At 39.8% G+C, this 127,656-nt stretch overlaps 2 protein-coding genes across 13 annotated transcripts in view; both read right to left on the bottom strand.

Annotated features, from left to right (window-relative positions):
- Positions 1-20,337: 20,337 nt before the first annotated feature.
- TOM1 (target of myb1 membrane trafficking protein) lies at positions 20,338-101,279 on the bottom strand. The gene is made up of 15 exons (XM_075182987.1): positions 101,124-101,279; positions 76,076-76,160; positions 75,909-75,987; positions 74,462-74,611; positions 73,052-73,186; positions 71,912-72,064; positions 67,134-67,250; positions 64,969-65,102; positions 59,117-59,165; positions 56,898-57,003; positions 27,548-27,668; positions 24,217-24,292; positions 22,925-22,984; positions 21,972-22,011; positions 20,338-20,978 (listed from the first exon to the last, which is right to left on the bottom strand). Exons 1-15 carry the CDS (start codon positions 101,173-101,175, stop codon positions 20,833-20,835), a joined length of 1,503 nt encoding a protein of 500 aa, XP_075039088.1. The 5' UTR covers positions 101,176-101,279; the 3' UTR covers positions 20,338-20,832.
- A 17,433-nt stretch (positions 101,280-118,712) lies between these two features.
- The window catches only part of HMGXB4 (HMG-box containing 4), a 20,653-nt gene continuing 11,709 nt past the window's right edge, over positions 118,713-127,656 (bottom strand). For 11 of the 12 annotated variants that reach the window (XM_075182977.1, XM_075182981.1, XM_075182975.1 and 8 more), the window contains 2 exons: positions 127,605-127,656; positions 118,713-121,352 (listed from right to left, as the gene is read on the bottom strand). The exon at positions 127,605-127,656 is cut by the window's right edge and continues 71 nt beyond it. In XM_075182977.1, coding sequence (XP_075039078.1) covers positions 121,308-121,352; positions 127,605-127,656 — 97 coding nt within the window. In that variant the 3' untranslated portion in view covers positions 118,713-121,307. The remainder of the gene's footprint in view (positions 121,353-127,604) is intronic. The other variant, XR_012678554.1, reaches the window with a different exon arrangement.

Below are 127,656 nucleotides of genomic sequence, written 5' to 3'. Positions count from 1 at the left end.
TAAGTGGATAGACCCGACCCCTGGGAGGAGTCTTGCCAGGTAGAAGGTCGATCGGACAATCCCAAGAACGATGAGGAGGAAGACGTTCAGACTGAGCTTTATCAAACACATCGGCAAATGAAGCATACTGAGGAGGGAGTCCCGGTGAGGAAGATGAGATGGAAGATTGCTGTACTCTAAGAGGAATAACTGGGGAAAGGCAACGATGATGACATTCAGCTCCACAAGACGTAACTTGAGGAGGTGCGCCAGTCAATCTGGGGAGAGTGACACTGAAGCCATGGAAGGCCTAAGACAATCGGACTTGTCGTAACTGGAAGAATTAAAAACGAAATTTCTTCATGGTGCAGCACACCAATCTGAAGTGTTACTGGAGACGTACTCTGGGTGATGAGACCATTGATGAGACGTGATCCATCTATAGCAGTCACAGTAATCGGTGTTTTTAAAGTAATCACTGTAGAGACCATTGATTCACTAGGGAATTAGAAATGAAATTTCCTGCTGCTCCAGAATCAATCAATGCCTGGTGACTCAAAGGATTTGGTAGCAAAGGAAATCGTAACATCAAAAGCGCAGACTTTTAATTTCTTAGAAGATGGAGAGGACTCCAGGGACCCTAACTTCACCTCTCCAGAACTAGTTAGGGCCTGGCATTTCCCGATTTCTTAGGGCAAGAGCTGAGCATATGTGTGGAATCAGCACAATAGATACAGAGTCTATTCTTGACTCTTCGTTTCCTCTCTTCTAAAGATAATTTGGAACGTCCTATCTCCATGGGAATCACAGAAGGTGAAGCTGGACGAAATTGAGGGGTTGAACGAAGAGGTGCTTTAACAGAAGTTGTTTTCTCAGATTCTCTTTCATGAAATCTCATGTCTACACGATGGCAAAGAGAGATCAAATCTTCTAGTGACGAAGGAAGCTCTTGGGTAGTCAGTGCATCTTTAATTTTATCGGAGAGCCCCTGCCAGAAGGCGGCAATTAATGCTTCAGTGTTCCACTGAAGTTCAGATGCTAAGATCCTAAATTGAATGACGTACTGGCCTACTGTATGAGGACCTTGTCGTAAACGAAGAATGCTGGAAGCAGCGGAGGTCACACGACCTGGTTCATCGAACACACTTCGGAACGTAGAAATGAATTTCGCACTATCTTGTAGTATTGGATCATTTCTCTCCACAGAGGGGAGGCCCAAGCCAGAGCTTGTCCAGAAAACAATGAGATAACATAGGCCACTCTGGAACGATGGGTAGAAAAATTTTGAGGTTGGAGCTCAAAATGAACTGAGCATTGGTTAAGGAAACCCCTACAAGTTTTGGGGTCTCCATCGTACTTTGACGGAGTAGGCAGGTGAAGCGTGGAAGCTGTAAACACCTGGGATGGCACTGGGGGAAACGGGAGGAAAGCACAGGAGCTTCAATATTAGCTGTAACAGTCTGTCCAGATGTTCCTTGGGAGGTTAACGATTGGTAACATTGAAGTAACAGCTGTTGGCGAGCATCCTGTTGCTCCACACGGCTGACCAGATGCTGCAGCATCTCCTTGGCTGTAGGTTCCGTATCTGGGTCTGTCATGGCCTGATCTTACTGTCACGGGCACTAGGAGTCTTTACCCAGGGATCACCAGGTGATAGGCTTACCAGAGCAATATAGGTGGTATTATGGTACTCTGGTAGCAGAGTGATCACGGAACAGGAAATAGCAGATGATGAGATGCTCAGGAAAGTCTATGACTAGCAGCACTGGTAATATGGAGGTAATAATACACGAGGAACTGTATGGACAAAGGACACGTGAAGGAAGTCAGTGGTCTGCGGGTAGCAAGTTGTACCACTGCTATAGTGAGGAGGAATGTCCAACAGAAACGAGGAGGTGATGACAGTCAGCGGTCTGCGGGTAGCAAGTTGTACCGCTGTCTTGAGTGAAGGAATGGAATCCAAGTGGAGGTATTCCGGGGAGTCAGTGGTCTGCGTTAGCAAGTTGTACCACTGCTATGTGAAAGGATACTGGAACAAGTGACACAGGGAACAGGGATCAGTGGTCTGCCTCTAGCAAGTTGTACCACTGAATATATATGTGAGGAGGAGCACGGGGAGAGACTGCAACACAGGAGATACACGGGCACCTTAAACTTGATCCACAATAATATGCACAATATATAAATGACTGAACAGCACTGTAATAATAGAAAGTCTCTTGAGGTAATCCGGCACAAGATAACACAGTCAATGATGGCAGTAGACTCAGCGGATAGCAAACTCCAGAGAAGAACCAACACAGTCCAGTAAGATATGCAATACACCAGCACAGTCAATGAGAAGTATGCATACCGTGGTTCAGAAGCAGGCTGTCAGACAGGAGTGCAGAGATACCTGAACGGCAGGAGGCCGGCAGGATGTGAAGTCCCTGGATGGGTGAAGCGGTAGTCAATTAGGTGCAGCGCACAGGTAGGTAGACCAGCAGGGAAACGAATACACAGGAATCAGTAGAGTGTGGAACTGGACTCCTGGAGGACCCTGAAGAATAGCGATGGTCTAGCTGGGAGGTAAGTAGTGAGACACGAATCCAATGCTGACAGGCGGGTAGAGACCAGCGGGAACACAGGAAAGCATGGAGAGTGTATCAGCAGTTGAAGGACGAGTAGAGGTGAGGAGAAGCGGCAGCAGGACTCTGCGGACACACGGAGGTAGCCAATAGCAACCAGCAGGTGCAGTAACGATGGCACACGGGAGAGCAGAGTTGAGCTGGAACTGATGATCACGGAGAGTAGCGGATAGCAATAGTAGTAGCAGTCTCGAGGAAACACGGGAGAGTTGAGATGAGCTGAAGACTGAAGCGCACAGAGGCAGCGGATAGGAATCAGCCAAACAGTCACGATGAAACACAGACGAGTTGCAGGTTGCAGACTGTAGTGCACGGAGGCAGCGGATAGGAATCAGCTAACAGTCATGATGGAACACAGACGAGTTGCAGGTTGAAGACTGTAGTGCACGGAGGCAGCGGATAGGAATCAGCTAACAGTCATGATGATGCACAGGTGAGTAGATGTAGATTGAAGACTGTAGTGCACGGAGGCAGCGGATAGGAATCAGCTAACAGTCACAATGATATATGATAGAGTTGAAGTGGCTTGAAGACTGTAGTGCACGGAGGCAGCGGATAGGAATCAGCTAACAGTCACGATGATACACAGGAAGGTAGAAGTGGTATGGGAACCACAGTAGTAGAAGTGGTTTGGAAACCACAGAAATCAGCAGCGCTGAATACACGAGGAAACACAGGAACACCTTCAGAGGCTCATGGGGAATGAGACTCCAAGATCAGGCAACGTGGTATTGACCACAGGTGCTTAATATAGGGAGTGTTGCCTGATCTGCCAATTAAGTTAAAGGAACATACACTGAAGGGTTAGAAAGGGCTGCGCATGCGCAGACCCTCAGGATGGAGAACGGCCACGGTTCCTAAATGTCCGGGAAGAAGCACTCACAGTCCGGTGAGTGACACACTGCTGCTGTCCCACATGCTATATCTGAGTGTGTTCTGAAAACTAAAATGCAACACTTTTCAGCTACAAAGCTTACTAAGTATGAGCTTTTACTCCTTTCTTAACCTCATGTTTTTATATTCAAATGCTCAGTGCTTAATCCTGACTCACTGTTACCTTCTCCAGATGAACAGATCAAGCATGAAATCACCCCTCACCTCACTTCCCCAAGGATAGATGTTAAAGATACTGTACCTCTATGAAATTCTGACATTACTTCTTATGTTCATTATCCTTGTTTTTTCAGGTAATGCCTGTTATCAGCTGGAAGTAATTAAGAGTGGTTAACTACCCTTAGCTTATAGCTCTGACATGCGCCTGCGCACTTACAAAAGGTAAGTCAGTAAATATCTTAACTGACTTCAGATATGTCTTTGGTGTTGCTCATGACTATGGATCGCTCTGGAAACAATGGGGCTACCTTACATTCGAAGGCATACAAATCCTTATGTAGACCAATAATCATTTGCTACTGTGTTTGTCTTCTGAGATAATTCTCATCAAATGTACAGCGCTCTCTCTTACTGATGATTTCTCACAAGGAAGTGTTTCAGTTGATGATTTTGCTAAGACAGCTACACTTTCTGCAGTTTCTCAAAATAACACACAGAGTCCAATTAAATTCTCTATTTCCTAAATGATAATGATTCATGTGGGAAAAAGTGATACATCGTTAGCTTTATGCCATTCTATTCTTCAACTTTTCATAGTATTATGCTTATGTTACTTCTCCATAGAAAGAATGGGTTGAGAGCAAAAAAATCTATTCAATCCTATCCAAGCAACATTTTTAACTGCGTAAATTGACTTATCACCTAAATCTGCTTACCACACTTTAGGTGGAGAATAGATTCAGGGACAGTGGGGTGTCATGATCCAGCACTCACCTAAGCCTAGATGATGTGTATGCAACACATGGTTAATCAAAAACAAACGTGCTCTATTTAAAAATGATTAAAACTTTCCTTGTCTATGCCAAATACTAACTGTACCTTACCAATTATGCCACCACAAAGATTTTACGTGAAGAGCTGACACTCTTACTCAGGAAGCCTTCGGTTCTCTCTTAAAAGTTAAAACTAATCTGTCACCACTTACGTTCCTCAGAGTTACCAAAAACCAAAATGATCTCCCTTGTTTCAAGTAACTAGCATTTTTAAAACGAAGCTATCTGACACGTAATTTTGTAAGAACACAAAGACCTGAAATAAATCCACAATGCTTATGTCAGGAACCCCTCCAGCCAGTACAACAACACCCGGAGTCTGCTCCGAAAGTCTGGTGTTCACTGTTGCCCCTAGTGGTGGGTACAGACTTGGCCGCAGACAAACGGAGGGTCATATGATGTGTACTGACTGTGGAGAACCCAGGAACAGAGAGTTATGGCAGACAGCGTATCCAAAGGACAAGCCGAGGTCAGGGGTCACTTGCTTGGTAGAATAGTCAGAAAAAACACGCCAAGGATCGGGGTCACGAGCAAATCAGCAGTATCCAAGCTTCAAGCCAGAAGGTCAAGGGCATAGGCAAAAGGCAAATCCAAGGTACAGGCAGGGGTCATACACAGCAAACGAAAGTCCAAAGGTATTCACACCAACAGCACAACAGCAGGCAGCAAACAGAAGTCTGGAAGCTATAACCGGCAGGGAAGCGAAGCCCTCCCTTCCTTATATACTGAGACTCTCCAGCCGGGCTGAGAACAGGAAGTGACGTCCCAGTCGTCATAGCGACGGCTGGGACGCAGGTGAGAGAGTCGCGGCTCGTAACAGCTTAAGATAAAAAAGTTAACAAATGGCATACAATAATATAATGCAATAGTTTGTTTTAAAAATAAAAAGAGAAAAAGACAGAAATTATAAACTTACAAATTATCATCATCAACATTTATTTATATAGAGCCAGCAGATACAATTGTCGCACCTGGTTGCCTGGCAACCAGACGTGTGAAGCACGGCCAGTCGGCAACTCCTTCTGCGCATGCTGAAACCCAGCGGCAGCATCTGACATCACCGCCACCAGTAAACTCCTTCTTCATCCAACATTATATAAGGAATACTCTGGCACCATTAGGGTGCCAGAGTATTAGGTCTATACTACCTCCAGCTGTGTATGATACTGTATTACTATTGGTCTAATTCCACGGTCATGATTTGGCTTATTTGACTCTCCTTTTGGATTCTCCCTTTTGGCTTTGTAAGTCCACTCTTTTATTTGACCCCGGCATGTTTAACTATTCTTCTGGATCCTCCTTGAGTACTGCGCAGACTGCACGGCTTGACCTTGGCTTCCCTGACTATCCATTTGCTAACAACTATATCTCTGGCAGCCCTCCTGGAGAACCACGACCTGCATGTCTCTCGCAGCTAAACCCAAACTCCTTTGCAGGGCATCCCTGGTGAAGACCAGAGGCACGTTAGACTCCACGCCTCCAGATAGGGCTGTGTCAATATCAGCAGATAGCTCTGCCATTTGATAGCAGGATATTTTAATATGCTGCAGGTACCTACAGACCTCCCTCCTGTGTTTTCAGAACTAGAAAGTCTGTGTAAATGCAAATGAGGTGTTTATGGCCTCTGTACAAACACCATTCACCATTCCCTGCCATAAATTGGTATTTGGGCACTTCTGAGATGGCTTTTCTGAGCCATATCAAGCTATTACTATAAATTTATGTGCAATCCTATTTTGCCGTTTTATATGACTACTAACTAGCTTGCATATGACATGGGGTGTAAGCATAAATGTACTTAAATCTCATGTTAATCCATATAATGTAGATTTTCTCTAAAAAAATAAAAACACTTTTAATTGTTATAAAATCACATTGAAAGCCAATACAGCTGCTCGCTATGAAAGCCTGACACTGTTAGGCCCATGGGGGTTGACTGAAATACCTGTTCTGCTAACTTTATCTCAGGGTGGCATTAATAGAAAAAACTCCTGAAAAAAAATATTTATTAATTAAATAACTAATTTTTTTCAGTGTAGGTCTCTTGACTAGCTATCACCTGGCACTTCATTTGTGTAAAAAAACAAAAGTAAAAGCCACATGTCAAAACACATTTGATATACAATTTACAGGCCTCCCAGACCATGTGCTCCCATAGTACCAGTTCAAGAGGTGCCAGCAGGGGACAGTAGAATATCTGGTGGCTGGCCACTCCTCTGTGCCAGGCACCTTACTCCATGTGGCTATGGATAATCCATTCCTCCCTCCCTTTCTCTGTGTGTCCACCTCCTCCTGAGTGTTGCGATCTCCTCCTATCTCCTTCACTGACACGTCGCATGGATCGTGCACCACATGACAGGCATGCCATCCCATGTCAGCAGGCTGCAAGAGAGGCAGATAAGAGAGTCTGCCTTCCCAACACAGCACGGCTGGAAGAAGGTTAGTGTGAGGGGGAAAGGGGGGTTCTTAATGTAGAGTAGAAGGGCGGTGAGCTAATGATTAAATGCTGAAGTGTGGGTGCTATTATTTTATTTGCAGGGTGATGGTGGGACTATTAAATTTAATATGTTGGGGCCGCTTGGGGGGAATAGGTCTATTTTTTAAATGTGTTTGCTATTAATTTAATGTTGGGGCTGATTGGGAGAAATGATTCTATTATTAAATGTGAATAATATTTATTTAATGTTAGGGCTGGTTGCAGGGAGGAAGTCCTAATTATTAAACTTGGGTGCTATTGATTTATTGCCTGGAATAATTGGAGCTTTTTAAATTTCATGTGCCTGTCATTTTTCCAAATAAGGCCTCAACATTCCAGGATCTAGACAAGCAGCAACTTAGCTAAAGCCATATCAACACATATTTTACAGTTACCATTAGGTTCTTTTGTTCAAAAGCAGTTTGTGGATGATGCCAAATGTGAAATCTGTGAATGCAGTGAAATAACTCCAAATTTGAATTGTCTCTCCAGACATTTTTATTTTAGTACAATATTCCTTCAAGCATTTATGGGGAGTTTTTACCGCAAAAGATCCAACGTTGAAGGGGTTAAACTTATTTTGGGTGTTGCACATGGAGTAACTACCACAACTGGTGGAAGCAGTTTCTTTGGAGCTATGGAGGTCCCAAACATGGTAACTCCAAAATTGCCATGTGGTGGTAGGGGTGTTCAAGAACACCAGAGGTCCATCCAATGTTTTTATAAAATACTAATTTGAGCATCTCATCATAATAGCTCTTGATAAATTATCATTATCAGCAATTTATTAATTTATATTATATTTACTGTATAGTGGTTGATTTGAAAATCCATTGAAATTCCTTTGTAATCTTTCCTAGACTCCAGGACATCAACAATCCTGAATTCCTCAGAACGACATTATTCCTGACTTGATGCCTTTCGACTCACCAGTATGGTTAAACTCAAACTAGACCAATTGGCTACACGGTGGCTGTAGTGTGTCCAGCACTGCGGCCACAGTGAAGCCAGCTTAGCTCATACCACCACTCCTGTCCCATTCATTTATAATGTTAGTGCCAGGACAATTTTGGCCTCTACCCATGAATGAAAGGGCCAGTGGTTGCAGTGAAATAGGGGTGTTAAGATCTATTTTTATTATTAAAAATTATTTAGCATTCTTCACAGCACTTTAATAGTAATAGTAAAAACGAGCTATGGAAAGTGTAATAAAGGAGGGGAGGAAAGGGGTCCCCCAGTTGAGTAAGGGCTCAGGCAATTGCCCTACCTGCCTTCCTTAGTGAGTAGAGCTTGTCAATACTCAGCAGCCGACTGTGGCCCCAAACAATATGTTACACGGTAACCCTATAACATGGTGGGTCTGCTATGTATTGCCTATGCTGAAGTATATAGCATATTGGCCATGTAGCAGTGTCATATGCTGTGTGGTATTATGGGTAGAATGCACGCAGGTATTCAGAGGCATCTCTGGCTCAGATATTGCATCAGGAACCAGTGAAAAAGTGCTTTTCTTTTTTATTCCTATTTTTATAAACATGTTTGTAATCAATATGCATGCATTTCAGTTCTCTGCTGAATATTTGGAATAAACTTTTGAAATATTGCACTTATCAACTATTTATAGAAAAAATGTCCATGTGTATGTGCGTGTGTGTGCATCTGTCATTTGAAGGTGTGAATCATCTTTACGCTTCAACAACAGTGTGCTGTTTATCATAAAGGGGAATACAGAATGATTGAAGCTGTGGTGGTACATAGCCTGGCAACGTAATAACTGGATTAGAAATGTGTGTCAAGGACTTGAAAAGAGACCATATAATTATCCAACATCCATGTAATAGAATGAAGGATGTATATTAAATATTAAACCTGACAGACTAGACAGATAGGGCCATTAAGTCATTAAGGAGAGCAAAGCATAAAAATAAAAAGGAGGAAGTTTGCTCCTGGACAAACCATGTTGCAATACAAGGGGTGTAAATGAGTTTATTATTTTGCACACAAGTTAAATACTGGCTGTTTTTTCATGTAGGACACATATATTTGATAGCTTTATTTTTACACTGAAATGTAAAATTGAACTAGGACATGCCATATTCCAACTATAAATCTGTACCCACGTTTTAAATTTACCTTCCCCTTCAATGCAACATGGTTTTGCCAAGGTGCAAACTTACTCCTGATTTCTGCTTTACTTACTTAATACTTTATGCTTACTCCTGATTTATGCTTAATGACTCGGGCCCATAAATGACACACAGGTGCACCATCCAGTCCTGCAGTTGCTTAATAATAAAATGAGGGTGAAGCAACCAATTTAAAAACATTCCTTGGATAAAAATGCTTTAATGCATATGAATAGACACCCAGTGCTTTGATATCACTCTTGATAATTAATCCCTTTATATACAAACAAAAATCGGTAGGGTGAAACAATCACTACGCTGCAAGATGACCGATCCCATGGGTTTTTCACCATCAGTCATCCATCTCACATCGAAGCTGTGTGAAGCTGTAGAAGAATGTGTGATTGCTCAGACCAATAAATAGCTGCAATCAAGGAGACTGCAGTTTCTTAGTATTCCTCCCACTCACATCCCCTTCCACAGCCAATTTGTGGACAATTTTAATAGGTAACTCACAACCATGTGCATTCCTCCATTTCTTTTTCTTGGATTATCCACATAGTCCAACAATGCTCATACCAGTAGATAAAAGCCAGCTGCATTTTATAGATTGGCTCTTTCCTTGAATCCGTTGTAAAGGCAGATATACAGATATCTATACATGTTTATAAAGAATATTCCAATGTACAAAATTTAATATACTCTCAAGTGAATATATATAGTTTTCTGACAGGTGCACTATAATTGGCACTGACTTGTCAGTTTAGTGAGTTGCTGCAGACAGGTTGTAGATTGGGGAGAAGTCATCATTGTGCATATATGCTGCTGTTTTCTGTATTATAGATCTCCATGGACCACTCACATTCATCTCACTCGCCCTCATTATTCCTCTGATCTATCTGTGATTTCTAATTATACATTTCCTGTGTTCGCCTCTCTTTCTGCTAAATGAACCAACTTCATTGTCCCATTAACACAGGCATATTTCCTAACCTTATTCCTTATAAAGGTTTAATGGTTATATGAATCTTCTTTATATCTTATGGCTTAAATATCAAAACTTTAATATGAGCAACTTTGAGTACAAGAAAATGTATTATACAATCTTTCAAAGTCTATTTACGCGGTTAGTAAAAATCAAGATGGGAAAATGTTTCAGAGAGAAATGATGTGCAGTTTTTAGTAAACTATTTACGCTTCTACAAGTGTACTGTATGATAATTGCTGCTTTTTGAGTAATGAAATAATCATTTATGGCTGAGGCAGTCAGAGAAAAGTGGTGCTGATGTTTTGGGGGAGGGGGCATTGTGCAAGATGTGCAAGTTTGAGGCTTTGCAGTTGCATGTAATATTTGTTTACCCAATGCTTCAACAGGATTCTATTTTTATAAAAAACTTTGGACATATGGATAGCGAAAAGTCAGTTAGATATAATCAACTGATTAAGATGACAATCTAACAACACAGATAATTATACTTTATGATTATTTACCCAATATCAATAGAAATGCAGTTTCCTTTCAAGTAAATTCAGATGAACAGCACATCCAAATTTTACAGAATGATGTAATAAATATATAACATTTTCATCCTAAACAATGACAGAAAACCACAGAGAATCTGTGTTTTGTAAGTAACCGCTGGTTGATACATTTACCCATTGGTGTCAGTGACCTCTTCAACTTCATGTTCTGACTCAGCAAAAAACTGTGTCAGTAGCGTAAGGGAAGGGAGATCACTGCCACCTAAAGAGGCAGATACGGGCAACTGGAGAAAATGAGTGGAAATAAAATATTGAGAACAGCTGATTTTGTTTAAGCTGTAAACATGGCTGCATATGGAAAACATGAGACTGTGGTCAATATGGTGGACAAGCAGGTGTGCTTGCTGTGCATAAGGTTGTTTTGCTAGACACAGCGCTATATAATGTGGGAAGGAGACTGAGAAGCCTTTAAAAACTGGATAACAATACATGTAATAAGCTAATTCTGCACTTAATAGATGTTAATATCATGCAGAGCCATGACAAAAGTGGAACAAACAAGATATTTGCACTGGATGCAGAGTGATGGAGGTGCAGTCAGTCAGACTGTCTTACTTTATTTTATTATCTACAGCTAAGGTGCCTATGTGTAACACACAATCTTCAATGGGACCTCCTTGTTACAGGCAGTCTTTATTTAGACAACCAGCAGAAAGAGAGAATAGCTGGTTGGAGAAAAAAAATAGATAAAAGAGAAAAGTGTGAGGGGACAGGGATAGAAAAAACAGCTGGGGAAAGATATAGGGAGATAGTTTAGAGCTGGGAGGTTAAATGAACTATTGAAGGGCGTGCTAGTGGGTGTGGAAAAAAACCTGAGAGGAAGAAAGCAAGGTGTAGAAATTTAAGGCATTTGTGGGAGAAAAGCGAGCAGAGGGGAGTAAAGAGATATGTTCTACATGGAAACAAGTGACAAATCAAATGTGCTGGTGGAGGGGAGATTGAATACTTGTGTGAAGATATGTGGCTATATTTCAATCACCCAACTGAACAGGGAAACCGATACAACTTGATTTTATTGACAACAGTTGATATACCTGTCAACACAGCAATGGCAAGATATAAAACGGTTTCTCTTCTTCCCCTTAACTGCCTAATATAACCCTAGACCGGACACAACACTGGACCTGCTGGCTGCCTAGCTAGACATGTCCATGTGGCTTTCATGGTATTTTTCTAACAACCCAATAATAATACTCACGTAACTATGTACATTAAAATACACTTAGTGCAATTTAAACTCTTTTGCCAACTGGGCACAATAGTAACAATTAAACACTGAACATTGTTACAATTACGTATAACCTTTGGTGAACATAATTAAAAGTTTAACTTTAACCTAATATGATGTGCACTGTTTTTGCACCCTAATAATATACAATGTGGACAGGAGTAACAATTACCCATCGAAGTAGCCTGTTTAAATCTGGGGAGTGGGATCTTGTCCAGTGGATGGGCAGGTCATATAAACCAAACCAGGTGAAGTATAAGCATGTTCTTCTTCCTGACATAGGTAAATCAGCATTTCCATGTTCTTAGCCCTTTTTATGAGAAACAACAAAATTATAAGTTTGTAATGCCAAGCTCCATATCAGCAGTATCCCATTCACGACTGCGGACCACTGCAACCCGCTCAGGGGATTATGGTCGGTCACCACTAGTAATTCACTGCCATATAAATAGGGCTGCAAGTTCTTTAGTACCTAGACAATGGGCAGGCAATCTTTCTCAACTGTGGTATAAGAAATCTCTTGGGCTACTATCACACGCCGGGCCCACATTCAGGTCCCAGCACACTTACCTGTTCCATGCACGGGTCCCTCTAGGCGCTGAGCGTCATGCCCTTCCGATGGTCATCTTGGATTTGGGTCTGCACATGCCTTGTGTTCAGCTTGCTGTTCAGTGCCACGCAGCGGCATCTCTCTGCAGAGTTTTGCCTATTTCTGTGTTCTTCATACTGGCCTCATCTAATTCTCTCTCTGGAGGGCCAAGACCTGTGAGGCAGTGGCTGCAAATCCCATACTTCCTTGCAGGGGTTCCTGGTGAAGACAACCTGTCACGTTAGACTACGTGCCTCGGGGTAGAGTAGTGCCAAGTTAGGCAGATCCAGGGATCCTATATTTCTGCATCTGACCATGACAGCTACCAACTTGCGACAGAGATATGCCATGGAATGCACTTGTCCATCCTCCCAGAACCAGCTTAGCAAGGCGCTTAGCCCACAACCCGATGCATCACCTATAAAACTAACAGTCACTGGAAGTCCTGCTAGCACTGGTTGGCTGGACGGTATCTCTGTGATCTGTTTAAAAGTTCTTTGACATGCCTCTGTCCGTCAATCTGTCTTCTGTACTTTTTATATGTCAAATCTGTAAGAGGTTTGGCGATGGTACTGTATTGGGGAACAAACTGAGCTGTCCAGAGGAATGCTCACACTTGTCTTTAATTGGTGGGTCGAGAACATTTAACAATAACTTCGATATTTTGATGATTCTGGTCTGATATTTCCACCATCTCAATGATCTCTGCCACATGCTGTGGTGAATGCAGAGCACTGTTCTGCCACCTTGGTAAGAGGTATCTGCCTCTACCCCGTAATAAGTTCCAAGTTGGTCACTAAGCGAGCCACCGGCACCCTGTCCAATAACTCCTCTACATGTGGTATTGGATATGTATCGGTCACCTCTACCTCATTCAGTTATCTGGAGTCCATGCAAGAAGGTGTTATGTATTTGCTGCTCTGTTATCTCAAAAATCCATTCCAGATTTTGCTGAATATCAAGTTTTTCTGTTTGTGTTGTTGAGCAACTTTACGCACCATGCTTCCTAATCTGCTAACTAGGATTCCACATTGCAACTGATCACCAGCTCTTGCTAGACTCATCACTGCTCATTACCTAGCAGCTGAGTAGTCAACACTCTCTGCTTACATGATTCTACCCAGAAACCAATTGGCTAGGACCTACATAAATACACTCATTGCCATTATTGTCTTGCTAGTTTCTGTAGCTTTATCCTATATAGATTGGTATATCTTCTGCTGCTGGATTTACTGTGTTTAACCTTGGCTTTGTTTACTGGACATTACTGCTGGATCTCTATCTGCCCTTGAACTCTCTGCCTTTTTATTGACTTTGTGTACCACTCCTGTCCTCTGAGCCAGTTTGCCATTTGATCATTCTCTTTTGTGTCCGGTTTGTCTATGTGTTGCTTCATAGCTGTGAGTCTCCCTGACTCTACCTCACTCACAACTGTACACTACTGGAATCAAGTTCAGGGGGCATCAGAGTACCAGTGAGCAATGTTGTTTCCGGGAAAGGCGGCTGCTATCTGCCTACAGGTTTTTGAATGGTACAGTGATGCCCAGTTCCAGTGACATCTCCATCTCTCAGTGCAGATGAGACTGGGGCTACTGGAGATGGAAGATACACTGCCAGTCCCCAACCCAGACTACTCTCTCAAGCATTTGTGCTCCCTCTCCCAATTTCACCTAGTTACCAGCGGTGGTTGTAGTGACTGATCTCCTTTCCTCAGTCATTACCTGGCTTCATCTTCCATCCGCAGGTTCTCCAGGCTCATTGGACCAATTTCCCAATTAATATTACCCAGGTCTCTGCTGTTATGCTCTCAATCCCCCACTATGGACACCATCTCCTTAGGGCAAGTCTTTTTTACTGCCTTACACGCCATTTCTGCCTGGCTTGTTGACTCCATCTCTGGATTTTATCAGCGAGTGATCCCACTGTCACGGACATCAAATGTGAAGATATGTGAGCATATTTCATTAACTTAGCTTACAATGGAAGCAGATACAACTTGATTTTATGGACAGGTGATATATTTCTCAAATGAGCAGTGCAAAAGCTTCACCAAAAAAAAAAAATCAACATTTTCTACTCCCCTTAACTTAAACCTAATATGATGCACACTGCTTAATTATTGCACCCTAATTATAGGCAATACACAATGTGGACGGGAGTAGCAATTACCCAACAAAGTAGTCTTTATTATGGGTGATAAGCCTATTGCTTTCCTCACATGTTACAGTAATTTTACATAAAATAGGATTTATGAAATGTCTGAATGCAATTAGCAAATAAAATCAAACATTATGGCCAGAGGCACAGAGAAAATGTGTCACAGGCCCCCTTCTCTCAGCCCCCCTGATGCCTAAAAATACATGAGGCTAACCTCACTTCACAGGCTCCCCGGAGCCCTAAGTGCATAAAAGGCGTCAGGTAGCACCGTAATCCAATGCTTTGATAAGAGGTGTATTCATTTCCTGCCTAAGCAGCAAGGAAAATGAAGCGATTCTGCTGAAGAACGCTGGCAGTCTCAACAAGTAAAAGTAAATAAAATGCAATGAGATAAAAGTTATAAGGAGTACCATGCAATGAAAAGGGGGCTGTAATGAGAGCTATATGGAGTGGGCTCTAATGAAAACTAAAGAGAGAGGGCTGTAATGATAGCTGTACAGATGGGGACTAATAATAAGAGCTATAGGGACAGGCTGTAGAGATACCTATAGGAAAGGGGTTACAATTGGAGTGATATGAAGTACCAGGAATGGGGAAGATATGTAGGCTGCAATGGGAGAGTTATGGAGTGGACAATAAGTGAGATATGGAGGGGCAATGACTAAGATATTGAGTAGGTGATGGGAGAGACATGGAGGAACCAATGAGTTAGATAGATATGGAGGGAGCAGTGAGAGAGATATGAGGGTAACAATAGTTTTTTCTCTCTTTTCATGAATAATGAACCTATAGCCTTAATTTTAGACCACAGGGCCTCCCAATAGCTCAATCCAACTCAGATTATGTTCTAGCCAGGATAATTAGGAAAATATTTTATTAATGTGGTTACCAAAATATGAAGTTATTTTAGATAATATGGTTTCCAGCAAATCATTCTGTGTGTGCAAACAAGGGGTTACTGTAGTTTGATGGAGACTGACATGCCTCAGATGCCTGCTTTATGTGACTTGGCCTTGATTGTTTATTCAGAGATGCTTGATGTCAGAGGAGGACAGTCAACCTATTTGTTTACTGCCCAGTTAAGAACCTATAGGGGTCATGTAATCATGTTTCATATGTGTGCGAAAAGTATACCATTTTAGAGGAATTAAAGCCTTATTTCCGCAGTCAAGGTCACCCTTAGTCCCCCTGACATCAAGTTGCTTGAGAGAGAACAAAGGAAACACGAAAGGTGAACTGACCCAGGCGCAACATTTGTAAAAAAATTTCCACAAGGTCACCATAATACAAGCTGTGAGTGTATTGTGGAGCAGATTAGGAAAGCAGGGTTTCATGAAGGCAGCGTATATTGCCACAATTTAATTACATATTTGTATGCTTCCACCTTCTTATGAAGCAACAGCTATTAACACAATTATAAGCAAAATCCACACTTTATCCATATATTCCCACCTTTTCTTACCTGAACTATGAGGACCTACTGCACTGATGGGGTCCCTAATGTTATCAGAGGACAACCAGTGTAGTGAGTTGGAGGGACAATATCTTATAGGGACAATGTAAATTTATGTAATCAACAGGAAGACAGTGGCTGGTATAATCACGTGTAAAATTGGCTTGTATAGTTGTCTGAATGCACGAACACTGATATACTCGTGTGTGGGGGGTGGGGGGGATATGATGGCAAAGTAATTGGTATAATTATATGGGAAGCACTCTAGAGATCTCCAATGAGCACCATGGTTGTACTCCCCTATACAATAGAACTGTCAACAGTTCCAATAGACTTAGTCTTGGAAAATACAAACAAACCATTATTTAATGGTTTCCAGTAAAATTGTGACAAATGGCAGACACGGGAGAACTACAAACAGGGAACCAAGAAGGGAAGAATAGGACAAACACCAATAAACAATTTTATTTTTTTAGTTAAATGCAATGCAACATTCAATAAAATGTTAGCTTACCTACCATATTACATTAAAAAGAAAGTATTTTTGGTTTATCAAGCTAGATAAATATTTGTCCGTTTTTTCAACTTTCCAAATGGTCTGCTAAACCAAATGTGTACATTTTAAATTAGTCATTTCACTTTGATTATTTACTTAACAGGAGTAAGTGGCTAAAAGTGGAATATTTCTGTCTTGTTGATCACTATTGTATACAATTCTGTGTCCAGTTTGTGGTCTACGGTCTTAGCAAATAAAATACCACATCAGACTATACTGTAAACTAACCCAGATAGAGACCGCAAATAGTGCTGCTGACAAGCACAAGGGAAAAGAATGTCTACAAGATTGCCCTGCATAGGTCTTGTGTCCCTCTAATCTATCAAGTCTCTTATTTCTAACTGTTCCCGTCACAGGTATAATGTTACATGGAGTGAAAGCATACACAAGTAAATACTGCTTCCGAACTTAAGAACAACAAACATTAGCTATAGCGTTGATCTATTAAGTATTTTCATTTTATACATATATCTGCAATTCTACTTATTGCAGTAAGGGTCTTTGTATAAACCTAACATTTCATTTACATGTTTACATCTCCATAATTAAGTAGGACCAGCTCTGTGTACAATGGATGTAAATGGCAAATTATAATCACTGAAGCAGATGTTAACATATTTAGTCCTCACAGAGGACTACAAGGGTCCTATATAAAGAATACACCTTACACAGTGCACATCTGTCAACAAACCAGTGACTTGTGATGCATATTGAAGAACTGCTTATCCCGGGTAAAATACCCTACTGACAAGTTTACTATTTGTTAAATGGTAGGTAAAACATACATGCAGGATTTTTGGGTTGTCAACATTAAGAACATATTTACTAATATATGAGAATCTAACTATGTATCATGCTCCTTTTTCTGTTCTGGAAATTAAGGAACAGCCAGCCATTGCTGTACTGCAAAACACAAGCTCTCCATGAGCTGCTGCTGGGAACGAGAACTTTATATCTCTGAAATATGCATTTGCATATAAGATTTTTAAGTATTACTACACAAGCCAGTGGAAACTGTGATGACTGACCAATGAGCTATAAGAATGGGAAAATAAGCAAGTATTTTAGTGTGCTCTATAAAGGGTGAAGAAATGCTAATTGCACACTCAATGAAACACAAGTAAATCATTAAATAATAAAAAGCCAGTATTGGGGTGTAGTAATAGTCTGCAAGTAATTTCTAAGAAAAGCAGAAATCACATAGCACACTGCACTAAACTATCCTGTGTATGAGACGTGTTAAATTCCATCTACTCCTTTTCACCCATGTATAAGGCGGTATACTCCCAGTAAGATAATGGGTGGTGGTCATTGTAATTTGAAGACAGTTCTCACTTCTGGAGCACGAATCCCTCACACCTTTGATAAATAAGAAATCATAGCACAATTAAGAGAAACTGTCTTCTGCATCCTTGAAGGTTCCAGATCCCCCGTGGAGCTGTAACCTAGACACTTATTTGATTTACATACCCAGGTGTTTTTTTTAAGGTAAGGACAGCACTAATGCATTATCCACATATGGCTGAATCCTCAAAAGCTGTTTTTTTTTTATTATAAAGAAAAATTGGCTTTAAAAGATTATGTCCTTATAGAAGACTGCAGTTATAAGAATGAGAATGTAGGCCTATCTCTCTTTTAAACAATGACAAATACCATTTTGTTCTTTATGTATTTGCAGAACTTAACATTTAATTCTATGTGGAGTTCACCAAGACATGTTAAATTATACAGCGTTTTACTTTCCGTGTTGTGATCCACTGTTCCAGTGAGTTCACCCAATGCTCCAATCCTCCAGCATTGCTCTCCCTTCTCTCCTACCTAAGTGGGCCTTTTCCAAACAGGCCAATTTGTGGTTGATGCCCTTCGTGGAGAAGTGCATGGAGGACTGGAATCTATACCACTGATGTCTGTTTTAGGACATGGTAGAAGGAAAGAGAAATGCAGATCGTTTAAATCTGCAGGGGGACCCTTTGAAAGAGAGGATCACCGCACAGATTGTAAGTAATACAGTTTTGTTTTATACCTGTAAACTCCAAACTAAAACTAAATGTTAAATTTTAATGTTGGTGAATTAATGACAAAAATGTGGTAATATCAATCTATTTTAAAAACATCCATTAAAACACCAATTTTAAAAGGTTAGTTTCATATGTTAAAAACAAACATTTAATTAAATTTAAGAGAGACAAATTTATATATATATATATATATATATATATATATATATATATATATATATACATATATATACATATACACATATACACATACATATATATATATACACACACACGGACACACCACAATTATTTTGGGCTACATAAAATATTATGCCACAGCCACTTTCTAAGAACTTACTATCAAAGCAGTAAAATATTTATTAAACATTCAAGAACTTTTAAGTTAAGCAAACAAATTTTAATTACTTTTACAACTTCAAATTTTGTGCAACTATGGTATGATAAACACTGCCCTGTCTGGAACATATGATTCTGTCCCATTCATACAGCCAACAGTAGTGATCAATGTCAAAGTCAGGTGTGACATACAGTCAGCAATAGTGATCAATGTAGACAGACACGCACACTCATTTTAGAGTTCAAAATCGAAGATCTGTATGTTTGAAAAAGTACTAACTGTTTGTAGTTTTTCAATATTATTTATTTATTTTTGAGAAAAACTCCCATGTAGTTTAAGGGATAGATTTTGCTAGAAATTCTAGGGAATAACTCTGGATCACGTGACGTAGATTGGTCTTGTTCTCCTTTGTTGGGTGAATGTTTATACAACAGCAGAGTAAATTAAAGAAAAATATTTAAACACACCAAAATTAACAAAATGCAAAGACCATATAGTAGCAAAGATGATATATGTGCAGAAAACGAACAAAGTATCTAAACTGTGCTTAGATATTCAGTCAAAATTATTTTGCGTTTACAATTTTTCATTTTTGATGTGTTACCCCTGCAGGACTATCATTCTTTTAAACCGCCATCTTGTTAAGTAGATATTGATTTCCACTTAGTTATTTTTCTGCAATCTTACAATGGCTGCAGGACACAAAAGGACCAAGCGAAATAATAATATTCAAGCACATCCATAAAGATAAGGGCTGACTTCAAATATATATATTCCAACACTAAGCCACCAAGTTTTAGAAAAATATAATTAAAAAGCAGCATAATCCTGTACCTAAAAATATAGTGTTGGGAAAACCATTGTGTTGCCCCAGGGCTGCAGTGTAACCTCTTAGAAAACAACAGTTTGCTATTCTCTTACCAAGTAGAAGACAAACCAACAAGGCACTTCAGGTAGTAAGCAAGACATTTGTCATAATGCAATAATTAGCACACTAGGAAGTCCACTCCCGTTGCATGCTTACTTTTAATACTTAAAAGAAGACAGACGTTCCAGTAGTGCAGTCTATACACAATGGGCCCGAGTCATTAGGGAGAGCAAGGCAAAACAAGGAGCACATTTTATCTTGCACAAACCATGTTACAATGCAAGGGGTGCAAACTAGTTTACTGTTTTGCATGTAAGGAACAAACTGGATGCTTTATTAAGTATTTGTGTGCTACATGAAAGCTTTATTCTTGCACTGAAATTTAAAGTTGAACTAGGACATGCCCTATCTAAACTATAAATCTGTCCCTACATTTTAAATCCCCCCCCCCTCCAATGCAACACGGTTTTACCAAAATGCAAAGTTACTCCCTTTTTTTTGCTTTGCTCTCTTTAATGTCTCAGGTCCAATATGACTAAAATGCATTGTTTCCTTAATAATAGAAGAAGAATCTGAACACAACTGTTGTCAGAGGCACATGTAGACTGCTTCAGTTTTGTAGTGCTAAGTAATCTCTCCTCGATACTGGCAGTTATCCAAACATGGTATGCAGGAGAAAAAAAAAAGCAAAGATGGTGTGAGAAATGGGATCCCAACAGAAGGCTGGCAGGATTTAGGAGGCACCAGGAAAATTCACTTATATTCTAACACCAAAAACAGATTTCAAATCAATAGAGAGGCAATTTCAACAGCTCCATTATCTGGTGTTACTAGTGCCATCCATATTACAGAAGATTTTCGTACCGCAGGAAAAAGCTCATCATTGTTTTACAAGAAATCTCCTACTGGTAAATTTCGTTCAACAACAGTTAGTGAAGTGTTTACAAAACACGATGTCCTTGAGCCCCTCAATGAGTGGATGAAGACTCACAGAGCAAAAAGGGCATCTTCAACTTTATCTTTCTTATCCCGCCCTGTGCTGGGAGCTGCTCTGGGAGCATCAGTTGGAGGAGAAGGTAATGATGGAATTTGATCTGCAGCCTTTGCTCGCTCAGCTAGAAATTTATCAAACTCTGTGCAGGACACAAGAAAAGACAACAAAGTCAAATAATGTAACCACTTTATTTAAGAAAAAGACAAGAAATAGTTATCCATTACTAAAAACAATTGTAGATTTATATACTGCAGAGTAGAGTAAATGTAAAAATACTGTTCTTAACATATTTTTGCTATTTTCATATCATAATCTATGGTTTTGTTTCTTTTTTTATTTAGTGCAATTCATTTTGGCTACATGTCTGGTAACTATCAGTGGTTTTAAAGCTCATTTCATAGGCATGAATTTGGGCGGCCATTTAGGTCACCTCTGTTAGGCCCCACTATGACATATCAAACTAACTGTTAAGACAATAAACCAGATTAGCCAATGACATACACTGGGTCATGTGTGAAATCATTAGCTGACCCAGAAGTGTGAACCAGGATCTCTGCAAAGTGCCTGAATGTCCTAATCAGTGTAACTTGACCACCCACATGTAAGTTTACAAATCTGGTCATCCAGCTATCAAGTCCAGCAAGCAGACTGAGTGCTCTAAAGGCAGGCCACTCAGAATACAAACTCAAAACAGGTGTGCAGAGTATAAATAATACATCATGTAATCATACAGCAGTAATAAGTAAAACATCTTATATCTAAATAAGATCAATTTGTAGGAATATATTTGAACATATTCAATTAGAAATGCACAGGAAAATTTGTCTTTCAGGAAGGATAGAAAATGGGGAGAGTGCACCACCTACCATTTACCTTGTGAGCTCTTTCTACTGGTCTACTACCCATTTTAGGAAAACGTTTTAGGAACCAACCCCAAATATGTTTACATTGTAATACTTCCAGTGCACCTACTAACATTTATTGAATGTTCCAATATAGCTATATACATTAAAAACATAATTCTAACTGCGGATTTGGATCTTTCATACAACCCTAACACCATGAATGCCAGTAGCAATCTGTTTTCGAGGATGTACAATTCACCATAGTAAATTAAGTGCCGACAACTTACCTTCACTGGTAACACCATCATCCCCCTCAATCTCATCTGCCTGTGTGTGGGAAGAAAACACATATTATAGACTTGCGGTATGCTACTGTAGAGGTGGGTGACTTTGCAGAGTTATAACAACAAGTATACACTTTCGGGTATCACAGCGGATGAGTTCAGTACAAGGCCGTGTATAAAATATTCCAGAACTGAAAGAATTGGGGCATATGCTTAATACTGAAATGAAGGAAGTTAACACATGGGGAAGGAAAGGAAGTGGGGTTATTTAAGAACATGTGTGATAACTCATAGCAAACAAACACTTTCATGTTAGCTTTCATTGTCTACACTGTGCATAAAAAAATATATATATAATCTGAATAGTAACTAAGAGTAGCGCATCTGCACACTGAACAGAGTTATTAAATAATAATAATAATAATCATCCCCACATGATGTCATAAAGATTGCTAAAACAATTAATCTGATGGTTCACTATGGTTCATTGTCACAGATAATCTGTATACTGCATAGAACACTTTACCAATTGCAGATATGCATATTATCTGTTCTCTAGGTGTACAATACAGTAATGAAACTGTACATCTATAATTTATAAAAGGATAAATTTGATGGACTGGTCTCTTTTTTCCAACCACCTCATTAACTATGTAGTGTAAGTGGTCAAATTGCAGCTGGACTAAACCACTGGTTTGTACCGTATTTGGCCACCATTATATACACCACTGGCTGATTTCTACCTGCGTTCCACTCTACCACATCATGTATTAGTGATTTAATAAGGACAAGCCGGACAACACACTGGTGATTTAAATCAATATGTAAGTTTAACAAATATTTTTCCAAAAACGAAGAGATATGGCCAGACCAGTATATTGATTTTCAGACGTGCTTATCTATATGGCATATAGTAAAGATGTTCCCAAAGCCAAACAAGCCCCAGAGTCACTCACTGCATCAGTAGACAACCATTTTTCAATGTCTTCCATGAAATTGTTCTGAGAGGCTGGAATCTGATGGAAAAATAAAAGATTTGTATTTTAGTATTTGGCTTACGATTCCTGTTCAAGATTAAATGACTGCATTAGAACAATATTACATATCTAGGAGGTGGGATTGCAGATCTGGGATAAATCAGATATTATACGTGCTGCACAGCCTGGAATTAAATTTAAAACACCAGGAAAGAAAAACAATTTGGCACAAACTTTTCCCCCCACCCTCCTCACTTGCACAACCAAACCTAGAGACATTGTTGCAAAATGCTACATTTCCACAATACATTCTATTTATTCAAATAAAACTTGCCGATTCTGCAAATGAACACTGTGATTATAACAGTTTACATATAATAATAATAATAATAATATTATTATTATTATTATTATTAATAATAATGTATATAAAAAAAGACAGGTACAACTTTATTGCTTCAAGCTGTTCACTATTTGTTATGTTAAAAAGCACCGGAGCTAGGTATATTTCAATGCGGCAGGTATGAGTGTTCAGTTCTGCAAGAAGCAGCTCAGAGATTATAAAACTGCACTAACCTAAAAAAGTGGTTATCGCCATACTTTAGCACCATAGGAAATAAATGACTTTTGTATCACTACTACTATTGCTACTACAATCACTAAGATATGTGCACATACATTAATTTCAGTGCTGGTTTTGTTTAGCTATTAACCGACTTGCATTGAAAAATATAAAGTCAAAAAGGGCCGGGTCGACAACTTGCATGTATTTATTCAGCCTTGATGAAACACACAGCAACCAGGAGTGAATATTTTACATAAAATATTAATTCTCTACTAATTTACTTTTATACCAGATGACTGTGAATATTTATGTAAAAGTAGGACTAAATGTCATTTCTACCCAATTCATTGGGGACCCCCCTCTTTCAGACCCCTGGTCACAAATGGTGGATTTGGTGGACAAAGAACATTAGGAGTGCTATTAGGAGTGCTGTAATTATAAACTGCCAAGTGTTAAAATGAATATAGCAAGTGTGTGTACTAGATCAGCTCTGGTGTGAAGCAAAACAAATAAAGATCTTCCTTTCCAGCTAGAGGCAATCTTTAGATAAGAGCAGCTCTATGCATTTTATAGCATGGGTTTGGGGGAATAGTTGTGCCTTTAAACCTAAAGAATATGTGATTTTGAGTTCTTTACATAGGTTTTAATGGTCAATTTCCTTTACAGGGCAGTGTGATATGTATAGCCAGGGAGAAAATTCACTTACGGCTCCAGTGTTCTGCTGTCGAGTATCCAAGGCTACTGCTAGGCCATCTGCAGCTTGAGGATCCTCATATTTAACACTGAGTGAGATAAGTATGTCAAGAAAGATGGGGGTAATGATTAAACATTCTCAGTTAGGCACTGCTAATATGTGGGTGCTATATAAAGGGTAAGAAGAAGAAGAACAAAAAGAAGATGTATGAAAGAGAAAAGAAAAGAGAAAAGAGAAGAGTTTCGGGAACTCTTAGCTAAATAGAACTCTAGTTAAATAGAGGAATACGGGTATACAGTAACATATTTTTTATTAATGCATGCATGTAAATTAAAGAAAATAAGTCATAACACAGTTCAATATAAAGTCCAAAACAACTGTGGTTGTATACATACATTCTCTTCTCAGCAGTGCATAATAACACTTAATGGCTTACTATGAGATGGGTTTACCAGACCGTCTGGCAGAATGGGGTTAACCTATGTTATGCTCTACTTGAACAGATCTTTCATGGCAATACATTGGTTAATTTCCAAGCAAATAAACCCACCCACCCCCATTCAGTCATTTGCCCTAAGCAAAGTGGAAACTGCTGTACAGTGTCAGTGGGCAACCTGAGACTGCTGTGAGTGGTTGGTTTCAGTCCAGAGTTTGAAGAAATTAGTTTAGGCTGTTGGAGGTCAATCCGATCATAGAAGTGTTCATCAGAAAGAGGTCCGCTGTTCACAATGGCCTCCAGGATAAAGTAGATGCCCACCACCATACCACTAATCATTAAGAATGGCACAAAAGCTTTTAAGTGCTTGCACCAGCCACATAGTTCACGAAGGTGCATGGTTACCAAGAAAGTATAGAATCCAAATAGAGAGCCAGGCACAAAACAAAGTTAGGAAAGAGTGAATTGTTCAGCAATAAAAGTAACAAATGTGAGTGAAGCAAGGAAATAGGCAGTAGGAGAGGGATATGGACTCTGAAAAGAGTATGATCTTGCCATCTGAGAAAACTAAAGATCCTGGAAGCTACAGAAGATCAATGCAGACACGAGGCCAGAGACCTGAAGGAGATGTGTGCCTGTCAGAGGAGAGGCAGAAATAGATTGTATATCCAGAGAAGAGTAATCTGATGTCACCACCCACACCCAGGCACCCAAACTGAGTTCTCACTCCCCTCCAATGACTGACGATCAGATTATATCAGAGGTCAGTTTACACCATGCCGCTGTCACATGACTAGCCTGGATATTCCCTAAGTTTACAGAACTTTGATTTACAACCCTTGTCTTTGCTCCTCATTACTCACAATGTTCAAAACACTTTAATGTCATGAAACATTTAACCCTTATTTAATACTCTCTGCCTGTATGCTCCTGAACTCAAAACACACAAACCCAGCCTCTCTCAAGCTCAGCAAGAATGCTAACTATCTCTACACCTTCCAGTCCTCTTGATCTATAGGATTAATGCAATTATTCGGCTATTGACCTACCTAAAAGAAGATTTCATGGAAATGTATGATTGAAACTCATCTCTGCTTACCTTCGTATCCAATTCTAAAGCATCATATACTCTTATAAAAGTATGTGCTCTTTTTTGATAATTACGGATGGAACCTCATTATCCCATTTATTTTTCTCAACAATATATTAATGTTGGAGCCATGTTTTATGCCTCCTGTTACTTCATTTTCTTAACAATATTTTTTAAAAATAGAATTAAAAAGTATTAAAAAATAAATGTCGGCATGTATATATGGGATCACACATTTTTGCCCTTTCCCACACTGATTTGGGCGTTGATATCTGCCTCTTATCACTTGGCAGCTGCTTTCTAAGCTGTACTAGAAACATGACAATTAGAATCTGAATGGTTACTATGGGCAACAACCCTTTTCTGTATAAACAACTGTAGAGCAGTTTTCAGAAACGATGGTTAAAGAGCAACACTGCTTGGAGAAAACGGTCTTCATGAAGACTTGGCACCTTTGCGGTTATTGGTTATATAAGCTTTTATTCTTAACATACATTTTCTTTGATTTGGTTTAGTTCTCCTGTAAATGTGCAAGACCACATTAATTTGACCGTCGGAGACCAGGAAAACTGTGAAATCGGTATTAGTTACTCTCTTGCTGCTCCTCATCTGCTCACACTTGCCTGGCTCCAGTACTAGACAGATACATGCTGAATGCCAAGCATGAGCTGCCACTACAGGCTGTACCTGCCTATCCAATGGTGGCCACCAAACTCCCGCCAACTCATGAGAGGACGAATAGCTGCTATTCTCAAACACTGAGGAGCATTTATTAAAATGAACGCACAGGCCAAATGGGAAAAAGAATGTGCTCTAAACCATAGCAGTCAGACATTTACTTTAATTTTCTAACATGTACTATAAAAATTACAGAATACAATTTGATACTCTGTTGTCTATGGGAAAATCTACAATGAAAAATAAGAAAATTAGCTGCTGAGGAGTTTAGTCATCTAATACATATGGGGTCCGATCCATGTTCAGATGTAACTTACACACAAGTTGTGTATTAAAAAAAAAAAAAAAAAAACTTGAGCTCCCGACCATATTCAAATCAAAGCGGATCTCAAGACGCATTGCGCATTGAATCTGGGAGTAAGTACGCTTTGCCCCGTTCATATTTGAGATCTGGTCCGCTGCCCCTTCTCGCACAGTCCTAGCTATGGCTCTACCTACTTGCATACACATGTTCTGTGCTAGCTAGTTGCACACATTCATGTCCTTTTCCAAACATAGACTATGCCGCAGTAGTCATCACCAGCACTCGTCACTTACACCTGCCCTGTAACTGGTGCCAGGGATACGTTGCATCTTACAGTACATTGCCTATACCCAGCCACACTCCCTCTCTCATTCCGCCCTTCTAGCTGTGTGGTGTCATTTGGTTTTGGACATGAATTGCATGGCATGCACTTATTTTCATTTGCATAAGGTACATTATCAAGCATGCGCAGATCGATCTGGGTTAATAAACACTCTCAATAGTGTTGCGTAATATGTTGGTGCTCTATAAATAAAGATCGATAATAATAACTGTTAGTTCAGCATTTATGCCTATTGTATAGTTTGCTTTCTTCAGTATAGTTTTTGTATACTTGTAGGTGGTCAGGTCACTTATTCAGTCAGCCTGGTCTCTGAATGTCATCGCTGTGCATAGCTACCTTAAATTATATATTGGGAAAGAACCATTAAATGGATAGTTGGTCTTGGGCTGTGTTTATTAAGTACTCTGCGAATGTAGTAGAATGAAATATGTATCCTAGTATTGGGTAAAAAGAAAACATCAAAGTTGCTCGTATACATACACCTCCACTCACCTCTTGCGTTGGTCAGCCAGAGAGCTCCCTCGGGTAAGTGCAAACATGTCAAAATCATCTCCTTGTTTGTTTGTGTGCTCCAGAGACTGCAGCGTTCCACTTACAGAGCCAGAGCTCATATCTTGAGAAACACAAAAAAGAAGACAAAAGTCCATAAAAATAGACTCATCATACAGCAGGATGCTGAGAAGGGATTCCATTCATCATAATTAATGATAAAGACATAACAGCTCCATCACAAACCTGGAGTAATGATCAAGAAGATGCATCACATTATCTTTATTTCATTATTTATATATAGACGTATTGCACAGGAAACAAAAGAGTGCTCTATGAAAATGACACTTTAAAAAAAATTAAATATGGGGTGAAATGCATTGCTGGATGGTTTGGACAAAGTCATCATTCATCTCTAAAGGGAGTGATTTATAGACTCCTTTGTGCAGCATGCACAAAACAATGGTAGTTGCTGATCTACACCCGACACTCCGCATTTACAGAAAAGCACATTTATGATTTTATTTGGTACAAATTAAAAATTGTATTTTAAGTTTGAATACAATGAAATTGTTACACTATGAAGCACCCTCTTTGTTCTTTAATTTATATTTATTTCATCTGTGAAGATCCGGTGTCTCAGAAGATGAAGACTAAGGGCTAGATTTACTAAGCTGCGGGATTGAAAAAGTGGGGATGTTGCCTATAGCAACCAATCAGATTCTAGCTTTCATTTATTTAGTACCATTTACAAAATGACAGCTAGAATCTGATTGGTTGCTATAAGCAACATCCCCACTTTTTCAAACCCGCAGCTTAGTAAATCTAGCCCTAAGGATCTGGAGCCTGATTCATTAAGGATCTTAAATGAAGAGGATCCTTGTTTCAGTCTCCTGGACAAAACCATGTTACAATGCAAGGGGTGCAAATGAGTGTTCTGTTTTAATACTGACTGTTTTTTCATGTAACACACAAATATCAATTTTACATTTCAGTGTACAAATAAACTATCAAGTATTTGTGTGCTACATGAAAAAACAGTCAGAATTTAACTTATGTGCAAAACAGAACACTCATTTGCATCCCTTGCATTGTAACATGGTTTTGTCCAGGAGACCGAAATAAGGATCCTCTTCATTTAAGATCCTTAATGAATCAGGCCCCTGGTCTTCACGATCGATATTGGAGCTTCAGCATTGTGTTTAACTTTTTGTTATAATTTAAGTGCACCAGCACTAGATTTGGATGAACAGATTAATATATGTTTATTTCACTATACATCATATAAAAGTTTTATGAAGCACAAAACATAATTATTTACCTATATAACATTATATCCATATATTAAATATTTGTAAAAAAATAAATTCTTCCTTCATTTAAATAATACTGCGAAAGCTATAATTTCTGTATACTAGAAGTATACTCTCGTCCAAGCATAAGATTGGCTGGCTAAAACAGACTCCTACTTGAATACGGAGGATATCTCAATGGTAGCAGTAGAAGTGGTAGAATGCTACTTCGGAAATTATAGCAGCCTGACTACGGTAGCTAAAATTTAAAGTATCAACCATATATAAAACCTTTGCAGATAGCATTTCCATTTAAAATATATAGCTTATCGTATGGCTCATTCACTTACACATTCACTTACAGAGCTCAAATTGGGAGGTACAAGAACCTCACAAGATCAGAAGGACAAGACAGAACATATGAACCTGGCAGGATAGCATGCAATGCAGTTTTACATAGACAATCTATCATATTCCATTAATCCTTGTATGGCCTTTATTCGAACACTGAAAACCTTGATTTGTCTACCTCATCCCTCCCTTCATTTTCTGAATCCTAACCTCCCCCCTACCTTAACTATGGATGTACTACACCTACCTCATCATCATCAATTATTTACATAGAACCAGCAAATTCCATAATGCTTTACAATTGGGGACAAACAGTAATAAACAATACTGGGTAAAACAGACCAAGAGATAAGAGGGCCCTGCTCACATGTTTACAATATATAAGTCAATGAGAGTCAGATACATGAGGTTAAATCTACATACTACATATTGGTCCAGCCAGATTTCAAAGGATACAAAGTGATTTGCATGCTATGTGATCCAGTCACAAAGCTTGTGATGTTGGTCTGGGGTCAGAGGGCTGCTGTCTTGTGTGAATTGTATAAAGAGTGGTAGTAGGGTAATCTAGTGAGGTTAAGAACGTGGTTGAGGAATATTATAAGCTTGTCTGAAGAGGTGGGTTTCCAGAGAACGCTTGAAAGTTTGTAGACCAGAGAAAAGTCTTATTGTCAGGCGCCGTCTCCGCACCTCCCATGGGTGCTGGAGACGGACGCCTTCTGATCGCAGCTCACGTCACGTTGTCTAGCAACGGGACGCCATTCTGCCCACGTGACCTTCGCTGCGTGCACACATGTGCATTCGCCGCCTTGTCCCCATAGCAACGGGACACCTGCCTGGCGATCAGCTGAGTCTGATGGGCGGAAACCCCTCTCCATTTCCTCTTCCACGCTATATAAACTAGAGATGAGCGGGCTCGGATTCCGCTAATCCGAGCCCACCCGAACAGTGCGGATCCGAACGGGATCCGAGCACTGTTCGGATATTTCCGGCGGGCAAAAAAATGAAAACGAGGCTCTGTCGTTCAAGTCTCGCGTCGAATCTTGCCAGGGCCCAGAACAATTCCATCTTGTACCTCTTTTTTTGCCATTATGTGCTCAAGCTACCTCGGTGCAACCTTTTGGCCTAAAAACAATATTGTGAGGTGTTCAGAATAGACTGGAAATTAGTGGAAATGATTGTTATTGAATGTTATTGAGGTTAATAATAGCGTAGGAGTGAAAAAAAAAACAAAAAAACACAAAACTGGTTTTGAGCACTTTTTATGTTTTTTTCAAAATAAATCCGAATCCAAAACCTTTCGTCAGGTGTTTTGCGAAACAAATCCGAACCCAAAACCTCAAGCAAATCCGAATCCAAAACACAAAACACGAGACACCAAAAGTGGCCGGTGCACATCCCCAATATAAACCTCCCTCTGGCACCATTAGGGTGCCAAAGTATTGGTTCATGCCTATCTCCAACTTCCCTGCATTACTAGTTGTCTCCTGTGTTATACTTTGCTTCCTTGACTACCTTTCCGGATCTCCATTTGTGCTTCGCTGCCCGTTCTGGTTTTGACCCTTGGACCGTTCTAGACTACTCTTTTGCCTATTCTCCGTGGTACTGCGCTTCCCTGGTTCCGACTCGGCCTGTCTGACTACGCTTCATTCATTGCACTGGTGACTATATGGGAGAACCACGACCTGCGCACTTCACGCAGTGAAGTCCATACTTCCTTGCGGGGGTCCCTGGTGAACACCGGAGGTGCGTTAGACTCCGCGCCTCCCAGCTTAGTAGCGCCAACACCAGTCAGTGGTAATTCCTGTGAAATAAGTGACATTTTTTGTGCGAGGGAGGGAATTCCACAGAGTGGGTGCAGCTCGGAAAAAAGTTCTGTAACCGGGAATTGGAGGAGGATGTAATGAGAGTGAATGAGAGACGCAGTTTTGTGCAGAACAGAGTTGTCGAGTACGGAGATATTTTGAGACAAGTGAGGACAAGTATGTTGGTGCAGTTTTGTTGATGGCTTTGTACATTAGTAGTAGAATTTAAATATTGGATTCGTTAAAAAACCAGGTAACCAATGTAGAGACTGACAGAGTGGCTCAGCAGAGGAATAACGATTTTCAAGGAAAACCAGTCTGGCTGCTGCATGCAAAATAGATTGTAGGGTTTGAGTCTGTTTGGGGAAAGCCCAGTAAGAAGGGAATTGCAATAGTCAATGCGGAAGATGAGTGCATGAATTAACGTTTTTGCAGTGTCTTGTGTAAGATACGTGCGTATTCAGAAAATGTTTTTTAGATGTATGTAACATGATTTAGATATAGAATCGATGTAGGGAAAAAGGATAGTTGCGAGTTAAGGATCAAATCTAGGCATCGAGGGGTGGGATTTATGGTCATGTTGTCAACAGAAATAGAAAGGTCAGATAGGTAACTTCTGTTGGTTGGTGGGTATATTATTAACCCTGTTTTTGAAAGATTGTCTTTCTGACATTTCATCTTGGATGAATTTGAGTTGGCGAGAGGACAAATCAGTAATGCGGGATATCACAGATGGCGAGAGATCCGAGAGGACAGATAAATTTGGGTATCATCTGCATAGAGAGGATATTGAAATCCAAAGGAGCTTATTAGTTTTCCAAGGGAAGTGGAATAGATAGAGAACAGCAAAGGACCCAATACTGAACCTTGTGGGATTCCTACTGATAAAGGAAGCGGAGCAGAGGTGGATCCAGAGAAATTGACACTGAAAGAGCAATTAGATAGGTAGGATGAGAACCAGGATAGGACAGTGCCTTCAAGACCTATGGATTGTAGCGTTTGTATGAGAAGAGAGTGGTCAACAGTGTCGAATGCAGCAGAGATCCAGGAGAATTAGAAGAGTGTAATGGCTTTTAGTTTTAGCAGTGATCAAATTATTAACAACCTTAGTCAATGCAGTATCTGTGGAGTCTTGAGAGCAAAAGCCTGACTGAAAAGGATCAAACAGGTTTTTTGCAGAAAGAAAGCATGTGAGGTGAATGTAGGCAATTCTCTCTAGAAGCTTGGAGGGGCATGGAAGCTGAGAGATGGGATGGTAATTTGAGAGAGAGTTTGGGTCAGAATTTTGTGTTTTCAGAATAGGAGTAATCACTGCGTAATTGTAGAATTATGGGAAGATACCAGTAGAGAGAGGGAGATTACAGATTTTAGCTAGAGGTGGATTGAGCAAAGGAGACAGGGATCTACCTATTTGTGAGGCTATAGGATCAGGAGGTAGAGTAGGAAGATAAGAAGAGAGCAGATACTTCATCTTCATTTGTGAGATCAAATGAAGAGGGGGCATCAGAGGGTGCTGCGAAGGAATTGAGCTGATTGTTGTCAAGAAGGATGATACCATTTTTAGCCAGATCTTATCAATCTTGTGCTTGAAGTAGGAAGAAAGATCCTGGGCACTGATAGTAGTCGGAGGGTTTGGGGTGGGAGGGTTGAGAAGAGATTTAAATGTGTTAAACAGGCATTTGGGGTTTGAAGACTGAGCATTGATGAGAGATTGGTAGTATATTTGTTTTGTAGTGTCCAGAGCATTTCGATAGGAGTGGCAGATAGAAGTATATATGAGAAAATCATTAGAGGTTCAAAATTTACGCCAGTGATGTCCTGCTTTACAGAAAAGTTTTTGAATGTTTCGTGTTACTTTAGTGTGTCACGGCTAACATCAAAAGCGATGTGAAGTATGAATATTAGCTAGAGCCACTTGATCAAGGGCTGTTGATAGGGTTCAGTGAAAATTAGGCACTGCCCTATCAGTGGAGAATGTAGAGATTCGGAAAAAAAGATGTTTGAGAGAGGTGGAAAACTGTTGAAGATCAATAGAGTTAAGATTTCTGCAGGTGTGAGGAGGCTTGGTAGAGTTTGACAGCAGAGAAGTTAAAATACTGGGAATGAGTGTGTAACTGATAAGGTGATGATCCAAGAGGGGGAAAGGTGTGTTGAATAAATCAGAAACTGAGCACAGTCTAGAGAAAACAAGATCAAGACAATGGCCATCCTGATGAGTAGAGAATTCAACCCACTGGGAGAGGTCAAGTGAAGAGGATGGAGGGAGTAGTTTGGAAGCACCATTGGATGGTGGATTAGTAATAGTGATGTTGAAATTGACCATGATTATGGTGTGGATGTCAGAAGATAAGCCGTGAGGGAGCCATGCAGAGAAATGTTCAAGAAATTGTTGGTGCGGTCCATGGGGGCGATAGACGACAGCAACAGGCATAGAGAATGGATTTAAAATCCAGATTGCATGTACTTCAAAAGATGTGAATATAAGTGATGGGATATTTGGTAGAACTGTGAATGTGCACTACGGAGAGAGAAGCAGTCCAACCCCACCTCCTTGTCTGCCTCCTGGTCTCGAGGTGTGGGAGGCCACCATGTGAAAGGGCTACAGGTGAGGCAGTGTCTGATTGTGTATCCCATGTTTCAGTTAATGCCAGAAGTTACGTTTGTTACAAACAGAGCGTGCATTCCACGCACATTTAAAGGACTTTGGAAGAAAAGGCAGGCAAAGAGACAGGTGATGTATTTGAGGGTTGCTGGCTTTCAGTAGTGTTCTACTATATGTGTAGTGGAGAAGTGTGGGGGACCTGGATCAGGAGATATACCATCATCATCACCATTTATTTATATAGCGCCACTAATTCCGCAGCGCTGTACAGAGAACTCACTCACATCAGTCCCTACTCCATTGGGACTTACAGTCTAAATTCCCTAACACAGACAGACACAAAGACTAGGGTCAATTTGATAGCAACGAATTAACCTACCAGTATGTTTTTGGAGTGTGGGAGGAAATACCACCAGCTAACAGAAGCAGAGAGAAAGAAAGATAGGTAAGAAGATTGTAGAGTGTGTGTGACCTTGCATTTTCTGGTGAAAGGAGAAGGCTATTCCAGTTAAGAGAAAATAAATAGGACAAAAGTTCATGAGTGTTAACTTGTGGTGAGTTGAGTAATGAAGGGGCAATGTGGACAAATGTTTGTGTTACAACCTAAACCTCTGATGAAACCGCCCCTTTTAGAGGCAGATGAAATGCGTCAGTAGACGCTAGTGGCAAACAGACTCACTTTTTCCAGCTTCTCAAATATCAACATTAAAAGTAGACTCTCTGGCATTCGGATCCCTTTTAAAATCACACAAATTTGGAGGCTCCATCGGAACTAAGGTACGCTATTGAATACATCTATTGACAGTGGAATTTTTTCAGGCTTCTGATTGCCTAATGGACTGATCCTGTCGGAATTTTTCATTGGTGGGACCTTTTCATCTTTTCAAGACATGAGCAGTGGATCGCTATCTAAATACCAACTGAATAAATCTGTGGGTACTCAAACTACTGAATAAAATGTTTATGTGTATTTTTTCTGGACAATGTAATCTGACCATATAATAAATTAGAGTACCTGATTGGCTCAGTTACACAAAAGAAATATTTACTGAACATTTGCATCAAATACTAAAAATCTGTGATTCCAAAAGTGTGTGCTTATAGGAGTGACTAGTTAATTGGGGCTTAACTTTCTTTATAGATATATAGATTCTCATGGTATATGATTATAATTCTTCTCACACATTGTTTGCCTAAAATAGTTCAAGGGCAGGACAGGAAAGACTGCAAATCCACCCCTGGGGGTAAATTTATCAAGCTGTGGGTTTGAAAAAGTGAGAATGTTACCTATAGCAACAGATTCTAACTGTCATTTTGTAGAATGTACAAAACAAATAATAATTAGAACCGGATTGATTGCTATGGGCAATATCTCCACTTTTTCAAGTTTAGTAAATATACCCCCTGGTGTTGAAGGGTGAATGAAGGTGCTCCAAGCCACTAAGCCAACATGTTTCATCACACGTATACATCATCAGTTCAGTTTGTTTGCTTACGGCCAAGATGAAGGCTTGTATCCAAGTGCTGTTATTATACATGTATTACATTTGGGCTATGAACGGTCAGTTCATACTAAGATAGCAGGGCTGTGGAATCTATTGATTTTCCAGTCTGGTGACCAGCTATGTTTGCATCCAAGTGCAGAGCAGCTTCAATTCCAGGTGTGCCGTAAAACATCAACACCAACAAAAGGAAAACAAAGACCGCCTTGAGGGTGTTTCCCTATATATCCAAAGTGGGCCCATCATTCAACCATAAGACACTACAAGAATAACAAAACAGCTTTGGGAATATCGTACAGCTGCATATTATGAGAATATTCCAAAAAACGTTACCAGTAATAGACAAGTGATACTTATAACTCTGAGCTGCTGTCTTTGTAAGTGTTGAAGTTAGAAATTTAGAAAGGTTGTGTAATACTGAGATGAGTAATGTACATGAAATACAGCGTTTATGTTTAAACTAAAGTAGTCCATCATGCTCTCTTCAGCAGGAGTGGAAGAGAAGTTTCCCCAACCAGGCAGAGTAGGAGTGAAAGCCTGGCAGATGTGCCCGTGCAGAAATACACTATGTACATTGGTGGACGCACACAAGTGGCAGGGCCGGCAACACTATGGCAGCTGAAGATTACTGCATCATCAGATTTTTTTTACTATATTAGATACCAGCGGGTTCCCATCCCTAAACATGTGTAAGCCACAAATAACTACTAGTCAGTTAATGTTGATGTGTGTAACTTGTGTGGCAGATAACCTAGTTTGTAAGATCCACTGTGGCAGGGATTAATGTGAATCATTAAACATTCTCTAGAAAAAACTGCGTAATTTGTTGGTGTTATAAAATAAAAGTTAATAAATCAATAATAATCTGCCTGAATGGGGATGGGGGTAATACTTTGGTTTTTAAACAGAGTTCCAGTGGTTTGTCAGGTTAGCAATGGGCAATGTATCTACATTCATAGTTTATAGTTTATATCTGAAAATGTCAATTTGGGGGCTTTAGTGGACTATTAGCCGGTAATAACGTGTACCTGTCACTACTTCGTGTGGGCAGCCATTAAATTTATAGGCTAAACAGCCCATCAATTCACTAGGAAATAGTTTCTGCCTCAGAGGTCAATAGCTAGTAAACTTTTACTATCATCCTTTATTTTTACGGCACCACCATATTACACAGTTCTGTACACTCAAAGAGTATTAATCATTCACATCAGCCCCATTGGACCTTATAATCTAGTTTCCACGTGCGCACACACAAACACACACAACAAATTCAATTAGAAGCAAAACAACCTACCAGTATTATTTTATCCTGACAAAGGCTAGACTAGCCAGTTTACATCCAAGTTAAAACTTGCTACGTAAGCAAAACAATACACAGTGGTTTAATTCACTAATTTATTCACTGATCACTGTCATTGATCAGTAACCAAAGGCATCATAATGCCTTTGGTTACTTCAGCAATAAGGCATAGTTATGTGATGAAATGTCTTTATACAGATATGGTATAAAATTATCTAGGAGACAAGCTGTCATCGAAACATTCCGAATGGAATAATAACAAGATAGACAGCTGAGCGACAGAGATAAATGATACTCTGCTTCACAGTTTCTAGTAGAGTAGGATACACATTGTGACATGAAAACAAAAGGAGGAGGATGCATTTCAATACACACTTAGAATATATGAATCGTAAAAAAAATTCACATCACTTGCAGTTTGAACTATTAAATCAAACAAGAAGAAAAGCAGTGAGGTAAATATCATGCAGCAATGACCTGCAATAAGCTGGTATTGTTAATCACCTCTATTGCAGCAGCAAAATAGAACATTTAAAGAAGAATTACAACTAGCATACAATAATAGCTGAACATGCACAATTAATAATTGTTCCATACTGAACTATTATGCCTGTATAAATGCACCCACAAAATAGGTGCTTAAAGTGGACTATCACCTACAAGAAATGGAGAAAGGCCAAATAGAACTGTCATGAATGCTGATAAGCTCTACAAAAGCTGCCCGCTATGTAACAGCATACTGTGCAAAGCATGGAGTTCCTGTGGATAAAACATAAGGGTGCATACAGTACCCATGTTTCACGAGCCTACTGTCAATTGCCCATTCCCTTCATTTAGCATCTCAGCCCATTACATAAGTGTTATACTGGATATTTTTGCAGATCGTGACGTGGGTTAACCTATGGCAACCAGTCACATATTAGCTTTCATTGTGTCAGATGTCATAAGGATATGCCCATCCCTGCATGACATCCCGTCCTCTGCAGTTTGGAATATCTGGAGTATGTGCAATGTAGATAAGGGATCATCACAGCTTCGCATGTGACCTTTCTTTAATTGAAGGTCAAAAGGAATGGTCTTCTGTAAAGGAGTGGTTCGGTTGCGTTGACATGGTGCTCAAAACTGAACAGTTGAGCAGTTGCAGAAGATAATATGCTTTCGACTATCTCCTAAAACCAAAAAGATTGCATGGATGTACAAATCATTGACATACCCCTTGAACCTGAGTAGCTATGTTGTTGTAGTGCTATTTGTTTACTGTATTGTATTGTAAACTGACAGTTCCTAGCTGGATGAAGGGTCACAAAAAAATGAAAGAAAAAAAAAAATGTGAATATTGAATCCCAAGTTACAATGAATGACCTTTTGACTCCTTTTAACCCTTCAAAGTCTAAATTCCCTGATCTTGCACTGGGTCTAGGAAGCTGAAATGGCTGTATCCAAGCTAATAAACTGGTGGTATGGGAACCATAGTGATCTGAAGAGATGTGCATATCCATGGACAATTTGTAAAGTGAAATATATGAAAGTACATGTGATCACATTCTGCTGTTAGGGTGTTTGAATTACAGCCATAAACTGAAACTCAGTGGGAGTTGTTTACTATTAGTGTGAAATGCTTCAGCTTCCAGTGCAAGATAGACAATGGAAGCCAAATGTATAATGGAGTTTACTGCATATTTGCACTTTATTTGCGTAATCTGCATTGGGGATTATTTACTACTACCTATCAAGCCGCTAGAGTAGAATTGATAGGAAAGCCCTGAACTTAATTAAATGAATTAGTTAGTTAATTGTATCAATTAAATTGAAGTAATAGTAAACAAAACTAAATTGGAGTATTTATGAACTTTGAAAACACCAACTGAGAACTGTAGACATTGCAACAAACTACAAAAAAAGTACTAAAATATCTAGTAGTATTTTATTTTACTTTTGTATTAGTCAGCTTCAAAAAGATTTCAAGTGAATCAAAAGTTAATTTGTAAACAAATCTAAGCAACTATTCAGTCTGTGATTTAGTTAGCTATGTTAATTAACAGACTCCTAGATTTACATAGAGATTCAAAAGGGCATATCAATTAAATTCAAGTTACCACTTTTTGTTACTGAAAAGGTTTACCTGGGGAGATTTAAAGGGACACTGATCTCAAGAATTGTTTTGCTCAGTTGCTCATAGCTAAGATAAATGTATATGCTAGACATGGATTTTATTATCCCTTCCCTCAGCCTATGACCATTATTAGGGTTAACATTCCTTTTGGGTGTGTCCAATGACATATCTCTTCCTCCAAATGAGTTCACACATCTTTTCCACTAAGCCATAGCCCTACTTTAATCCAATTACACTATTGTGAGAGGATGGTCATGCCTCAGTTAAACTAACATCTGACATGAAATGGCTCGGCTTTGGATGTGGATATAATATATTATTTTTATTATTATCTTTGACTTATAAAGCGCCACAAAGGGTCCGCAGCGTTGTACATTACATATACAAAAAACAGAGAACCAAGACACACCATGATACAAAAATATATACAAACACAGGTGACAGGGTAAAGCAAATCAGATTACTTCTGGGACAGATAGTGAAAGGGATGGTAGAAATCAGCGAGAAGAAGGCTGAAGCTTAAGAAAACAGGGGAAACAGGGCTAGCAAAGCAAGCCAAGAGGTACAGGGGGTGATGGAATAGTAGAAGGAGCACACAAGGAAAGGTGGCCCTGCTCATGAGAGCTTACATCCTAAAGGGAAGGGGAAGACACAAATAGGGTGGTACTAACTGGGGGAGAGAGCCAGGACAAGGAAGTTAGGAGGACTGATGGACTACAATACAGAAATGAGTCTTAAGGGCACGCTCGAAGCCTTTGAGAGTAGATGCTAACCTGATGGAACGTGGAAGATCGTTCCACAGCAGGGGAGCAGCCCAGGTAAAGTCCTGAAGACGAGAGTGAGAGGAGGTGGTCAGTGAAGTAGTGAGGCGGCGGTCACAGGCGGAGCAGAGGGGGCGGGTAGGAGTGTAGGTCGGTAGAGATGAGATTGGAGATGTAGGGAGGGGAAGATTGACTAAGAGCTTTAAAAGGTGAGGGTGAGGAGCTTAAATTTAATTCTGCAGGGTATGGGGAGCCAATGTAGTGACTGTTGGAGGGAGATTGCAGAGACAGAACGGCAGGAGAGAAAAATGAGGCAGGCAGCAGCATTGAGGATAGACTTAAGAGGGTCAAGGCGAGAATCAGGTAGGCCAGAGAGAAGGAGGTTACAGTAGTCAAGGCGAGAGATAACAAGCAAGTGAACAAGGGTTTTCATAGCTTCCTGTACACTCCTGTGGGTGGATCAGTTTAAATAATTAAGAATACAAAATTTCACAGAGACTTTTCTCAATTTGTCCAATTCAATATGATGCCAGTGTCATAGTCTCCTAAACATCACTTGATCTCATCGTCTAAAGATCTCTTGTCAGTCTTGGGAAAGTCAATCTTGTAAAATTGAAAATCTTACCGAAAATTTTATAATTATTTTGGAATTCTGGATGTCCAAATAGCTGTTGAAACCAAATTCACGTATTCCTTCATTGGGACAGATGCATGCCCCAATTTAACCTACAAACTATACACTGCCTGTCAGATAAGGGGGTGTTGGCTCTGCTCAAAAGAAATATTTTTACAGATTGGGTACAGTTGGCTACCCAAAGAGAAAAAACTTGCTGACAAAAAAACCCCAAAACTTTCTATCATGGCCAGCATTAAGTTTTTCAGCAATTTGTGCTACAGTTGCTCTTCTGTGGGAGTGGACCAGACGGCCTAGCCTTCACTTCTCAATGCATCAATGAGCTTTGGGCACCCATGATCCTGTTGCCGGTTCACTGGTTGTCCTTCCATGGACCACTTTTGGTAGGTACTAACCACTGCATACCGGGAACATCCCACAAGACCTGCCATTTTGGAGATGCTCTGACCTAGTCAAGCCAGCACAATTTGGCCTTTGTCAAAGTTGCTCAGATCCTTACGGTTGCAAATTTTTCCTGCTTCCGACACATCAACTTCAAAAACTGACTGTTCACTTGCTGCCTAATATATCCCATCCCTTGACAGATGCCATTGTAACGAAATAATAAATTATGTGCCATGCGACTAAGGTTGCCATGGTAGACCAGAAACATAAATCATTAATAGCAGCCTGAAGTAAAAACTACGGAAAATGCTTAAACACCAACATTCTCCTTATAGACTGCCAAAGTGATTTAAAAAACAAAAAAACGTTTTATCATGTATGCTGTAAAGTCTAGGTGCTTTATTTACATTTTGACTAATGGCTTTTGTAATATATTATTTATCATCCCTATCTATGTTGTAGTAATATATTGGTATAAGAATACTTTATATATTAGAAAAATAAGCATTAAGTTACATGTTTCCAATGGCAAAAGTCAGGTCACTCTTGGGAAAACCTCATAACACAGCCCCTCTAAAAGTCAGTCATCTTAAAGCATGCAATCATATTGTATGCATTATTATTTAGCTGTTCATAGAATGCTATAGGTTCCTTTGTGTGAGCAAGTCTGCCATTGTATAGGAGCATCTCTACAGATATAGCTGGAATATTACTAAAGATGTGTTGTTTGTAACATAGCTTTTGTCCTGCATTGTTACGTTAATCATTGTCATATCAGCCCACACACCTCAAAAGACCACAATGGTTTCAACAGATGTCATACTTGCTGAAAAGAAAACAATCCTTCGTAACCCACCATTCACATCTAGAGGCTGCATTTATTATATTAGTAAAGGGTAGTCCAAGTGTCAGGGTGGAGCTATCAAATTTTCTACCTGAAGACAACACAAATAATGCCCTTCTCAGCCCTTGACAAAACAATACAATACTTTCTTATACTGTATTATACCTTTTAGGAGTATTGTCAAACTATTCAGCATTAAATTTATTACCAACAGTAAAACCACTCATTCAACAGGACATTCTGTAATTTTAAAACGCATGCCCTAGAATTTCTGACCCTGAAATCTTATTTCCATATCAGTGTTACATCACTATAACATCTGCCGTGCATACGAGAATTAATAAAACCATAACTGGACTCTATTTGACAGGTTCACACAATGTTTGTCGGGGGCAACATTGAAATGCAGCATTTTCTTACAAGTTTCTTTCAGGCTTGAATGTTTCCAAATTTAGAATCTTTGTGGCTCATAGGTTAGCATGGTTAGTGACTATTGCTCCCTCTAATAAGCAACAGGTTGCTGTTAGGGACAAAGTGAATTTTGTGTATAAGCCTCATACTCACTAGCGTTAAATTTGTGTGTATATTTGTAACGCTAGTACAAGCATGTAACAGTGTCTGAAAATCATGCACATTGTTTCCAATGAACTTATACCCATTTGCATTGTTACTTGCATTCAGGAGTGTCGTCAATAGGTGTTCTCCAATTACTTCCTGAATGTCATTAATAACACTAACAGTTACATGTCAACTTTAGAAGTTCTATTCTTCTATAGATTGCATTTTATACCAAAAATATCAGCACAAAAATGCAGACAGAAAAAATTATCCTTGCTACACATAAATAGGAGTTGAAATTGCAAACATCAATCAAGTGCCCGTTTACAAGATACACAGCCCCCTATGATATATAAGTAGGCCAAAATATATCTCAGCAACAGCAGGAGACTCATGCAATTTTTTCCAGGCATATACATATTTTAGCTGTACCATAAACAGTTATGAGCTCAGAAATCCCTATGGTTGCACATGTTCAACTTACTCTGATTCAGATGGGGAAGTCTGGACATAAAAATATCACATACTGTATACAGTCATGTGAAAAAGAAAGTATGCCCTCTTTTCAAATCTGTGTTTTTACATATCGTCAATTTGGTGATTATTTATTCAACAAAGAAATAGGCCAACATGAAGAAGCCAAAGAAAAAATAAGTAAACTCCATGATACAAAAGCTTGTAGAGCCAACTTTCCCAGCAATAACTCGGAGTAATCATTTTCTGCACAAATTTATCAAAGGCTTACCCATGTTCATAAAAAGGTGTATTTTGCAAATACCCACATTGTAAAACATGCACATTTGTTATATAAACTTTCTCATAGGGAGGAATTTTGGCACACACTTCCTACAACATTACTTAGTTCATTGTACAAGACTTTATGCACAGCTCTCTAAGTGGCATATTCAATTAGAATTCGCGCCCACGATTATGCACAGTTGTGCAAGTAAAGTGTCAATATGGTACCGCAACATTGCGGATTTCCGTGCGCACGGATCCTAATTGGATAAAACTCCTACCACAGCATCTAAATGGGTTTCAGGTGTGGACTCGGCCATTCCAAAACCTTTATTCTTCTCTTTTTCAGCCATTCAGTTGTGGATTTTCTGGTGTGCTTAGAATCATTGTCATGTTACATGATCGAATTTTGGCCAAGCTTCAGTTGAAGGACAGATGGCGTCACAGTTTCTACTACAATCCTCTTACATAAAAAGAGAAGTTTCTGGTGGACTCCTTGTCTGAGAGGCATCTTGGTCCTATGGCTGCAAAACAACCCAAAATTATAACCCATTCATCACTATGACACGCTGTGTCTGGTTTTCACCAAACATGGTATTGTGCTTCAAGACCACATAATTACACTTTAGTTTAGTTTGTTCAGACGTCTTGTGGTTCATTCATATGCAACTTTTCAAGCCTAAGCCATACTGCAGTGTTTTTGGGGGAGAGGGAAGGGGTTTTCTTATGGGTCCCCTTTCATGAAAATCACACTTCAGTTTCTGCTGGTAGTCATGAACTATAACATTTATCATGTTGACAGAGACCTGTATATTCACAGATCTAGCTAGCCTTCACGATTTCTTGGCCCATCATAATCTTTGGGCGATTATACTGTGATGGCCACACCTACAAAAATAGGCAACTGTCTTTGGTGCGCTCTATTTGTAAATATTCTATCTTTATAGAAAAATGGCCTTCAGATTTACTGAAAATGGCCTTAGAACCCTTGCCAGACCCATGAGCAGCAACAATTGCTTTCCAGACATCATTGCAGATGTTATTTCTTCTTGAGATTATGTTTATACCAACGTGAAAACTCCAGACCGAACTGCCAAAAGTTCTGCTTTTATTGAGAGGCAGCAACGCAAATAATGTCACTATGAATAGCAGAAACAGGCTCAACTTACCTTCTTTACTGTCATTGAAGTAAGGATGTACTCATATTTTTACATATGGCTTCTGCATGTAGGCTTATTTATTGATAAATAAATGATAAAGTAAAACTATTTATGGCCTTTTTGTCATGAGACTAGGTTTAAAAATGTTACAACTTGGTACCTTGCAACTACGGAAAAAATTTCAGCTTACCTGAAGAAATAAAACTCACAAAATGTACCAAAAAATGGAATTTATGGTACTATTATACCATCTCGTCTCATCAAAATTCCCCCGCAGACAGACTATCAGACCTTACAGTCATGGTCAAAAGTTTTGAGAATGACACATTATTTTTCACAAAGTGTGCTGCCTCAGTTTTCATGATGACAATTTGCAAATACTCCAGAATGTCATGAATAGTGATCAGATGAATTGCAATTAACTTCAAAGTCCCTCTTTGCCATAACAAAGAACTTCATCCCAAAAGGAGGTTCAATAGTTGCAAAAAAAGGCTTCAGGGAGCCCAAGAACGTCCAGCAAGCACCAGGACTGTCTCCTAAAGTTGATTCAGCTGCGGGATCGGTGCATTACCAGTGCAGAGCTTGCTCCGGTATGGCAGCAGGCAGGTGCGAGTGTATCTGCACGCACAGTGAGGCAAAGACTTTTGGAGGATGGCCGGGCGTCAAGAAGGCCAGCAAAAAAGCCACAGGGATTGGACTGCCGAGGACTGAGGTGAAGTAATTTTCTCCGATGAATCCACTTTCAGATCGTTTGGGGCATCTGGAAAAACGCTTATCCAGAGAAGGAAAGGTGAGCGCTACCATCAGTCCTGTTTCATGCCAACATTAAAGCATGTTTGGGGTTGCTTCTCAGTCAAGGGAGTGGGCATACTCACAATTTTGCCTAAGAACACAGCCAAAGAATGGTACCAAAACATCCTCCAAGAGCAACTTCAGGATCAAAACAACTAAATTTTGGGTCCATGGCCAGGAAACTCCCCAGACCTTAATCCCAATGAGAACTTGTGGTCAATCCTCAAAAATCGGGTGGACAAACAAAAACCCACAAAAACTTGCAAACTATAAGCACTGATTAGGCTAGAATGGACGGCCATCATTCAGTATGTGGCCCAGAAGTTGATTGACAACATGCCAGGGCGAATTGCAGAGGTTTTCAAAAAGAAGGATCAACACTGCATATATTGACTCATTGCATAAACTTAATGTAATTGTCAATAAAAGTCTTTGACACTTATGAAATGCTTGTAAATTTACTTCAGTATACCATAGCAACATCTGACAAAAAAGTCTAAAAACACTTTGTGAAAACCAATACTTGTGTCATCCTCAAAACTTTTGGTCATGACTGTACTCTGTAGTTGCAGTTGTTTAATCTGCATCTGCTGCTCTTGACGGTACCATCCAGGATATTTTTCTCCTGTTGGGCTTGCTGGGCCCCAGGAATCAACCTCACCCTCAACCCCCTCTCCCCAACCCCCCGCTACTCCCCCCTCCTTCTTTCCCCCATCCCCTTATTACGTTTTGGCTTGCACCTTCACAGCACTAAGCTTTTCCTTTAAATGGATATTTACGTTTCATATGGGAAACTTTGGTCTGATGTCAAAGATTTTGTTGTTTTGTGTAATTGTTGCATACACACAACAATGGGAACCCAACGTATGCGATGATTGCGTTTTGCTATATCGGAAAACTTAAAGTAATTAAAAAACAAAATAAATTAAAAAAAAATTATGTTATGACTTGATGAGGACGATTGTATGTAAATATCAATAGTTTCAGGCTCTTGGAAATAATAGCTTAAAAGCACGGCTCATCTCTAAACTACGGGTTTGTAAATAAATCAGATTGTTGGACATAATGAATAAGTCACAAATGTTGCACTTGTCAGTTGCAGAGTACATGTGAGATCAGTGTGGAATAAAAATTATTCATAGTCATAGTCTTTGAAAGTCTGTACAGAAATACAGTAAGCGCTTGTGTTGGTGTGAATTTCACTTTCAGCACCCATTAATAAAACATAGTCCCCTGCTGATCCAGAGAGCACATTCATAGCCATTCTAGGATTATTGCTGAAAAGAAGTTTCAGGCTTCACTGCAGTCTGAAGTAAAGCATAAACCATAAAGTATGTGCTCAGAATACATATGAATACCGAAATATAAACTAAGCCCTCATCTTGTTTTACCAGTGTGGCTGCAGAGGTAGTTATGTTCTTTCCTCTATTGCAATTGTATAACCCACAAGGTTGAAATAAAAATAAAATAGGAAAGTGAATTTAAGAACAAGACTAGGGATAGGCATATGGAAATATATAATCTACTCTTACATTTAAAAAAGAAAATGGAAAAATATTGAAAGAAAAAAAAGGGAGACGGAGAGAGAGAAAGAGGAAGTATAGGTGGAAGAAATTATAGTACACTGTATAAATTTACTACAAGGCCACAAGAATAGGTAACTTATGGGTGCAGAGGTGTTGCACTACAATTCTCCGCATGGCCTGTCAGTAATGTGGAGTTCCAACTCTTGGACCACAAACACATTGCTGATGGCTGGCAGCACATACAAAGGATTTCAGAGAAAGGAGACACATACCAAAGAACAACCCCTCCCTTGAAAGTGAACTACCAACCAATATGTAAGTAAAGTGTGGATCAAATGGGAGGGAACATTATATTTTTGCTAAATAAGGGGGGGAGCTGGGGGCAATAGAGGAAACTCCTTTAAAAGTAAAAGTGTGATCTTGATCTAAATAGTATGAAAATAAAAGTGGTATTGAGCTAGTTTGAGCTGGCAGTGGAAAATAGGGGTTCTACATTTAATTAGGTCAGGAAAAAATTACGATCCAAATAAGGTTCAAAGGGCACATGAATATTATACGTAGTTGTCATTATATAACCTAGCATTTGTCTCAGACAAACGTTGCCGAGCTTACCTAAATTGCAAGGTGCATTTCATTAAGGAATATTATGCAAAGATCTGTTCCCTTAAGACTGATTGCAGGACAGATTCCATCAATCACCTAGTGGGCATTCCCTGTATGTGAATTCCTGCTGGAGGTTGCTCAAGTTTGTTAGCAATTTGCAGAATAAGTTACACTCAGAGGGCCCGAGTCATTAAGGCACACATACTGGCCCGGAGTCATTAAGGAAAGCAAAGCATAAAAAAGGAGTAACTTTTCACTTGGGCAAAACCATGTTGCATTGAAAGGGGGGGGGGGTAAATTTAAAATGTGGAGACAGATTTGTAGTTGAGATAAGCTATGTCCTAGATCAATTTTAAATTTCAGTGTAAAAAAAGCTATCACGTATCTGTGTGCTAGATGAAAAACAGCCAGTATTTAACTTATGTGCAAAATAATAAACTAATTTGCACCCCCTTACATTGTAACATGGTTTGTTCCGGAGAACATTTACTCACTTTTTTGCCTTACTTTCCTTCATGACGACGGCCCACTGAGCACATCATGCGTTATAAATCGGTTCTGCATACTCCTACAGTCAACAGGAAATGTATCTAAAGATACGTGTGGTGATGATTACAGGTGTAGGTTTACTCTGCTCTACTAGACCAGACACTGCAGGATACATACAATACCTATGTGAAATATAAAATTTCACGCGCAGAAAAAAATATATATATATTTAATTAATGTTACCTGTCAATAATATAGTCCTTTAAGTTCTTTTGCAAAAACATTTATTAGACTGTATTTAATGTCTACTGTACATAAAATACATATACAGAGTTGCTCCTGATAGCAAACACATATTTTTGCATACATACTCAGCCGTCAGCACTAGTATTCGGAACGTAAACTAGCCCCCCAGTTAGAACGAGAGCTACAGCAGAAAACCAGCGTACTTCTGTGTGTGCCTGAGTTTGACTTAGACGTGGATGCACGGGAATGCCCTTATGGTATATATTGCCTACGTGAATCCGCCCATTCCCTACCCTGTTCACTTCACTAAATTGTAGGCTGTAGTAAGTGACATTTGCACTGGAAGCGGACTGGGACGTGGCTGCGGTCGGTTGCGCATCATCTGGCTCTGAGCAGCGTGATTTTTGCTAACAATACACACAAAACCAGCAGCTACGTTCCTTAATGACTCAAGCCCAGAGTCTTAATTACTGTAAACTAGAATCAAAGAAATCAAAGTTTAATTTACAAAATGTATTACATCAAGCAGAAGATTTAATGTAGCTGTGCTGCAAACTTTCCCTAAATAGGGAAAAGGGAAAGCCATTATATAGCACTAAAAGAGGCTGTATCTGGAAAAGTAAAAAGTCAAGTACAATTAGATAAAATCACCTTTAGGCTCTACGTCTGTACCTTAATTATCTTGGGATGGTTAAAGATGGATATGTATCAATACTTTCATCTGTCTTAATTTAGAGTTCCCTGACCTTTAAATTGCAGCTATTGCATAATTAACCAAATACTTCCAATGCACATTCCTCCTCCATTTTCAACACTTTCCGACAGATATATCCAAACATATATCAAACCGATACTGAACCGTACTATGGTCACCACTATATATTAGATTATTTCATTACATTTATGCATTGCAACATATTGTAACTAATAATGTCCTTTGTTTAAATACTGTAAGTCTGCCTGGTGACAAGCATTGGCACACTACTCTTTATTACCAACCATATCCTGTGAGCGCTGTGATTCACTTCATCCACCATGAATTACTCTCTGTTTCACACTTTTAGGCAACTTCACTGCTCAACTACCACCACCCTTTCCACGATACACTATCACCGACTGAATTCACTCTCTAGCTCAGGCCAGGCCAACCTGTGGCTCTCCAGGTGTTGTGAAACTACACGTTCCAGCATGCCCTGCCGCCTATCGGCTGGCTATCTACTGGCAAAGCATGTTGGGGCTTGTAGTTTCACAACACCTGGAAAGCCACAATTTGGCCAGGCTTGCTATAGCTAATGGGAATGGACACATTATCTCTCTGAACACCAGCACCTTTCCCATTTTAAATTACACTCATCCCAGCTTTAGAAAATCACACCGCATTTTCTAATCAAGTACTATCCTAAAGGTTCATCCACTAGACCACAATTCAGATTCCTTTTATAACTCATCACTTAATCTTGTCCTTTAAAGAATATATAAAAGTTGATCTGAAAAAGCCTTTGCATTTATCTGCTGGTGATTCACCCTACACTTGCACTTTTAGGTAGGTTATTTCTGCTGTTATAGATTAGCATATCAAATGTTGTTTCTGTCTATTCTCTTCATTTTTCATAGAAGTCAAAATATGCAGAAAACAAACAAACAAAAAATTCTGTAAAAGGTAGTAAAATGTTACATCTTTACCAAAATTAGATTCACTGCTAGGTTTAATAGTATTACTATTCTACAGCTTTCACCTTAGCCATAGATTCTAAAATCTCAATCAAAGAGTAAATTCAATGGACTAATTTTTCTCCTAAGCTACTTTATTTCTTAATATGATTAATGCTCAAGAAATCGTAAACCATTTCATCCACAAACTCAATCATATTTGCAGTAATTACATCACAGAATCACTGCACCCACCACAACAATACACTCTCTAAGTTCGCTCTAACCAATCCAAGTGATATGTACAACCTCGTCTGTATCGCCCGCCCATATGCCCTTGATCCTGTAGAATATAAAAATATACATTTTTGTTGAGCTTCGGACATTACAATTTTTGTTTTTCACAAAATAACGACCACGTCACCTTCAGTCTGACTTGGCTTGCCGAGGGAGGATAGTGAGGCTTGCACAATGGGCTAGTAGTAATTAGATAATATAGATGTAATGTGCTTAAAAGGGAAATTATAATTGCATTTAAAATTAATGAAACAAATGGATATATACGCAAGACTCTACATATACATTCAGCACACACAGCATAGCAGTGTTTAGTGTTCTAATCACACAGCCCTGTTCTTTGATTTCTGCTCGCAGGTTTACGGAGCAAGATGACAGGATTGCGGGAAAAACAGATGTTGGCATAGGCAAAGCAGAGGAGTTGGGTGCAGTGAGGGTGTTCCCTACAAAGTAAGTAGCATGCACACTGCTGAGTTTTGCTTCATGAAACAGTGGAAAAATTAGATCTTCTTTTGCAGTACAAGATTATTAAAATTAGAGGAGGAGTAACGGGGCAGATTTTTATGGATGTTACATGTGCTGATGAGGTGTTTTCGCCATCTCCTCTCTGATAAAAGGTCTCTGCAAGCCTCACAAACGGTGCTGATGCACTTATACCTGGGTACTGCGTTACCCATAATATTTCTGATTTTCCTACATACCTATGGGGTGCGAGGCCATTACGGACTGTTCCGAGGGATTCTTGGCACATGGCCAAGCATTGAATCTTCCCCTACACTACACTATTAATGGGAACCACTTTGCACTTACTTGTGCACACGTCAGAAACGCAAAGTTTTTCAGTTTAATTTAGTAATTGTTCTGTGCAGTACCATACCTCCCAACATATAGAATCCTGAAACTGAGAGAAAACAAGCCCCACCTAGTGTACGTTCCGACCGCAAATTGCCATATTTAGGTAAAACTCTGCACATCCTGTTCAGCCCTGTCCAATTTGTGGTCCACAAATCGGCATGTCCCGTCAAAATCGAGACAGTTGGGACAAATCATACATTGTTCTTTTCAGAAGACTTTGTATTTTTCAAAAACACCATAGATTTTCGTTATCAAACATTAGCATGCAAACTAGGGATGTGCACCGGCGACTTTTGAGGTCTCGTGTTTTGTGTTTTGGATCCGGATTTTCGTTATTTTTGAGGTTCGGATTTGTCTCGCAAAACACTTGACGAAAGGTCTCGGTTCGGATTTAAGGTATTGGATTCGGATTTTTTTTGAAAAAAACATAAAAAGTTTAAAAATCAAGTTTTTGGGCTTATTTTCACTCCTAGGCTATTATTAACCTCAATAACATTCAATAACAAGCATTTCCACTAATTTACAGTGTATTCTGAACACCTCACAATATAGTTATTAGTCCAAAACGTTGCAACAAGGTATCTTTCTGGACTGCGTAGAGGAGTGGGTCACCACAATATATATTAAAAACCCTGAACTTTTATGATTCGCACCAATAATTGTACCTGGACTGCGTAGAGGAGTGGGTCACCACAATATATTAAAAACCCTGAACTTTTATGAATCGCACCAATAAATGTACCTGGACTGCGTAGAGGAGTGGGTCACCACAATATATTAAAAACCCTGAACTTTTATGAATCGCACCAATAAATGTACCTGGACTGCGTAGAGGAGTGGGTCACCACAATATATTAAAAACCCTGAACTTTTATGAATCGCACCAATAAATGTACCTGGACTGCGTAGAGGAGTGGGTCACCACAATATCTTAAAAACCCTGAACTTTTATGAATCGCACCAATAAATGTACCTGGACTGCGTAGAGGAGTGGGTCACCACAATATATATAATAAGAAAACCATCAACTTGTTTGATTCGCACCAATAAATGTACCTGGACTGCGTAGAGGAGTGGGTCACCACAATATATTAAAAACCCTGAACTTTTATGAATCGCACCAATAAATGTACCTGGACTGCGTAGAGGAGTGGGCACTGGGCACCACAATAAAATATATAAAAAACCTTCAACAGGTCTGCATTACACTACACATACGGCTGCTCCTCCATCCTCTCCATCATATACATGTTGGAGTTTTAGCGTGTGACAACCTCTTGTTTTTGATAATGTCAGTGCATTTTGAATATTTTTCAATTTGCCCCACACCACTGAATGTACTTTATCTATGATACGCATCTATCTATCTTGACTGCGTAGTGTGGTGGCCCCGGTACACAATTTGGTACCGGGGCCACAATAAAATAAATACACCCTCCACGTGTCAGAATTCCACCAAACAAGTATCTGGACTGCGTAGTGGGGTGGCCCCGGTACCCAACTTGATACCGGGGCCACAATAAAATAAATACACCCTCCACGTGTCAGAATTCCACCAAACAAGTATCTGGACTGCGTAGTGGGGTGGCCCCGGTACCCAACTTGATACCGGGGCCACAATAAAATAAATACACCCTCCACGTGTCAGAATTCCACCAAACAAGTATCTGGACTGCGTAGTGGGGTGGCCCCGGTACCCAACTTGATACCGGGGCCACAATAAAATAAATACACCCTCCACGTGTCAGAATTCCACCAAACAAGTATCTGGACTGCGTAGTGGGGTGGCCCCGGTACCCAACTTGATACCGGGGCCACAATAAAATAAATACACCCTCCACGTGTCAGAATTCCACCAAACAAGTATCTGGACTGCGTAGTGTGGTGGCCCCGGTACACAATTTGGTACCGGGGCCACAATAAAATAAATACACCCTCCACGTGTCAGAATTCCACCAAACAAGTATCTGGACTGCGTAGTGGGGTGGCCCCGGTACCCAACTTGATACCGGGGCCACAATAAAATAAATACACCCTCCACGTGTCAGAATTCCACCAAACAAGTATCTGGACTGCGTAGTGGGGTGGCCCCGGTACCCAACTTGATACCGGGGCCACAATAAAATAAATACACCCTCCACGTGTCAGAATTCCACCAAACAAGTATCTGGACTGCGTAGTGGGGTGGCCCCGGTACCCAACTTGATACCGGGGCCACAATACCTCCTCCAAACATGCTACAGACAATTCGTCATTGAGATCCCATTAAGTATGTTAAAGACAGACAGGGTCCAAGTGTTATTAGTTGACTTTGTAAAGAAAAAAACTGTCCCTGTTGCACATAGTCGTGCAATGAAGACTTACTTTTTCATTTAAAGGCACGATCTTTCAAGTGTAGTGTTTGTAAGTCTAAGTCATATTATACTTTTGGTAAAATTGGTTTTTTTTTGTTCCTCTTTATGTTAATTAATTAGTAATAGAATTAAAGTAGGAAATAGAATTAAATAGAATTAAAGTAGGAAATAGAGTGGTATAGAGTTGTAGTGTGGTATAGATAGAGTGGTCCACACAATATAATAATAAAACCCTCAACTGGTCTGAATTCCACCAAACAAGTATCTTGACTGCGTAGTGTGGTGGCCCCGGTACACAATTTGGTACCGAGGCCACAATATAATTTAAAAACCCTCCACGTGTCGGAATTCCACCAAACAAGTATCTGGACTGCATAGTGGGGTGGCCCCGGTACCCAATTTGATACCGGGGCCACATTACCTCCTCCAATTTCCAAGTGTAGTGTTTATAACATCTTAACACTACACTAATTCTAGCACGTCAATACCTCTTGTTTTAAATAATGACAGGGCATTTAACTTTTGATTTAATTTATTGAATTTGTTGGCATTTTCTTTTACTTTTTGAACATGGCAAACGACTGTTGAATGGTCACATAATGCCAAAAAAAAAGGTGCAAGATGGAATTGTCCTTGGGCCCTCCCACCCACCCTTATGTTGTTGAAATAGGACATGCACACTTTAACAAACCAATCATTTCAGCGACAGGGCCTACCAAACAACTGTGGCTGAAATGATTGGTTTGTTTGGGCCCCCACACCAATAAAACAATTCATCTCTCCCTGTACAAACTAAACAGGCTCTACTGAGGAAAGATGTCGTCCTTATCCTCAACCTCTGATTCCTCTCCCCCTACAGTGTGTACTTCCTCCTCCTCACACATTATCAATTCGTCCCCGCTGGACTCCACAACCACAGTCCCTCTGTACTGTCTGGAGGGCAGTGCTGTACTTCATTGAGGAATTGATTATTCATTTTTATAAACATCATTTTTTCAACGTTGTGAGGAAGCAACCTCCTTCGCCGCTCACTGACCAGGTTCCCCGCTGCACTAAAAACTCTTTCCGAGTACACACTGGAGGGGGGACAACTCAGTTAAAAAATAGAGCCAGTTTGTACAGGGGCTTCCAAACTGCCTTTTGGAGTTCTACCACGTCACTACCTCTAGTTAATTTAGATTGCAAGGCTTGTAAATATAAATACTTTGAAGATAAAAAAAAGCAGGCTGCACAGACTGTGGAGCTAGAAAGTGAAATTAAATGGACCACGTTACTTTGGTGGCTATCTATGCCCCCCCCCCCGCCCTACACTTGTAGTTGAATATAAATAAAGCAGCCTGCATAGACTGTAGAACTAGCAATTCAAATATACAAAGAAATGGACAAAGGCAGTTTGGTATCTGTCTGCATCAGATCCCCTCTCCACTAGGAGTAAAACAGAAAACTTTTCAGCCGTTATATAATCTAGAATATAAATAGAAATTGAGAAATGCAATTTGGTATCTGTCTGCATCATAATCATCAACATCCTCCTCAGCGCCAGCTACATCAATATCCTCCTCCCAGTGCACAACATTCACACCTTCATTAGCCAAATCTGTAACTGGACTGTGGGTGATCCTTCCAGCATATGCAGAGGGCGTGCTGCAAATGCTGGATGGAGTCACCTCTTCCCGTACAGTGATGGGAAGGTCAGGGTTCACAACCAACAACACCCTTGGACTCGCCTTGGGGATTTGTGATGTCATCTGTTTAGAAGGCAGAGTTCTTTGCTGTTTTGTTGTTGTTGCTGACAGCATAACTCTCTTAAATTTTTTGTAGGGGGGGGGAGGAGGGCTTTGATCCTTGGGTGAAGTTGGACCACTAGTCATGAACACGGGACAGGGCCTAAGCCGTTCCTTGCCACTACTTGTCGTAATTGGCATATTGCCAACTTTACGTTTCTCCTCAGATGATTTTAAGTTTCTTTTTTTGCTGTTTTTTGAGAACTTGGGCTTTTTGGATTTTACATGCCCTGTACTAGGAGATTGGGCATCGTGCTTGCCAGACGACGTTGATGGCATTTCATCGTCTATGTCATGACTAGTGGCAGCAGCTTCAGCATTAGGAGGAAGTGGGTCTTGATCTTTCCCTACTTTATCCTCCAAATTTTTGCTCTCCATTATATGTAGCACAAGATACTGCAGAATGTGTGAACTTGGTAATATTGCAGTACCAATGGACTTATAATGCTGGATTGGTTTTGCAAATTTGGTTATAATTATTATATATTATTTTTTTTTTTTAATTTTTTATTTTTTTTTACTTTTTTTTTATTTTTTACAAACTTGGGAATAATGGGGAAATAACTATGCCCTTAGAAGCACAGAGCACAGGACACAGCACCACTGGACTGAACAGGACACGGCACAGGACCCAGCAGCACTACGGAACTCAGCAGGACAGAGCACAGGACACAGCACCACTGGACTGATACTGCAGAATGTGTAAACTTTGTAATATTGCAGTACCACTGGACTTTTACTGCTGAATGTGTGAACTTGGTAATATTGCAGTACCAATGGACTTATAATGCTGGATTGGTTTTGCAAATTTGGTTATAATTATTATATATTTTTTTTTTTTACTTATACTGCAGGATTGGTTGTGAAAATTTTGTGGTAATTAAAAAATATTAAAGTAGTTTTTGGTATTTTATAAAAAAAAAATTTTTTTATTTTTTTAAACACAGGGGAATATTGGGGAAATAACTATGCCCTTAGAAGCACAGAGCACAGGACACAGCACCACTGGACTGAACAGGACACAGCACAGGACCCAGCAGCACCACTGACCTCAGAAGGACAGAGCACAGCACACAGCACCACTGGACTGATACTGCAGAACACAGCACAGCACAGCACAGCACTAAACAGCACAGAACTAAACAGCACAGAACTAAACAGCACAGAACTAAACAGCACAGAACTAAACAGCACAGAGGACCACCTAACACACCCTCCCTCTACCCTGATCAATGCCCGAGTGAAGATGGCGGCGACTAGCGGGGAATTTATAGGATCCGAGTATCGCGAGATCCGACAACGGGATTATGAGTCAGAGCCTCAGTTTCACTTTTGAATTTGGCGCCAATACCCGGATCTGTCTCGGATCCGACTCGGATCCGCAACGTTCGGGTGGGCTCGGATTTCAGAAATCCGAGCGCGCTCATCCCTAATGCAAACAGAAGTTTGGAAAATAACAACAGAACAATACCATAACTTGATGAACAGCTCAAGGTCTTTTGAAACAACTTGTACCACATTTTTCTTTTGTATAGACATTTTCATGTAAACTGGCTCTTTTTTATTCACTGTAGTGTATAAATAGTGGATATTGTCTGGCGAGTGATCACCAAACAATATCTACTACTGTACACAACTGTTTGAAAGAGGACACCCCACACCACCTCTTTCAAATGAGGGTACTGCATGTCTAAGTGTCAGAGGGAGACAGAAGCTTTTTTTTTTAAGCCTCCCCATTCCTGGCTCTTTTTACACCAGTGCCAGGGGCATGTCGGACATATGTCTGACATTTTGAGCAATCATGTCCTTGGTCCTGTTCCCTAGCACCTACTATTGCTTTAGCCCTGGAACCCTGTATGCACTTTTTAGGACATAATGGACTCGCCCTTCACAGTAATCGCCCTTAGCGAAGGGGTTAACTGATAGAAGGCTGGACTTTAATAGGGGATTTACATTTTTGTACGGTGCGCCTCTTCAGATTTGTCCACCTATCCACATGATATGGGCGGATAAACCAGGAACGTCAGTGCAAAATCAAGGTGTTTTGCAGAGAGCACTGTGTGGGTTTTGTAAATGACCGCCCCATGTATGCTGAGAATACTACTATCTTACAGCATAGTTTAACAGATTTGTTCTATTTGTTGTATTAAATATGACCATAGTCAAAATTAATAATAAGTTTGTGGTTATAAATCTGTTTTCTTAATTCCATCAAAATTCTTATTTTTTTGCATTTACATTTCTTTGTTCACCAGGCTAATGGACTCCGCTAGCTACTGAAATCATGTTTCCCTCTTGCCAACCACTGCTCCAGATGGGACATATTTCCTCTATGCCCGCCAGAGCTCAGGAGCAGCTGTGGAGAGAATATATGTTTAATGTGATCTGATGATGTGTGAGTGCAGACTAGATTGTCTACCATCTGCATTAGGTTCAGTTTCTTCGTCATTGGAACAGCAGGTTACTGAAAATCTAGATTTTGAACGTGCAACCTCATATTTGAGGGTGTATGCTGTATACTTAAAGGAGTACATAGCTTCATATAATGGACAGCCCTGATAAAAAGTTTACACCGTCACTTATATTACCCTACATTTCTGAGTAGATCCGCTTGCTACGTTCAATGAGGCAGAGAGTATCCAACGCTAGAACCTAGCTGTAATACAGGTTAGTATATAAAGAGTAAAACATGCAGTATGCCATTAAGGCAACTTACTGAGAGTGGCCAGCTGTGCAGAGAGGGTTGCAGCAGGAGGCTGGATGGCCGAGGATGTTGTTTCAAGGTTAATGAAAGATGGTAAGGATTCTCTGTTACTTTGGACCTTAAAAAAGAAAAAGGGATAGATATACGTTCCTTCATAGCATAAACCAGTCTGCACATCTATCATTGCTTCAGAAATATAGTGTGATGTATTAGATGGTCCTGTAAAAACGCTTGATGGTAACTTGGCAGATGGATGAACTTGGAGAAGACTGGTATTAAAAATCTTGTTGTTGGTAGTAAAGACAATCAAGTGCACAAAGACAACAGGAGACCCGGAAAAATGTATGTAACACACAGACAGATATAAAAGCAGAAAAAAAAAAGAAAAACCAATATGCAGTTATACATAACACAAAGAAATTGCATTTGTTCGGTACCAATCTGAGGGGACTGTATAAAGACAAGAGAATAACTTTTTCTTAGCGACACATTAAGAATCCCTGTTTGTGACTTGCCTTGTTATCTTATATGTTTAGGTAAAAACACTATAATAACATGCAGCAGCACGGCAAGATCAGTCAGGAGTAAATCTTTCCAGCAGGGATAATGCTCGGCACGCTAACATTTTAGTGGGAAATCAAGAGTGGGCTGTGCTCTTTATAAGGTACCGTTAAACAATAATCAGCAGTTTCAACAGGCCAAGCACGTTAATTCATTTCACGTTGCTGCTCCTAACTGCAAAACAAATTACCATTTGCAATACAAAATCTTCCGGACATGTATTACATATCTCCCCTACTGTATTAAACATTTTTTCTATTATCTAATATTATCATCCTTTCAATGGAAGCTGATGCGGGAGGCGATTATGCATGTAAATATTAAATCACAAAGTATGGAACAGTGCGCTGATGGATTATACTGACCTATAAGCCATGATATTTAAGTGGCTGGCTTGATGTCAGGTAAACAAGATCATTTGGACAACAAGTAGCAAGTTTCAGATAAACCCATGTCCTTAATTTAGAACATTTGTTTTCTTTATTTTTCAAACAAATTAGCATTTACAATTGAGTAACACGCTTTTAAAAAGGGAATTTTTACCTTTTGAAAAATACATAGGTTGCTCTATTTTCCATGATTTACCTTTATTGGTACCATAGTCAAGTAACTATATTATGAATTTATGTGTATTATACACAAAAAGGCAAAATTAAAATTCCCAAGATATTCTTATCTACTTTTACAAAATTGATTTAAACTGTGAAATGCATACAAGACTTTATTTTATGCTTTCTAACATACAAAAATATTGAATATGTCCAATTTGTTAGAGAATCGATCTATAAGTGCGGGTCAATAGTAATATTTACACAAAATAAAATGTATTTATTCATGATAGGGGGAAAATGATTTGTTATATTGATGTAATTCACCAAAGCATAATCTAACAATAGGGCACTGCAGGAAAGCTACTCTGGTTTATTTGGATCAAACCTGTAAATCTGGTTATCAAATGACCACTGTAGGTCCTTATGTGCCAACTGCTCTAATAGGGACCTGTGTCATTGGTCAATGTGGCCTGATCACTCTGTTGGTCACTCTGAACGGCCACATAGGTGATTGGAACAGCAATGGTTAAGTAGGTAATCATTGTCGCCATGAGTGACGCATGTTAGAACAGAAAAGGAAAGCCATAGTGCTTTGATATATAAAAATAGCTATAGCTTTTCATTCCAATGTTAAGTTTAGATTTGGCCAAATGAGGACTATATCATCCATGAAGAAACTGAGAGGCTTAGATTTTAGGATCTTTTATGGGATTTACTGGAAATGAAAACTAGCCTGAAATCTTCTATGCAAATTTTACTAAGCTATATATAAAGTATTATAATGCAAATACAGTAAGTTACGGTTTTCCAACCCCATCAATTATGCCTATAATACTTTAGAGAATATTACGCCAACATGTGAAGTGTGTGGCAGAATTATCCTGGGCGAGATAAGAAACATGAAACAGGTGATACATAGTTACTCAGCATTCCAAATGCTGTAAGCCAATGGCAATAAAGGACATTAACATCAGTTATCAATCCAAAAAGTAGTTCTTTTAAATGTGTATTTGAATAGGAAGTACTATCAATGTGTATTATTTAACTAGTTCTTTGTAGGGATTTAGTTAAATAATATATTTTAACAAAATTCTATATGTAAAAGTAAAGTTTAATTACCTGAGTTTCTGCAACTCTAGTAGTCTGACCAGCAAACATCCTCTCAAACCTGAAAGTAAAAATGGTAAATTCAGATAGTTTTCATAACGAACAAAAATTGTGCATCGTATATTGAAAACAGAGAAAACTTTTGAAGAAATTAGAACGCTAACACTTAGCGGCTGGTACGTCAGCTTGTGTAGCGGTTCTTGCATAAATTCATACTGCGGATGTGCAGAAAGTGGATGCAGACTTGGATGATTGTAGCACTTATGCCGACCTGAGCCTGGAGAGCCAAGACAGGGGAAGGAATGGCATTCTAACACAGGCTCATGCAGACCTGCAGAAATGTACACCTGCTACAGGGCAGGTGCAAATACATACTGGTGATGTCCGAATATGGGTGGAAATACGGTGTTATTCTGTGCAAGGCTGAAAAAGACAGACACTTCAACCTAAAGTTCAACCTTTGAGAAATTCTAGTTGGTTGATCCAGATGAAGCAAAACAAAATCTCTGGTGGAAATTAACAAATTATCCTCACAAGAGGGGAGGGGAGGAATCTTCCTGCTCCCAAAAATGGTGAACCCATTTTTCAAGCTCTGTGAATTTGTCACCACATAGCTTAACTTACTGAAAAAAACCCTTTCCTGTGATCAAGGGGAACAGTCTTTTTTATACAACTGATGAAACCTTGTCCACTTTTCACAATGTTCATCAATTGCATTCCATTTAATGTGCAAGTAGAACAGTTACCACCATGGCCTAGGAACATAACCCTCAATTTATCTACATTACATGTAATCAGCCATTTCACTAACAACTTTAGCTTAGTCTGAATAGGCTCCAATCACAGCTACAATTTGTATTCTACAACCATTTCTCTATCCATGTACATACCTTTTCCCATAGACCCAGCACTCTTATCTTATTCTGAATATTATACTGTGAAACACATTTGCAAATCCAATTATATACTGGATCAATTGCATAACCAAGATTCAGTGTGAGACTTAAGGATACATATAGAAATAATTCATATATGTCAGTCATGTCCAGTACTGCATAAAATTGTGGTATTTTCTACAATATATTTCGAACCACATCCCTGAGAGTCCCTTTAAATAATTTTCCTAAAGCAGAAGTCATGCTTACAAGATGCAACATATATCCTGGAATATTATTACTCCTTTGTAAATACAGACAAAAACAAAATATATTTAAAACTACAGATTTTTCTTTATCTTTTATAATTATTTTTTTATTTATCATTTATATATAAATCACTGACAAACACGATGCAGTCTGTTAAGCCATATTTTACAGCCCACAGGAAGCAGATTAGATGGAGGGAGACCAGCACAGAAATCTCTCCCTGTACTTGTTCCACACTGTACTAGGGTCTCACTGTGGGGGCCCACCCCTGCAACTGTAGTGAGACATGGCCATTCCTCAGTGAGCTCAGTCTGGTAGCAAACCAGAATGAATGAACTTCACGCTTATTCAGTGACAAATTGTTCCTGTACTACTGCATAGTTTAGAATCGCAATTGAGACCAAGACTAGATTTACTAAACTGTGGGTTTGAAAAAGTGAAGATGTAGCCTATAGCAACTAAGCATATTCTAGCTGTCATTTTGTAGAAATTACTAAATACATGACAACTAGAATTTGATTGGTTGCTATAGGCAACATCTCCACTTATTCCAAATCTGCAGTTTAGTAAATATACTCTCAAGTCTTGCTGCCTTGGAGGACAGGTAAGGAATATGCAGCAGTATATTCTGCTAGAGAGAGGAAATGCGTTATAGAAATAAATGGATGGGGCGAGCATTAGTGCAAAGGTGAAGGGGGGGGGAGTTGGCCTGTGTTACTAGAATTTTAATTTACCTTTTAAACATACTTGCCAATATTTTATTTGTTTATCTCCCCTTCTGGATATTCCAGAGGGCTGATTCTGATGCTGGGTCCAGGGGAATGTGGCTACACATATTAAGTCATTAAGCGCAGCCCCCAGCTGCTCAATGACTTGAGGCCCAATACGGCTGGGTGGGGTCAGAATGAAGCGATTCTCTGTGAATTGCCTCATTAAATCCTGCTCCCAAACACTTCACTAGGGAAGAGGGCAGGAAGCGGGAGTTTGCAGTGCTCTCCCGGGAGTAATTCTATAAATTCAGGGAGAGTAGGCAATTATTGGTTTATATACATAAACAAAGGTTTGGGCATTTATCTCGCTATCTTTTGCAATCTGTTTTTCAGTTTCAATCTTTGCTGACCTTAACACATGTTACATTAAAACTGCTACATTTCTCGTATTTCCATAATTTTCAGACCCTTCTAGTTTTCACAATTTACATGCTATTTTTTTAATATTACAATACTTTTTCTTATTTAACTACATTGGTTGCCTTCCTAGAAAGATTTATGTACTTGAAAGAGTACATAAAATGTGGTCACCTTACTTTTATTTAAGAGTACACGATCCCTGTATGCAAGCTTTAATACTTCTCAGGCCTGATTAAACTTTTTGCCCTACTAAAAATCATAGTTTGTGTAGCTCTCTTAAGGAACATTTTATTGAAGCTCAACTCAAATGTTACCATGGTGTGATCATTATTTCCTAAATGCCCCTTCTCCTGTTCATTAGATAATATCTGTTCTATTATTATCATCATCATCATCAAGCAGCCCTACTCCTCCAGTTGGGTCTTCTACCACTTGAGAAAAGCCTTTGTCTTTTAAAAGATAAAAATGATCTTCCTTTGCTGACCTACTAGTTTTATTGTCCCAATTTAAATATGGCTAATTAAAATCACCCATGAGGACCACAATTTTATTTCATGTCTTTTATATACAATAACTTATATGCCAGGTGGTTTATTAGACATCTTAACTAGTTTTTCTATGGTAAGGACTGTACCAGACATAACCACTGTGAATTACACATTATCTTAACTTCATTGCCAGGGCGGTGTGTTCACACACTTCGCTTTTCTGCTAGTTTTGTTTTTTTTTTTTTTTTAAACATACATAAGCAACCTTTTGCCCACTGCCAAAAATCTGTTAACAGTGGTATAATCATTGTGGATGCCCATAAGTTCTCTGCACTACTTTGTGAGCTGCCATTATAGTGAATGGCTTCTCTGTTTACTATTGGATCCAGTGTGCATTGATTGCATTAGTGCTGACAATAGGGAAAAGCGACAAGAGAGTCTATTGAGGTAATCGATTAAAAAACAAAACAACATAAATGTGCACCTGGGGCCGTAGTACAGACGTGGGTGGGGACCCAGGAGCAACACTGAATTATGAGCTCCTGGCGTCTTGTTACACCACTTGGTAAAATAAAAGTGGATATTCCAGTATACTTTGTAACAAAAAGCCAACGGGGGACAACATACGTCATGTATAAAATATGTAATTTCTGGTCTATTTGTCAATAAATTGAGATTCTTAGACACGAGAATCAAGTAACCGGTCATTCATACCAGGTTCTTTAAAGAAAATCTAAGCCCAAATTGAAAAATTGCCATAAATGAAAGAGCAACTGCTAACATTTACAGATGCATAACTCCCAACTTCTGAAAAAAGGAGAATGAGGATGCACTGTGTGAGCACAGGGTGTGTCCACGGCACAAATGGGTGCATGGCCACTAAACTACTAGGCCATCCCTTATCCCGCCCCATCCCCTTAAAACCCCCATTCATTGCTGAGAACAGCTGTAAAGGGGACACACTTTGTCAACTCTCAATACAAAGGTGCCCTCAAATTGGGAATGTTCTGCCTAAATTTGAACAGTTGGGAGGGATGCAAATGCATATGCTAGTTTTTCAGTAATGTAAACTAAACATATTTCAGAAATGGTGAGGTTTGGGATAAATACCATTTCATATGCCTGTCACACTTTCTGCTACAGATGAAAACACTTTTCAGCCATATAAATACACTATAATACAGGAAATCTTTCCCTCTAGAAACACGTTGGTAGTTAACCTCGCCCCCCTCTCCATCAACCTAGGGGGACTCAGTTTTGTTAAACTTAAAATGGCAGTGGAGTGGAAGTGGTGGGTGTCAGGCGCCGTCCCCGCACTGTGCATATGACGCCTGTCTCTTGGAGCAGATCCTGTCCGGTTGCCTAGCAACAGGACGTAGTTCTGGGTTCGCCGGGCGCGCATGCGCAGAAGGCGTGTCCCGTTGCTAGGCAACGGAACGCTTTTTTTTACTCGGTCTGTCGCCTGGCCGCCACAATCATCCTCCACCTATCAAGTGCTTTATCCTGCTCCCTTCTTCCTATTATTGTCTATTGGTTTCTGACTCCCGGCTTGTTCCTGACCACTCTCCCTGTCCTGCAATTTGGTAGTTGTTATCTGGATTCCGACCCCTGGCTCGCCTTTGACCTTCCCTCTGGTTCTCCCACGTGTACTGCGCTATCGTTTGGCACCAAACCGGACTGTATGACCATTCCTGCTCTCTCCCGCTGCACTGTTAACTAGCCTGGAGAACCGCAACTTGCGCACCCCACGCAGCCAAGCCCATACCTCCTTGCGGGGGTCCCTGGTGAATACCGGGGGTGCGTTAGACTCCACGCCTCCCTGTCTAGTGGTGTCCATAACAGTCAGCGGCATCCTCAAAGTCATTATTGTGACAGTGGGAGGGTGAATAGGAGGACCAATCACATTGAAGCTTGTGATTGATTTTCCCCCGCTCACACCTCTCCCCCATTTTCAGCAAGAGAGTGCAGAAAAGCCCCGGGAAAAAACGGCTGCACAGTGCACCCTCTGGGGCTCAGGCTAAAGGGAGGTGTAGGGGTATAAGGAGAACACAGCTGCACTACATTCTTTTACTAGGCAATATTGCAGTCATAAATAGATCTATCAATCACACCTAAGGCTGGTACAGAAACTTTATTCTGAGTCCTTGTTAATATAAATGTTATGTACATCCATACACAGCGGCATGTTCAAGGCTTTGAGTCATATTAATGACCCTTTGTCCACTGACCTTTGGACAGTGAAGGAACTATCATTTTTGAAGAATTGCTGCCACAATTGGATATGCTCAGATGACCATGTGATAAATAGAAAACGGACGTACAGTGACATTCAGAGCTACTGAATCTGTCTCCTCCATCTCATTTGCACACTGGAGCATCTGGCATTAGACACTTTCCAACATGACATGAACACAGGATTTGACCAGAAAACGATATGACATTTTAAAATACGTCCTAGTCAACAGGCCTTATCATATACAAACCAAAAAAAAAAAAAAAGAATAGCCTGTACTTAGAAATGCATGAAGAGCAAAAGAACATAAAAAAAATAAATAGCAGTTATGCTACGTCCCTAAAACACTTGCTTTATTACCAACATATGTATTTATATTATATCTATCGTCTTTCTAAAATACCTGTAAGCTCATCAAATATATAGTGTCATCCACCAGCACAGCGCATACACAAACCACTTCCTGCATCTATCAATTCTGACACACAGGAAAACAAGTTGATGGTTTGATTTCATAAAATAAAAAAAATAAAAAACAATTAAAAAATATCCTTCTTGTTTGTGCTGTTCTAGCAACCCCATGCAAAGTGTAGCCCTTATTAAACACGCTTGATTTATAGAGATTAAAATTTACAAGTACATGTCCGATTCAATTTTGCCAAGATATTAAATTGAAATATGAAATTAGATGCATCCCGTTTAGGCAACAATAGATGGTTTGTATGTTTCATACCATAAAGTGGTATGTGAAACCTTTTGGTCTTATTACAAGACCTGGCCTGTTGAATACAACCGTTTGGTTATTAGTCACAGGGAAGGACCCCAGGAATGAACTATAGCTAAGTGAATCAGGATACGCGGCGTTTACCTCTCATGACGAAGGAAAACATTGTTAAGGTTGTCATTCACAATGAGAAGCTCTTCTGTGAGTTGTTCATGGGTCACTCGAGGTATAAGCTCCAGCACTCTCTGCTGCATGGATCGGCATGTACTGTTCAATTCCTAGGAACAAAACAAGCAATGCTCACCAACGTTACTATGACCTGGTAAAACAGCATAGCACAGGGAATATGCATCTTATGGATAGATAGAAAAATGGTTTATCCAGACAATTTATCTACTATGAAACTGAACACAATGTAAAACAAAACAAAACAAACAAAAACAAAAAACAGATCAAATAATGTTCACTGCTTCTCAGATGTTCATGTATCCTGAACAAAATTGTTTTTTTTTTTTTTTATATGTTACCCATGGGCACATATGAAGATTTACCTTGACTACCCTTTTGAAATCAGTACATATTAAATATCCCCCTGTCGGATTACATTACCTATTGCATTGTACATTTCTTTAGTCTGTGGTTTGTTGCTTGTAATTTAAAATATATACAGTGACAGCGACAGCTAATAAGCTCTGCATCTTATATTACTGAATTAACAACTCAAACTTTGCAATAATGTCTAATTATAGCATTGCAATTTCTGCTAGATATCATAAACCACGTTAAAGATATATATTGCTACTTATGCATACAAAAGTAGATGGATATGTATACGTATATATACATGTATTATGTAAAAGATTATTTATGACAACACAAGAGGTACACGTAGCCAAGACAAACAATAATTGCAACACTACAATCGAAATGTGGTCACTTCCCCCAAAGAGCTTACAACCCAATTACTTATTTAAAAGGAAACAAAATAAAATAGTAAAATATAAATAAAATATATACAAGCGTAAAAGTTTTAGGATCTCATCAGAACTAAAGATTAGCAATGCTGGACATTTTTCTATGATAACAGACTGACTAGAAGCATTGAAAAACACTGCATAGAGCAATAGGATGTTTAAAATGCCTTGCAAGTCAAATATCGCAACGGCATAATATAGTGAGTTGAATTTGTGGGATCATATTTGCTTTATTTATGTCTAGTAGAACATACGGGCATACAGTAATCAGCAAACAGAACACCAGTTCATCACTCCACATATGTTCATCTGTTCAAAGGCTTGCCCACCTTGGGATAACACAACCTTTACCTTTCAGCCATCAGGTCATATGACGATTTTTACTACACGTATACTTATTACAAAACCGGATTGAAACGTGTATGCATAAAGAAACAGGCACCACTAACTCGGGGGCTTACCTAGTGTTGGTGTATTTCAGCTGTTTTATTCAGGCTCCAGTTTACTGCCAGCTCTGGATGCTGCACATCAACTATTGTGGAGAAAACCATCGCCCAAAAGTGGTGAAAGCTATGGAGCAGACCCGAGCACTCCTTAGCCTGGTCTCCTCCTTGGCGCCCTGTGACCTACAACACGTGTGTGACCGCCGAGGTTCAAAAACAGCGCTAGATTTGAATTTCCTGCACCAGATCTGCTCCCAGAGGTAGCAGACTGGTGTTCCCTGGGTAGCCAGTCCAGTCCTCTGCTTGCAGCACTGGACAGTGTACGACCAGGACCTACAATAAGGCAAGTCCGTGTACTACATTAAACATTAACTGCCCTACCTATCAAAAGAAAAGACACAGGGGAACACAAGGAGCTACCTTACATTCCATGCTGGAGGTGTTTTTTTAACTTAACTACCTAAACTGAAAAGGAATTCAACCCATTGTAATGACTGCCATGGAGGATTAAAGAGGAAAGAGAAGTATCTGCAAATGGACAAATTGTGTCCAATTTGGTCAAGCAGCTAGAGCTCTCTTGGCTGCAGCCAGAAGATGACCGCTCACCCTGGCAGATACCAGTCATCTTCTGACAGCATTTACCAACATACCCAATAATGTTATTTTGCATTGCTTATTATCAGGCAGTTGTTTTGAAGCCACACAAACTGGGACATTGTCCTATATTGCAGCAGATACCGCATCATGTGTAGCCAGCTTAAAAGATTCCAAATGTTCAGTGTGAAAGTCCCAGCTACAGTTGGAGATCACAGTCACAGTTGGGATACAAAGTGTCAATCCTAATCATAAAAATATGTATATAAAATATAATTAATGTTTTTGGGTCTTTCACCTGCAGCAACTCCAAATCAGACTGTTTCGCTTTCTGTGGCACCAATTCAGTCAGCATCTCTGACATGACTTTTACATTCCCGTTCACCACCTCCAGCTCACTGCGAAGCTTCGCTACCTGCCAGACAAATAACATACATAAAACAGATTATAGATGAGCAAGTCTTATAAACTACATGCCATTGCAGTCAAAGTGCTCATTAAAAGGATAATCATAATACAATGCCCACTAACCTAATATTTTGAACCTCATATTTGTCTGATGGACATATGAAGAGATACATGTTTAACATTCATGTTGCATGACTTTTGAGGCTATAAGAGTACATCTACCACCTGAACACCCCTGTTGGAGAACGGGCCCTGTTGTAGGTGTTCACTGAAACAGAAGGGGATTGGCCCTATTGTATGTAAGCTGGGCCACGAGGGAATGGGCCCTACTGCATGTAGCTGGGCCACAAGGGAATGGGCATTATTGTATGTAAGCTGAGCCGCCAGGGAATGTGCTCAGTTTTATGTCCATTGGAACCCAAAGGAATGGGCTCTTTACTATATACTAGTCCCCAGTTGAAGGGAGTTTTTATTGTATACCTATTATAGGAATGGACTCCAATGTCACTGTACTGTATAGTATGTGACATAATATATTATTTTGTATTTCAGTACTTTGTTAGATATTGTAGCGATGTAATGTAAGCCATGTTTAATGACAACGTATCAATAGAACATTTTATAATAATTCTTAGGCATACCTCTGGTTATTTAAAATATTCGGCATTACGTAAAACTCATCAGCAGCGATACAGTAACGGTAGTTGTTATGGTTCTAGATTAAAGAGTGGTGTAGGGAATTTGGAATGGGTGAAGAAGCAGATTAGTATTTCAACATTATATATTCTAATGATGTCAAATCAATTACAAAATAAAGAAATGCTTGTGCATTGTAGATCTAGGTGTAACAACCAATCATGAGTTGCACAGCTGAGTATAGGTCAAACAATGGAGGTGAACATCTCTGTTTTTTGAAGGGGTGCCCTATAAAAGATTGCTATGGGGCCAGTATCATCTAGTCACACACTGGTATAACACTGAACTACTCATCTATAGATATGTGTCCACCAAACTTACACCTGAACTAATAAATATATATATATATATATATATCCATATCCCTTAACTCCCACGATCATACACCCTACATCTGCTAAAACTTCATCAGAGACTCCAATCAAGTGCTGAATATTTTTTCATTTACCAAAATATTATCCATTTTTTTTCCCCATCATAGGATAGTGGTAATTCAAGGTACAGTTTTTGTAGTGGTCTACTTTGCATCTAACAATGCATGGATTGTGAATTTGCAGGTGGTGGAGGAAATACCAGACACTGGACAAGGGAGGAGTGCTGACAGTATGTCAAGGTGGGCAGTTAACCCCTAAGGGGGAATTCAGTTAGTCGCAATGTTCTCAGTAACATCACGTCTGTGCAGTTTTCCCGTTACTACAATAAAAATATATGCTCAGTTTTCCTTGCACCTCTATTGGGTGTAAGGAAAAATAAGCGGATATTTAAACCCTTATAAAACATGGGGGAGAAGCGCAGAATTATGCAGCCTGTCAGATTTCATATACCAGCACATAAAGACCTTACATGAAGTCTCCCTGACCTCAGTGCAAATCTAACATTTCTTAACAGGTACAAATATTTTATTCTATGTCTGCAAGTCTATTTCTCCACCTAACACAGCTTAAACCAAATTTGTTATTAATTGTATCTTATCGAACTCCACCCAAAACAAATGTCTAGTTTTAGGTGAAATTACCCCTTAAGACTATTTGGATCCTATTGCACATTAGCAGATGTATTAATAACAGCATTGGTAAGTGCATATTATGACCACGAAGCAGCAGAAGAGATAATGGTTCTGTAGTTTATCAAAGCAGCTTATAGGAGATCAACATATCTGGTTGTGTTTTGCCTTTACTGATTATGATACATTGCACAATTACAAAAAGAATGAGGCAATAAAACGGGACAGGGCTTTTTTAGCGAGTTATCAAAAGTGACCCAGTTGCTGCCTGTACCATAACAGCTTGGTGGTTATAGATATGGTGGGTGCAAGGCAACTTAACTGATGTGCTGAAATGCACAGTATGGATTGGGTGCAGGGGCAGATACGCGACAGCAACTTAGTCTCGGCTAGTAACCTTTATCAGGTCCCATCATGACACTATTCTAAAGGGGTTGGAGGACTTGAACTGGTCTGTAATTGGATGGGAAAGCGATACTTTTCTTTTTAACAGAGCTGTTACGGAATGTCAGGTTAACACTTTACACTGTATCCTCTCCTTATAGTTTGTATATGGAAATTTTACATTTTGATGTATAGCCATTTTTTGTCTGTAAGGGGAAGCCTGAACTTGCACTGGTCCAATTGCCAGCCCCCTAGTGCACAGAAATCATCTCCAGCTACTCACAGTCTGTAATGTTGCTTACTGGGTGCTGGACCCACTGTATGGTTAGTGGCCGATGGTACATCACCTGGGGCACTGAGTCTACTGCATGACTTGTAAAGGAGGTATCATGGGTTCATTGCCCACACAAAGGTCATAGTCTCCAGGCTAACTATACTAGCCAGCAGAACAGGTAAGATAGTATTACACACATAGTCAGGTATAGGTGAGGGGTCAGAATGGGCAGCACAGACATCAGAGCAGAGTGTGAGTAGTTATAGATAGTCAAGGACAGACCAGATCGGAAATTAGTGACCAAAACAGCAAACAGTCATCAGGCACAAGGAAAGTAAGAAACAAGGTGGGTCAGTAACTGGTTATCAGATATGTACATAGGCAGTTGTACAGAACAGGAACATAAACGGTTGCTCAGATATAGTAATGTGCATAAAATCTACTCTTAAAACCCGCTCCTGCTACTATCACAAGGTGCAAGGCCACCTGCAATCACACAATGAGGCTAGAAATCAGGAAGAGATCCAGCCCTGGGATCAAGGATCCTGGAATAGGTAATACTGCTGCATATTTTAGGGAAAAGGAACTTTGATTGGCACCAATGTAGGGAGGGCGCCTGATGTAGCACCAGGAAAGCAATGTGGCTCGTTGTACATCAGCAATGGGATCAGGCTTAATAGTAGCACCTGTGAGAATGCAGAGCTTGGTGTGGCTCTCATGTGGGCAGAGCTTGATGCAACACCTGTGAAAGTCTGGGCTTAGTAGGTAAGGTTATTACTAGAAGTGCTGAAAGGGTGGGGACAGCAAGGATTACAGGCAAAGCAATTTATGCTGGGGAGGAGTATAAAGAGAGCCTATAGGTGAATAACTACACACACACACATTTTATTTTATTTGCTCTGGTTTACTGCATTCTGTGTTAATGCAGTATTTGTGTACGTCTGTGTATTGGTTAATGCGGCGGTTCCCAAAGTGTGCGCCGCGGCTCCCAGGGGTGCCGCGGCGCTGTCACTGGGGTGCCGCGAGCCAGACATAAAAAAAAGAGAAGACAGAAACTTACCAATCAGCGCGGCGCCGGGACCCAGCAGCCTCCTCTCTCCCGCAGCAGCTTGTCACGGACGTCTATATTCAGTGAGAGCTGCGGGAGAGAGGAGGCTGCTGGGTCCCGGCGCCGCGCTGATTGGTAAGTTTCTGTCTTACCTTTTTTTTATGTCTGCCGTGGGGCAGAGTGAAAAGGATGGTGGCACCGGAGGGGGACAGTGTGGCAGCGGAGGGGGACAGTGTGGCAGCGGAGGGGGACAGTGTGGCAGCGGAGGGGGGCAGCGGGCAGCAGAGGGGGGCAGATGGGGCAGCGTGCCTGGGGGTAGAGGAGGGGGACAGCGTGGCAGAGGGCATAAGAGGGGGGACAGCGTGACAGAGGGGGCAGAGTGCCTGGATGCAGAGGGGGCAGAGTGCCTGGATGCAGAGGGGGCAGAGTGCCTGGATGCAGAGGGGGCAGTGTCTCTGGATGCAGAGGGGGCAGTGTCTCTGGATGCAGAGGGGGCAGTGTCTCTGGATGCAGAGGGGGCAGTGTCTCTGGATGCAGAGGGGGCAGTGTCTCTGGATGCAGAGGGGGCAGTGTCTCTGGATGCAGAGGGGGCAGTGTCTCTGGATGCAGAGGGGGCAGTGTCTCTGGATGCAGAGGGGGCAGTGTCTCTGGATGCAGAGGGGGCAGTGTCTCTGGATGCAGAGGGGGCAGTGTCTCTGGATGCAGAGGGGGCAGTGTCTCTGGATGCAGAGGGGGCAGTGTCTCTGGATGCAGAGGGGGCAGTGTCTCTGGATGCAGAGGGGCATTTTTGCATACAACTAAATAAGTATTTTTGTCATGACCTAAATACTTATTACAATTTTTTGACCCAACTACTTCTAAAACAGGATTGCTCAGTAATTATTTTGGAGGGGTGCCTTGAAAAAATTTGGAGACTCTAAGGGTGCCGTTAACTGCAAAAGTTTGGGAACCACTGGGTTAATGTGTATGTCAATAAAGGGATCAGATATTTACAAGACAGGAACAGCTGCTATGTGGCAACACACCCTGTGTGCAAATAGTATACAGTGAATATAGTCTTGTAATTATACACAATATAATGCTAGCAAAGAACAGCATTGCACTACTTGGTACAATAGTAAACTTAATGTAAAAATACAAGAATAACTAGATATCTAATACTTGGTTTCTATACATGTACTTTAGCTAGTGATTCTCTGGACCGGGGGTGTGCTACAAACCATTCTCACCACCACACCTTAAGACTTTCAGAGCTCGGTTTACCTGTTCAGATGTGGGGACGATAGCAGAGTCTACAGGTGCTGTCACCGGACTGATGTAAGGGGGCGGTGCGGGGCGACTCAGTGAGCCTCCTCTTTGGGGTGTATCAGAGGGTGGACAATCTGGTCGGGGAACAGGTTCAGGTTTGACGAAACTCTGCGGATGAAACAAACGTATAGCAATTACTGATACATGCATGATACATGTACAACCTATGAAAAAAAAAATTGGAAAACTTCTATTCAAAAGCAATAAAACATCTGAAATCTCTCTCCCAAATATAGAATACTTGGGAAAATTTCTATATTGCAATTAGTTTTTCTTTACAGTGGAACGGTCATCCACACACTAAAATCACTTAAGTTACAAAGAATGGAAACCTAACCTGCCCTCACCGTCTTCACTTTTGGCAAGGCATATTTCTTTTTAAAGAAACAGTACGCAGAAAGGTATTTGCCATACAGACAAACTATTCACATGCTTGGGATTGCACTGTTCATGCTGCAGACAAATATAATAAACTGAGTACAATAAATCAATGTATTGAAGTTTACTACATGCTCCGGGCCTTTGTCCAGTATATGTGTGTATTATATTTGTCTGGATCCATTACGCCTCGCATGGATGTGGAAGCGTGCGGAGTGTATAGGTGCTGACCTTTGCAGTCTACAGGTCTGTATACACATTTTCAGTCCAGTAATCTAGAAGGCTACAAGACACAAGGTCATATCAATACCACAATCTGATTTACCACTTAAATCAAGGGGATTTCTAGGTTAGATAAGATGAACAAACCAGTTCTCTTCTGCCAAATGCTATGCTTCTATATATTTCTACTTGTACAGCACAGCTGCCTCTGGCTCTTGGCCGTTGTAATTCAATTACCTACTCAGAAGAGCTCTATTACTCAGAAGTGGTTTAAGCCTAATGCTGCTTGAATTTAGCTTTTTGTTAAAAAGCCACCTGAAACATGTGCTTGCCATACATTATGGTCAACATGGCAGATGAATTTCACAGGCCATCTTTACAGTCTGATCCTTCTTATAAATGCACATGAAAGGTGTTGTGTGTTATGGTTATTTATGGCTACATGCAACTGGTATTAAAATGTAAGTGCAAGAACTAATCAATGCCACAACTTACCGGTTGTGGGGTGTGAATAGGAGAGAGTGTGTCTAGATTAGTCATTGGAAACTCCAGTCCCTTCCGTCTCAGGTCCTCGTACACTGCGACCACTCCAGTTAGGTCTGGAGAGCTGCGGAAAGCATCTGCCCAGGCCTATGGCAAGAAACCATATACTGAAACTAAATTTTATATATATATATATATATATATACACACACACACACATAGATTTAGACACAAACACACACACAAATCCATGTTATTGTAGATCTAACACATCACTGTCTTGCAGTATAAATGCATTCATTGCCTCAGACTATTATTATATTTACATATACAAGGTCATATTTACAATGCTGTTCGGAATATCACTGGTTGTTATGGATTTGTGCAGAAGGCTGACGCATATGCTCAATCTGTTCAGTGCAAATACACTCTGAGCTAATAATTCAGAATTAAGAAAAAAAGAACAAAAACATACAGTCCACAGAAGTGGACAAACAAAATGACAAGCTCAGGTAACGGCTTCACTGACGATATTTAATTTAACTCTTTGCTGCCCTCAAGTGGTAACCACAAAAAACATATCAAGTTGTATATAAAGAACACTTTGAAGGCTGTGAAAGCAACTCTAATGTATACTGATCTTATAAGCAAGGATATTTTCTACTACATTGTCACAAAGGTACTCTCCCTTATACAGATGAAGGCTAGCACAAAAAGTACTTGATTTCCTTTGTACTGCAATGGGTGTAATCAGCACTACAGCCTATTACGTTATAATGACCCCTGGAAATCAGGCAGTGTTTTTTCTTTTTTTTAAACGTAGATATGGCTGCTAGCTCATCATCAGTGGCTTCCACTGGTCATTACACGTTCCATGTCCTCCCCTGATGCAGGATGTAATTATTTTTAAACATGAAGGACTAAGTGCAGTAGGAATCTTGTTAATGAAAGACCTGATTTCTGCACTAGCACATCAGAAACATTGCTAGTGTATTGGTGTTCCTAATGTGCTGCTTTTTTTTTTTTATGGGTCACGGATGCAGCAAGAAATAAATTAGATTCTGTAGAGGTAATTCAGCAGTTAAATGACCCAAATTTTAGATTTAGAATCTGTGCCAAGATTACAGGTTTTTACTAAAACCACAGATCAGTTATGTAGAACTTTATGCTATGGTCACTCATACTAATGTTTAATTCAGACATTCAAAATTTGTCATGTTGATTCTATGAAGTTTCCTCAACACAGCAAGCATTATATAAACTTTCATTTGTTATACATGTGATGATCTTTCTTTCTTTTCCAATTCTGAAAATCAAACTCAGTATATAGATTATTCAGATAATCTGCAGGCTTCTTATAATACTCACAGAGGTCTGTATGTCAAACACTTAAGACAAACCACAGCTACTTGTCATTCTTACCTGTATCAAATTGAGCACTTTATCATGAACTATGGAAGGGGGGTTGTTTTTGGGGAGGATTGTCTTTACTAGCACCCCTTCAACAAATTCATGGCTTGCTACCAAAACGTGAAATCGGTGTCCACAATTCTTTACACAAGTCTCAAGTGCCTGGAGGACAGATTTATGAAGTCGGTTAGTATTACAGACAGAGCTAGAGAAAATCAATAAAATATAATAAATGTGACTATGTGTTAATCGTTTAACTCAGTAATGCAATGTTATAGAGAACGTACTATAGTGAAAATTCATGTATCAGTTTTAATTTTTTTTCCCAGTAGTGTTACTTCCATGGCATTTTTATCTACATAAAAGTAATATGCCAAATAGTGGACTGCGCAATTCATTGGGAATTGAGATATGCCTTTGAGCATGATCCAGTTATGACGTCGGCTCAGTACATCCACATAACAGGGAAACTGCCTTGCATGGGATTAGTTCGGACTAGTCAAGCACCACACTCACACACACTCTTTAGTGTTATTTATCCAATCTTTTAATCAATCTGAACAGATTAAGATTTAAAACACAAGACCAAAGCAGTTGCACTGTGCAGTTGTTCATTGCAGACCTTCAGAAGGGCCTTGTCCTTTTACAGAGCGACTATGGCTATGCCCATTTGCACAGCAAGCAACACCCCTAAAAAAATGCACTCTCTCCAGATCTCATCTTGTTACAATAATCATGCTCTGCAAAATAAAATCTATTTTTTTGCAGTGCTCTGCAAAACTAGGTGCACTCTGTGCTTTGCAAGAAATGCCCTTATGTCAGCCCACTTTCCCTGCAAACTTGTGTATTTCAAGGAGCATGGTGTAACCAGGGGAGATTGTGCACAGCGCATCGGACTTGCTGCGCTTCCTAAAGGACCTCCATAATGTAACAGAATATGAGAAATGCATCCAGAGTGAGAGAGGTTGTACTGTTAGAAATACTGAAAAACAGAGTTACTGTTCATGTCGTGCTGGCTTTATTTATCCTGCACCATACGAGTGGGACCGAAAAAACGTACCTAAATATCCATTTCACCGTTTACAGCAATGTGAGCAACCTAGTACCAGGACCCCCACAGACATATTAGCCATTTGAGACTTTAGCTCCCCTCCCCCCCATTGACACAGTGCTCCACTGTTTCACTATTACCTGCTATACATGATAGCACGTTCTAGTGCTGACTGCAGAGAAGCTTTGGGTATTCCTTGGCAATATGGATAAAAGTACTTGGTTATTAGCATACTTAAGATGGACCTATTACAAGATGACCGATGACTAAACCAGAATACAAACAACAATTATGGGGCATTTATTACTTCACATTAACAAAGCATATTTATCCTACTATAGCAAAATCATTCCTAGGATAATAGAAGTCAGATGTGTGCACTTTCTAGAGTCTGTTTCACTTACTCACCGTTAAGGCTAGCATCACCTCCTGAAAGTTTTTATTTCCCACAATCCTCTTTTTCAGTGCTCTTATGGCATCTTTAGGGCTGTAGAAGGAAATTTGAGACCTTTAGCAGCCAGGAATGTGAGGAAGAAGCATGCAGTATATTAGGTGTTTTGGAATAGTATCATTACCCATCTTCTGTCTCGTTGATAATATCACAGATCTCCATGTTCAGGGCCCAATCCTCAGAACGCAGGGACCCATCTGTAGCTTTCTCTGCAAGATGGAAAATAAGGAAAAACTTTTTTAAAATAAGTTTACTTTGTCTGGGTTTCAAGTAATCATTTCCCCAGAAACATGTGTTAAAAGTTTATTTTCAGGTTTTAGTTAAACTATATACTGCATATATTTCATTTAATCCTGTAGCAGATGGTGTGCAGAACCTTTAAAAATGTTTAAAAGGGTCTGCACACAGACCTATCATCCATACTTTAAACAATATATCTCTCTCTCTAGTTTCATCAAATGTAAATTAGAATTACTTTTCTAATTACTGATGGATACTTTTATCAAAATATACACTGACTATATTTTTTTTGAGCTATACAAAATTCCAGCTAATCTTGCCTCCTTTACTTTTCCTAGCATTACTGAGGAAAAATAAAACAAAAATAAAATGGTACAAGGGATATTAACACACACACACACACACACACAGCAAGGTTTCCTGCTAGCACAGTGTATAAGTAAATTTTATATTAACTAGGTTTTGGTTTTTCAACTAAAACTGTATAACTCACCCCTCAAACACATTAGATAGGCTAAAACATACGTGTTAGAAGAAACTGCTCCATTCTACCAAAGAGTTGAACTTTGCTCCAATGAGCATTGAGCATTAAGAAATCCTAATACCATGTTAGGCATTCAGCATGCAAAGAGACAGTACGGGTATAGTATAATCTGTGCCTATGGGACACAGGTTTCCAGATAAGAGGAATGAATTAAAGAGAACACGGGTCTCTTTATACCGATGTTACCTGCCTTCTGAAACAGCATTTGAACTACGTGAGCAATAATTTAGCAGGTGCGGGATGCCCAGACACAAGTTGATGCAGCACATTTCACAGTATCCTAGGACACTTAGTTTTCTAGTCATGAACCAGTAAAGGATACATGCTTTATATCTTGGCTCAGTTAGAAAAATTTAAAAAAAATGTCTGGGAAGTAAAAGCACTTTGAAAGCCACAATCTAACCTATGGGATTTCCTCCTTTAATGTGCAGAATTGCAGCTGATCATTAAAGGATTTACTTCACTAAACTGAAGTTTGTTCTAATGTAATAATTGTACTTATTTCCCACCGAGTACTTCAGCTCTATGAACCACATTTCCAGTGTTTTACAGTTACCTTCCTTTGTTAGAGCCGTGGGGTTTTTGCTATCAACCAGTTTAAATAGCAACCATACCGGTTTGAATGACACTTGATGAAACACCCTTGTCTTGGTCAATCCTGTTTGGCTAACACAGACGTCTTCCCTCAAGCGCCAACAAAGCTGGGAAGGCTGCAATGGAAGCTAGCATCTTGCAGCTTAATGGGTGTAGCAAATGAAAGCAGCTGGGAGCACCAGAGGTAATGGTGCATAGTGCCAAATGCAGAGAGGCCAGGAAATGGGAATAGTAAGAATGTGAATGAGCAATCACATATTACAATAGGAGAATTATGAAGCTCGTGGTAGTTAACACTGTCAGAGTGGTTAGTAAATTTAACCTACTATCAAATGCTACATTGCGCTAACATTGTCTATTGACTCGACATTTCCAAAGCTCTACAGATTATATTTAAAGCAGGAACGAGGTAATTGTGCCATTCTAGTATCTGGATCAAGCTAGCTATGGATACTGCACCATATAGAATACATAGATCCGGCAAGAAATTTGCAACTAAACCAGGTAGCTCCAGGTAAGTTAAGTAACATCAATCCTTCCTTTGGTCCTTAAATTTGCATTTGATTCTTTAGTGCAACATGAAATCTTTTTCCCCAGTAAAATTATATATCCTATGAGATAAATTATTTTATTTTCTCTTTTTTTTTTGTAGTTTTAATTGTTTCTTACTTGCTTTCTATTCATACAGAAAAAAGGCAATAATAAAATACAAAACACAATGCAAGCATAACATGATGTTATTATACAAATAATGTGGAGATACATTTTTAGTAAGAAAAAACATAAAGCAACACAAATTGCAGTATCTTTTCTGTGCGTCCATGTGTCCAAGGAATCTTGGGTCAGTTGAAGAAACTGTTGGAAAACCAATCTCTACCAAAAATAACCACATAGGGGCTTTGCCCAACTCTTCATACAGATCAAGATAAAACTAAATCACTTCTAACACAGACAGCTTTGTCAAGTAAAGCTCATTTCTACAGTAAAGGCTTAGAGTTCTCCCAAAAATGCAAGTGGACAGTCAGTCATATCCACCAGCCAAAGTCAATTAGCAAAGATTCAGCTCTCCTACATAGGGTATTTCATCAACATCTTAAACATCCGGCTTTGGGATGTTGCAGCTCTCTAAAGGAGAAAGGAAAGACAGGCAACAGAATCTCTAGCTACCTCAGCTCACTTTCCACTAGTAAAACAGCCATTGGAATATCTAGATAAGTGGTTCAAGATAGAAGAGGCAACCAGAGCTCCTGCCAATCACATAGCTGGCTGCTACATACTGGTGGGCATTCTGGCTGCCTCTCCTTCACCTTAACACCCAATCAGCTGTTAGAGATCACAGAGACGCAGTCAGTATTATGGTGTTCTCCAAGCCTCTGCTTCACTAGACAGTGTTGGGAAGAAAATCAGCAAGGGATGTTTACATATTACATGGTTTCTGGTTACTGGTCAAAAGGGTGCTGGTTTACATGATGACCAGTGTTCAGTTAATCTGTCAAATGAATTCTACATTTGATCAAATGTAGCTTGTTATCATGTAGCTGCATTTTTTTTTACAACAGTGTGATAAGGATATCAAGACCTGACTTTGTAAGAGGTTTGATTTCTAAAGAGCATTCTAGCACTTAGTGGTTACAGGTATGTTTACCCACATGGTTACCACATCCAGAAAAGTTTTAATCAAGTTTTACTTCACACACAAAAAAAAAAATAAGAGTAAACATATAACTATAATGTGCAAATATAACATAAGCAAACACAAAACAGTGCTGAATACACAATATTCAAAAGTACAGAGGAGGAAAAGAAAAAGGAAACTAGTCAAAAGCTAATGAGATTTTGAAAACCATTGAGCAATCAGACTTAGACCAGCAATAGTAAAAAGGTACTCATGGCACGCAACAATATAGGAAAATAACGGTAGCTGTTTATGAAATACAACAAAGCGCACAAAAAAGTTAAAGCAGTGCAGAAATAATTATCCACATAGATATATAAAACAGAATTTACTCTTTAGACTCCATGCTAGCCCAAATGAATGGGCTAACCTTTAGTCAGCTGAGCAGAGACAAAAAAAATATTGACATCCCCAGAAACTACATAATGTTACCCCATCTTCCATCACTGTCTTTTACTTTTCTCTGCAAAGTGAGAGACAAGCAACACAAAAGTAGGGTATACACAGTACACCAGGGGGTAAATGTATCAAGCGGAGAGTTTTCAGGTGAGTTTGAAAAACCAACTAGATTCTAGCTATCATTTAGTAATTGTCATTTTACAAAATGACAGCTAGAATCTGATTGGTTGCTATAGGCAACATCTCCAGTTTTCAAACCCGCCGGAAAACTCTCAGCTTGATACATTTACCCCCAGGTGATTAGAGAACTCCTGGATAAAGAATGGGATCAATTGGGGAATTGGCAATCCAATTTTAAAATAATGGATAGTATGTATTCCTTTCCAAGAAATTGAAACCACTAAATGGGATTCAGTACCTAAAGTTGATGCTGTAGGTGTTTGTCTTTCGGCAAAAACTGCTATCCCATTGGAAGTTGGAGGTCCATTTAGAGACTCAATGGATGGCAAAATAGAGAAATGGGTAGTAATTAAATCTGGAGTAGCTATGGCCACTACTTTACTTACTTGACCTGGCAAACAGTAAGCTAGAGAGTATGTGGCAAATGCATCTAGATGGCTCTTTTTTTCCTTTAGAGGAAAGATGACCGAAAAATTCACAATGACTCCTAGCTAACAGCCTCCATCAGATTTAGTGGGTGTCATGATTGCAAAGCATGCGGAGGACGGTACACTCAACGCAAAATCGCTGGGTTAGGGACATTAAAAGCAAAGGGTACAAGATAAAGTTTCAAGTGTTATCCAGAAAACCACGGACTCCATCATAACTTACGTGCAAATAATGGAATTATGTAACAGTTTACAGATGCTCATAGTGAAACAGGCAATTTCTCTGCTACCGACTGCAAAGTGAGGCTCTGGTTACTCCAAATTCTTTCTGGTACTAAAGCAGTCAGAAGGTTTTCAAACAATTCTCGATCTGAAAAACTCCATCAATTTGTGACTGCAACACATTTCCACATGGAGTGGTGGAATGCAATACAAAACGGAGATTTCCTTACATCTACAGACTTACAGATACTTATCTGCACATTGCCATTATTTTTTAGATTCTTCAGACTAGAGCACATTTTCCAGTTTACCTTCTGTCTTTTGGCCTCTCTACATCACCCAGATCTTTTACCAAGATATACTACATGGCAAAAATATGTGGATACTCAAACATCAAATCCATATGTTGAACATCTCATTCAAAAACCATGGGCATAAATATGGAGTTAGCTCCCCCTTTTCTGCTCTAACGGTCTCCACTCTACTGGGGAGACTTTCCACTCTATTTTAGAACACGGCTGCAGAGATTTGCATCCATTCAGCCACAAGAACATTAGTGAGGTTGGGCACTGAAGTTGGGGAATAAGACCTGTTACACAGTCTGTGCTCCAATTCATCCCAAAGGAGTTTGATGGAGTTAAGGTCAGGGCTCTGTGTGAGCTAGTAAATTTCTTCCACATCAAACTTGGCAAACCATTTATTGTAAGTATATATTGCTGTGTTTTATTGGGTTCTCTTTAACTATTGTATGTTTCTTATGGTTCACAAACTTTCTGGCCCCACATTTCCAAGGGTATCAATTTTTCTTTTCTCTACGCAGCTGAGAGTTAACCCCATCCATTCGGACTGGCATGGAGTACCTTAAGGAAATTAAATTATTGGCGAGTATAATTTGCTTATATTACAGTATACAAACAGGCTGTAAGCACTGAGAAATTCTCAAACTAGTTGACTAGCAGGTTGAGTAGGAGCGAAGGCAGTGAAAATAAAGGTTCATAACCGCAATTCGAAAAATCTATCCAAGTGTATGTGGAAAACACCATCACAAATGGGTGATTGGTTAAATGAAGAGTAGCAATGTGTTCACAATAGGACGGTGCTAAATGATTGACAAATAGATTGCTTCTTGCCACTTTGAACAAACACAGAGATAGCAAAGATACATTATATCTCCCTTTACAGCCTCACACATTTCTTCACCAAATGAGAATTTATTCAGAGGCAGTAATGTAGCAGTATTGTGCACAGATCAATTTCAACTTTTGTCACCCAATCACTACATTCCTTAATTAAATCAATCCAGTGTTTGAACTAATGAGCAGGTGAAAAGACAAGCCAGTTCTTTAAAATCAATAGTTAATTAAGAATAAAGATAAATCTAGACAATGCTTATGTCAAGGTGCAAAACGGCACCTTCCAGTTGGATATACTCCCAACTCTAAATGAAGCCCATGTACACCAATATACTAACCCACATGTAGTTCTCGATCAATACTACCTTATACTTGGGGAAGCAAACAGAAGAAAACTACAATAGATATTCAGAAGTATAGCCATGGGAAGCATGAGACAATTCTATGGGACTTCCAAGTAAAGCATTTAAGTAAAGACGTATACACAATACATGAAAAATCATATAAGAATTAACTGAAGTAGTAGAACTAACCATGAATTAAGAGATGGGTGAAATAACTCAATGATTATCAAATGTATGTATATAGTGAGTATCAAAATAAAAAAGAACTAATAATAGTAGGGAAGCGCAAAGGATCATGAGAAGAGCAACAGAGAATACAGTGGTGACAAAGAATCCTACATCAAATATATCCATATAGTCAACTTTTTGAAAGGAGAAGAACCAGAGCATATTCAACAGGATCAAATCCCATCTTATAATTATTACAATTATAATGCTCTAGAGCAGCGATGGGCAACAGGCGGCCCTCCGCCTGCCGATGTGTCATTACAGATAGGACGTCTCTTTCTTAAATGTATTGTTTTAACTTACTACTAAGATTAAGGGTAATGCGCAACCATTATGAAGACACGACATGCAGCCCCTGAAGTGTATCAGGTTGCCCATCATTGTTCTAGAGCAGGGGTGGGCAAACCAGTCCTCAAGGGCCATCAACAGTTCATGTTTTTAGGATTTCTTTAATCATGCAAAGCTGAGTTAATCTATTTGGCTGGGCCAGTAATTATCCCAGCTGTTTCTACAGACAGAAATTCTAAAAACATGAACTGTTGTTGGCCCTTGAGGACTGGTTTGCCCACCCCTGTTCTAGAGCAACAATTCTTCTTATGTCAGGAGTCCGTTCATCAAATGTGGTAATACAAGGCATGAGGGCTGAAATCAGAGGAGCCCCACAGGTTCGAAAAGGAGGAGAGTCGTATGCGAATTCATAATTAAAGATGCACTATTTTCTGAGCCTCCGACGGTTACTTAAACTTCAAATTGTTGTTTTAAGTATGCATTTAGTGCTCTTTTTTTTTTTTATCTTGTAGCAGTACTACTATTTCTACCATTCTTAGTCACACACGTGCCAACATATAAGGAAATCAGATGCAGCCCATGCAGATCTGTAAATATACACATGTATTTTGCTAGTAACTTACATAAAAGCTACTAGTACAACCGGATTACAAGAGACCTAAGTGCGCTAGTCTGCAGGAGAGGCCCATTACACAACCCTCTCACTCTTAAAAAATGTGTCTACATTTAATAACTCTTTCCCCACATTACTTATGTCTTAAAACCCCTGTCAGTGGTAACAGACTCCATTCAGCTAAGCATAAACCCCTCCCCTGCCGCAACAGATCAAATGTATTGTACGTGTAAGTAATTAGTTAATAAAATATATATGCACTTAAAATAATGCTATTTTCTGCAAACATTGGGTATGGAGGCAGTCCACTGGCCCCTAATCCCTCTGACCTAGATATAGGATGGCTAGAAAGAAACATTGGGCCAACAATAGCGTGAATAATTTGTTGTAAAACTAAAGTTCCAAATCTTATGCACTTACATTTTCTCCTAGTGCACATCCCTTCTCTTGAAATCGGCATCTTACCCAATTGAGTGGCACTGGCTTTTGTTTCTATGGGACAGTGCAGCTGAAATCGTGGCTCGCTCATTGAACAAGCAAATGAATCATTTTTTGGACTAGTACTTTCAGTATGGATTATGCATCAATACTGCCCCCATGTGTAGTTGCAGCACCGTATTATTAAAATGTAACTTAACTATATACATTCTTGTCCCTCCACAGTCTCCTGTACTCTGGCACTGTGCCTCTAGCGCCCAGTGCCTGACAAGCAGTTGGATGTCCTTTGAGGGTGCTGTCTGCACCATGTGTATGTCCACATGGTGCAGACAGCAATGTGCTCTCTGCAATGAGCAGCAGAGGTGATGTGATGTGTAACCTGGCTGCTCTCATCATGTTCAGTCTTATTCTCTCTTTTAGAACACAAAAAAATAAGCCTCATCGGGGGCATAGAGCTGAGGGCCGCTTGTTGCCAATCACAGGTAACGTAGTTTGGAGTATGATGCGAATGTTCTTTTTGTTTGACAGATGTTCAGTCTCCTGTGTACAAGGATGCAGGAGACTGATCTTGAGGAAGGCCAGGGTATTGCAAGGAGTCATTAAAACAAAATTTCTGACCTCATCTGTCTGAGTTTTGAAAAATTTGTGAAACATGTTTCTTATGTTCTGTGGATGTTATCAGTAGCTCTTCTATATACTGTGACTTGCATGTTAAAAGGTTAAGTTACTTAATAAAAAAATACAAAAAAAAAAAGAACCCTAATTGAAACACTAAGCAGCATTAAGATAAAAAAATTCAGTTCACTCATGTAGCAGGAATGCTATTCACGATATGGAGGTCAAACATCTACAGCATGGTAACTCAAACAAGATTTGGAGAATCTGGTAATATTCATTTAACACAGGGAAAAATCCTCGTATGCCAGATAAACCATACCCTGCATTGAAGAAAAAGTTTATAATTTCCCTTTAACAAATATCCAGACATCTTTTCTGGGTTACAGAGAAGGGCGGTCTCTGAATATAACACACTAAAGTATGTACTGGCCCCACCCAGAAAGAGAACATTCCTCCAACTGGCTCACCGCAGAACCTAAATTATATTCCTAGTACTGTCTGCAGGCTTCACAGATGTTTAACACAAGAAATGTCACAAAGTTACATACAGCTACCAATTTTTACTTTGTTCTGTGCTGTCAAATTGAAAGATTTGACATATACCTTTTTTATACCTGGGCAACAAAAATAAACATCTTCTAAAAGGTCACAGATGACAAAGTATGTGAGAGTACAATACATAAAACAACAAGGAAAATGCTTGTGCGTAAAAAGGAGCTCATCTTCTGATTTTTCTTTGGGACTGCCATTATAAAAGCGTTCTGCGCAACCTCTTATGGGTTTTGCTATGAATGTACATGGTGAAAAACAGTTAAAAGCTACCCATAAAAGTCTATATTACTACCACTTTAGGGCCACCTCCATCCTTATTTCCACCTCTCCCGTTTTTCAGCTAAAATACTGCTCGGTTTAGGATAATTTGTAAATTAATCATGAGAATAGGGGTCCGGTCTATGCCACAAACCTTTATTTTCCTGTAAACAGAGCACCTGAAAGGTCCAAAGCCAACTATAGGCTGAGGTCTGGTTTCCACCACCTCCCAGGACATGTGCAAATAATACAACTTCTGCCTCCTACTAAACAGGGATATCTCCCTAAATGCACCCCCATATTTCAGTTGAATATCATCTTATGGCAAAACAAATTGTTGTTTCCTTATGTAGATGCATTAACTAGAACAATGATGGCCAACCCGAGGCTCTAGACCCGCTGTGACTCTGAGCTTAGAAACGTGGCTCCTGGCCAAGAGCATCACTGAAGTATAGTGCTCTGGGTGCCAACAGCCGCGGATTTGGAAACATTTCGCTGCTCGGCTGAGTGGGAACAGCCACGTTATGTGATCTCCTCTGCATAACACAGGGAGGTCATGTAATCACAGATAATCCAATCAGGGAAGGAGAAGGAGAGCGGGCAATGCGCTCTCCCTCTTTCTGCTGTGCGGGCTCCAGTGTCCATGTGTGGGAGGTGTGACTGGTAAAGGGCATGTGAGATATGATGGCATGTGATGAGGCTGATGGGCATGTAAGCAGATTTGATGGCATTTGGGGAGATCTGTTGGAATGTGTTGAGGATTGATTGGCATGTATGGAGCATTTGAAGAGGCCTCCTGGCATTTAAGGGGGCACGTGGTGAGATTACGTGACATGTGGGGAGGCTGGTGGACATGTAAGGAAGTCTGATGGTATTTATGAGGAATGTAGGTAGATCTCATGGCTGATAGGCATATAAGAGAAATATGGAAGAGGTCTGATGGCTTTTAAAGGTGCACGTGGTGAGGTCTGGAGGCATGTGGGGAGAATGATGGGCATGTAAGGGGCATGTGTGGAGCCTGAAGGTATGTAAAAGGTACGTGGGATGGTATGATGGCGTGTGGAGATGTCTGATGACATGTTGGGTGGCTGATGTGTATGTAAGTGTCATGTGGGGAAATCGGATGGGAATGTGAAGAGGTTATGTTGGTAATTTTTTTACCCTTTTTTATCCCCACTAAATAGTTCCCCTTCACAGTGAATGTGGATAGAAAAGCACTGTGATCTACTGTGAAGAAACTATCATCATCATTTATTTATATAGCGCCACTAATTCCGCAGCGCTGTACAGAGAACTCACTCACATCAGTCCCTGCCCCATTGGAGCTTACAGTCTAAATTCCCTAACACACACACACACACACACACACACACACACACACAGACACACAGACTAGGGTCAATTTGTTGGCAGCCAATTAACCTACTAGTATGTTTTTGGAGTGTGTCAGGAAACCGGAGCACCCGGAGGAAACCCACGCAAACACGGGGAGAACATACAAACTCCTCACAGATAAGGCCATGGTCGGGAATTGAACTCATGACCACAGTGCTGTAAGGCAGAAGTGCTAACCACTAAGCCACCGTGCTGCCCACATATACTTTGAACCTCCACTACACAGCAGCAGGGTAAGAGCTTTGCTGTGCAGAATTGTGCTGATTTGAGTATTATTCTGAACATGTCAAATATATTAATTTCAATTTTCGCTTACCAAAATAATGTCAATTATGTTATATTTTCAACATATGTGTGTACTTTATGTATGCGCATGTTTATACTGTGTATATTTATATGCACACACATGCAAAAGGGAAAGTTGGCTCTTTGCCGTATCTATAGATATTTTTAGGCTATCAATCTTTGACCGGTTGGCCACTCCTGAACTAGAGCCATGAACTAAAGTCTTTCTCTAAACTATATGGGTATATATTTTCTTCCTCTAGCCTCCACTAAAGAGAATTTCTGCATGAAATTGTGGTGAATGGTTTGACTTTCCATCCATGCAAGAAAACTGAAATGAAATGAATACTCTTCTATAGGACCTTGTGCAGAGAAGAGTAAGGACAGTCATCAAAATCAAGCTTTCTTACAAGCCCACTCAAATTAGTTCCTACTAGTTCTTTAAAGGAAATTAAATGATTACCTGAATTATATCTACAGACCCTTCAAATTATGTGGGGGAACTAGACTGCTTTACTGAAATTGTACCACACAACTGTTAGATTGACGGACAGAAATGTTTCTGTCCCTCTCTTTCGCCAACAATCTTTTGACTTTGTATTCATAAATACATCACCTATGTGGTGAATTTATTTACTTCCAAGACCTCAGTTCTACAAACCTGGAATCAAGCAGATGTAGAAACTCAGCTTTAGAAGTCAACCAATTGTTACCATGGTCAGCATGGTGTTAAGGTTATGCTTTAGCTTGCCCAAAGAAGTGGCAATTATTTGTCGCAATACTGATAAATCTAGATAGACATACGTAGGGAGTGTATGTTCCTAAAACAATTTCTTAACTGCATTTAGCACTTTAATGGAAGGGGCAAACTTGAGGCCACAAATATATCCCCATTTTATACAGCACACACCTCTTTCAGCTTACGAATCTCTTGGCACAGAAACAATGGCAAACCATGGCGTTGTACAGGCGTACTTACGTCACACATACCATCAGAAATTTATACAAATCAGTTATATTAGCATGGTCATGCATTGCAGACTCCACAATCACAATAATCCCAATTCGGGCAAGTACCCCTAAAGAGGAGACAAGAAACAAGGCACCAGAGCCAAAGTCACAAGACTTGCAGCAGGTAACTTAAAACCTCCATCAAGAACGGAATGAAAAATATGACAAAGGCTGTATAGGAGTGTTTTTATAGCGTTTGAAGAGAAGTTTCCCATGTTACATCTGCCCAATCAGAAGTGAGGGATGCCACTATACACAGGTAAATGTTGCCAGGGTCATTTTAAGAACACATGTAAACAAAAACATTGAAGAAAATAAAAGATATACTCTCTTATTTATCACCAATGTTCTTATGTACTTATCTTCCTTCACTAGACTAATATTAAACATATATTTATAAAGCAGCAGACATATTCCATAGCATTGTACAACTGGAGAGATAGAGAGCAAAACAACACACAAATGCAGACAGACTTACATTTACAAGCCGGCACAAATGGAAGAGAGGCCCATTCTTGAGACAATTAAATATTACATCTAGCTTCCAGTCTAAATTCATCACCTGGGATCTCCTAATATATATGGAAACATCCAATACGTAAAAACGCGTAGACAACAGACTTATACTTTAAAAATTACTTCCATAATTTGTAAAGAGCATTTTGTAAACAATTTCACCTACCACTTCTAAAGACACACCCTGCCTGGTATTTTGACACATCACAACATCCTAACACACTTAAAAAATTCCTTCACAATAGTGTTATTTTAAATCTATTGCATCAAGTTTGACTTTATGGAGAAGTATAACTGGTTTGTTAGTTTTAAGCATTCTGGTAGAAAGCGTTCTCATGGCAACAGCCAAACCCAGTTCATGCATCAGACTGCCAGATGATGAAGCGCAATTTGTCACTCCAGAGAACATTTCCACTGCTTCAGAGTCAAAGCGCATAGTGATCTGAGGCTTGTCTGCTGCTGCTTGGCCATGGAAACCAGACCATCAATGATGCTTCGGATGAACAGTCCTTGTGCTGCTGTTTCTTCCAGAGGCAGTTTGGAACAAAGTAGTGAATGTTGCAATGGAGAAAAGATTATTTTTATGCGCTACACAATTCTGCACTAAGTGGTCCTCTTTTGTGAGCTTGTGTGGCCGGCCTACCAGTTCACAGATGAGCTGCTGTTACGCCTAGACATTTCAACTTCACGACAACAGCACTACAGCTGACCAGGGCAGCTCTAGTAGGGAAGAAATTTGACAAACTGACTTGTTGGAAAGGTGGCATCCTATGTAAGTGCCACGCTGAAAGTCAGTAAGCTCTTCAGTAGGACCTATTCTACGCCTCTTGTTTGACTCTGGAGATTGCAGGACTGTATGCTTGATTTTATGCACCTGTGTGGCTGGAATGGCCAAACACACCAATTAAAATGGTTGCCCACCAGGACCAGGCTGGGCATCTGCCTCCCGGGACAGTCCCATAGTGGGCCACCTTGGGCTGGGTCACCTGAATTTTTTTTTTCCTTTAAAATGTTCCTAATAGGCTGCCGAGTCGAATCTTGCCCCCCCCCAGGCTAAAATTTGCACGTTCTCCCTGGGTGTCCACATACTTTTGGCCATGTAGTGTATGTACAGGAAATATGAACCATGTCTTTTTAAGGAGCAAAATCAGATGAGCAAAATAGTAAATAGGAAATTAAAGTCCTTTCATGCGTATATGAAAAAGTGGATTTTGCAAAATCAGCATTTTATAAACACGTTTGATGTGTGAACATCTTGGCACACACATTTAAAGCTATATGCACTTATTTTTTTAATCCAGGCTGGTAAAGTGCCCAAGTCCTACTTTTACAAGGATGTGTTTAAAAAAAAAAAAAAAAAAGTAAGAAAATAACCCAGTTTTTTTACAGCTGCGCATTAAACCCAAAGTGGGAATGTTTACTTATCATAACGGATATGTATGTTTTATGTTAAGCATAATTACAAAATACATATTTTTATGCACATATGAAAATGCCCTAAGAGAGAAAGCATTTAATAAGCCAGAAAATGTCTGAGTTTCTGCTATCTAAATCTGTATATTCTAAGAAAAAAAAAACCATCAGGGTGTTAAAACACAAAATCACTAAGTAAGCAAAAAGTGTAAACCTCTGCTCTTAAACCAAAAAAGTAACACAATACTGTAGCAATAGTAAAGGTTTTTTTTTTTCTTTTAAGCATTAAGCTACAGTCAATGAATGTGTGTTTGCAAGTAAAGGAATTCCCTGGCAATGTCTTCTTAGTCTCTGGGAGCTAGTACAGCTGAAGAAAGAATTAACCTAGGTTTTACATCAGAAAATGTCAGGGTAGGCTGATCGATTCAAAATGTAGCTGAAATAGGAGTTAACCACTCTCTAGTACTTGTTCCACATCAGCATTCCCCATAGACCTTCAGTTTAACTGTGCAATGTGTAGAAGGACATTCTAAAGCAGAGGTGCACAAGCATTGGTTCGGGATCCAGAAACTGCTTTAGGGGTATCCTGATTATCAAACATATAATATGGTGAAACACCTTTTTGGGGTTATAGGTAATTGACACATTGAATCTTGGGAGTTCCAACAAAAAAGGTTGACCACCACTCATCTGAAGGATCCCTAGAAGGAAAATAACTGCAAACCTGAATTTTTAATGATCATGTGCAGTGTTCATTGAATCCATGTATCCTTAATCATGGCAGCCTATGTGATTTTATTTAAAAGGGAGACTCCTCTAAATGAAAAATAAGTAGGCCCTGGCTGTGGGGAGTAAATAGTGAAATATTCTACTGTACGAGGTAGCATTATCATCTTCAATGTTTATCTATAAACATCACATATTCTGCAGTGCCATACAGCGTCGGTCGGTTTCGTCACAGTTGTTTTAGCATACTGCACTTTTCCATCATGGTGTTCAACAGCTGGATACACAGCAGTGACTGGGAAATGCTGCGTGCAGTGTACTCATGTGACAGACTGCATTTTTCATTCACTACAGCAACTTGAGAACACAGTGGTTTTCTGGCTGGAAAGGCGTGGTGTTCTAAAACCCTTATTAGTCCACATGTAGCAAACCTGCAGATGTTCCTTCTATCCTCTCACACTCAAACATTCATGTTCTCCTTGTGAAATAATGCCACTGTGCAACTGGTTATGCAACCTAAGCTGGCTGTGCTGAAGCCTATGGTTTAAACAGGAAAATGATGGCATCATCTACAGACAGGCTGTTTAACCCCTTACCAGCAGGTAAATAATTGAAACATTCCACAGAGCCAAAATTAGGTTTTGTAAAGACAAATTGCAAGACTTACTAAAGAGAAAAAAAACAAAATTATATATTTATTCATCTGAATCTCAGAGATGTACCCCGTAGTCTTGCAAAAGGGGGGCTGGCGAAAACACAGGGAAGTGTAAATTTAAAAAAAAAAAATAACTAAAGAAAGATCAAGAAAGAATAGTGTCATTAAAGAGGAAATTTTAAAATTAACTATGATTTCCATTTTGATGTGGTTAGAAGAAACAGTGTATTGTCTGTTTTGTCATGAGGGAAACCATAAAAAAAATACAGCCTTTCATTCCCATTTGCCATGTCTTATTTTTTTTACTCCTATTTGCGAACAGTGGATTCATTTCAGTGGCTCTCTGCTGCGGTCACTGCAGCTGACTGCAGGGACCAAGTAGTTATGCTGCAGCTAGAATTTTCGGAATGTTCCGAATGCCACAGCATAACTCCTATACTCTGTAGGCTGGTGAGAAGATAGCAGCCAGGACTGATAATACCCAAATTTATCTATCATCTCTTGACCCCTCACCATCTGTGTTGGTCCGTGTTACTGACTGTCTTCCTGCCATTTCATCTTGGATGTTCTGTCCCCAACTCAAACTCAGTCTTTCAAAAACAGAGTTTATAATATTTCCACCAACCAACAAAACTTACCTATCTGACATTTCTATTTCTTTTGTCAACACGACAATAAATCGGACCCCACAAGTTCTCTGCCTAGACGTTATCCTTGACTCAGAACTAGCGTTTGTTCCCCACATCGCCTTTATATCTAAATCATGTTATATACATCTAACAAACATTTCCAGAATATGCATATATCTTACACAAGACACTACAAAAAATTAAATTCATGCACTCATCATTTCCCACAAGGACTATTGCAATTCCCTCCTTACTGGTCTTCCCCAAATCAGACTCTCACCCCTATGATCTATTTTGCATGCAGCGGCTAGATTGTTTTGCAAGCAAAATCACTCTTCCTCCGCTGAGCCGCTCTTTCAATCTCTAAATTGATGGCTTATTTTTCACCAAATCCAATATAAAATACATCTCCTCACTTGGCTCAAAATATCTCCACTTGACAACTCCATTCTGCATCTGTCTTCTGCACTCATTACATGCTCCCATTCCCTGTTACAGGGAATTTTAAGGCTTCAACCACTCTGTGGAATTCCCTCCCTCACACAATAAGACTTTTCTCTAGTCTTCAAGTGTTCTCTGAAAAACCACATCTTCAGGCAAGCTTGTAAAATTCCTCAACCACCCTCTTAACCTCCCTAGGTTACACTATCCCCACCCTCTACACTGTTCACACAAGACAACAACCCTCTGACCAACATTGCTGTGTGACTGGATTATACTGCCCACTATGCACTTTTTACCTTTGAAATATGTAGCACTTAACCTCATATCTCAAACTCACATTGTCCCATAGATTGTAGGCTTGCGGGCAGGGCCTTCTTACCTCTCTGCCTGTATTACCCAGTATTGTTTTATTACTATGTTTGTTCCCAATTTTAAAGCAGTGCGGAATTTGCTGGCACTATATAAATAAATAAAAGATAATAAAAGACTTAAAAATGGGGATGAAAGGGGTATTTGTATTGTTTGCTATGGATGGAAGCTCCTTTTTTGTACTTTTGTCATCTGGAACATTTAAGCATGCCTTCATGTAACAGTATCTGACGTTGTAAATTGTAGTCTGCATGGGTTTTATCTGAGTGGTTCAGTTTCCTTTAACTGTTCAAATAATGCTATAGTAGATAATTTCTGACTAAACTAGCCCTGGTGCATGTCTGTTTATGTGCCTGAGAAAAATTAGTTTGCCATACTGTGCAACCAGTGAATAAACATGATCAACTAATAAAATGCAATATTCTAACATGAGCCTCCAGATAATTTTTAATTGTAAGAACTTGCTGTTAAAACAGCCATTATTATTTAGCAGTTGTTCAAAGACCTTTGTATACTATGACCTTCAGCAACAGCCAGAAGCTGTAATGACTTATTCAGTGTAAAAGCAGGGACCTCAGACACATAGGTCTGACTAACAGAGTCATGATCACATGATGTAGTTCAACACCAGGACAAACAATAAGTGAATTAGGACTGGAAGAGTGTATTGGTAGCTAAGAGGAAGAGGACTTTAGACTCTTGTCCTGGCTCCACTGTTGCCTACTACAATAAACACAGTATCTGCCCTAAGATAATGCATTGTAGAAAACTACTGTTGCCGTCTCATTAAATCAGCTGCTGGCCAGTTATTGTGGAACTACAATTTCCTGCATGATCTAACAGTTATGTCAACAGTACAAAACTCAACTGACAAACCGAAACACAGTTGTACAAAAATAAAATGTTTGTTTATACAACATTTTACAACTTTTTATAGCAACAATGGAACTGCTGGAATCTGAACCAGATCTGAAAAATGCTGGTTGCAGAAGTAAAATTAGAAAACATTAAAGCCTTATAGCCCAGTGTTGTGAACATAGGGAACTTACAGTTATTTATAAGGGATGAATCCTAACTGCAGTGTAAATATGTTATATCAAATGAATCCATTGATAAGTTCAGCCATGAAAGTGTGTAAAATGTGAAGACAGAAAGTCTGATGTAAATGTATTTGATGGCTTTGCACATTCCAGTCTGAGAAGATAGGAGTGTCATCTGTGGCAGCTTCAAAGAGCTCTTGCTGTGAGATATATCCTGACACAAGGTAGTTTTTTGGATTCCTGAATAGACTTTGTGGGGCCGGTCACAGCTGGACATCCTTGCAGCCCAAGGCAGCATTTTGAAGGCCTATACAGGTATATAGAAATATGAGCTTCAAAGAAACATGTTTTGATAGTTCATATTTTAGGGAATCCGGGTGCCATTTCATACTGAGGAGCAGAAATCACACCGTGAATGACAGGTACGGGTGTTATCCGGGAACAGCTAAAATCACATATCTTTGGAAAAAGTACATTGTCAAAATTTCGTCATGTTTGGTATCAAATGTGGACAGAGTCATAGGGGATTTATTAATGATAAAATTGGATCGATGACGCTCTATAGAAAAGTTAGTAGAATTGGTTAGTAAATCAGGCAACATGCAATGGTGATTGAAAAAGTGTCACAGGCCACAACCCCCTGGGGTTAGAAAAAGGTGTGGAAGTGTCTTTAAAAGGCTGAGACCAGGTATAGCAAGGGGTCAGACTTTGGGAAATCAAATCACATTGATAAGCTGTCCATCTTCCTTGTCAATTTCCCTTGGCCAGAAAAGACAATTCACATAAGTTCCATTCTGAATGTAACCCCTTTTATGTTAAACTGTTTTGCTTGTGTATGTTATCTCAATATATTGTTTATTATTTTATATCTATATGCCCTGTACTTTTGTATATTAAATCTATTATTTTAATATGTTTCGTCCTTGATACTCTAATGAATCCATTAGCCTGTTAAGAAATAGCTCGACCAAGTTAACCCTTTAAATGCCAGTGTGTGATTTGTTGATACATTTGATTAACAAGCTGTGTGTGCTTGCATTTACATTTGTGCAACAGTCTGGAGGTGTGAAGAGTTAACCCGTTGCTTGCTAGTGTGGGTCTTGTTAGTTTATGGATAGCTAGAAGTCTTGTGTGTCAGTATATTGGGGGTCCTATTGCCCATATTCAATAGGTGGTGGCAAACCAGAATTGTGTAGGAGTGTGAGCGCTGTTTGGGGGAGATTCAATAGGTCTATAACCTGTGCGATAGGTAAAGAGAGACTGCGAGCTGGAATCGTGTGACCTCATATAGCAAACACCCACAAAGTCACGGCAACTGGGAGTGTGTTCGTTATACCCACAATAACAATATTCCAAAAATAAAGCCAAAAAGCATGATGCACTCAAAACAGATAACAATATGATTAAAATACAATTGTTATACAGTGAGCAAAGATGCAGATCTTACAGTAGCAGCACAGTGGCCTAGTGGTTAGCTCATCTGCCTCACAGCACTGGGGTCATGAGTTCGATTCCCGACCATGGCCTTATCTGTGTGGAGTTTGTATGTTCTCCCTGTGTTTGCGTGGGTTTCCTCCGGGTGCTCCGGTTTCCTCCCACACTCCAAAAACATACTGGTAGGTTAATTGGCTGCAATCAAAAAAAAAAAAAAATTGACCCTAGTCTCTCCCTCTCAGTCTGTCTGTCTGTGTATGAGTGTCTATAGTAGGGAATTTAGACTGTAAGCTCCAATGGGGCAGGGACTGATGTGAATGAGTTCTCTGTACAGCGCTGCGGAATTAGTGGCGCTATATAAATAAATGATGATGATGATGATGATGAACTGTACAAAATGTATGTAGTATCCAATTATGCCTTAAATAAACAATTATCTCTACAAATTAACTTAAGAGATGCTTTTTATTTCTTAATACATACTAGTTGTGCCAGTGAATGAAGCTTTCATGTGAGCAGCAGAAATAAATGAGTGAAAAACATGAAATATTTGCCACATATTTTAAGTGCCCCACTCATGAGAGCTTAGATTGTAAGCTCTCACAATCCATTCCTCCTTCTCATCGTTTCCTCCCTCCCTCCTCTTATCCACTTGCTTCCTACTCCCCTCCCTTGCCACCCTTGGCTAGTCTTGCCATCCTTGTAATTGCCCGGGAATTGCCCTTTGTAATAGAACCCTTCTTGAATTACTACTTGTATTTGCTATCTGCACATTTCAGTTCTACTAGTGCTGTGGAAATTTTCTGTTAGCTATTGTTTGTGTGAAAGCGGCAATGTCGGGACCCCTCTCTTAACAGTTAACTTGCGTGGTACTGACATTGCCGCTTTAAATAAAAATTCATTGAGGGCGCACTGACGTCAGACACTACTGGCGGACACCTGTGCATTCGGAAGAAGCTCCTGTCAGTGTTCTGCTAGGATTGGATATGTGGACAGTCACTGATCAGGCAAGTCTGTGTATATTCTTATCTTTTTCCTTCTCAAATCGGTTTTCTTTTATAGGTGTCCTTAGCGTCGGATTTATCAGCATTGGCGAAGAGACTATCACCGTCACTAACATCACTAAGAGAGCCATTTTGTGGGCCGAAGGTTGTGTCTCACTGATATCACTAGTTCCTAGATAGGCTGCATTCTCATGAACGTTTGTTCAGCCTACAAAATGTCTGTCTCTACCACATGTAGGTGATGGATGCAAAGGGAAGATTTTGTACAAAAATATTTCTGCTAGCAAGATCCAGTGAGCATGTGAATTACAAGAACCCATGTGAAAAACAGAGCTATAAAAAAAAAAGGAAAGACATATGGCAGCAGCTTTGTTTGTAAAATATGAAGAGTCCAGACAGAGATCTGCCATCAGTCAAATAATTAAAATAAATGTGGCCATTTCATAGTAGGTCGTGGAGATTTAAACCAGGTGTTAAACACTGCTATGAATTCACAGTTTTGCCTCTATTTGCAGTTTTAAAATTACCTTTGAGTATTGATACTCTCATGCCACCAATACTGTGGTCTGGAAAGCAGAAGTATTTTCCAATCGGAGTCAAGTTTCTTATTATTTATTGTGCATCAGTGAAGGTTCATACCTGTGTACAATTTTTTTTGTTCCATTAATATAGGAGTCCCTCAGTATGGCTTTTTGTGTATAATACTATAAATCACTTTTATAATATTTTTTAATGAAAAAGACATGTGGAATAATGACTCTATGAATGCGATAATGCATGCATAGAAAATTCACAGGTGAGGTATGAACTTTAATGTGTTAAAAACCCTAGCACAAGACCTGTAAATGTGTCCATGAAGAAACTGTTTTCGCTTAAACCTACTGGGGAAAGCAGAGATGGAGGTAGTAGGGCTTCAAAGCACACAGACTTTAAAATATACTAAGGTTCACTTTAAATGTTTTAAACAACTGAATCCAGTTATTTTAATATATGTAGTTGTCTTCTGCAATCTATGGCCCTCATATAGGTGGCTGAACCGTATGCTCTGCTAGAACAGGTTGTCTGCCACTACAGCAATGTGCAATTTATTTAGTCATATGACAGAAATGTAGACAGGGAGGGACATTCGGCCAACGAGTGAACTTGCGCAAAGTCCAAAAAAGTTTCAGCAGTAACTGCCATATACAGCTCAACTGGTAAATAAACATACAATGCAACAAGGTAGAAGTGGGGCACTAGCGAGGAACAACATGACTCACCATGACATCATTTTTGGCATACTAAACATTAAAAGGTACACAAACATATAAAGTGTACATAATTATGTTTTATTTATTATTTAATGCTGGAATAAATGTCCCTATATGCTGAAACTACAGATGTTAGTTGTAGCTTCTCCTCATTCACAAAGGATTGTGTCATTTTACTTGTTGCAAACAATACATAGCTGTTATGATCTTAGAGAAGTGATTCTCAGCACTTCTGTGTTCTGACAAACTGCCAACGCAGATTGAGGTGACTAATTGTTTTATAATATAGAAGTAGGCCAAAATCTATATAAAACTTCCTCTAAATAATATCTGGATAAATGAAAAACATACTGGTAGGTTAATTGGCTGCTAACAAATTGACCCTAGTCTGTGTGTGTGTCTGTGTCTTAGGGAATTTAGACTGTAAGCCCCAATGGTGCAGGGACTGATGCGATTGAGTTCTCTGTGCAGCGCTTCGGAATTAGTGGCGCTATATAAATAAATGATAATAATAATAATGATGTCATTGAGTATAATTGATGAATTTTGATTTAATTACTTCAGCGTTCATTACAAGAATGTATGTATTATGCGGAATAAAACACTTATTATCGCTTATTTACAGGCGCCACAAAGTGTCAGCAGTGGCGTATATAGAGCATGGGGAAAACAAAACAAAGCAAAGCAAAAACAGGACACAGCCTATAGGGCATGACAATAACAAAGTTCAGCAAACTATCAACCCAGTAGAGCATAGGACAAAACAGGTCAAAACAGGACAAGGCATACAGGGCAGAAGAAAAAGTGCAGTAAGTAATCAATCCACTAGTACTAAGGATGCCTAAGTAGAGGGCAGGATACTAAGAATCTAGAGAGTGGAAGGGGGAGAGAACTAAAGCAAGCAAGAGATGGGAGAGAGGAATAAAGCAAGTTTTACCTGTGCCCTAGTGAGGGCGCAGCTAAGAGTATTAAAGCCAGCAAGGCGAGAAGACAAGGGAGAAGATGAGATCAAGGATAGGGGGTCTAGATATGAGGAAATCAAGTAGGGTAGCCGAGGGGAAAGAAACAAAAAGGAGGAGGATACAAGGATAAGAGGGCCCTGCTCACGAGAGCTAACAATCTAGAGGGGAGGGGCAGACAAACAAGAGACACAAAGCAAGAAGTGGGGGTGGAGAAAGTGGAGGACTGGGGAATGAAAAATGAGCAGGTATAAAGATGATCAGAGGGGGAAAGAAAAGGAGGGCAAGGAGTACCAAGACTGGTGAAGAGGGAACATGGCATGGAGGAGATAGGATAGACAGGGGAAGGGTAAGCTTCCCTTAACATATGAGTTGTAAGGGAGCATTTGAAGGTGTGCAGGCTAGGAGATAGCCTGATAGAGTGAGGGAGATCATTCCAGAAAAGGGGGTGAGCACGGGTGAAGTCTTGAATGCGAACATGAGACGAGGTAACCAGATTAGAGGTCAGGCGGCAGTCGTTAGCTGACCGAAGGGGGCAAGATGGAGTATGAATGGAGAGGAGATCGGAGACGTAAGGAGCAGTGGAGTTAGAGAGGGTTTTGTAGGTGAGGGTGAGGTGTTTGAAGAGGATCCTGTGGCAGAGGGGAGCCAGTGCAGTGCTTGACAGAGAGGGGAGGCAGATGTAGTTCGGCAGGAGAGGAAGATAAGTAGGGCTGCAGCGTTGAGTATGTACTGAAGAGGAGCGAGAAAGTTGCAGGCGAAGCCAATAAGAAGGAGATTGCAGTAATCAAGGCGGGAAATAATCAAGGCATGGATGAGAGTTTTGGTTGCATCAATGGGAAGGGTCTGCTACGAGCTATATTGCAGAAGTGATATCGGCAGGATTGCGTGAGGGAATGGATGTGGGGGACGAATGAGAGGGATGCATCAAGGATGATACCCAGGCATCGTACTTGTGGCAGAGAGGAGATGATGGTATTACCAATAGTGATTGAGAGGGTGGGAGGTGGGGAGACCCTAGAAGGAAGGAAGACAATAAGTTCAGATTTGGCTATGTTTAGTTTGAGGAAACAATGGGACATCCAGGAGGAAATGGCAGAGGCGCAACGGGACACTTTTGAGAGGACAGAAGGGGATATGTAGATTTGGGTGTCATCGGCATAGAGGTGGTACTGGAGGCCAAAGGAACTGATGAGTTCACCCAGTGAGGAGGTGTACAGAGAAGAGCAGAAGGCCAGGATGGAGCCCTGAGGGACACCAACGGGAAGTGGCAGGGATAAGGAGGAGGAGCCCGATGTGAAAACTGAGAAAGAGCGATTAGAGAGATAGGAAGTGAACCATGAGAGGACAGTGTCAGAATGGACAAAGGTGCTAAGGGTGTGCAACAGGAGAAAGTGATCAACTGTGTTGAAGGCTGCCGATAGGTCCAGGAGGATAAGGGGGGAGTAGTGGCCTTTGGATTTGGCAGAAAGAAGATCGTTTGTGACCTTGGTCAGGGCCGTTTCCGTGGAATGGAGGGGGCGGAATCCAGATTAGAGAGGATCGTGGAGGGAGTGGTCTGGAAGATAGATGGAGAGACGGTTGATAGACAAGGCGTTCGCGCAGTTTCAAGGCAAAAGGGAGCAAAGAGATTGGTCGGTAGTTGGACAGGATGGTGGGGTCAAGATTCGTTTTTTTAAGGATAGGCGAGACAAGTGCATTTTTAAAAAAAAAATGGGAAGATACCAGAGGAGAGGGATAAGTTGAACAAGTGGGCAAGGTGTGAGCAGGCAGTAGGCGACAGGGATCTAAGGAGGTGAGAGGGAATGGGATCAAGAGGGCAGGTAGATGGAGGGGACGCGAATAGAGAAAGGACTTCCTCACCCGAGGTGGGGCGGAAGAAGCACAAAGGATGAGGGTGGAGAGCAACTGTAAAATTATTAAGGATATTAGATGGCCCTTGCGCAGAGATCCAAGACCTGTATAAAAGTGGACGACCTGTGGCCTTGTACCTTCATATGGTGGCAGAACTCTTCAATGACTCATAATATTCTTAGCATTTACAGTAGGAGCTACAGTATCCTATACATAACACATGAAAATTAAAATTTTGTTTGGATGACAGAAAATGAATGATTTGTTAATAACAATACTAATAATTCAAGCAGAAGTGGGAAAATGGGCTTTCCAAGCACAAAATACTAGCAAGAACAACCCAGTCAAAATATCAAAAATACAAAATGCATAATCACACTAAACAAACACAACAAAGGCAGAAATGGCCACCTAATCTGAGCAGCCAGGGAGTGTATAATTTGGGAACGTGTGGTCAAATCAGAAGTATATAGCAACCAGGTCCTAATAGCCACTATTAGGGGTAAATTCCTTTTGGTGCATTGTGTTTCCAAAACAGTCCACAGAAATGCACCACCTCAATTTTTTTTAATTCAAATCTCCAATTTGTTACTGTATTAGCCAGCAATGTGCGCAGCCAGACATGAAGGCGATGTCCGACAGCACCTCGCGCACAACTGAATCTGACCCTATTGTGTGTTGTAAAAGGGTAACCCTGCATATCGTAATAACACACAACTCATGTGTTTTTAGGCAGTTGTTTTGTAACAGAAATTAATGGACTCAGGCTTCTTAAACTACCTAATATTCTGGCAGAATTCTGTCTTCCAGGCCTTTGCAATATTATCCTAGAATGAAGGCACCAAAATACATTCTAAAAGCTAGTGTTTATGCATTCACATGGACTTCAAGCAAGCTACACATGTTTGTAAAACCTAGAACAATGAATATTATATGAAATTAATAAAACTATAAAGCTTTAATTGCGACAAACAGGTATTTATGGGTGTTATATTTTACAGGTAACGTAAGAACGTAAATAATTGATCAGTTATGTGTTTCAATAAAAAATAGAATCACACAGCAAGAATTAAGAGTGCCTAAATAACTATATATAAGAAACAGCTTTGGCATTTCCACACACACCACCAGATATTTATTTACAATGAGGGAGGCGAAGAATGACAGAACCCATTGACTACGCCCACATAGCGTAAATTGCGACCCGCATTGGTCTACAGAAAACGTTTACATGCCAGTCTCTACGCTAATTGGCTAGCACCGCGAACTGCTCTCAAACTATTGGCTGACTCGTCCTCCAACCCAACAGTAATAGGCTTAACTTCCATTGCTAAGCAACTTCTCATTGGCTGAAAGGGAAGGGGCGAGTGGTCGCAGAGCACGGAACCGTCAAGCTGCCTTTTCCTTCAGTACCTTGCAGCGTCAAGGACTTACCGATTCGCTGTCCCACCGGTGTCGCAAACGCGTTACCTAATAGGAAATCCATAGCTCCCCGCGGCAGCTGCTGCTCTGCGATACGAACCACTGCTTGTGCTACGAGGCGTAATCACATGACACTCAGCCTAGGTCACGCCCTTTCCAGGTGACATCATTCTAGGACAGCTTTCATGTAACGCCCCTCGTGTCTTCGCTCTGCCCACACAGGAAACACGTGTCGGTCACAGGGCTCAAATCAGCTGAGTTATGTCTGCTGCGCTCTTGTGATAAAAAAAACCAAAAAAACATTACTGCACCGTATATGTCCAATATGAGGCTGGTTCCTCCACATATCTCTTGCTGAACTATGCACCTTTAAACCACTTGTAAGATTGATTTACAACTTAGTGTTGCGTAACAAATGTATTTCGTAAGAAAGTCCCTAACGATGGGCCTGATTCATTAAGGATCTTAACTGAAGAAACTTCTTATTTTAGTCTCCTGGACAAAACCATGTTACAATGCAAGGGGTGAAAATTAGTATTCTGTTTTGCACATAAGTTAAATACTGACTGTTTTTTCATGTAGCACACAAATATCAACTTTAAATTTTAGTGTACAAATAAGCTATCAAGTATTTATGTGCTACATGAAAAAAAAGTCAGTATTTAACTTATGTGCAAAACAGAAAACTAGTTTGCACCCCTTGCATTGTAACATGGTTTTGTCCAGGAGACTTAAAATAAGAGGTTTCTCATGTTAAGATCCTTAATAAATCAGGCCCGATGCTCTTATGTTCAGGCAAAGTGTGACCCGCGGGTCATCACTCAGGTTCATAGAAACGTGAAAAACTCCTACAAAATACACTAGAGTCCAGCGTGAACCCAAACCGATGAAACCCCCGTTTTGTTATCAGTCCGGCACAAGTTTATTGGGTGCAAGGTGCGGGACCTCGATTGCTCATAAGAGGACCCGACATCTGCTTTCCATACAGGGTCTAGAAGTTGAGATCGGCGTTGCAGAGCCCTTATCCAAATTTTGCTATGTAACCTGTTGATTTACTGTTGCTCCCCTAGTACACACCCTTCATCATTTATTTATATAGCGCCAACATATTCCCTAGCACTTTACAATTGGGGACAAATACAGTAAGAAACAAACTGGGTAAAACACAAAGAGGTGAGAAGGCCCTGCTCACAAGCACCCTTAAACTGCTTGAGTTAGAGGCCTTTTTGTTATCAATCTTCTGCTCCTCCAGTTGTCGCCAGTTTTGAAGTGGACTAGAATAGAACAACTTGTAGTTAATCTGATTGGAATTGTTACAGAAGCACAGAATGACATAATAATATTAATATTGTGGGAGCATTAACCCCTGCAAGCCGAACAGTGCATTTTTGGTCCCCATAGCAAAATATACACTCTTCCCCATATCCTTGCTGTTAAGGGGCAAGGGGAGGGGCGAACTGCCTTTGCCAGGCTTCCCTCATCTCCAGGTGTAGTGGCTGCACACATGATTTCTCCACTGTGCTATTGTGTGCAGGCGAGGGCTGGCAAATTTTAGCGCAGGGGGCAAGTTTTGACTCAGCAGCCTATTTTAAAGAGAAAAAAAATGCAGGTGGCCCACTGACCCAGCCTAAGGTAGCCCACTATGGGACTGACTGGGGGACACATGCTCTCAAGCCCAGCCTGCCCCTGGTTGTGTTATTATGTTAGTGAATACAGGGGTGCAACTACCAAGGAAGATGGCATGTATAATTGGGATCCAGGCAAGCAGGAAACCACAGATAGCGTTAGTGGAAGGAACAGTGTTTCATAACTGCAGAGTAGTGATGTGAGGATCATATAAAACTGAGAAGGGAGATTGTGGTGTTAAAAGCAATCCTATGAAACAAAGTCCATTCATTTTCTGTGGATGGCTGGGTGTCTCTATCTATGTAGCTGCACATTAAGCATATAAAGGGCTAGAGACAAATATTTATTCTAGTGACCTATGTGCTGTACAGTTAAAGCTGGTGACCACTATATAACATACTTGCCAACTCTCCCTGAATGTCAGGGAGACTCCCTGAAATAGGGGTGATCTCCCTCACTCCCTGAAGAGTCTGGCATTCTCCCTGATGCTGAGCTAGTACAAGACGTGGTTGGCTTCGCCATCTGTGGCATGATGACACAGTTCAGAAATTGTGTCCTATGTCCCTGTATTAATGCCTATGGAGGTGGCCATTTTCATGGAGACCAAGATTTAATCAAAGACTGACAGGTAAGACAACATGACTTCAGCAATGGAGACAGAAATGTAAAAGACACTTCAGTCTCTAGAGATTCATTAGCTGCTTTTCTTTAAAAGTTGCCTACTCTCCCAGGAATGTCCGGAAGATTCCCGCATTTCTGGGAGACCTCCCGGGAGAGCAGGGCAACCTCCCGGTTCTCGCTCCCGCAATAGATAAGTGGTGGGGGCGGAGTTTAATGACGCAAATACCGCGTCATCTTAGCCCCAATCGTGACAATAGTTTAGGGGGAGGGGCCAAAATGATGCGATTCATCAAGCCCTGTTCCCGCACGCCCACCTCCCCCAGGATCTCCCTGAAGCCAACGAGGAAAAGATGGCAAGTATGCTATATAATGTAGACCAAAATACCTCTTAACAGTCCACATATTTTGAATGGGACAGATTTCTGGAGTTCAAAAGGGTTACATACATAAATGAAATGGGTGTGACCTCTCCAGAAATAGACATGTTTTAAAATAAATAAGGTGAATGGTCTGATTTGCTGGTCAGGAAAGTTAGAAGTCCTGTGTATTATATATAATATATGACATTCAATATAGTCTCCAGCTTCTATGTTATATAGACATGAACCTCTGGTAGTTACAAAATAATGCATAGCCCAATATCTTGTGGGCACTTTGCAATATACTCCCCATTTATTGTGGCTAATATGCAATACAGACTTCAGACTTTAGTAGTGCAAGGGGGGAAAGGACAAAAAATAAAAACGGAATAAAGAAATATAAAGTGGAAAAATACTGCACCAATATAATTCACAGATTTGTATATCCTCATAATCATATAGATATATCTTCCCTATTATGAAAGCAATATTACATTTCTATTCATCATATATTTGTTGTATTATTCTTACCTATGGGAAGGTGCCTTTCCTCATGACTATTTTGTATATGCTCAAAAAAAGAAAAAGGAAAGAAAGTAATTTAAACAGAAAGCACTATCTATAATATATTGGCCCAAAATATGGCTAATATTTTATATTCATATTTTGGGCCAATATATTATAGATAGTGCTTTCCGTTTAAATGACCTTCCCTTCTTTTCTTTTTTCAGACATCAGTTTTCAGTACATACGATTAAAGGTAGAATGTAATCTTGCAATGTGACGTCTGGTGGATACCAGGGCCGTAACTAGGGCTGTGCGATAGGGGCGACCGCCCAGGGTGCAACACTGAAGGGGGGAGCAGTTTGTGAATATTTTAGGTTCATTTGGTTAAAATTGAGGGCTAGGGGGGCGGCATTTTTGTTTTTCGCCCCAGGCGCTAGAATTCTAAGTTACTGCTCTGGTACTATTAAAGAGAGGCCACAATCTGGTGACTACAATACCATACCTCCCAATATTTGGGTAGGAGGCCTTGGGATGGGGGGCGTGGCTAAGGCACAATGGAAGCATGGTCACATCATAATGGAGGTGTGGCCACACCGCGCTTTAGTGCACAGCGCTTTTGAAGTGCTAGGCTGCCCTGTTCTCCCCTCCAAACATCTTCACCAGTGCTCACAGCACCAATTCATGTCATGCAGAGCCGCAGTGAACAGAGAACACTTCACAACTTTCCCAGAACAAAGCTGTCCTGAACAGGATAGCGAGACAGAGTCCTTAAATTGGGACTATTCCACCTAAATCGGGATGGTTGGGAGGTATGCAATATAGACCAAATAAGGTAAATTTCTGAATGCAAAGATTTTGTATTATAAAATAAGGCAGAATTAGCAGCTGTCACAGAGGCATGGATAAACTGGACCTTGCTCAGAGAGTGTGCAGTTCACTGAGATCATGGTAGATTTTATTTGTGTAGTTATACAGATCTGGTTATAGATAGTAAAGAATAAAGTGATAAAGTGAGTCCTAGATTACGCCTGTTTTTTCAGCCTTGCATTTGCTTTAGCTTATGAAAAGAATTTGATAGCCTTCCAGCTCTTTCCTCTCGATTATTCCAAGTTTGCATTGCATTGTTCATAAACTAGAAATCTCCACCTATAAACTATTTTTATTTTATAGATTTTATAATGATCATGGCACATACAGTTCACGTTACTGCGTTAGAAGTGTTTGAATCTAGATCTGCTACTGGCTGTTGCTTAAAGCAAACATTATGAGCCTTATTCATTAAGGTACTTAGGCAAGAAGTTTCTTACTTAAGTCTCTTGGACAAAACCATGTTAAAATGAAAGAGGTGCAAATTAGTTTTCTATTTTGTACATAAGTTAAATACAGTCTGTTTTTTCATGTAGCACACAAATACTTGATAGCTTATTTGTACACTGAAATTTAAAGTTGATATTTGTGTGCTACATGAAAAAGCAGTATAACTTGTACATTTATGCAAACAGGCTTTAGTGGGTCATAAGGCTGGTGTCACAAGGGAAGGTTTTTTGCTCCAGGAAAAATCTGTTTTTTTTTGTCTATGTTCATTTTCAATTTGCTGTCACGGTATATTATAAAGTTAGTCAACATATATGTCTAGGAAGCCTAGTATATGATGCCATGGTGCAAGAGTGACATTTTAAATTGAACTGTATGTAAGGGATTATTTGCTTCCTAATTATGCTCTACAAAAGTCAGGTGAATCTCACAAGGTATTCTAAGACAGTGTTTCTCAAACCCAGTCCTCAGAACATCTAACAGTGCATATTTTCCAGGTGATAAGAGAAATAATTATACCACCTGTGGATCTGTTACAATGTGTCAGTAATGAATACACCTGTGCTAAAGCAAGGAGATATGGAAAATATGCCCTGTTAGGGGCCGAGGACCAGGTTTAAAAAACACTGTTCTAAGACACAATTTTCAGCCAAAGTGTATCAGTGTCCTATTTGGCTACAAGCTGGATGAGATTTGGCTATTCGCAGCACAGATTCTGTGCACTCAAACTGATAGCAGTAATTTCTAGACCGTATCTAACTACATGTTCTATAGTAATCACTAGGTTTCAATATGATTGTTTTCATTTTAATTGGTGGTGCAGTGCGCCAATGTCTATCATTGCAAATGTATTGATTTTTGTAATGGAAATGTATTGATTTCTGAGACAGTATGTCATGTTGGAGGAAATCCATCCATAGTAAGCAGTCGGGAGGTTCCAGCCAGCCCACAGCAAAGAGGCGCTGTAGTAGCTATACCAGATACCCAGATGTAAGTGGTTCTAGATGCCGTGAAGGAGCCTAGTGGTATGCAGTTGGCATGTCTCTGGTGGCAGGCGACACCAGACCAGATGGCAAAGTAAGCCCATCCGGTCACAATTGGTATCGTGTTTAGGCAAATTTTTGTGCCATCTAATGTTTTTTTTGTATATCATTTTTATTGAAACCGACATAATACATAGGGCATGGTAAAACACATTCCATAATAAAAGCAAGTTTGACAATTCTCATTGGGGTATGAGATTTAAACTTTACAATGACTAACAGACTAACAAGAAGGAGGTTTGTACTTCGACTGTGGCATCTACATATATGTATGTGTGTATATGTGTGTGTGTGTGTGTATATATATATATATATATATATATATATATATATATATATACACAATGTGTGTGTATGTATATGTATATATATATATATATATATATATATATATATATATATATATATATATATACAGTAAACCCTTTAGTACTGATAATAATAAACTCATCCCCACGTTCAAAGTATGTACCCCCTTAGTAGCTATTCTTTGGTCATCACTAGATAATAACACCATATACATTAAGGAGCCCTGGAATGGGGGAGTGGTGTTGTAATACCCAGATCTCCCCATTCTGGCTCCAAGAAACTGGGGTTCCATCACTTGAGAGACGATAGTCTGAACCTCTCACTCTGTTATTATACTTATGCAAGGAGCTCACACCCTCTAAGAAACTGTAATAAAATGAGATACACAAATTATATAAAATTGCAAGTCCATGTATCCAAGATAAATGTGCCTTATGCGTAATTAGTTACGATAGTCTTTAAAATGTAAGCAAGATATTGTATTGTCTGTAAGATAAGTAAATAAACACATCTATAATAATGAAAGAGTTCTAGAAAAATTATTCACATTGTTGCAGGGTGTGGATAGGAGTTCAGGGTGTGTACAAGTCAGAAGCATGTGTATGATTACAAAGCTCAAGGAGAGTAAACAACTTGGTACAGACTCCCACTACTTTCCATTCATAGACCTTACAGTCTTTCAACTGCTGTTTTATAGAACAAAGGACTAAGGACCTGATTTAGAGTCGGACGCAATTTACACTTAACTTGTAAGTGTAAATTGCATCCCTGAAATTTACACAGTATTCCAAGTCACACGGATCATTAGATCCATGCAACTCAGAATACTATGCAAATTGCACAAACACACCTCTTTCTATGCCTTATGGGCAGATGTGCATGATACACTAAAGTGTTTCAGTCACAGTGGCCCTGAAAGGCAGATTGATGAATAAAAAAAATATATATATATATTTTTTTAAATTGTGCTTCTCCCCACCAGCACTAGAGTTGGTTAAGCTGTTTGGGAGGGGTGCAAACCTTTATTTTTTAAATTTCAACATATTTTTAAATCTTTTTTTAACACTGAAAGGTCTGTTGCACCAGCAGAAAGCACACGCAAAAGATACGTCTCCTAGAGACCTATCTGCGGCTGCTTTCATCCCAGCATAGTATGTAAAGTGCGTGAACTCGCCTTTACATTGCTAGGCTCACCCACTAACCTCCCAGTTCCAACTCTCTAAGCGCAGAGGTGGATAAGCCCTTGTGAGAAATCCACCTCTCTCCTAATGAATGGCCTACCTACATTAAGGTATAAATAAAACTGAACTTTGCAAATTAATCTATAAGAAACAAGCTTAATTTCTGTTATTGATATGTAGATTCCTATTCCATATGCCCTTGTGGTTCTGACATCTGGAGTGGGTAGGGGAGATTCCGCAGAGACATAGTGTTGGCGGAGCAGGTGGAGTCCACTCTAAGTGCCATGAGGACTGTTCTGTAGACAGGCACAGAGCCGTAACTAGACATTCTAGTGCCTTGGGCTAGAGATAATGCCTCCAAATGATAATGCACTACCTGATGCAGCAGGGCCAACCCAATGTGGAGGTGTGTCTAGCCCTTTACAAACATTAGACAGCCCTTTACAAACATTAGACTGCCCTTCAACACTCTCTTCTACCTCTACTTGCAGATTTAACTACTGTTAGGACTGTCCTTATTCTGAATTTGGCCTGCAGTAACTTTGTGCCAAGAGGTGCTGCTGTTATACCTGGACATTTTCTCCTTGCCCGCAAGGGGTTAAGCCCTCATCACCTGATCTAGATCGTAATCACCTGTGTCTGGCCTTTTAAAGACTTCCCTTTTCTACGGTTTATTTTGTCTTTGCTGCTGCTGGTCTCTCTGTGACTACTCCCTGGCATTTGACACCTGCTTTGGTCCATCTTCTTGTGACCCAGACCCCGGCTACGTTTGATCTTGCTCCTGTCTACTCCCTGGTATTGTTGTGGATCATACGGCTTCTGCCCCTGGCTTGTCTGACCTTCCTCCTGTCTTATTCTCCTGTGGATCATCCTATTGTGCGTGGTCTCCAGCTCATCTGCTAATCCTGGTAACTAGCATTATAAAGTACTTTTGTTCATGTCTGCACTATACCTAACCAGCATTATCAAGTACTTTTATTGTTTGCAATATATTTAACCAGTGTTAGTTAAGTGCTTTTATTCCCTTCTACAAATATCTTGCCAGAATTACCAAGGGCATTGTTGCTGTCTGCAAATATATCTGTCACGGTCTCTGATGGTACTAGGTCTTTACGATGCGAATCCTAGGGTTCGTACAGCTTGGCACTACTCCCGTAGGGCGCGGAGTCTAATGAACAGACGGTATTCACCAGGAACCGCCGCAAAGCAGTATGGTCTTAGCTGCGTCTGCTCGCAGGTCGCGGCCCCTGCTAGAGTGCTGGGTGAGGCCCCTTGGGAACGCAGAAGGCAAGGAAAAGGCGATGAAGACAATGACGTATCGGGACAGCTGGTTAAAGCGTTAGCTCACAAGACGAGATAATAGCAAGTACTTGATTGGAGCGTCAGCTTACCAGACAAGCAGAGTAGTAGGTACTTGATTGAAGCGTCAGCTCATTAACAAGACAATTACAGACTCTTGATTGGAGCGTCAGCTCACTAGACAAGAAAATAGCAGGTACTTGATTGGAGCTTCAGCTCACCAGACAAGCAGAGTAGTGGGTACTTGATTGGAGCGTCAGCTCACCAGACAAGCAGAGTAGTAGGTACTTGATTGGAGCGTCAGCTCATTAACAAGATAATAACCAGACAAGCAGGATAGCGGGTACAGGATTGAAGCGTCAGCTCACCAGACAAGCAGGATAGCGGGTACAGGATTGAAGCGTCAGCTCACCGGACAAGCAGGATAGCAGGTACAGGATTGAAGTGTCAGCTCACCAGACAAGCAGGATAGCAGGTACAGGATTGAAGCGTCAGCTCACCAGACAAGCTAATCAGGATGGAGCGCAGTCTCAACAGGTACTCAGGGGCAACTGAAGATCAGGCACTGAATGAATGGAGGAAGTGCCCTTTTATATTCCGCACCAGGATTGCCTGGCCAATAAGAAGCGGACATAGGTTTTATAAGTTGCGGGTCTGCCTATGCGCAGACCCGAATCCAAGATGGCGGCGCCCAAGACGGAGCGGACCGCCGGAGCCAGGTAAGTTTGACGGGGGTCGGGTAGCCTGCCAGATACCACGGCGGATGACAATATCTTACCAGCATTACCTGTTTTACCTATGGACTTGTGAGGAAACGGGGCGCTACTGGACTGAGAACTTTGTATTCATCACCCGTTTCTCACGGTTTGATGTACTTTTTAATCCTTGGCCCAGTCTAATTATATACACCAAAGCATTGGTGTATTATGTGTATTATTAGTTCATGTTATTGGGTACATTTTGCCCTTGCTATTTATTACCTGCAATATTGTATGCAGTGTAAATATAAAGAATATTGCCATACTGTGTGAAAATAACAGGACAGCAGAAATCATTTTGCTTGTGCTAGCTAATGTAATTACCATTTCTCTCAATTGTCCATTGGTATGAGGTGCATTTTAGATTTCGTTTGTAATCAGAACAATGTCTGAGTTAACTAGCTGGCAGCCCATGTTAATTAGCTAGGTAATCTGAGAGGTAATGAGGTTAGAACTTCTAGATGATATGCAATGTGCCTTCACATTAATATATTTGCTGAAATAGCATTGGGAAATGTATCAATATAAATGTTATTGTATCCAAATGTATCACAAACTCAGATGGCGTAACACTGCTGATACAATGTGTCAAAAGTCTTGTTTCATGTAAGCGCGCAGTGTACGTCCCTGATGTAATATTGTAACCCCATGTTTAGTGTATCCAGCCATAATAGCTAATTGAGTCAAGCCATTCCATTGTATAATCAAAGTAACAGGGACAGTATGTCTTAGCAGCTAAAGTGTCCACTGAAAGACTCCTGCTGTAAGGGGGAGGTTTGAGACATTTGACCCTACTTCCTGTGTATACAGTGAAGAATATAGGGAGAGGAGAATGCCAAGGGAGCTATTCTAATTTGGAGGATCCTGGTGTACAGGAGATCAGCGAAAAGGACTCTGGGCCAGGCATCATGGTGCCGCTGGTGGAAACCCTACCAGGACAGGGTCTGTGTGAGCCAGTAACCCAGGCTGGGCGACACCGTAACTTCCCTATCACCTACCAGTTACATTTCATACCTGATTGAAGGACCACAACCTGCAAGGGATTTAGCTGCCAAGCCTTGCGGGGGTCCCTGGTGCACACCTACCCCCTGTTAGACACCACAACTGCTGCAGATAGTGCCAAATCATACTGACTGTTGAATCCAGAAAACTTTGAAGGTTGATTCCAGACAGTATCTTCTGGCTACAAAATTGATTCAGTGGGTGATCCATCACTTAAGGAGCTACTTCAACATTTTTTGGGTCATGTGGACACACAGAAGGCAATGCAGACTGAGGGCCCCAGATCATCTTAATTCACCACAGTGCATCACTGTAATGGTCTTTCATACAGCTCTCTCCAGTTCAACTCACACTCTAACTAAACCATCATAGCGATACAAGCTTCAAAGACAGACTTTGCTTCTGGGGGCAGCCTGTGCTCACTACAGGCACAATGGCTTTTGCTACACCATTAGTTATTCATAAACGTCTCACTTAGCACCTTATCTCTACCCACTTAAGCCACGTAACCTTTAGTAGTTTAGTTGCGTTCAATTTATATTTGATAGGCCTTATTACTTGCATTCAACTAGTGTTTATATGCTTTCTAATGGGCAAACACATAGAAATATGTAGCGTTTTAAAAAGCAGCAAAAGACAACACAAAAGTCATACTTGGGTATGGTAACATGCAAAACAATGATTTTTAGTATCATATTTATTTACATGCAGTTTGGCAAATATTCAAAAGCTCAGAAAGAAATATACAGACGCACCAGATAATCATATACCCGGTCTATTATTGTAATATTTGTTATCATATGACTGGGTTGGTGCACCCTACACACGTTGGACTGATATTCGCAAAGATAAGTAGAGAGTAGAAAACGTGTATATTAGGGGCACTCTATGATTGTTTATTTATATAAAACATACATTTTAATGATTCATTTAAAACGATAGTAGAGTCCCAAAATAGTACCTTAGTACCACTAGTAGCGAAATAAAACCAAAAATAAAAGTAATAACCAAAATAAATTTATTAAAAAGGCAGAACAAACTGCCTAGCCTCGCTGTGTAATTTGTATTACAATTTCCCTAATTATATTATATCTGGGTAATATCGATCATCATGCTGTCCAGGTGTCTGACATAATAAGCAGATAAACCAAATCAGTATAAACACTATTTTGAGGTGCAAGAGAGATAAACTATACCGTTACAAGCAGTTCCTATTTGCATACATATGATGTCATAAATCTAATGTAAATAGATAATATCCTCTCAATCGCACCTTATTGATAGGGAGAGAAACAATTTAATAAAGTTGAATACATAAATGTTAAAGACAAAATCAAAACCATCATATTTTCGCCCGCTTATAAGATTGTTTGGTCTAAATTGTCTAATATAATAGGAGTTGGCAGTGTGATTATATTGTATCCCGTTTTACAGGGCTGTAATCTCCTTTCTTATAAGGAGTACCAAAATAGCTGCTATCTAGTACCACTCCCTTATAATATGAGCCTGATGTCCCTCTCAAGGACTACAAACAAATCCCTTACGTACTAGCTATAGCCACGATCTCCTATAGACGAGGCTGTGGGGTTGTATTGATTTGTCATATAATATCAGATCCCCTCTATTCTATTATGGCCCCTTTATATATTGAAGCATATCTCCCTAACTTTTACAGATAGCGGCAGCATGAGTCACACATATAAGCAGCACAGCGAGGCGAGCGCCGATGCGCATTTCGCTTACTCGCTTTAACATGCCTTGTTCTCAGTCCACTGCTATAGAACTTCTGGTGGCCTTACCCAGCTCCCCCACTCACAGACCACAACCAAATAAGGGTGATCACATGGCACCATGATATCAGTGCTCTTCCTGTAAATTTCTGCTGAAGGGCTTTACTTTCCCAGGCCAAAATTGGTTACACCTTTTAGCTGCTCTTTGGTTGTGGAAGGTGAGGCTTCACTAGTGGTGGAAGCCTTCTTGAATTCCACCACACTGTTACTCCTGTGTTCTATTGTAACCATGAGTGCAGCTTCTGGGGGACAGTTACCCCCTCCTCTGATTCAGGTTTGCACTCTTCTGTCTCTCATCTGCATAACCTCCAAGTATGGATCATCTTCCACAGAGGATAGGTCTGAACTCGGAAAGGAATTTTCCCATCCTAAGTACCCACCTAACTTATTTTACTCGTCATTGTTGCAAATCCTAATTTCTCTGGCCAGAATGAACCACTTAGTACTGCTTGTGTGCAACTCAAGCCCACACCAGCCACTTTTAATTCTAATCCCTTTCCTGCATCTGCTTCAACATGTGACCTAGCCTGGACACACTTAAAATGATTGGACTCACTGACCAGGGTAAGACAACATTTACTTGGGGCTTGAACTAAATATCAAGGAATAAGGTTTCCTTCCAGTCTCTGGCTGCTCAGGATCGGATCCCCAACGACTTTCCTATATCCCATATATATTCCATATATCTGTGGAGGTCATTGAAAGCCTAATTATGGCAGTCTTAGATACCGTAAATATACAGGATAAATGAAGCCATATTCTTCCAATGTCTGTAGGGTCACCATGATGAGGCAGAAGCCAACTGCAATGGGGTTTCCTGCTAACAAAATTCTCATTTATAGCAGTTAAAATCACCAACCCTACAGTGAATAGGCAATTTTGTCAGTATTTTCTGGAGGATGCCCTCACATACGAGGTATATCTATTAAATAACGACTGTGATAATGTGGTGCCCCAAAATCTGAGTACCCTGGGGTTTATCTATATGTTTTTAATTTGTTAATTGTTAAAAGTGTTTATAAAGATTTAAAAAAAAAATATATATATATATATATATATTTTCTTTAGGGAGAAGTGACAGTTGGGAGTGGTTGGTGGTTTCCTGGGAGTAACAGGAAGTAGGAGTGTGTGGCATAGTAACAAGTCCACTAACTTTGTGAACTCCCAGAAGGCAGTGTGGAAAGTTATAGACTTCTGAGGGAGAGAGATCCCTGTGTCTGCATAGACTGAGAGAGAAAAATAGGGACAGAATGAAAATCGGACAAAGTGATATATAAGAAGATTAAAAGTGAAGTAAGTGTAAGAAGAGAAGAAGATGGGAAGTGAGCCAAAGAGAGGTGTGAGTAAAAAGGAAAGTACTGAAAACAAATAAGCAGTATAGAGATCTGTGACATCACACTAAACAGACTGAGCTATGTACTGAGAACAGTGTGAGAGGAGAGAAAATAGAGAGGTCTGTGAATACACACAAAAGATACAAAAGATCATCAGTTTATTTGGCGTGAAAAAGTAATTTATGGGCCCCAACCACGTGCACCACTTCTACAAAATTCCTGGGCACAGTTCAACCCAGGACTGAGTGTAAAATATAGTAACGTTACCAGGGATAATATTGGTGCACCAAATATTTTAGATCAGGGTTGTCCAACCCGCGGCCCAGCATGCCTGTAAATGTGGCCCAGTAGGAGTTTTGGTTGTGGCAAGGGGGCAGCGCTGTTAATGGAAAAAAAAAATCCTGCAAAAAAAGAAAAAGATAAGAAAATACTTACCTTGTGGTCACACGGTCCCTCCCTGGTCTCCTCCTCCGTGCGGCGCTCGCAGTGAATGTTGGGCGTGACGTCATCACGTCCGACATCCATTGCGGAGCACAGCACATAGGAGTCACCCACGCGAACTATCAGCAGCAGTAAAATGGAAAAAACAAGAGAAGAGGATCAGAGAACAAGCCGATTAAAAGGTAAGTTAAGTTTTTTTTTTTTTATTATTTCAAGGGACGCTGACCAATGCATAAACTCACCTGGTCCTGGAGCATCACGGACCTTATCTTCCTGTCTTAATTACTGCTGTATTGAAGCCCTTCATAAAATTTTGTAACAATATCACTTGATGTTTGACAGCAGCCATTAGCATGTCATTGAAGCACTGAGCAACAAGGAGCATTAGCAATGTTTTCTATGTTTTTTTTTTTTTGGATGATCAGCTATCATTAGTGCTAGTGTATTTTATGTGCGGCCCAAAACAACTTGTCGCCTTCCAATGTGGCCCAGGGAAGCTAAAAGTTTGGACACCCCTGTTTTAGATGATGTTAATGTTATGTGATGTGATTTACCTGAAAATTGATTTATTGTTATTATATGTTAAATGCTATTGTGCTCTATGTTGATCAAATTAATATTTTGTCATTACCACTGAGTTGAAGGGGTCAGTGGCGCGGTTGCTTACCAAAATTATCTTTACCGCATCATTAATAAACCCAAGTTATTTGACCAATCCTTGTCCCTTTCATCGAAGTATTTATCTCCTGACCACCAGATGTCCGAATAAAAAAATAACCTGACTCGTGTCTGGAGGACAAGGTAGGGGAAGGAAATTCCATCAGTACTCGGTCACCAAAATTCCACCTAGTAAACAAAGCAGTCAGAACCAGTTATAACTTCATACGTAGTAACCTTGAACTGGTCTGAACCTGCATGACAAGCTGCAACACCTTTTTGAAGTTCAATTTATTGTGAGTCGTCATTGAGTTTGGTTCTGTTTTCTTTAGAGTGCCGAAAAAATGCTAAGTTTAAAAGTTGACCAAAATGTCAATTTGAAATTTTTAGTAAAATTGCACAAAACACCAACAGAATGTCTTCCAATGCTTACTACAGCCTATCAGAATGACTGCCCGTCTGTCTCCTGCACGTTTGTTTGAGTGGCACAAAATATTTAGCGAGGGACGTGAGAATGTCGAAGATGATGAACGCCCCGGACGACCTTGCACTTCAAGACCCGAAGAGAATGTAGAAAAAAATCAAGTCAGATTGTTCGAAAAGACAGCCATTCAAATGATAGCTGAATCCGTGAACATTGACAAAGATACCGTATAGAAAATATTGCGCAAGGATCTTAACATGACGAAAGTTTGTGCAAAGATGGTCCCAAGGGTTCTCACACCAGACCAAAAAGAACGTCGCAAAGAATGTTGTGTTGACATTCTGCAGCAACTTGACACAGATCCAAACCTGTTTCATAAAGTAATCACTTGTGATGAGACCTGGATCTTCCAGTACGATCCTGAAACCAAAAGACAGACAATGCATTGGAAAACACTGTCATCACCAAGAATGAAACAAGCTGGTCAAAATTCAAAGCAATGCGCATTGTTTTTTTTTCAACATCAAGGGTGTAATTTTGGAAGAATGGGTTCCAGAAGGTACAACAGTTAATCAGCATTATTATAAGGAAGTTTTGCAAAAGCTGAGAGTCAGAAAGAAACGGCCGCAACTGTGGAAAAACGGGAAACCAGGAAAATACGCCTCCTCACACAGCACTTTCTGTGAAGCAATTTGACCGACAAACACCTTACTACACTTGAACATCCTCCATAGTCGCCAGATTTAGCACCGTGCGATTTTTATCTTTTCCCAAAAGTTAAATCAGTGCTTAAAGGGACACATTTTGAGTCAGTTGATGCTGTAAAGAAGAAAACGGCAGATATGTTGAAACAAGTGACAGAAATTGATTTGCTCCATGCCTTCGACCAGTGGAAAACAAGACTACAGCGATGTATTAGCGCAAATGGGGAGTATATTGAAGGGGACAAACATTAAATTTGTAATACCAATAAAAGGTGAGTTATTTAATCAGTCTTGTTATTTAATAGACATACCTCGTATTAAGGGCAGCACGGTGGCTAAGTGGTTATTACTTCTGCCTTACAACACTGGGGTCATGAGTTCAATTCCAGACCATGGTCTTATCTGTGACGATTGTGTATGTTCTCCCCGTGTTTGCGTGGGTTTCCTCCCACACTCCAGAAAAAACATACTGGCAAGTTAGTTGGCTGCTAACAAATTGACGTGTGTGTGTGTGTGTTAGGGAATTTAGACTGTAAGCCCCAATGGGGCAGGGACTGATGTGAGCGAGTTCTCTCTACAATGATGCGGATTTACTGGCGCTATATAAATAAATGGTAATAATAGAGTTGGAACCATTACAGCTCAAAAAGGTCTTAACATGATACATTTTTCCATTCACCATCAAAACCTGGAATTTTGCTCTTTTGATTAGAAAAAGTGGCCCTATATGTCACACACAACGCGCCTAAAAAAAAAAACCAAAACCTTTTGAAGTCGCCCCTGATCGTTTAACTTCATTTAAAGCACTTTTTACTAAATTGTCCTTCAAATTAGGGGCTTGTCTGTATATAAACTTGGGTTTCTCACAATCCAGACCGACAAGAGTTGGGTCTTTTCTCAATTTATCCCAATGTTTACAAATCACAGTTTCAATCTCTTTATACTGCGAGTTGAACTGGGTAATAAAAGCTCATCTATTACCCTCCGATTTTTTATTATGGGTGGGGTTAAGTACCGGTTTCCTATCCATAACATTAACTTGATCTACTGCTCTATCCAGAACTATATCTTTATATCCCTTACTAAGGAATTGTTTTTTTCATTTCAATCATTTGATCCTTCAACACCATAGGATCTGAGCAATTCCTTTTTAAACGTAGGAACCAACCTTTCAGGACATTCTGTAACCACTTGATGCTAGAATATAAGAATTAGAATCTGTTGGCTTCTTATAAGTACAAATACAGTGCTGGATAGAGCAATAGATCAAGTTAATGTTATGGATAGGAAACGAGTACTTAACCCCACCCGTAATAAGAAAAAAATGATCTACTCAAGAGAGGGTCATTTTATTAAGTTGTGTCTTCTGCTATTGTTTGCTCTCTTGCTCTAATATTCATTTGTATTCTTTTTTGTGTGTTGCTTACTCTACAGTGCTGTGCAATCTGTGGTGCCCCATAACAGATGATGTCCTTAATACTATCATTTTAAACTAAGGCCTCAACTTGTTTCATTCTATGTTCCCATATTGTTATTAGTGTCATTCTTGCATTATCTACCCTTTAGTACAGTGATTTTTGCAATTTATAAAAAAATATTCAAATGATTAATTTTTTCGATTTGATTAAATAGGTATATTCAGTTATGCTTATTACATTTTTCTGAGATTTCTGAATATTTTAGAACTTGGCAATATATGCATTACATCCTCCATGTGGGATAATGAACCAGTGCAAGGTTCATTCATACAGTCTGCAATTACATTTTCATACACGTGTGAATATCTTTAGTCCAGAATTGGTACATAATAGAAATATATAGTAACCTGCCCAATTTGTAGTTTACACCGATTTCCTGTCCTCTGTACATTGTATTGAGGACTACAACCTATATGAATAATGCTGAGAAACATGTTGTAACTATGTGACTAGTTACACATGTTATGTTGACTACTCATCAGGCAAGTTTACAAATTAAATTCATTTATAATCTTGCCTGATGAAGGGGCCTCTGTGCTCTGAAAGCTAGCAAATATAAAAATGTATTTTGGTTGGCCAATAAAAGGTATCACTCTGAATACTTTAGTGTCAAAAAAGACAAAAGTATTACAGATTTTTTTTTTTCCCCGACACTGTACTGCAATAAAAAAAAAAAAAAAAAAAAAAAAAAAAAAAAGACATTCTGTAACAAATAGGAACACATTGACAGCTTTAAAAACTAACTGCAAACTACCAAATTTTATAATTTATTTATAAACCACAAGAAAAAACACATTAAAAAAATATCCACAAGCAACATTTCTTAAGTAAAATTGGATTTTATATTTTTTGGCATTTTGGAAGGGATTAAGAGAGTTTGTCATCACTGTCTTACATACAATCACATCAAACACAATGTTCTAATAAAGCAGAAGTGATAAATGCAATCCTTTTTTTTTATACACTTCCCACTTCGTTTGTCCAATGCAAATGTTAAGAGTTGAATGTATACAAATATGCTTATTATGACATTTACCTACTTTATACAAAGGGTGTTGCTAAATTAGTTTACCATCGCTTCTCGGCCTTTTGGCTAAGATCAAGTGTAGTTTACTAATCTCGTTTAAGGAGACACGGCCAATTAAAATTCTGCATTTAAGAAGTACGTCTAAGGCTGGGTACACACTACAGAAAATTTCTCCCGTTGAGATATCCTTAACGATTTTACAAACGAGTAAAAAAGAAAATCCAGATCAGCATGCCCATTCACGTGTACACATTTTACCTACAGATCTGTGCTCTTCATCTATCATAACCATCATCTGAAAAGATTGTGACCCTGCATACTCCATAGAGATATATGGATACTGCTAGTCGTGAGTGCATACACACTCCAGGATTAGAACAACATTATTCCATCCTTGAAAGACATTTATATCCGGTTTAAAAAAACAATATGGGGGGTATTCAAATGACGACGGGATCGCCGAAAATCCTGCGCTCAAAGAATATTACCGTTAATACAGTAATTACTCACTGAAATCCAGCGAGTAAATTACCGTATTAACGCGCAGGATTACCGTATTAACGGTAATATTCTTTGAGCGCGGGATTTTCGGCGATCCCGCCGTCGATTGAATACCCCCCTATGATGTGCTTTAGAACGATAATCGTTCATCATTGCAGCATACACACTGATATCAGGACGGTCATTTATCGGTAGAATGGCCCGATAATCAGCTGAAAACACTGTAGCGTGTACCCTGTCTAAGTATCAATGCAACTGTACTAATGATACATATTTGCATTTTTACATGCAATTACCTTGTGTTATGTTTTTGACACTGTTTATTCCATGTATTTGCATCACACACAAAGGGGCATATTCAATTGTCGGCGGGACCGCCGAAAATCCCGCGCTCAAAAAATATTACCGTTAATACGGTAATATCTCGCTGAAATCCAGCGAGTAAATTACCGTATTAACGGTTTTTCTGCTCACGATTACCGCACTATTGGTAATCGCGTGCGGACCGCGGGATTTTCGGCAATCCCGACAATTGAATACCCCCCCAAACAGTTGAACATGCTATTCGAATTGGGAGCAGATTCCAAACTCAATGAGATGCAGTTGAGCATTTATACATATTTTTCCATATACATTTGTATTTAACAAGATAACTTACCATTTTTTTTTCCACAGGTGCATGTTTAAAAAGAATTCTAAATGCATCTAAACGCATATTAAAAGACTACATAAACCCAATGACATATATATGCATTTTAACATGAATTAAAAAATGTATTTTAAATCACCAGTATGTACACAACTAAGTAAATACTATTCTTATTCTGTCTCAATTATCCCCTCCCAAAGCCTTCCAGTCTAATTTATTCAGATTGGAGGTGTAGCTAAGGGTGGAAATTACATCACACTATGGGGGAATATGAGGTAACAAAGGGGCACAGCCATGACCTGGTTAAAAGATGTGGCAGACACCTAGGTTTTCCTATAGTCTACAGAGGATATCAGCACATTAAAGGGGTTGCACACTTTTGGACAATGCCTCCACCTTAATATAAAATGCCACTTTTCCAATAGCAGCTTCTTTAAAACCAAAAAAACACGCTGAGGTTAGAGTGCCATCAGAGTTTCTGTTCTAAAATGGAACTAAACGCCTGAACAATATTTGGCATATTGCAAACAATGTCAATATTTACAGTGAGGGGGGCCCTGTTTCTTTAAAGGTTCATCCTGCCTCCACAATCACTGACCTGGATCTGCAAGAAAGACACTGTTCTGTTGAGTGTGATTTATGCCACTGCAGATTTTGTAGCTTTTTCTTTTTTTGTTTTAATAAAATACTTAAAAACAAAATGTACAACTAAAACAAAGCATTTCAATTATATTGTTCTCTTTGTACTATGTATTTAACATAGCATCAGAGAGAGTTATACGATTAATATGATTGTGCTGTGACAATGCAGTTGTCAGCATGACCTTTATAATCTAGAACATCTTTGTTCACTGCTCAGCAGAATTTCAAGTGTTTGTACTTAATCTTTAAAACAGTGATACTGGGGATTAGTTAAAATCTGAGGAATCCGTCTACCACTAACTAATCTTGTGATGTAATAACAATGGCCAGTCTACCAATTTTCAGTAATTATGTGGTACAGGAAGAAAAATATTTTTCTCAGGAAAGTGTAAGACTGTTTTCTCTAAGAATGACAAATACAATTACAAGTGATATAAAAGTCTACAACTTGTATACATATAATACAGCACTGTACAAAGAAAAATAAAGTGTTGCTCCCTGCGTTGCACAGGTCACTTCTCTTCTTGTTGTCACAAACCGGGCATCACATAGGCAATGTTGTCTAAAGTGTTGGACTGTAAAAATAAGAAAAAATAAATAAAATAAAAGATGCATTTTAAATGAAAAAAAATCTATCTTAAATTATTCCTGCATAAAATAGCACAGTGAATACAATAGTACCGGAGAAACAAATGGAAACAAAAATAAAAATACAACACATCCCAAAGGCACTTGAAAAATAAACAAATTAGTGTTAATTTCAATTCCTCGAAGGACTTCATGGCAACCCTAATGAATGGGATGTACCCAGGAAATAACATGGGGTGGGCCAAATAACTAGCGACACCATAATGAACGCAAAAAAATTAAAATCCTTATTGACCTAGTGTTTGAAGGATCTTGCTTCCTACTGAACCTCTGTCACATCCAGCATATAAAGTTTTGTAACTGTGTAAACTGAAGGCCACTGTCACTTTAAAGGCACAAGTCTCGTCCGGTGACATTTTTAGAGACCAAGAAGTAGCTACTGCGGTCAATGAATACTCTTTGAAGATATATGTAGATTTCTCTCACCACATCCAGTGCATACAAACGTTTCTCCTCTTCATTATTTGTTTCTGAGCCAAACGCTGGTAATGTAATCTCTTGATTTATATTAAAGCCCGACACTACTTTAGGCAGGAAAGTTGGATTTGTCCTTAATACACGCTTATCTGGAAAAATGTTCAGAAATGGTTTCTTGCAATGCAACAAATGTAGTTCTCCTATTAGTAGTAATTCATGGTTGCAATTACCTCTGCGAGACTAAGAATGAGCCATTTAAGAGTCTTGTAAAAGGCTCAAACATACTTGACACTAACGAGTCCAGTACGAAGTGAAGATCTCATGTTGCAAAAAGACTGCTCTAACAGGAGGTTGAATTCTTTTAATGGCTTGGAGAAGTGTAGTGCCAAACGAACACCAATCTTATCTTATTCTTAAAGAATGATTAGTTCTGAAACTTGTACTTTGAGTTTCGAGACCTAAAGCTATGTTTAGAATTGGCACCAGATAATCCAGTTATTGTGGAATACTTGCTGCCATTAGTCACATTGATCTTTGTTTGCACCAGCAGATAAATCTCCTTCAAATTCTTTAGTAAATTACTGATACAATTTTGTTTCCTAGCTTGTAACAAAACCTAAAATTCTTGGCTAAAAACTCATTTGATCCTGAGCAATGCCCACTCAATTTCTACCCCATCAAGAAGGAGCGCTCTCTTGTTCGGATGCAGAGCTGGTCCCTGGTACAGGAGATGCAGTTATAGTAGTACAGACCACGGTTGCTCTAGAGCAGGGGTGGGCAAACCTGTCCTCAAGAGCCATATCCAGTTCATGTTTTTAGGATTTCTTTAATCATGTACAGCTGATTTAATCTATTTGGCTGGGTCAGTAATTATCCCACCTGTTTCTACAGACAGAAATCCTAAAAACATGAACTGGATATGGCCCTTGAGGACAGGTTTGCCCACCCCTGCTCTAGAGGCATTTCCCAGACTACGGCAGATTACACTCATCAAGGCCAGAGTTGCAATGATTTCCTTTCTGATGTTCCTTAAGGTTCATGGGATGAAAGGAGTACTTATCAGAGATGAAAAGCCCAGGGCCTCGTCAAGGCATCTATCCCCTTTACTCAGGGAAATTTGTGAAGTAGGAAAAGCCAAAAACAAAAAAAACCTCTTTATTATTGAGCTTTGTATTCTGACCCACTAACATTAAATCTATATGTGGGAAGCCAAACTTTTCTTTCTGAGATAATCCACCATTGTGTAGTTTCTGCTCAGTACATGAAGTGCTGAGAAATAAATTATATTGCTTTCTGTCCAAACTAAAAATGATGCTAAGCTCCTTCATCACCGTTCTACTGGTACCATTATGAATGCTACTACTGTCTGAGAACTTTTTTTTAGATGCATACAGGGTTTAAAAAAAAAAAAAAAAAAAAAAAAAAGTTAAAAATGTATTTGTATGCAGCTTCTTTTTGACTCTAGGTACCTTATACTATCAGAGTTCAAATGTGGACCTGGAGTCTGTCAACAATAAGAGTCACTGTCCATCTAAGGAAGGAGATGGTAATTCCATGATTTCTCAGTATGGGGTCCTTCCACCACCTGAGGGACTCTCTGACAGAGTTAGTTGGGTCCCCCTGATCCAGGGACTCCTGCCTGTAATCCCATTGTTCGAGTAATTCTATTGTAGCCCCTATTGTAGATGCGAACATGCTTAAAAACAAAACAGACTAAATGCCTAGAAAACAGACTAAATCTACTAAAGGAAGTAGAATGCAATATATCAACTGTCTCATTGTGTTAACCCTCTCTTCTGACTGTGCCCTCCTGCTGTATGCATATATACGCCCAGGAACTGTACTTGCCATTACCGTAATAGATGACTTTTCTCTTTATTATTCATTAGTGATTTGCACGAATGTGATCACCTTGTTCATTCAACTTCAGACAGAAGTGATTTTGATATCCATCTAATTTTCCATTGACAAAGATATCGTCCAAGTAGGGCCAAGCAATGATCCCCTTGATTCCCGAGCGTCTCCATTAGAACAACCAACACCTTGGTGTGCGTTCACAGAAAATTGTTAATTGAAAATTGGAAGTGGTAGCCTAAAATACAAAACCTAAGAAAATCATGATGTTGGGATGCTAGATAGGCATCTTGATGTTATAAAATCCACTACTTGTATGGTTTTTATAACAATTTACAGTTTCCATACAAAAGCGTTTTGCTTCTTGAGCCATCATAAAGCCAGTACTGTTCTTAAGCCTCCTGGTTACTTATGTACCAGATAGAGCCTGGAATAAAACCCAATGCCTCAGACTGCCCGGGACTAGTGAAATAATCTGTTTTCTCCAAAAAAGTTTCTGTAAATTGTTGCACAATGCTTCCTTTTGCACTGGGGAGAATGGTGTCCTACTATTAAACATTTGTCTTGTGTACTTCCTTCTCTGAACTCTTTTGTAACCTATGGCTACAATGTTCATCACCCAATGATCCTGGGTGGTGAGCTCTCAGATTTTTTTTTGGGGGGGGGGGGGGGGGGGGGGGGGGGGATATCAAATTATATGCAGGGTTGGTCCTGAGACAATCAGTCCTGAGTCAATGGGAATTGTTTGGTCTAAATCTAGGGCGATGGAAAAACTGCCTGGATTTCAGATTTCCTGGAATACTGTCTGCCAGGCCATACCTTCGCCTCCCTGAACTGCTGGGCGAGCAAACAATGATATTTTCAAATCCTGTGATAAAGCGTGTAATGTTCCTCAAATCACTCTTTGGCTCATAGAATCCACTTTATCTCCAACTAGTAAAGAACCCTCTAAAGGGAGCATAACCAAACCTGTTTTTTTGAATGAGAATCAGCCACTCAAGGCCACCTCCACAAAAGTTCTGCTGCCCATTCTGCAAATCAATACCCTTCTTCATAGTTTCTATAATTTTCTATGAATCTTCTCTTGGGTATTCTTATACAAAGCATCCATCCAAATACTTGGAGCACTGAAGACCAAAGATGTTGCTACCCCGTACTTTATTACTGTTTCATCTGAAACATACTTTTTAAAAACAAAAAAAAAAAAAACTACTTTCCTCCTTCAATCAACAGAACTCTCTAAAGGGCCTTTATCATACAAGGGGATGGTAGTCTTTGATGTGATAATAGCTACTACTGCATGAACGGACGCCTTTCTGGCTACTCCCACTATCTTTTTTTTCCCCTTTTCTTTAAAGATGATCCTTAATAAAATTGTGTATAGAGAACACCGTTTACAGTGGTTGGCGTATCTTGAATTACGATGGCTTTATTAATTCACTTCATTAGTACCTCTACTATTTCTAAATTAAATGATCACACTTTTCACTATCTGTAGAATCTTGTTCTTCGACAGATTCTACTAATCCACACATAGGGGACCCTGGTATTTCAGTCATATCAAACACCAACGGTGAACCGAATCTTTATTAACCTTGATGTGCATACAAATCCTTCTTTGTTATCAACAATTTTCTCCCATCTTAATTCTCTGATGGCTGACAAGTCTTTCCTAATTTGAGATGTACAATTGACACACAGACTTTTCTGCACAGTCTGTAGGTAATTTCTTACAAACTGTTCCACAACAACATAACCGCACAAATAAGGAAGGACTTCATTAAGTTCTGTGCTTTTCTGCCTTTTTTTGGCAGGGCTTTTATTTCTGTCACTCCATCCACGAAGTTTGCAACAGAAACATGATATTTGAATTCCCAGCCATCTACACTGGCATGGCACAGTAAGTGCTATTCTGGCATCCAACATGGTGGTAGGTTCTCCTTTGCTGCCTGGGCTTCTAAAAGCCAGACTTTTGCCACCATTCATTGTTTTGAGCTTGGTAGTACATGGTAGTGCCATGGAGCCACTGGTAACATACACCTGTGGCACGATGGCGAAGCCTGCCGGATCCTTATCTAGGTATGTACAGGTAATCCCCACATAAAAATAAAACAAACCGCTACCTACACAACTGGGGAGAGGAGGGGGGGGGGCACAGATGAGGTGCTACATCATATACGCTCAGTTGTTTTCTTTTTCCTGTCTCTGCTCAGCTGAATAGGAAGTTAACCCATTCATTAGGGCTCCGAAGAGGAAGTTAACTTTTTAACTTTTTTTTGGCAGCATGTCAAATAAGATGTATTAACCTGTTTCCACATCTTGACCAATATTATTGAACAATAGATCAGCCACATTTACAATAAAAATTCATCTCTGGTGTAGTGGAGAGCTGCCACATCATTCTGCATAGTGTCAATGAAGAAAACTTCATACTACAATTCCAAGCATGTATAGCGCTGGCAACATCACACTCTAAAATACCACTGTATTGATGTAAACAATACCAGCAGACAATGAGAGCAGATGTGTCCTTTCCCTGAATCAATTGATGTCTGCACTTTTAATGCCTTAGGGAGAAGCACTTGACATACAGAGCTAACTAGCTCCGATTTGGAACTAGAAGGGGATCAGAAACACAGGGACTACTAAGTAGGAAGAACAGACACTTTTTTTTAGATCATGTCCCCAGCTGCAAGAGCCAATAAAATACTGGTATACATAAAAAGGGGCATAGATGCAAGGGAAGACTAATTTTGCCACTATATAAATTGTCGGTAAAACCTAATTTTGAATACGGAGTACAGTTCTGTGCATCACTCTTAATTTTGCCGCCCTTCTCTTAACCCTTTCTAGCTTCAAAGAGTCTTTTTTTTATAAAGGGTATTAAATCATTAAGTTATGAGGAAAGGTTAGCCAGGTTAGGTTAGTTTTAGGTTTACTTTAGAAAAGAGGCGTCTAAGAGGGGATATGATTACTGAGTACCAATACTTTAAGGGTCAGAACAGAGAACTTTCATGGGAACTTTTTACCCCAAGGACTGTACATAGTACACACAGTCATCCCCAAAGGTTAGAGAGGAGAGGAAGATTCACAATCAGCAAAGGAAGGGGTTCTTTACAGTAAGGGCAGTCAAGAAATGGAATTCACTTGCAGGGGAGGTTTTGATGGCAGATTCAATTGATATGTTTAAGAAAGGGTTAGACAGATTTTTAGTGAAAAGGCTATCCAGGGTTATGACCGTTAATTCAAATGAAGGACAGTAATGGATCCAGGGAGAAATAGGACTGCAATACTGGGTCAGGAGGGATTTTACCAGATTGAAACAGATAGGCAATTGCTTCATCAGGATCAATTTAAAATATAAGTGAGGGATCGCAGAAATCCAAAATAGATTGAACTTTATGGACTGGTTTCAACCTCATCAACTATGTTACTAGATCTGTTTCATCTCCAGGTGGCTATAGTTTATCTTGTCCGAGAAAACCATATAGCATTCGTCACTTATATTAATAAAGGGAAATGTGTACATAAAAAGGGATCTCTATTGACAATCTGTTATATAAGTTTTATGAGTAATATTTACAGAAAATGGCTGAAAATATTTCCCTTAATGCTCACTGATTGTGTGACATTAGCAGAAAAGACAAATGCTGAACCAAAGCTCCACCCACATACACAGCACTTTTCCCAGGTGCTGATGACCACAAGATAGTCAGAGCTTATGATGGTGTTTCTTTGATTGCAATCAGAAAAACTGTGTGCAGATAGGTGATGCTGCTTGGTGGTGCAGCACTTTATCTCAAAAACTCATGTGATTAGATATTTTTAAGTAAATGTATTTTCACTATTGCATTTACTCTTTCCCAGTTTGCACGTGACAAAAGAAAAAACGCATGTTTCACACTTACCAAAACTTGTTTGGGACAGGCACTGAGCTGGGGAACATGGTTAGTGAGACAC

The sequence above is a fragment of the Mixophyes fleayi genome, chromosome 8 (assembly GCF_038048845.1).
Source record: "Mixophyes fleayi isolate aMixFle1 chromosome 8, aMixFle1.hap1, whole genome shotgun sequence".
Lineage (NCBI taxonomy): Eukaryota > Metazoa > Chordata > Amphibia > Anura > Limnodynastidae > Mixophyes > Mixophyes fleayi.
The sequence above is the reverse complement of the archived record's forward strand: the minus strand, read 5'-3'. Positions and strand labels throughout refer to the sequence as shown.

Bases quoted from the DNA above. Each gene is read 5' to 3' on its own strand.
- TOM1 (XM_075182987.1), bottom strand. From the start codon at position 101,175: ATGGATTTCCTATTAGGTAACGCGTTTGCGACACCGGTGGGACAGCGA. The intron at 75,988-76,075 runs GTAATGATACTA...TTCCTTCTACAG, and splicing joins ATCAACGAGACAGAAGATGG to CCCTAAAGATGCCATAAGAG. The intron at 22,985-24,216 runs GTAAGTGAATTT...TTTTTCCATCAG, and splicing joins GACAGCAGAACACTGGAGCC to ATTCCAGCCTCTCAGAACAA.